The 144,179-nt window shown below is 41.1% G+C and overlaps 1 protein-coding gene across 3 annotated transcripts; it reads right to left on the reverse strand.

Annotated features, from left to right (window-relative positions):
* Positions 1-7,297: 7,297 nt before the first annotated feature.
* On the reverse strand, positions 7,298-83,775 carry MINDY4 (MINDY lysine 48 deubiquitinase 4). 3 transcript variants are annotated; one of them, XR_004060527.1, is made up of 19 exons: positions 83,606-83,775; positions 81,499-81,618; positions 80,268-80,470; positions 77,038-77,296; positions 75,649-76,067; positions 61,257-61,315; positions 60,811-60,920; positions 59,710-59,826; positions 55,432-55,520; positions 51,731-51,832; positions 49,731-49,794; positions 48,440-48,505; positions 48,069-48,136; positions 30,140-30,203; positions 27,364-27,525; positions 17,778-17,958; positions 13,446-13,518; positions 8,282-8,444; positions 7,298-8,180 (listed from the first exon to the last, which is right to left on the reverse strand). XR_004060527.1 is itself a non-coding variant. In XM_030943741.1 (18 exons), the coding sequence occupies exons 1-18, from the start codon at positions 83,666-83,668 to the stop codon at positions 8,396-8,398; spliced, it is 2,268 nt and encodes a 755-aa protein (XP_030799601.1). In that variant the 5' UTR covers positions 83,669-83,775; the 3' UTR covers positions 7,298-8,395. The 3 variants fall into 3 exon arrangements, 2 of the variants coding, with proteins under 2 accessions (XP_030799601.1, XP_030799602.1); XM_030943741.1 differs by having other exon boundaries at positions 7,298-8,444; XM_030943742.1 differs by having other exon boundaries at positions 7,298-8,444; positions 83,630-83,771.
* Positions 83,776-144,179: the final 60,404 nt, after the last annotated feature.

Below are 144,179 nucleotides of genomic sequence, written 5' to 3' on the forward strand. Positions count from 1 at the left end.
TTCAGAGTGAAACCAATCTCTCTTGTCCTGTCACTCCACACCTTTGTAAATCCTCTTTCTCCATCTTTCTTGAAGTCTCCCTTCAGGTACTGGAAGGCTGCAATTAAGTCACTTCTCCAGGCTGAATAATCCCAATTCGTTTAGCTTTTTCTCATAGCTCTCAATATAGCTTCTCACTCATCATGACATTTCCCTATGTTTTCACTCACTGTTCTGTTAAAAATTAATTTGTGGATGCCTTAGCACTATTGCTTTATTGAATGATTTTGTAGATTCTACTCAAAATTTTAAAAATATAATAATTATAATCCTAATTCCTTTTGCTGTGATCCCTGCTACTCATGCACACAGACACGTGGTGTGATTTTTGGGGTGTCCTGTTCAGGGCCAGGAGCTGGACTTGATCCTTGTGGGTCCCTTCCAGCTCAGGATATTCTGTGATTCTGTGATTTTGTGCATTTCTCAAGTGCATCTATTAAAAACCTATTTTCTCTCTTAGATGACTCAACAGTTGTGTATCCAGAGCTATATTTCATACTGGAAAAAAAAATTCAAAAGCCTAATTTTCAGATTTTCACTTTTTATATTCCTCTGCTACTGACAGAGAACCAACCCCAACGAACCCAGAGCAGATTCTACTGCTGGTGCTGTGTTTGCCAGGTTTGCAAACTGGAATAACAATTTGAGAAATGCTGGATTGTTTCACAGGACTGACCTGAGCAAGGGAGACTCAGGAAGGATATGGTGATAGGAATTCAGCCCTGAGAAGGATGTCAGTCATAATAAAACTGCTCTGCATTGAAGTGCTCGTAAAAGACCGGCTTTCTTCACACGCCATGGCAGAGCACTCATTGCTCATTTGTCACCCTGCCTGGGAGTGACATTTACCAGCTGCAATCTGCCATTGTCATAGTTTTCCCCTTTTGCTTCCATTGACCAAATGTAAACAATTCTTGACAGCAGACCTGAGATGGCATCAACAGCGTGCTGCAGCCACTTCAAAACAGGAATACGGCCATGTGTCACTGACAATAAAACATAAAGGCATGGACCATAGAGGTTTTCCTCAGCTAAGATGTCACAGCATGCAAGGGAGTGATCTTCCATCAGAAAGAGAAAAAATGTGGAGCCCACTGAACACGGTGTTTAGCTGATTTCAACAGAAATGGGTCAGATTGGAAGGGAGCACAGTGAGTCCAACCTCCTGCTCCAGCACAGGATTGTGTCCAGACAGTTCTGGAATATCTCCAGATCTACACTTGGAATGAGCTTGGCCTCAGCAGGTTTTTCTCCTGACTTTAATGGTCAATAAGGCAAATGAAGCACAGGCCTAAAACTGCATCACAAATGAAAAATAATCTGAGTAACACAGAAGTCTGTGATTGGTGATGTCCTGTACCTCAGAGTAAAATGATTTGTATCATCCTCCATGCTCAATGTTTAAGGTGGATTTTTATTTCTTACTTTATATACTAAAATTAATTTACTGTTGTACTTTCCACCTCCCACCCCATGATAAAGCTTTTATAATGTTTGGGATTTAATACCCACTAAAACCCCACTAATGTGACCCATGACATGTTCACAGCTCATCCACAACCAAGTGGCTGCTCCTGTGGTATTCAGCTTGGATTTGCACATCTCTGGGGAAACAGCCTTGCAGAAACCCATCCATCCTCAGGGGAACTGCCCCCACAGACCTGCACAGGTGGAGACCCTGCACTGCTCCCTTTCCCCAGCCACAAGGGACATTTTTCCACTCTCCCTGCAGCAATGATTCAGAACTCAGGGTCTGGAGACCTTGGCTGCCATCCACACCACTCACCAAACCAAGTACAGCTCAGCAAAAGGTATGTTAGTGAAATGTAACTTTTAACCTCCTATCCTTTGTGTATTTTACACAGAGGAGCTGAACACTTTTATTCTTTTTTTGGTTACACATTCTTCACCGGTGTTCTGTCAATTAATAAATATTTGCTGAATTCCAGTGCACGGAGTATTTTCACAAATGCCCAGAATATTTTTTAGATTAATTCAGAAGGCCTTGCCAAAAGATAAGATGATGATAAGGAAGCAAGCGGAACACCCACACAAGGTACAGTTATCTTGGGTGTTTTATCAGGATTTAGGGTTGTGACACAGCCCCAGTGCTGTTCTACAGGAATCTGTGCTTACAAATTCTCACGTCCAGGAGACCTTCCAGGTCCCACCTCTGACACGGCTCCTGTGTGCCCACGTGGGTAACCTGACTTATCAGCACCTCCTTTTCCAAAAGCTGGCAAATTCCTGCTACTCAGCCGTGTGCTTTCTTCCACAGAGGTGATTCTCTGTCTCACAGGTGAAAGCTGTGAAGTGGAAGCCAGAGGTGCAGGAGGCAGGAGGAGTCTCTGGCCCATCATCTCATTCACTTCTTCTGCCAAGCTCCATAAACACAACTTCCTTCTTTTCAGACTTTATCATTCACACACAGTGGGATTCACTTGAATCAGTCATCCTGGACTCCTCTAATGATCAGTATAACCTGTGGAGATCCAGAGAGCAGCAGGCAGGGAAGAGAAAAATGCAATTCCTTCTGTAGCACCTAAACCAGACCAGGTGGCTGAACTCCACCAGTGCCTGCTTCTCACCAGTGGCTTTCAAGATATTCCTGGGTCAGTGGTTTAGATGGAGATATCCACCCTGTAAACACCTGTGAGGAGATACTTTGATGATGATGATGATGATGATGATGATGATGATGATGATGATGATGATGATGATGACATTTCCGGGGATGGGGCAGCCATAGCTTCTCTGGTTAACCTGTGCCAGGGCCTCACCACCCTCACAAGGTAGAATTCCTTTCCAATATCCCATCTATCCCTGCCCTCTGGCAGTGGGAAGCCATTCCCTGTGTCCTGCCATTCCATGCCCTTGTCCAAAGTCCCTCTCCAGCTCTCCTGGAGCCCCTTTAGGCACTGGAAGGGGCTTTGAGGTCTCCCTTTCTCTTCTCCAGGCAGAACAACCTCAAATCTTTCAGCTTTTCCTCAAAGGAGAAGTGTTTTATTCCTCTAACCATCATCATGGACCTGCTCTGGACTCGCTCCTGCTCAGCTGGAATTCAGCTTCAGAGCCATATTAAAGTCACCCTGCAGATTTATCACCTCTGAGTATCTCTGCAAGACTCCATCTCAGCTCTGGCTGTCCACAGCCAACTCTTTGTGCTCTGTTTTTTCACAAATTGCCCTTGAAAATCGAGGCACCCAGCACCAAGGGTTGCTATAAGACATTTTAATCAGTGTTGAGCAAGGATGTGGAATGCATGGGATGTGCTCAGTGCCATGGAAAACACTGAAACACCACCTGAAACTCACTGTGGGGCCAAAAGGCAGAGATCAGAGAAAGTGTTTTAATGTGAGGGTTGGGGAGAGTCTCAGGGCTATCATTGTATGGATATTTGAGTTGTGCCTTTAAACTGGAACTACCCATAATTCCTTCAGAAAAAAAATTAAAGAAAAAACCTCACAGCAGAGAAACAAAAAATGTTGAATGATTTATCTTAGAAAAACCCCAACTTTGTCCTTGTAAAATCTGTGCTTGATTCCTTGCTGATATAGTTAGCAACTATCAGTGAGGGATGTCACAAAATCTGGTTGTTTTCCATTGTGCCAACAATCCCTCCCCATCCTGTTTGAAATGACAAATAAAATACCTGATTAAGCCCTTTTTCCTTTGCTAGTTTTATAAACAAGGCTGCTGAGGAGGAACTGCTTCCTTATTTCAGAGCTGGTGTTGAATTTATTATTTGACAGCCAATGAAAACAAATCATTGAAGAGTGTGAGTGTACACAAAGTGTCCTTCATGGAGTGACTTTTCCTTAGGAGGTGCAGCAGATGGGATCATGCAGAGATGCAGGAGCAACCATTCCATTAAAAAAAAAAATCTCCGTTTCCAACATGACCTTTTTGATGAAAAAATAAAATAAAACTATGCACATTAAGGCTTTGATACTTGATTCTTAATTTGACATTTCTGAAAACACAAACTGAAGAGACAAATTATCACAGGACAAACTTTGGTGAGGGCTAAGTTTTTGTCATCTAAAACATAACTGTGCATACCCCATGTATTGACAATGTGAAATTCAGGGCAGTTCCCTTCATAGTGAACTTACCCTTGGACAGAAAAATAAAGCAGAGTTACCAAAAGAACTGAAATTCATATTTTTTAGTGCATTATGTTATTGCAATCATACCCCAAATCATGTAGGCTCTCTGAAAAATTACTATTTTACTGCTTCAAAAGATTGGTGCAAATATTTTCAGGAAAAAAAAAAAACAGTGGTGTGATGGCTTCGGGTTTTTAATGCAGCTCCCATCCAGCACCAGAAAAGATCCTGTCTTCTCCCAGTACTTCACTTTCAGCAACTGAATCCTCAGAGCCCCTAAATCACTTCTCCCTAATGGAAAACTTGGCTTGTGGTGGTGTCATTCTTCCAAGCTCTTCAGCTTTCCATGATTACTGAAGTGACAATTTCCTGCCATTTTAATTAGCTCATTAGATACATTGCAAACACAAACAAATCCAAATCTGCCCCAGGAAAGTGAAAACTTGAAAGCAAGAGACTCAAATTGTCATTTTTAGTTTACCTGGGAGCCAAACTCACAGTGACTGCAGGGATTCATTCATGGGATCAGTCATCATATATTAAATATCTCCCAGATTTAACCAGAATAAGGACAGGCATGTAAAAAACAAACATCAGAAGGTCTATAAAATTGTGATTTTTTTACCCACAACCATAATTTTTTGCTCTTGCCATTATTTTTCCACTGAGCTGATGAAGCCCATGAAACATTCACAACTCAATCTCCCAGATTAATTTCCACTAGCAAATGAAGTATTAAAAAAAGAGGAGGAAATCTGGGCTTTTGCCTGACCATTGCTTTAAATGTTTTATTTGTATGAGACACTCTGTACAAGACAAAGCTAAATAAACATTTTGTAAAAAGGTGGTAGATATGAGACCCTGCCAAAACAGTAACTCTGCTTCCATATTCATCTCCATAATCCATGTTTGTTGTTAGTTAAGGGGTCAATTTTCAGCACAGGGTGCACTTTTTTATTCCACAGACGAAAAGGGAATGAAATGAAGACACCATGCAGACCTAAGTGCCAACACCACTGGTGCCTTTTAAAGCTCAATTATCAAACGATCACTGCTTTGTTCAGTTCAGGAAGTCACATTATTTGGGAAATAAAAAAAAAAAAAAAAAGAGAAAGAATGAAGAGGAAAATATGATTTAAAAAATCGGATGCATTTTGTGCACAGGATGTGTTTTTATACAGATCTGTGCAAAGGTTTTTGCACTGCCACACAACATTTTGCATTGCCTCATGTGATTGACCCAAAAAGCCCTGTCATGTCTCAAGGGAAATGATTTCTGGTGCTTTACATTGAATAAAAACATGCAAATCTTGATGCAGGCAGTGGCCAGGCAATGCTCTGGCATTACTTTTGGAGAGTATTTAGGTTTAAATGAATGTTCTGGTTGCAGATTCCCTCCAAGGAGCCATTCCTTCTTGCCTGGTAAGGACACTGAGCCCTGCAGAAGGAACCTGCTGCTCTCAGGCTCCAGGAGCAAAGCTGGAAGGTGCAAGGAGCTCAGCAGGGCTGAGGTGCCCTGCCCAGCTGGGGCCTGGGAAGGTGGTTCAGGTTCTTTTTTCCTCCTTTGTGAGGGAGGGCCTGGGTGAATCTGGAGTTAATTCACTGTCAGGTGGGCAATGGACTTTGCAAACAAATATACAAGGACACAATGACAGATAATAGGTAAGGAAAATCTCTTTTAACACAAAATATTCTCCATAACCAGTGATGAAGGAGGCTCAAAGTTCTTTGGAGTCTGTTTTAGACAGAGGGACAGAGTTCAGGGCCTCTCCTCATCTTTGTTTACCCTCCACAAGAACCCAAAAAACACATTTGCCAAACACATTTTCTTTCTCATACCCTAAAAATCTTTACATCTTCATGGGTGTGATGCACTAGAGACAATCCTCTTGGGATCCCTGTGTAGGAACAACTCTCTCATCCTAAAACAAAGCTCCACCACACCCTGCTATCTCCCCTCCTATGGACAGAGAACAGATGCCCTGAACACCTCAGCACTGCAGACATCCAGATTTCAGTGAGATCAGATCTGCCAGTCCCACAGCAGCTCCTCCTGCCCCAGAACAGCCCTTATCTCCACCTTATCTCCAGCCTGACAGAGCTTAAAGCTTTGAAATAGATGGTGTGGGTTTACTAGGCTGGAAAAACCAGAAAGGATTTTTTTTGGTTCCAAAAATCTTCCAGCATTTGTCATCTCTGTCCAAATGCACCCCTCGAAATTTTATTTTATGGACATCCTGTGAGGCAGGTGGGAAAATCAAACTGTATTTGTTTCGTGAAACAAAGCGTGGATTATAGAATATAAAAATTTCAAAGAGGTGAAAAAAGGTTTTACATCTGGGATCTTTGGCTGTTTGGGACTTGCCAGAAACACTGAAGCTCAAGCTGAGGTATCTTAAAGGCATTATTGAATCCAGCTGCGGCTGACAGCTCAAACATCCCTAAGTACACAAGGATGGCAGAGGCAGCAGTCAGGAATGAGCATGGATCTGGTGCTGATGATGTCTCAGAGGCTGAATCTCTTTGGGAGATCTCAATCTCCCAAAGTTTTAAGTTCATCTGTCTGATCTAAACCAAACAGGTTTCATTACACTGAAATAAATAAAATAAAAATAACTGCAACCCTGAGATGCTTTACTGCGTACAATGGCTTCAAACTGAAAGAGGGCAGGTTTAAATTGGATATTAGGAGGAAATTCTTCCCTGGCACAGGTTTCCAGAGAAGCTGTGGCTGCCCCTGGATCCCTGGAAGTGTCCAGGGCCAGACTGGACATGGCTTGGAGCAGCCTGGGATAGTGAAAGGTGACTCTGCCCATGGCAGGGGGTGGGAGGAGATGATCTTTAATTTCCCTTCCAACCCAAACCATTCTGTGATTCTGTGACAGTTTGATATGAATGGAAAGCAAAGGGGGAGGCAGATCTTCCAAAGGCCATCCCAACCTTTCTGGCACTCCTTTGTAACTTCTGTTCAGGTTGGTTTTCAAATCTAACTCCAGTGCTAATTCCCTGAGATCTCCATTTGCACAGTCAGTTTGCACCCTGCACCCAGAACAACATTGAATTTTTGCTGGAAATTGGTTTTCCACTCATTTTTCAGGACCCAGAGGAGTTTCCACACTGACCAGGAAGAAAGTGCTACAACAAACATCAGGAAGTAAAAGTCCTTTATTGAACTCCCATGAAATATTCACTCTCAAGAGAGGAATGCCTCTAGAAACACCATTTATCTGCCTTTTTCCCTGAGGCATTTTTTCCAACCTTTTGCACAGTAACTTGCCCCAATTTTGGTAAAGTGTTGCTAAAGCAGAATTAATCAGAGTACAAACTGTGGCTTCAGTACCTCAGTATCCATCTCCACAGTACCTCATCCCAGCACATGCATTCTATTTAACCATGGAAACTGGTACTTATCACAGATAGGCACCATTTGAATTTCAAAACTAACAACTCTTCTGTTTTCTTGCAGTTATGGAGAAGCAAAATCCCAGCTCTGATTTGTCACCTGGATGTGAATAAACCCTCGTGTAGAAATAAGGGCATCAATGTAAAGATACTGATACAGCTGCCTCTTACCAGAAAGAAAAATGAGCTATATCAGCACGAGGCACTGTTACACACGAGCTGCACCTAGGAACTAAAAATGGGATTATTTTGGTAACACACAACCACAATCCTTACTGCAAATTTATGACACAACAAGAACTTGGTACAGGCCAGGCTTTCCCCAAAAAAGCCCAGATGGTCACCAGCCTATTTAGGCTTGCTAACACCAGGTAACTAAGTGAATATATGTTCCTTGGATGATGTTTTCTAGTGGCACTGGAGCTTTTTCAAGGAAGAACAAGGCAGGACAGAGAAGGCTGTAAAGTGAGAGAAATCTGAGTTCAGCATCTCCCATTAGATGCTTCCAAACAATTGCAGGATACAGAGTGGATCCAGCAGGAGACCTCAAGGGGACGTTGATGACTTCAGAGCTTCATCTGTAACCTTGATTTGGTGGTGGGAACCCAGCCTGCCCTCAGGAGCTTTATGCTGAGGGCAGAGACAAGGAATTTACGTCAGTGTTGTTTATATTAAAAGCAAAATATCTGAAGCACGAGGTGACTGAGGTGAAACTCTGCCAGCCTGCAAACCTTGTCATTCTTCCTCATCTCCCACTGCCCTATTTCCTGTATTGGTGGGAATAGGAATGTGCTCATTCAGTCATTTCCTTTTGGTCTTCCCAAATAAAGTGCAGCTCAGATCAGTCACAAGATGGGTTCCGTGCCGTTCCAGTCGATGACAGCTCCTTGCCACCTAGAAAAGAAATCATTTACATCCATCAGTTCATCACCTGAAAGGCAAACCCACACCCCTGAGCCACCCAGGGAAGCTCAGAGAGCCTGGGATGGGCTTGTTTGGGGTGACTAATCCTATCACAAAGGGAATGGAGCAGAAGTGAGGGAATTGTACCCTGATTTTAGGTGCCAAGGTTGGAGGTCTCTGTCCTGACTCTTCCTCCAGCCTCTCTGGGCAACAGAGCAGCAGCTGGTTCACAACAGAGACCTTCATGTTGGACACAATAATTAGGGAATGCCCAAGATGGCTACCAGAATTAACCCTAAATAAATATTAACCCAAAATACTCACTCTCAGCTGTCAGTAGGCAATTTGCTTATTTTGTTATTTTTGTTTAGCTCCATTTAGGAACTCTTTGACTCTGAGATCCTGCGCCTGGATCACTTCACTGAGCACCTTTCTTTGCTCCTGACCTTGGCTCCATGGCTCACTTTAATGGTGATGTTTTGCTTTTCCTGTGCTGAGATTCTTCTTTTCTCTGCCCTTAAGCATCCTTCAGCATGACCCTGAAGATGGACACTGAGAACAGAATGATTCTGGAACCTTCCATGTCTCTCATTCCTGGCTCTGCACTGGCCACAGCTCAGCTGCCCACCTCAGCAATGTGATGAATGCAAAGCATCAATCCTGAATCTGCCACAAAATGTGTCTGCAAACCATGGCAAAAGACGGAGATCTGACCCAAAACCTGGTGAAAGCTGTCCAGTCACCTCCCTGAAGTGAGCCAGCTCACCCCTCATGGCATGGATTCACCCTTGGCCGTGGCTTTTCTCATCTTCAAGGTCATGGTCCACATTTTCTGGGAACTCAACTGTTGCATTCTCAGTGCTGAGTATTTACATCTGTTCTGAAAATCTGTCTCAGAGTAGTAAGGCATTGGTGAGGGGGTGGAGGGAGCAGTGAGCTGCCAGTGCCACATTCCTTCTGTCACCGAGGACAGGATGTGTCAGCAAGGGTATGGCAGCTCAGTCCTTGAGCTGAGCAAGCCAATTAAGTGTAAAACAAAACCAAAAGCTGAATTCTTGCAGTCTTCAGGGCAATGTCCCAAAGGAAGTGACCATCTGAGGGCTGTTGTGAAATTTTTTCCTTCTGTTTTTTTACTTTGCTGAGAAAATTAAAATTGAAAATTGCAGAAAGATTGTTTCCATCCCAGGAATACAGAGCAGGATTACACAGCAGAGATGCCCCACATCTTAAATTAAAAGCAGAATTTGTTTCATCTGGGGTTACTCAACCTAAATCTGGCATTTGCTAGAGGTGAGAGCTGTCCCTGTCAGACAGTTCAGAATGTCACCCTTAAACAACCAAATGGAAAAAACAACTGCCACCTTCTGTCCCCGTTGGATTTGTCAGGTAATGCCATCAAATCATCCCTTATCTTTGAGTACAATCTTCCCAAGGTGCAACTTTCTGTCTTACCAGGGTGATTAAAGCTTTGAGAGGGATCCACAGAGGCCAAAAAACCCCAAATGAGCCTGCACTGCGCCCTGTGGGATTGCTCACCTTGCTGACACCATTTCTGCTGTTGGTAAAGTTGTTAATCACTGTGCAGTGAGGAACTGGCTTTTATTAAAACTGGTTTTCCATAAAGAGCTTAAACAGAGCATAATTTCTGAAGCAGGACTGAAGGTTACTTTCAGAACAAGTCTCATCTCCTGGGTTTATTTTCAAACCATTTTTTAGACCAAAAAGCAGCCTTTGGCTGTTTGCTTCTATGAGACAGGTCCAAAACTTTTTTCCCCCTCTTGCATCTGCACAAGAAAAGGTGCCAAAGAGTGAGGAATCTCACTCACAGAAGCTGAAATAGTATTTTGTTTCCAAACAGATACAAAACTTCCTGGACAATGCAGATGATCACTTCCCCAAACTATCCTGCCCCAGGTGTAATTGCAATGTGAGGCATTTTCTAGCTGCTGATTCAATTATAATTTATCAGATTAGCAAAAGGAAAACTACATTTGACCCACCTGCCTCAAGCACAACCTCACCCAAGGGTCATGCAGTTAATGGGAACTGGAGAGGAACAGGTCAGGCCCTGAACAATGCTAAGTCTGGAATAGCACTCAGTGAGCATCTCCTGTGCTGGCCATTTGGTATTGTTCTGGAGCACATCAATAATTCAGGGTGAAATGTCCAGGCTCTGCTCTTCTCTCATCCACCAAATTCCCTCTGGGTGTTTCACAGCCAAGAGGTGAACTCACGGATCCCACAGCCCCACTACCACAGAGGGTTAACAACAAATCCTGCTAAATTCAGGTTCTAAGAGCAGATGAGAGTTTGGTCCCCCTCAGGCGGAGCTAAGAGATGTTATTTCCTCCAGTGCTGAGGATTAGCACTGTGATATAAGAGTATTCCTCAGGGAAGAACAGGATGAGTTGTCTGCACGGCATCTCCAAAACAAGCCAGGGATGCACATTCCAGACATCCCTGGGCAGAATCCACTGCTGCCACAGATGTCTGGGGCTCAGAGCCACAAGAAAAGCACTTTTCCTTGTCCTTTTTCTAGGGACCTGCAGGTTACACTGGTATCTGGGGGTGACTGGTCATGCCAGAGGCAGCTGAAGGGTTCCCTGCTCTAAACTCACAACTGAACTCTTCTGATGTTTTATACAACAGGGACTGAAAACAGGAGCCTCCTCCTCCTCCTCCTCCTGCAGAAGCAAAACAACCCTTCTATAATAATAATAATAATAATAATAATAATTATAATAATAAAAACCCTCAATGCCACAAGTACTTTTACGTGTCCTTGTTCTGGGGATCTGCAGGTTACACTGGTACCTGGTGGTGACTGGTCATGCCAGAGGCAGCTGAAGGATCCCCTGCTCTAAACTCAGAAATGAACTATTATTATTATTATTATTATTATTACTATTATTATTATTATTATTATTATTATTATTATTATTATTATTATTATTATTATTAACTGAATTATTTATTATTATTATTATTACTATTATTACTATTATTACTATTATTATTATTCAAAAGCAAAACCAGTCTATTACCAGTGCAGTTTTCCCTTTAGGAGAGGGTAAGAGAACAAAGAGCAGGCAGATGTGAGGCACAGAACTCAGTGTGTTACAGGATGGTGGTGCTCAGGTATTGGGGTAAGCAACGGGCTTAATTTAATTAATTTAATGAATCCATTTAATTTAATCCATTGTCATGGATTCAACCAGAACTGAGGCATGTGAATAGAAGCAAAACTCTGACTTAACAATAAAACAAATTAATGGTAGTTTATGGTCTCAGCTCTGATTGTCCAGACTGTGGAATTCTCCACTCTGCCTGAGAAATTATCCTGCATTTTTTGAAGAGAGAAGTCTTCATCATGAGTTCTTCATCAAAAATAAGTAACAGCTCTTTGCTTTATTAAAAATTAGTTTAGGGGAGTTTTCCACAGTTGTATCATAAAAAAACATTCCATTTTTTTTATCCCCTAAATTGCTAAAAATTTGTTTATTTGGGTTGGTTCTTACTTTTCTTTATATGGTGTTCTGTAGTTGGAAGAAAAAGCTCTTAAAACAAAAAGGAAAAAAATTAACATGAAAAACCTTTTGCGGCAAGGCCAAGCTTAAATAAATACCCTCAAAGCAAAGGGAAAACACTGAAAACAAGGAGCCAGCCTGCCCAGGGTAAATCAGACTGACAATGCTACAAACAAAATTAATTGACATTGGAATTTGCTGGTAATTTACCTCTCAAGCAGATGAAAGCAGGGAACTTAAAATAAACAAACAGCAGCACCACCACTGTATAACTCTGACACAATGCCAGGAATGGAAGATATTCTAAAAGACTTTAAGTAGTTGCATGCATTATTCTCCCTGTGGGGCTTTCTGAGGTTATACATTATTTGTTTTAGTTTGCAGTCATGCTGATGTGTCACTGGAAATGAGGAATCAATAAAATCTGTATGTGCAGGAAGGCTGGACTGGTGTCACTGCTGTCACTTTGCAGGATGCCTCTTCTACCTTTCAGTGATTTTCTGATCAACACACTGGCAGCCACTGTCCTTATTTATTTATTTATTTTCTGCTGGTTCTTTTTTTGTTTGTTTTTTTGTTTTTTTTTTCAGAGTAAATTATAGCAAGGACAGGAGGGAAACTGCAAGAGAAACCTGAAGCTGCCTGGCTGACTGATTTAACAAATGTCATGGTCTCTGACAATGAGGCTTTCACTTCTTGCTCCAGAGATATTCAGATAGTGACTTCCAAAGCTGTGCTGGAATTGATATAAAACTGAACTTTCTGCCCAGTTAAATTTCTCCATTTTGCTTCTTTCATGTCTCACTGAGCTGAAAATGTTCCCATTAACTTCAGTATGATTTGGATGAACTGCTTATATAGGCCTCAAAATGGCCATGAAAATCCCAACATGAGAGGAATTATCCTTGTCTGTAAGGACAGAAAAGGAGCTAAGGGCTGTCAGGAATGACTGCACAAAACCTGACAAACCCTGTGTTCTCCACAGAAAACTGAGACTCTTCAATGGACCTTCATGCATTGAAAATAACACCCAGGTTCTTTAGAAAAAACCAATGAAAATGGAATAAATTGTCTCCTTTTCTCATTATACCTCTGCAATCAAGCACTTTTGGAAATTAGATTTAGATTTAGATTCAGATTCAGATTTAAATTTAGATTTAGATTTAGATTTCTTTGCAACCAAGCTGCGCTCTCAGACTGAATTTGACTCAGTCAGTTCTTGGTGATGGAAGTGAAGGTTCCTCTAAGAATGAACACCTTGGACAGTTCAATGTTAATTACAACAGCACACAATTAAATGTGTAAAATATATTAATACATCCTGGCCCATTCAGATCCTTTCTGATTTTTAAGCATTAATTTTTCAGCTTTACTTGCTGAAACATTTTTTTTTTTACATTCCTCACATATATGACTTGTGTCAACAACTGAACATATCTGTATGAAAAACTGGAATTTCACTTACTTTGTCCTAATACAGTGCTCAAGTGGAGGAGTAAGATAATTTTCTTTATTTTCCGGGCACACCTGAGTTGTATCTGCAGAGACAAAAGAGACATTGTTAGTGCTTGGGGAACTTTTTCTTCCTACAGAACCCCACAGAAAAGACCTCTCAGCTGGTTTGAGTCCAACCACTGCCACATCCACCACTGCCCACTGAGCCTGAGCCAGGTTAGATTGCTCATACAGAGATGGTTTCAAGGAAAACCAGAGATGAGAAAATGCAATCATGTGCTGCAGGGCTGTCATGAGGCCTTTATTTTGCAATTGATGTTGTAATTACTGAGTGATTTTGTTACTCAAACTCTAAGGACAGTGATGGTGCTACACTTGAACAGGAAACTCCGAGCCCAGTTTGAACTGGGGTAGGACCATTCCACCCTGGAAAAGAAGATTTTCCCTTTAGTGCTCAGCAAGCAGTGATGTCCGTACAGGAAAAGAAGATGCTGTGTGGAACACTGTTGGGGAAGATGGAACAGGAAAGCCTTATAAATATGATTGCCTGGCAAAAGATTTTGAGAATATAGAAGCTATAAGTGAGACTTGAAATGAAAGCAAGCTTTGAGATACCTCAGTTACTGAACAACTGGAAAACAATGGTGTGGCCAGCTGAAGGCAATCCCCTTTTGATGGAACAATACCCTCTGCTTGCAGACAGGCCCAAGGGTCAGAGTAGACCCTTACTAGCTTGGCAGAAGGGGCCCAAAGAGGAGTTTTTAGGGTTTAAAATGTAACACAGGATGGTAATGTAATGATTCTTACAGGCTGTATGTAAATGCAACAGGATTTGTATCTTGTACTAGATTGGTCAGTGAGAATTAGAATATTCAACACAGAGGAAGATTTATGGTATTGGAACGGGAACCTCGCTCTCTTATCCTCTTATCCTGTTTTACTCTCTCCCTGATCCTCTCTTTTACTCTCTCATCCTCTACCACGCTCTTGCCTTCTCTCTCTTCCCCACTCTCTTTACTTTAAGGCCTGTTCCAAGCTGTGGCCGGCAGCTCCCAGCAGGGCCCTGCACCCAGGCCCTTGGCAATAAACCCCAATCCCAAGCCCTGGCTGCAGAGATTTCTCATCTCCATCCATCCCCACCATCCTAACCCACCGTGGCTCCTACAGAACACCAGGGAGCATTCCCTGGGGATGGAGAGGCCATCACAACGCTCCAGGGAAAACAGAGAGGTCACTGTCTGAGCCACGGCATCTGTCAACAGTGAAAGTAGAGCTGAACTTCCCAGGGACAAAACATCCTGCCACCAGCTTGGATGTCAGTCTGCTCAGCTGTTTCCTGTTTTGGAGTCAGGCATTTAAACTGCAGCAGACCAAGGGGTTTGGTTTTTTTTTTTTTTTTTCTTTCTCCTTTTCTGTCTGTCACCCAGCCAATGGAGAATGATGCCAAGGCAGGGTGCAGAATTTGGGTCTGCTTCAGTGAGACTGATGGAGACAGGATGGGAGGGGGTTGTCCTGACCATTCACAGCTGCCAGTCTCAGATCTAGCTGGCTCTCTCATGTCACAGAGAGGACCTGGCTCTCCCTTGTGTGTTGATCTGATGGGTACAAACACATGCAGAAAACTCTGGATGACTGCAAGGGTTGAAGCAGAGGGAAACAGACAATATTTAAAAGTACATGAAGTACTGGTGGTTTTCCTCTGGATCCTCAGGAACTTAGAGGCACACAGGAATCTTTTAAGTTTAAAAGAGCCTTTTTTTATCATTATTTTGAAGAGTTTGTAACATAGAATTTTAGAATAATAAAAGTCGAAACCTCTAAGATCATCAAGTCTAACCATAAATCCAGCACCACCACCATGTTCACTATTAAACCCCGTCCTCAAGTGCCACAACTACAGGTTTTTGAACACTTCCAGGAATGGTGACTCCACCACTTTCCTGGGCAACCTGTTCCAGGCCTTGACAATCCCTTCTGTGAAGAAATTTTTCTCCAAACCTCTCCAGGTGCAACCTAAGGCACTGTCCTGACCATAGCCCTGCTAGCAGGACAGGCACTTGGTGTGGCTGCCTTTCCCACTCATGGCCGACTCTGATGAATTTTGTCATTTTTAGACTTGAATTCTTCCAATCACAAGGTTTGAATGGAGTGTTTCCATTCAAAGAAACAGGAAAAAATTATAAAGGTGTATCTAGGAGTAAAAGAAAAGGAATATGTATATTCTACCCTTAATTAGTGAGAAACTGAGTGCCAGCACTGTTACAGCTCTTCTCTGCTTATCCAAAATTTCTACCCCAATGGAAAAGATTTATTATTATTATTTTCCTCTCTTTATGATGGTATGTGATGTCACTAACCTGTTATATGAAGGACCTTTATGTTTCTTGTCTACATTTTGGCAAATGGTTAAGTATGAGAAGCAGAGCAAATTCCCAATATAAAGTAGCAATTGCTGCTACTCCCAAAATAGAATTCTACTCTTCTGTCTTTTTTGTCTTTCTTGCCCAGTGCAATTTCTTTAAGACTTCCTGAAATGTGACCTTGATGGTAATTTTACCTAATTATAATCAAGATTCCCATTTTAAGGAATTCAACTTTTTGCTGAAATAAAGCAAACGACTTTGCTAGCCAGCAGCAGGGAGATGTCCCTGGGGCAACACCCAGCTCCTCATGCTGCACCTCCAGGTGATGCTGCCTAAACATCACCTCTTGCTGGGATTTCCACAAGGGAAATACCAGCAATATTTAGCATTCTGATATTTCCATCTGCTCCTGTGCGCTGGGTTTAGATGTTTGGCCAATGTTACCTTTTTGGATGTAAAGTAATGTAAAGTTTTCTCCAGACCTAGCAAGGGATTACTGCACAGACAGAACCAGGGCAGTGTTTTTGTGGAATGATGAAAGTATTTGCATTTTTACTGCCTTTTGCAGAATTTCACAGATAACAAAGGATTTACTGGGACACAGCCCTGGAAGGGGCTATGGCCACAACAAAGAGATATCTACAACTCCATGCACATTTTGGCTTTCAGGAGAAACACAAAAGAATGCCATGACAGGCTGGACAGCAAAGGAAAAAATTTATATGTGCTCTGGGGAATTTCTCATCCAGGGATCTTAGAGAGCTTGGCAGCTCTTGATTTTGGGAACTTTCTTGATGATGGAAAAACACATTTGGATACCTGTTTTGGACCAGATGTTATGTGGTGCAGCACAATAGAAAAAAATGTGTCTCTAGTCCTGTGCTGAGCTGTATCATCCATGTCACTTTTGTCTGGGATGTGGCAACCACAGTGAAAACTGATCATTTTTGGAGCTAATATATCATGTGACCCCTAATATATCATGCAACAGAATGACACGGATTCTCTTTAAAGCAAGAGGATAAATAACAGGCAGAAAAATGACTGAACTCACTACCACATCTTGAGAGGGGCTCACACCCCCATCACTCCCAGCAAAGAAACAACTTTGCCACATGGACTCAAGCAGAACATAAAACACCCAGCCTGTGCAAAAACCTGGATGCTGGTGCAAATAAGGAACAGAGACAACTTATTTCTAAAGAGCAGACTGCAGTAGAGTGGCTCCTTAAGATTGAGAAGGAATTTGGTTATCAAAGAATTACAGGCAAGATTGTATAAATGTACCAAAGGAAAGAAAACAAAAGGTGAGTAGGATATTATTAGCAAACAGGGATTTAGTAGTGGAGAGTGCATTGAAGTAGGTGCTTTCTAAGGATCAGAATACTCATCCAAATGCCTTCCAGTTGAAGAAGTATTTACTGTAAAAGCAGCTGTGTAATTTGGCATGGCTTCCTGAAAGAAGGAGAGTAACAAGTTGGAAGATCTTTTCCAGGTTTGTGCTTCCAGGCAGGTAAGAGACTAAACTTTTTTAGCAGATTACTGGCATCTTCTTGCCTTGGATTTCATGTTTCCTCACCTTCTCTGCTCCTTTTTCTACAGGCATTTAGGGTGAGGAACTGGAGACCTGCACTTTCTGCTACTGTGAGATGCTGTGAAGGAGAATGGGAGTAGAGAAATATATTTTGTAGTCCTGGGATTATGAATAAGCCAGAGATCACAACCAGTTCCTTGGGAATCAGGGCCACTGGAATTTTTGCCAGTGTGTATAAAGTAACACATGCTCACTGTTAACCCTTCCAAGAGCTGATCCTCAAAACTTCCTTGCGAAATGTAATTAATCACCAAAACTAATTATGGAAATAAGGCAACTGCACACAAATTAACATTCACTGCCTGCACCCATCACTGTTTGTAATATTGGATCCTCCTTTCTGCCCCCCCAGAGGTGAAATGCAGAGGCAGGGAGCTGCTCATACCCACTGTCAAGCGAATCTCTTCATCCTGGTTGGCCAAGCCATCGTAGTAATAGAGGTCAAACCTCCGTCCCGTTTTCCAGTCGCTGAGCAAATCCTTCTCCAAACAGAAAAGCACACTGAAGTGGCTTTCACTGCAGACCAGCCAAATTGGGAACTTGGGGGTCTTCAAGTAACAGCCAACCTAGAAGGAAAATACAAAATAGCAGAACATCACTGGGGTCAGGGGGGAGAAACAATTTATTGTGGAAAACATAAAATTTGGAAGATCACTTATTTATTCTAGGCTACAAACACTAATTAAGGCTCATTAGAGACTGTTAATGAAGCAGACCAGTATAGCTCTGGTAAACCATGGAGCATATAAAGGAAATATTAGGCCTTGAGTTCTGGCAGGTAATAAAATGTAGTTGTAGTGTTCTTACAGCTCCAAGATCAGATCCCAGAAGAGCTGAACCAACAGGAAACATGTCATTTGCAACAGCTGTAAAACCACAGGAATACAACATGGGATGAATGGGAGGCTGTGCTGTCATTCAACAGTGACTGGAAACCAGGTGAGAGACTCACAGCATCTCAAGTGCCCTGAGACATCCCTGCCTGGGCAACTCAACTGAGCCCAAAATCTTGTGTTGAGTAAAGAAAGCAATGTATCCCCTTCATTTTATCATCTCCTAGTTCACAGAAGGTGATACAAAATACAAAACGTGTTTTCAGCTATAGAGGAAAGCAATAACAGAAGCATTTGTTTTGCTTCATTATTCTTAAAAATCAAACACGCTTATGGGGAAATAAAACTTTAACCAAAGCCTTTTCTAAGCCTTTGTCCTTCTTTTGAAAGTGTATTTCTTTCTTGAAAGTGTATTTCTCTTTTGAAAGTATAAATAATCTGAATATTCTCTAAGAAAGTGCATAAAAACTTTCATATCCATTCACAGACGTTTTAAACTAGAAAACTCAGGAGATTTAATCTATAAGAGATGGAAGAAGGGGATACTAGCAGCACTGCAGCTGTGTTTTCTACCTTTGAGAAATTGCTTAAGGAAACTGAAATCTGAAATTAAACATTCTGCTTTCAGTGAAATCATTTCACTTTCAGTAATTTTGCTTTTCATTGAAAAAGCCCTAGTGGAAACTGAGGAAATTTAACAGAAAAATTTTCATACATGATTTCTAGATATAGATCTGTGGATACAGCTCCTGCAGTCCAGCCCTCAGTTCTTCACCTTGGGCACAGGGGCAAATGGAAAAAGCCAAAAGGCAGAAGCCAACATTAATTCTGTTATAATAAAAACTGAGTGATAAGCAGTTTGTGTTTTCATCTTGATAGACATTTAAAATTTATATCTGAAGTGTTACAAGTGCAAATTCAGCTGCCTTCCACGAGAATTTCTTCTGATGTTAGATAACAAGTCTCCAGCTAATTAAGTAACTGTTTCCTGACTCATTACTTTGCTAATATCTATTTAAAACAGCCTTTTATACAACAGTTTTGCTTTTTATGTGAATTCTTGGCTTAGAAGTAAAGAATTTTTTATAAGGCTTCCAATAACACTCGTAACAGGAGTTATCAAGAAAGAAAATATGCAGTTTCAACAAAAGATGGCAAATTAGAGGGACACAGATGAAAAGATTCAGTCTCACAAAGATGCATATTTTAATATGCAGATAAGTCAAAGCCAAAAAGAACAGCCAGTCTCCTCCTAAAAATATGTTCTTCCTATGTTTGTCTGCAAAAGCAACTTCCCAGCTTCATCAAACAACATTTGACAAAGATTAGAGAGATGCAGAACTTTCAAAGCCACGTCCACTCCAGCTCTCACGCCCATGAACCATCCCCCTGAAGCCAGGACAAACTGTTCAGATGATTGAGGGCTGCAGGAACATTCCCCAAAAATGTGCAGTTTTCAATTACAATCTTTGCAGAAAGCAGTGAGGACATGAACTTTGAGACAACTCAGAGAGTCTAAAAATATTGTAGCTCACATTCTCCTCTCCCAGAAGAAGGGAGAAGTCTTTGTTTTGGTCACATGAATTTAACCAGCTGAGGATTAGCTGCTGCCTTTGGCACCAAGATGCAGAACGTATTTTGTACAAAATATTACATGGATCCATGCTGCTGACAAAGTGAGGACAATCCTCACTGTGAGGATTCCTTTGGCTGCTTCTCCAAGCATCAGTTGTGGTGTGGAGAAGAATTACTGAGTCATTTGGGTTGGAAAGGACCTCCAGGACCATCAAGCCCAGCCTCTGACTGAACATCACCTCGACAACCAGGGCAGAGCACTGAGTGCCACATCCAGTGGTTTCTTCAATACTCCCAGGAATGAAGACTCCACCACCTCCCTGGGCAGCCCATCCCAACATCTGACCACACTTCCAGTGAAGGAATTCCTGCTGATGTCCTGCCTGACCCTCGCCTGCTGCAGCCTGAGGCTGTGTCCTCTTGTCCTGTCACCTGTTGCCTGGGAGAAGAGGCTGACCATCACCTCACCTCCCCACACCTCCTGTCAGGAGTTTGGAGAGCAATAAGGTCATCCCTGAGCCTCCTTTTCTCCAGGCTCACCACCCCCAGCTCCCTCAGCAGCTCCTGACTCTCCAGACCCTTCCCATACACAGAATTATGGCCTCATTTCTCTGCTCCAGCTGGCGAGGCCTGAGTGCTTCCTCAGCTGCCTGACCAGCCTGCTTGGTGGCAGTAATACTGGATAAAACCTGGAATAAAACCTGGAATAAAACCTGGAATAAAACCTGGAAACAGGACAGGGAAGAACACCCAGGGTTCTGACTCCTCAGGAAATCCCTCTAACTCAGCAGTGTCTGTGTCATCCAACAAGAGCCTGGCAGAGAACAGAGCTGACTGAGACCCCTTCTTTCCAGAGTCTTCCCTACATCTGTAGGGCTGAATTCCAAAGGCAAATCAGGGATATGTGACTTGCATACTTTTTATGATTTTTTTTTTAATAAGAGCTCCATGGTTGTGTTTTTATCAATATTCAAGTCAAGTCTTGATTTTCCATTACTCATTTTCAGGCAAAAGGAATATAAAGGGGGGAATGAATGAGATATCCTTTTGTGCTGCATTTCTTCAATTCCTATGGAGACTTCCCTAACCCTGATCCTCTCTCTTACAAAGCCCTCAAGAATGCTCATAAATTTCTGATCTTTGGGAAGCATCAACTTTTCAAAAGCAAGCACCTTCAAATGGCTCATTCTCCATCTGGTATCTCTGTGTATTCACACCATGGTGAAATCCAACCTACAGACAAGTATTTATTGTTGGAGAATTATCCCAACAGATCTGCCAGAGTCAGTGGATGGTACCTCACCATTCTGCCCTTATTTATCCCTTGAGCAAGGCCAACTTTTGCCATGTGTATTCCAAAAAAAAACCAAAAAAAACCACCCCAAAAACAAAAAAAAAACCCAAAAAACCAACAACAAAATAAAGAAAACAAAACCCCCAAAAAACCCAAACCAAACAAACAAACAAACAAAAAAAAAACCCCAAAAAAAACCCAAACCAAAACAAAAACAAAACAAAAAAAAAAAAAAAACCAACAACAACAAGAGAATGTGATACCCAAAGCAAGTAGGATAATTGGATATGGCAAATTTTTCTCCAGGAGTTTTATCACTTAACATAATTTCTCCTCCTTGCTTGTAGGACTTTACTATTCATTTTCCAGTTATAATCAATCATTCCTTGCTTTATGTTTCTTTCCCTGAATACAGCTGCTAGAGATGTTTATTTGAGAAGTAATCACAGCGTGTACTGGTTCCACAGAGGGCTGGGTTCTGCCAAACTGAGGAATTTCTGCTAGGACTGACAGGCAGAAAGAGAATTACACCAAGCTTTCAGAGTTACAGGCAACAGCCCATTGTTTGTTCTGTCAGGGTTTTATTCCCCACAGCTGCAGTGACCTTTTTCTGAAGGAATATTGAACAATGTTCCAGGGGTGCTCAGAGTGGAGTGTCAGCGGTGTAAAATCTAAAATCAAACACCTTTTCAGCAGCCCTTGGGGGAGCAGTGACACCACTGACCCAGGTGACCCCTGAAACACCAGCTCAGCCACATCACTGCTGTATCTGCAGATAATTGAGGGACACTGTGAGGGGGAAGTTATTGACATTGCCAAATACTTGATTTCAATCAGACTGAGAAAAATAAAATTATTGCTTGTGAGATCTGACATTCAGAGTATGCACTATGCCAGGTGAGACAGAAATTGAAGAGTTTTTAGCCACATAAAATAATAGGCATATAAAATAATAATAGCCATAAAAAATAATTTTAGCCATACAAAATAATAGCAAACACTACTGCTACATTGGAGCCTTAGGTAATTTCTCTGCAGCTTTGGATCCTGTTTTTCTTTCTTTCTTTTTTTTTTTTTGTAGAAAAGGAAAACTTTCTGACAATGAACTGGGGAAAAAAAAAAAGGACATGGCTGAAGAAGAACAGAAAGAGATGTGGTGTGTTAAATCTTAGGATCCCCAAAGCAAAGAAGACACTCCTGGAAAGCACTGGCTTCTGATTAAAGTTCCTTTATACTACCATGGTGTAAAAAGCAGCAGATGTAGGAAGGAAAAGAGACCTCAGGGTGCCAGGCAGATTCAAGATCTTTTCTTCATCCCTGTCCCACTCAGCTACTCCTCTGCAATGCCTCAAAAATGAAGAAATTTAGAGGGAGATTCAGACCCTCCCTCAGATTTCAGCATTTTGCCATTTCCTCACTCCACACAAAGTCTGCAGCCCACTTCAGGGAGTTACATCACTGCAATGACACAGACAGGGCAGGATTCAGCCCACAGAACATTCTGCATTTATTTCTAGGCCCTCCAATGCAAGTTAGCCCTTGAGCTTTGGCTGTAAAATCAAACAAGCAAGAGATGGGTATTGTCAGAAATTTAGACCCTCCCATTCACCAGTGATGCAGGGATCTGGATTAACTCCTACCTGAAGAATTTTCATCCTAAAAAGCACCTAAAGTGAGATGGGATAAATCCAGATCCACATGCAGGTGTTTATAATCTAGAGAGACATGTGGGAAATATCTGACTTCTCATTTTCTGCTTTACCTGTTTGCAAAGCACACAAAGCTCTTCTGAACATGTGGGCTTTGTTATCCTTATTGTCTTAACTAAAAACTCTGTGATTTTCTTTCATTTGGAAGGATGTTGGCAGGGAAGCAATGCCAATACCCCAGCAACAGTGACTGGCCTCTGGGAAAATAACTGACCACAACTCAGAGGACAATAGGGCTTCATTATAGAAAATTTCAGTTCCAGGCTAGAAAGGGAGATGTAAAAACAAGGAATGAAGAACAGATTTTCTCAAAGACTTTTTCAGCCTTGTTTCGGTCAAATTTGAACGTACTCCATGTTTTTGCCCACAGTGATGCTCACTGAAGTCTTACAGAAATAGCAGCTTCCTCTGCTGCACCTACAGGGCACAACGTTTACCCCTATTCCTGAAAAAAGAACTGGAAAATTGGAGCCAACCATCAGTTTCCATTTTGCACTTGTGTTTTTGTGGTTGGTTTCTCAGAGGAGGTGGTTAAAACCCTCTTTCCAAACTTTCCCCTCCACAACCCCACCAATGGCCTGGCTTGAATCCAGCCCATCTGATGGGGATAAGGGATTTTTTAGGGGACACATTTCCCTGGGAAGGAGGTTATAGGAGGGCAAAAACACAGGTGAGGTGCCAAGAGACAGAGCATGTGTGCTGAATTTCATCATTCAGGCCTTGTCATAGCACACAGTGGTTTCTTCAAAAGGACCAAAGATAATATTTCCCATCTGTGGAATTTTAATGAAGACATTCTGCTTGTTTCTGTTGCTTTGCTCTGTCTTTTTGAAAAGAAATAGGGAAAATGTGTGCAGCTTCTTTTGTGTCAATGCCCTCCCCGTTTTCAGAGAAGCAAAAACTAAAAAGCACCAGGTCCCTTGAAGTGCTGGGACAGTCAGGAATCAGAGTGGGTGAATTTGGGAGGTTTGACAACAGCAGTTTTAACTGACAGAACAACTTAAACCAGGAGAGAACTGGTGAAAACAAAGACAGATCAGAGAGAAGGCTCAAAAGTGACAGATAACTTTGAATATTTCCATTTCTTCACATATAACAGCACATACCTAAAGCAGTTTCAAAAAATATTTCAGAAGGATGGTGAAATTCATCAGCCAGCACCACACTGCCTTTAAAATGAGAGATTCAGACCTGTACTCATCCCAGTTCAGGCAGGAGCTTACTTTGACTTTTATTCACCCATTACCCCTCTGTGTGAAGGGGAAAGGACACTTGCCACTCTTGCAAAGCACAGATCTGCTAATAAGAAGTGGCATGTAAATACTATTTATTATTGTTATTATTATCATTATTCATGTTAATTAGAACTGTGGTGTTTGTTAATTGGTTGTTAATATTATCAAACAATTAGAAAGTTATGAATTATAATAATGATAATAATCTATTTAAATTTATTACCTGAGAATGCAGATTATTTTTCCTTTTTTTTTTCACTGCAATTTAATGCCTGGCATCAACATAAGGAGCCTCTTCTTCCATCTCTTCCTATTTTTAACATCTCAAGACATTTTGAAAGAAAGAATTTCATCATTCTAAGTCTTTTCACCTGCAATTTTAATGTGGCATTTAGGCCAAAGGCTCTGACCCAAACACAGGGATTTTCTCACCCAGGAGTGCTAAAATTGGTCCTGTGCCTCATCCCCTTCTCCAAGGTCTTGTCACTGCTGAGAAACCACTCAGCTTCCCTGAGACAGAACTGCTGCATGCTGCAGCTCAGCAGACAGAGAAAACCCCCTGCAATTTCATCTGGAAATGTTCCTATTGCTTGACATGCTCTAAATAAATCCCAGGAAACCTAAAAAATCTCAATTTGGGCTTCTAAGTTAAATGTGTAAGATCACATAGAATTGATATTGCTTAGCACAAAGAAAAGAAACCCCAAGATGTGTAACTTGCCTACTGAAAAGTAGCAGAATTGGACTTTTAGCTATTTTTCCTATTAAAATCCAGAATCTCACTGTGAAACTAAACATTTGCACATGAAACAGATGGAATGGATCCATCTGTCATTGTGAAACGATTTGCAGCAAGTAATTACACTGCAAAAACTCCACAGAGTTTGGTGATATGTCAGGACTGAGAGTGATGACTGAGCATGAACAATTGCAGGCAAATTACTGGGGCACACGTTTTTCTCATCAGCAAAGATAACACAGGATCCACTGGAGGAGGTGAATGGATGGGGAACAGAGGCATTCTCCAGGCTGGAAAAAAAGGGATGGATCATTTTCTTTGGATTTACCACTGCTGGAGTTTGAGGATTAATTCACATGCCCTCACAGTATCTGCAAGTCAAAAGCCATGCCAAGGGAGGTGTGGATTACACACAAATGCCCCATTTTTATTAGAAAAAATGAGATAAAATGCTAGAGAAGTCTTCTTCTATGTGGATTCACTGCATCTAGCCCGGAATCTTGAATATCCTGAAAGTGTTGGTAAGTTGGAACAAGTCTAGAGCAGGGGAATAAAAACAAGCCTTGGACAGGAAGTGCTGATAAAAAAGGGAGGCACTCTTACATCAGCTGCAAATGCCCAGCGGATGGGGATCAATTGTTCAGGGGGCAGCTTGGATTATGAGGGAAATTATAATTAGAGGAAACTAAGTAAATGAAGAGTCTGATTTATTAATAGTATTTCCAAACACAGGCTGTGTAGTCGATATAAAAATCTCCAAATTCACAAGGACCTGCAAATCTTTATTTGCATTTATTCACGTTTTGGAGCAGAGATGGATAACAAAAACTGTAAGATCACAGTTATATGTACTAAAATCAATGAAAAAATGGTCATCTGAACAAAAAGGCAGAAGCTTCATGGATGTAGATTTTTAAAAGAAACCCTGCTATATAACAGGACACAAAAATATCCTGAGTTATCCCCTGAGAGATTGGCTGGATGTGACCTAAAGGGAGATTTCTGACTCCAGTGTCTATGATTCACCATATAGCACGCTCAGGATTTTCTTACTCCTGGAAACAAAAAATAAACCCAACCAAAACTGACAGTCCTTTTCCATGGCTGGCTTCAGTTACCAGCCTCAGAGCCACACTGTAATTGGATGCTGAGAGGAATAAAAGAGTCACTTTGAAAGACAAATTCTATTCTCAGTTCCACCTCTGCAAACTGCCACTGACATTTCTTTTTCCTGAACTGCTCTCAAGTTTATAACAGGAAGCAGAATCTGGCCCCTCACACAGAAGCCACAGTGGAGACTCCCCAGTTTTGGGCCAAAATCCACCAGAATCTGACTTTTGTCCCAGCCCTAAGCAGACACTGCCTCTGAATTGAAATGCAGAGAACACCCAGATATTCTTAATAAAAACCAGGACAATTTGCAGCAGACGCCCAACTAGAGTAGACTCTTAAAAATAAAAAAAAGGAAACTATGTCTACTGGAATTTCTGTAACTGATTAAGTCACTGGCTTGGAAAAACAGATCCCTGCTCATGAGTCCAGCTGCCATGTAAGAGCTCAGTAGTGGAAAGAGATCCCCTCCACCTTATAATTTGCAGAATAAGTGGAAAATGGTGTTGGAATCTCTGGGTAACTAATTTTATTTTTAGAGGGCAGGTGGGTAAGAAATAGCTCTTACCTGCCCTGACCTCATTTACCATTTTGCTCCTCCAGAGTAATTTTCCTCACTGGAGAATGGAAAAAATGCTGGAGTGGTGCATAACCATTTTTTGAGGGTTTAAATGTCACATTGTTTATAGAAAAGAAAAAGAAGTGTGAACTAGACACAGAAGCTTATTTATTTTTAGTCCACTCTGTTCTGAATTAATCTGATTTGGGCACACTGATAAGGTGCCTTGACTGAATTCAAGCCTTTTGTAATCCTGTGAATAATGTAAATAATTGTGTTAATTAGAAATAACAAAATTTGTAGTTTGCCAATAGCAGGAGGAGGTAGCTGACTTCAGCCACATGGGAAGGAGTTAAAATCAAGCTTTGTTTTGTCACACATTTATATCAGATCAGTAAAAACACATCCCTTGGTAATCACTTTCAAAATTTATAGGGATGCTGCTGCTGCAAATGTAGGTGGGACTGCTACAAGTATCTAACAAAAGCAAGAGAATTTCAAATAATATTCCTGGATCTAAAAAAGATTGGCTGTTTGGGACAGAACATGTCTTAGGAAAGATGTCCATCCTGCCATCCTCCATCTCCTGTTGATGGAGAACTAGTGAAATCATTATACCAGCTTTTCCTGAGGTAAATTCACACCTGTCACACCTTTGAAAGTTTTAATCTATCATTTCATTTTCATGATGACTACAATTAAAATATGACTTTCAAGAGTAATTAAATGGAACAATCCCATTGCATTAATAGCTATTTTAATTGTCTTTAATTTTTTTACTGGTCATAGTACCACCACTACAGCACAGAAAAGATAAACTGAACCAAGCCAGTAATTTGTTTGCTGGTTTACCTATTCCATGCTGATTTTAAAAGGAACTGTTTTCTCTTTAATTAAATTTTTAATGGAAAGCCTACCTGACAGACATCATAGTGCTCAAATAGGGACAGCAAACCAATATCGCTGCGACTCGTGATGCCTTTCAAAATGATGATATTGCCATTCCCAGAGTCCAGCTCGATCACATTGTTGAAAACATTGGACACAGCTTTACCAGTCAAAAGCAAGTTCACCAATTCCTGTTTGGGACATGTTTGAAATAAAGAGGAAAAAAGAAAAAGAAAACAAAAAACCAAACAGTAGTTGATCAGCAGAAGACTGAATCAGGATTGATGTGAAGTTACACATGTACATGACCCCCAGTTTATGGACTGGTTTTTGGTTTATGGTTAAGATCAAAATTGATTATAAAAGGATTCCAGATATTTTGGTCTAAGTCTCCCAAAGTAAAATGAGGAAATTATAAAATCACAGAATATCCTGAATTGGAAGGGACCTACAAGCATCATCCAGTCCAGCTCCTGGCCCTCCTCAGACACCCCAACAATCCCACCCTGTTCCTGAGATCTTTGTCTAAATCCTCCTCGAGCTCTGGCAGCCTCGGGGCTGTGCCCATTCCCTGGGGAGTCTGGGCAGTGCCAGCACTTTCTGGGGGAAAAAACCTTTTCCAGCTCTGACCTAGACTTCTTGTCCAAAAGGATTGATGGCTCAGGTTTTAGTTTTTGTATTTTCAGGTTCTGTGCTGCTTTAGTGTGTGGGTCTGGGCTTCATATCAGGGATGGTGAGCTCTGTGCACAGAGCAGGGAGACAAAACAATTCCTGCTCCAGCTGGGCACCAAGGACAAATGATCCAAATCTCAGCCCCAGGAGCACAAACACCGTGGGCTGGAGAGAGAAAAACAAGCAGGGTGGGACTGCAGGGGCTAAAGCTGGAATGGGACAATGAACTGCAAGGTGCAAATGGAGCAGAACTGATCCCAGGGAGAGACCCCAGGAGCGCTCGTGCATTTTGGGGCCATTTTGGTTCATCTTGGGTGCAGCCCTGGCTGGGCTCTGGTGCTGCCCAAGGTGCATCCATGGAGGAGATCCTTTGAATAAATCCCTGCTTTATTCTTTAACTCTGTCCAGTCTCTGTTCTAGGTCAGCCTGCACAAGGCATCAGGATGCTGTGAGAGACTTTGGAAGCTTTGCTGAAGTCCAAATATTAGAGGAGTTTTCAATTTTCATCATTCTGGAGGCAAACTGCCGATAATTTATTTACTCTCACATCCAGCTATAAAACATCTCATCTAAGTGTTGTTTTGGGGTTTTTTAAATGAAAATATTTTGGTGTCCCCTCTTCTCTACAATGAAAAGTACAGCATGAATGGTATAAACCCTAAGCCTGCCTAGTACTACAAAACATTTCTGTATGTGCTTAGTGATGTATTTTGTACGCTGGACAAGATTTCTTACATTATGATTCTTTCTCACTGATTATTTCTGGAGGAAATTAGATCTCCTTCAGTAAAACATTTACCCATATGGACCCTGATCATCAAGATATTGATATTTCCTAGAGATGATTGCTGATTATTTCCTCTCCAGTTGAAGCAGGGGTGTGTCAGAGGCTAAATACCTGTGAGAGGGTGGGTGGCGTTTGCACATGTGAGTGTGCCTGAAGTTCAAGAACAGAGATAAGGGATACTTTTCTCTGCTAACATCCCACCATGGCCAGCTGGGGTGCATGAAAGCAGAGCTAACAGCAGACTGTGCTGCAGCAGTGAACCAGCTCACTATTAATAAACAACATATGGCTGAAACCAGGAGGGGAAATAACAAAGAGAAAGTTTCCAGAAAAAATACTGCAAATTACCATGCCCAAAGCCATGAATAACTCTGGTATGGCCAGTTTGGAACTGGTGTTAAAAATACTGCACACAATTACAGCTCTGTGTTTCTCCTGAAGGATTCCCCAGAGTTTATAGGCTTTTACTGACATTTTCAGCACTTTCATTCACCATCACTGATGTTCTACCACCTTCTTGAGGAACCACTGTGTGGTCACAGTACAGAAGTCCTCTAGAAACAAGAGAGGAGCATGAAACTTGTCTGTGGCAGCCAGAAGGGCAAGAGATGGGAGGAATGTAGAATCAGACATGGAACCTCAGGCACCTTTCTGGAGGGCAGGGAGGCAACACAGCAATATTTCACTGAAATCAACCAGGGAGTCCCAAAGAGGAAGATGAGAGGACTGCGAGGACATGGACACACAGGTACAGGCACATACAGGCCAAAAACACCAGCCTGCAAAGCAGAACCTCTGAAAGCAAAGACAACAATGTGCCAAAACACGAGGAAAAATAATAAAGGATGAAGGTGCTCGAGGATATGGGAATAAGGGAAAAACAAAAGGAAACTGGTGGAAACTTTATAGCATAAATCTCCACCAATTTATTTTCATAAATAATTTTTCCCATACCTAAAGGGGCTGCAAAAGAGCTGGAGAGGGACTTTTCCCAAGGGCATGGAGTGATGGGACAAGGGGGAATGGCCTCCAGCTGAAGGAGTGCAGGTTCAGCTGATATAAGGAAGAAATTCTTTACTGTGAGGGTGCTGAGCACAGGTTGCCATGAGAGGATGTGGATCCCCATCCCTGGAGATGTTCAAGAACAGGCTGGATGGGGCTTGGAGCAAGCTGGGATAGTGGAAGGCTGGTAAGTTTGGAACAAGATGAGCTTTAAGGTCCCTTCCGACCCAAACCATTCTGTGATTCCATGACTCTATGACTCAAAAATAAGAAATCCATCTCTCCCCAGAGGTCAGTTCACAGCAGAGTCACAGAACATCCCCAAAACTGGACCTTTAGCTCACCTGGGTGCAGTAGCCGTGGCTGCCAATCAGGCGGTTTGTGAGCACGTCGAAGTCATTGCGCACCCTGCAGAGGAAAACACAAATTTAAAACCAATCAAATGTCAATACAATTGCTTCTTTTCATTCTTTTCATCTCTAAATCTTAATGAGAAACAAAACCAAGCTGTTTCCCAACCATAAATATAGCCCTGTATTTTCTGAGTCCTTTCAAGGTGATTTTTTTACATGGCAAAAAAAAAAAATTAAAATCTCCACTAAACCTGTGGGAAGCAGAAGCAGAAATTTGGTAGAGCTTGGAGGAAACAACTGGAGAGGAGAAAAGAAGTCATTGTCACTAGTTAGAATTATAGAAATTAGAATTACTGCACTGTTTGTGTGACAGAATCACAGAATGGGTGAGGTTGGAAGGCACCTCTGGAGGTCCCTTTGTCCACCCCACCTCTGGTACCTGAAGCAAATTTCCCAAGTCCACATCTGGATGGTTTCTGAATCTCTCTAAGGAGACAGACTCCACAAAGTACCTGGGCAACACATTCCAGTACTAAGATAAGATCTGCTATTTGTTATTCCTATCATAAATCCTTGTAATATATCCGTATCATCTATACACTACATTGTGCATGAAAAAAAGAAAGAAAAAAAAAAAACCAAACCCCTCTAGGTGTACACATTTATAATGGTGCCGTGTGGCCCCTAATTATATGTTGTGACACCAAAGAGAAAACTGCACTGCCCATAATAATGGAGTAATGTGTCCCCAACCTAAGTTCACTATCTCATAACTCCTGGAATTACTGAATTAGTGATTGGTTGATGGCCTAAACCATAAAGGTCGTAAATGTGATCATTTTTTATCCTGAAGGTAAAATGGAATTGCAAACATTATTTTACACATGAATAAATGTTTACTCTAGGTTTGAGGAAGATCAGTGTACTATGTTCTGGGAGAGTTGTGGCAATAAAACCCACTGATTGATTCTATGGGTCATAAAAAAGCTATTTTCCTTCAATATAAAATATGCTGGTCTCAATTGTTTTGACTCCATCCTTATTTTGATATTGCTGCTGAGGTAGAGAGAATACTTGAATAATGATCAATTAAAACTTAGTTATTCTATACACATCCAGGCTCCTCATTCTCATTTGACTTGGCAAATCTATGCATACAAATATCCATTTTTCTTGACAATTGGCTCAATTAATTTTGTTTTAAATGAAAATATTTTGTTTCTGACAAAGCAGGAGTTGAATTGATATGGTCAGGGAAAAGCTAGCTGGAAATTTCCCCTTAACATTGATACACATGCTCCTTTAAAAATGTATTTATTAAGTAAAAAGACAGGACTTTTTATATCTTCATCCCAAACTTTAGATAACTATTTTTCATAGGTTTTCTTTGAATGCCAAAATCAGAATGTAACATATAATTTCGAGGTTTACAGCCCTAAAAGTATTTAAAATAATTCAACAAAAGTCAGAGTCATGGAATCACAATTCCCAAACTTTAGATAATTATTTTCTCACAGGATTTCTTTGGATGCCAAAATCAGAATGCAACATGTAATTTTGAGGTTTACAGCCCTAAAAGTATTTAAAATAATTTAAAGAAAGTCAAAGTCGTGGAATCACAATTCCCAAACTTTAGGTAATTATCTTCTCATAGGATTTCTTTGAATATAACGTATATTTTCAAGGTCTACAGCCCTAAGAGTATTTAAAATAATTAAGAAAAATGTCATAGTCATGGAATCACAATTCCCATTTTGAAAAATGCCTTTTATCCCTTTTGTAAAAACGCATTTCATGCCTTTTAAAAACACTTATTTTAAAGACAATTCACAAATCAGTGTCAGACATAACAAAGTGCCACTGACGTCTCTTGTCCGTGTGAAATCAAAGGAAAGGCTGGGGAAAGTGTGCCCGTGACACGGAAAACTCCCTCGTGCACCACTGCAAGGCATGGATGGGATGATAAAAATCTTTGGATTTTGGCCATTTTTCAGTTTTAGCAACGGCCTCATCTCGCCAGCGGCGCGGGCAGAATGTCCAACATGCGTCAGTCGGGGACAAGGGGACATACGCCACACACAATGGCAGGAAGCTCTAATTCCATCTGAAGGCACAAACAATCTGGGAGTCTGGAGGTGGATCTCAGCTCCTGCAGAAGGAGGACAACATCTGCCTTTGCAATCAGCCCCGCTGCTGAGGAAACCGACGTCAGGCGCGCGGCCGCGGGATTTACACCTCCGCTCAACGCGGGATTTACACCTCGCTCAACACGCTCAGGGCTCCTCTTCCCACCTGCCGAGGGCTCCCCAGCCTCTCTGCAGGTGTGTTTGGGGTGCTTCAGGTGCAAGTGCACCTCATGCTTTGTAAAAATATCAGACAGTCACAATTTTGTGGGTGGTTTCAGCCAGGTGAGGAGATGTTCATTGGGAATAGGCAAATCTGAAGTGTTTGTTCATTCTGCTGTCCTGGCTATCAGATGTCAATGCAGACATAATCTATAAACCATTACCATCATCATGACTGTCCCAGCATGGAATTTTCCATTTATAATTTTTAAATCACTTTAGAACAGAAAGAAAACCCATCATTTTGAAGCCAGGAACCTTTTAATAATCCCAGTGATCATCAGACAATGATTTAAGGCTTGACTCCCTGAATCCCTTTTTAATATACAACTCAACACTCCACGTGCTGCTGTAACAGAATCACAGATCAGTAAACAGACACTAAAAAGCAACAGTGTTAATGGTAAACATTCCTTTATTGTGCTGTATTATTGCTATTTTCCAGTGTTGTGATAGTTCATACCCCAGCTGGAGAGTGGGGTAGGAGAATGTTGGCTGCTAGAGCAGATCAGTGGGGTTTGCCTCTCCTGGTAATATTGTAAAGTCTGTTTAAAAAAAATATCCAGGCAGAAAGCAAGATACTGATTTTTAAAATTTCCTGGATAAAGATTTTAAATCAAGCACGTGCTCCATGTGCAGTTTTCAGCAGAAATCATTCCCTGCGCTGATATGAATCCAGAAGTTGACAATGAGACTCTGCTAAATTTCAGGTCACTTGTAAATGTCCCAGCTTGGCTTTTAGTTTTAGTTGTAATGTGTGTGATGCGCTTTATGCCTGCCTGAAACCAGGGAAGACAGAGTTTGGATTCTAAAATATGTACAGAATGTGGATGTGTTTTATTATGCTCACAGAACTTAAATAACATGGCACAACTCAGCTCCACATGGTTTATTCACTCTGAGCTGTTCTTTTAAAAAATATCTTAAATAAATAAATTTTAAAAAATAAATTTGCATTAAAGCCTTCTTTCCCCCCCAGAAAAGAGTAATTGTGAGCTGTTATCCTGAGGCTTAACTGTCCTTTCAGTCCTCATGCAAGCAAACATTTTTCTCACATTATTATCACACAAAATGAACATCATTATGTGGTGAAACCAAATGATGTGTAAGGTGGCTTCAGAGTAAAACCTTAATTTATAGCAACTGGAGAAATCTCCTCATGACAGAAATCACCAAAATACAGCTGGTGTGAATTATACCTATATTTTCATGGTTTTTAATGCTGCTGGGTTTAAGGCAGGGATGCCTGAAAATCCTTCCAGAAAATATCTTTATATATTATAAATTTATTTTCTCTCGATGCTCCTGTTGGTGAATCTGTGTTTATCTTCATCCTGGTTGTAACTGTTGGTTTCAAATTTATTTATAATGTGTTTATAAAGGATGTTAAGTACTGAAGGTGGACAGATGTTCTGAGCCAAAGCTTTGACTGCTCTGAATTGTCACAGCCACACTGACACCACTTGCTGACTTCCAGGCATTTATTAGAAATCTGCCTAGAAATCAATTCATTCTGGGATATAAAAATAACAAAAAAAAATCTAAAAGCTAATGACAGATGGACCAAACCACCATTTGATAGAAGAAACTATAATGTCATTAAAAACCTTAGCACTGACGGTGCATTGATAAAATACAGTTCAGTGATCTGCATGGACTCAATAAAGTTTTAAAAGTACATAAATACAAATCCAAAATATAAATTTTTTGAGCATTGGAACCTCCAATATAACATAACTTGCAATCAGATGAACTTTTTCTTAGCAAAAACTAAGTGAAATAAATGTTTTTAAGATGTTCCACATATATTTACTCTCAACTTACTTCCAAGAAAATTCTTGACAAGTCTTCAATGGAGAATAATTAAATATTGAATACAGAAGTCCTATACAAACTCTAACAGGAATAATCCCAGACTATCACAATGTGAGTCAGTTCATGCCATAGGTATCACTTGGCTTGATAACAAAATAAAATAATAGAAAAGAGAAATAATATAAAATAATAAAATAGAATAAAAGAAAAAAGAGTGCATTTCAGTAAGTGCTGGCTGGCTTACAGTCCTGAACTCTGAGGCAAAGCTGCCACAGAAAATTGGTGACCTCACTTTGTTCATGGCAACAGACAGTCACATTAACAAACACACAATTACAAGTCTACTCCCAAAATAGATTTGGGGCTGGCAGGGAGAAAAACCTCATCTTCAAGCATAAGGATTTCAAATAATTACAATGGGGATATGGAAAATGACAGGATGGGTGACTGCCTTATTGTGTAAATGTTCCAGAATATTTTTTTTTTTTAATACTGGCACATGGCAAAGGTTTCAAACAAATGTTTAAAGAAGAAAGGAAGAGCCTCTCTAAAAAACAAAAAAATAAAATTTGTTTGGGATTCAGACAGGGGAAGCAAGGAAGTGGCCTCATTCTTTATTTATCACTTTTGCCACATACCTGCTAATTTCACCAGGTTCTTAAAATGGTCTGAGGTACTCAGGCAGGTTAATTCATCAGATCTGCTGCTCCACAGCGCTGACAAAGTACAAATGGGAAGTATTTAATTTCACAGGGATAGATCTGATGGGAAAAATTACTAATCTATTGGCATGTTCAACCCACTATTTAATTTTTTTAAAAGAAATTATCTTTCTGACGGAATGCAATGTCCTCCTGAGTGCAACAGAACAAGCAAAGATATTAAATCTGTATTTATCTCACCACAATAATCTGAATGTGCGAAAGTAACCTGCAAAATTTGGCCAAAATCTGACAATTCATTTGTTACTGCTACATTTCGCTGTAGAATCACACTTATTCTTCCACACCTCTGCAGTCTTTTAATCAATATCCTTTATTTCCCTAAAATTAAAATAATTAATTTCTGAAATGCTTTGATTTGCTAAAGGAAAGGAACAAGGGAAAAAACAAGATTGAAAAGATGAAAAAGCTGATCAACCAGTGCAGGGCAGGGTTCACGTAACTGATTTTTATATCTAAAGATGAACATATAAACAGACAACCACTCTGGAATTCTTTAAATTTGTGTACATGGAGAGAAACTGCTACATCCTGAATGCAATTTAGGTGACCTTGCTCAGGTAATTTGTAGAGGAAGAAACTTCAGGAAAATTCCTTTTCTCCATTTGATGAACACACAGTAAAAGGAGCCTGAAACAACCTGGCCATGGCCATCAAATTTCTAAAAGCCAAGGACTGAAAGGATAAATCACAAATATTCTGGCACTGAAGACAGACTGAGCCTATTTTTTTTTATTTTTATAGATTAAAAGCTGAGAAGTGAGAAATAAGGTTGATCTAGAAATAAAAACACCCTGTAGCCATTCTTTGAAGAAGACTCCTCAACTGGACAAACCAATTAAAAGTTCAATTTCTTGAAGTTAACTTACTATAGATTTTAGCTCAACAGAATCTGAGCATTTAGATATTGTTGGGTCAGCAGAATTGCTGATGGTCAGAAGGAAGGAGAGTTAAAAACTGGAGCAGTTTTCCTGTGGGAAGAGGCTGCAGAGACCAGGATCATTTCACTACAGCAGGACACAACTGCTGGACTCCAAGGTAAGGAGATGATTAAGGAAAATTTCCTCCTTACTTTTCAAAACATGAATTCCACACGACTCCGTAAATGTCACTATAGGACAGATTTAACACGATGTGGACATGTTGTTCCTTCCAAGGTAAAAAGGGACTTTTCATTTCTGACTCCAACTTTTATAGATTTCCAAAAGTGACAGTGGATTGGAGGGTGACAGTGCCACCTCTCCAATGACACTGGACAAACCAACAGTCTGTCAAATTTTTCTTCTTCCATAAAAGAATGCAAAACAATGAGTTATTTACATAAAGTGTGTGAGAAAGTTCGTTATAAGAATATAAACATCAGAAAGTTTAGAAAATCTTTAAAAAATTAGAACAACACTTAAACTTACTGGGCAATTCAAGAAAAAGAAAAAAAGGGAAAAAACCTCTTTCACAAAGCACATCTCTTCAGTGGGGAGCTCATTGCCACAGGGGTTGTGGAGACCAAAAGGATTAAAGTGTTCAGAGAAATTCATGAAGGACAGGTTTCATCAAGGGCTAATAAACCCAGTGACCTGGGCACCACTGGTAGCTTGGGAAATCCTGGGATTACTGCTGGAAACATGGAGAATATTCCAGCAGAATGATCCTTCACTGCATTTCTTAGAGAGTTGCCTGTTTTTCCCCATCAAACACAGGCTGACAGGCTTGCAGAACCTTTCCTTGATCCTACAGGGCCAGTCCTATGGAAACAAGGGGCAGCTAAAGCCACAAATCTCAGGTGTCACGGACATATTTTATGAAAAATCCTTTTGCTAGGACTTTTATCCTGAGAAGCTGAGAAGCTTCAGCTTCTCCATGTTTTGCTGCTTTGGAATGTGATTTGGAGGATTGTTTACCCAGCGTGTGAATTTGTTTTTACTTGATGACCAATGACAGCCACCTGTGTCGAGGCTGTGAGCAGTCACAAGATTTTATTATTCATTCCTTTCTATTCCTTTCAAGCCTTCTGATGAAATCCTCCCTTCTATTCTTTTAGTATAGTTTTAATATATCATTTTCTTATAATATAATATATAAAATAATATATAATATATAATATATATATATATAATATATATAATATATATAATATATATAATAGATATAATAGATATAATAGATATAATAGATATAATAGATATAATAAAATAATAAATCAGCCTTCTGAAACATGGAGTCAAGGTTCTCATCTCTTCCCTCGTCCTGGGACCCCTGTGAACACCACCACACTCAGGTTCTCCCCAGAAGAATATTCCATGTTTACATCAGCCCTGGTGTGGATTATAGCCGATAATCTGCTGGGATAGAGCAGAATTGTGGAGAGGGAGAAGAGAAGATGATGTTCTCTGCATCTGGCAGGTAAAATCCAGCCATCCCAGTTACTGTTTTTCACAAATATTCACATTTCTTGGTTGTTTTCTTAGCTTTCCATACTTTTCTCAGTGGTGGCTCAGAAGCCTGGAATCTGCTCATGCTCTGATGAGGTTTACTGATGCACTTTCTCTCTGTACTAGCACTGATCTTTAAATCACTTTCTCTGCCTTTCTTGTTTATTTACAACCACCACCACCCCAGTTTTTAGGAAATAGTTACGTCCCACCTCAAAATTTCCTTTTTTTAAGGCTAGAAAACATAAAACCTTTTGTTCTTTTAGAATTCTTTGACAAAACAGATTCCTTCTTCCCCTGCTCTGTGCTTTTCCTACACTTCCCCCAGATTTAATGTGTGAACCCAGCCTGCCATGGTGTTTCTCTAAGGACACATCAGTGCCTTGCACAATCCATTAACATTTCTTCACCTCTTAAAACTATTCTGATACAGCCTCAGAGCAGATCCAAGGCTATTTTTTAATGCTGGCTCAGAGGCACTGTGCGCTCTGCTGCTCCTCACGCTGCCATTTACAGCTGATGAACCCCCCAGCACAGTAGTGAGCAGGCTCTGTTTACAAGACCTTGCACTTTCTGTAGTGAAAATAAATTCCTTTTTTATTGCCCTCGTCAGGAGGCTGAGCCAACTCTTTTTTACAGCACAATTTGTTCTCCCTATTGACAGGGCCTTTCAGCTTTTCAGCCATTCAGGTCACTTCAGCAGCACACCACTCCCTTTTTCCATCTCAGTGTCCCACATGTTATTAAAAAAAAAAAATTAAGGGGGAATATAGCTCCTCTAATTTGCACTAATATTTACACTAAAAATTTTGGAATCAAATGAAATCAAATTTGGCCCCTTACCTTCCTGAAACACCCTTGGAACCCCAAGAATTAGAGCTCCTGGGTTCTGTGAAATTGGATTTTTTTTTACATACACAGGAAGGAATCAATCTAAAACATTTAAGAAGTTTCTCCCTATCACCCCTGTGTATAAGAATCAAACCTTTTGATGCAATTTTACTTCTGGAAGCCTTTCTAAATCCAGTAATGCCCCCCCCCAAGGATGCTATCAGGAATGTTCTTAATTTATAAAGATCAAGCCTGAGCCTTTAAATGGCTGGAGTTTTTTAACTAAAATATTCTTTTTAAGATAGGTATGTATGTGATAATTTTTGATGATAATTGTATTAATCATGATACCTTTCAATGTGGGCAGAGATTCATTAATAAGGCCATTAAAGGAGTGGTTTTGGTGGAAAGGAAAAGGGGGAGATGTTGGGATACACAAAGCACAGAGTACTCTGGACTTATTAGCATGAGAGATTTGGTAACAGGATGCTTTGGCAAGAGCAAACAGAACTTTGAGGATTAAATCAAGATCGCAAGAAATCAAATCTGATGGATTAACCTGAAAGAAGAAAATGACATCAGACTTCTGCAAGCAAGAGATGCTTAAAATGTGTAAGTTTGTTTTGTGATCTTTAACCCAACCTTTGTGGTAAACATCACTAGCCTTCCTAAAACAATATATAAGCATTTGTAGTCCACAGATCAGATTCTGTGACAATCACACTGAGTCGCCATGTCCCTCTTCATCACTGGTATTACTGTAGGGAGTAAAACATTTTTAATCCCAGACTGATCATTAACAAACTCCATCAGTCACCTTGCCCATGCTAACAACACCCTTCTGAGTCCCTCTCCTTATCACCTTTAGAATCCTTAGAAGATGTGTTATCTTCACCTTAGTAAATGATCTTTCATTTGACATATCAAATAAAAATCTTTTACTAGATCCCCATTAGCTAATTTTATTCTCTTTTTTTTTTTTTTTATTTTAACTATCAATTCTCCATTTGCTCCTACAACTGCAAGTCAAGCTGCTCAATATTTAAATAAGGCATGACAAAGGTAAGCTTTAGGATCAGGTCCATTCATAAAGTCTGGCAAAGCAAGAGAAAGCTTGAAAGTGCTGAATAAATTTAGCAATGAGGTGTAGGTACAAAGATCCCTGGTTTATTTTTCCTTCCCATTGTGTAGCCATCATCACTTTTTCAGGTTAAATTCCACCTGCCACAAATTTGATGAATTCCAACCAGCCATGCTGGCTTTGCACCGGGTTGCTCTCCTTACTGAAAGGCAGAATATTAATTTAGACTTGGAGCATTCTTTACATTATTCCTGATATCAGCCACCTCCACTCTACACAGAAACCTCATATCTTTTCCTGATATCTTTCTATTAATATGATAAGGAAATCATTTGTTGTTTCATTTCCTCACGTGTGACCTCATCTGAACCACATTTTTTCTCCAACACCAGGACTCACACCACAGATGACAGAGAAGGTTGTTGCTCACCACACCTTTTTCATTCCTCTGCACTATTTTAAGAAGTCAGAAAACTCCCCAGAGAATGAGTTCATAATCTTCCCTGTCTTCAGTTTCTCAGCTTTTTGATTTATCCTCATCAGTTCCACAGGGAGATGGATGTGTCAGGGAGTGGGATGTGTTTTTATTCCTACAAGTGACCTTCCTGCTGCACATCCACATCAAATGTGCTGTCACTCAGCCTCTAGTTCTCCACTTCTCTGTGAACCCAGCTGAAATTCCTGAATTTCCTTACCAGGGGACAAGAGTCACATGTCTCAATTACCTGGGCAAACTCCAAGTTTTCCCCCATTTATTATTTTTGGCATTGTTTCCCAGTTCCCCAGTCTTTTACCAATCAAGATAACAAACAGAACCAGCACAAAAACATCTTTGTCTTCTTGATCCTGCCCTTTTTTTCTTAGCTGAGTCTCATTTACTCATTTTTCTCTACCACTAACCTTTGCTCCTTGTCCTCCAGTGCAGCAAACACCCTCAAACCCAATCCAAGCTTTCCTCTTCTTTGCCTTTGTGGTCCCATTTCCACTTGGGTCACATTCCTTATTTACAATGTTAAATAGCTTGCTTAAATTCACATTTTATTTGGCAAATCCTACACATTTCTCTAGAGTGAGACCCTACTCTCATTTCCTCTGTCTTGTCTTCCAAATCCCCTTTTCCCACCACCTTTTGTCCCTGGGTCCCCTCTCTCTCAAGGATTAGAAAGTGACATTTCACACATCAATCTATTCCCCTTTTGAAAGCACAAAGCTTCAAATCTTGGTCTCACATTCCCCCACAAATATTGCTAAGGCTGTCACTGATTATCCCCCTGTATTCTCGTCTTTTTTTTGAAGGAAAAATATTAATTTCTTTCAAGCAAACTCCCTTCTTTATTACCCTTTAGCAGCTGCATTCATTATTCCGCGTTTATTAATTGATTAATGTTGCAAGCAGCTCTTGCCCAGTGAACATTTTGGCTACAATGGCCTCTGCCCAATTCCCACAATGTCAGGGAAGATACTGAAAATCAGGAATTGCACCCAAACCATCAAGCAGGAGGCACAGAAGTTCACTGACCCCAACAAAAATGGGCTCAATTCTTCCCTACCATGGTCTGGATCCCACAAAATCTCCCATATTTGTTCCTCCCCCTGTTCCTGGTAAATCTAACCTGCTTTCCTTGTGTTGCAAAATCACAAATGGCTCTTGGGGAGCTTTGAGATTCTCAAATATATATATATTTATATTTTTTTTTCAGTTGTGTCCAGCTCCTTGTTTTTTTAGCAGTGTAACATAATTGACAGCTGTTTCCCCTCAAAACCAGCAGCTTCCCTGTGTTTTCCAAACACCAAAAGCTGTAAAAAACCACGATGACATCTATTTATATTACATAACTGCAAGCCCTGAGTGCAAAGTGCTCCCAGACACAACTTCCCCCTGCTGCTGCTCTCCCAGGCACTCTCAAGTGGAGGGGAAACTACCTTTAAAAACGTTTTCCCAGAAAACTGGCTCACAGGAAAATCTACTTCCATCAAGAGCTGAGAGTGCCCCAAGTGATGGGAACCTTCATCAGGAGCTGGAATTGGAATTTTTTCCCCTGGCCCAGCCAAAAGGATATTTCACAAAAAACCTTTCTTCAGCATCAGGAGAGAAGGTGAATTTCAGGGGAACTCCAAATTAGAGATTGGCTCTGGCACAGGAAAAGGTGTCAGCAAAGGAAAGTGGATTGAGGGTGGGGGACCCTTTGTTCCACCCACAGCTCATGAACCAGCAGAGCATCACTTTCCTTTTCAAAGTCTGCATGACTGAAAGAGATTTAAAGTCCAGTAATGTGTCAGAATTGGGGTTGTTTTACAGTAAATGATACAGAAAGGATATAGGAAAAAAATTATTACTGGAGTAATGATCATTTCCTGCTACTACAAATAATAAATAGAATAGAAATAAAATAGAATAAAAAGTAATAGAATAAAAATTTCTCTTGATGAGTAAAGGAAGACAGAACTGTTAAAATTACAAGAAAAAAAAAAAAGAAAAAAGTAAAAATAGTTTGCCAATGGGCCAGAAGAGGAAGATTCTTGTAGGATTGCTTGCAACCAGACAAATGATTACAGAAGAAAACCCAAGATGATAAACAGATATATTTGACCATGGTAAAGGGCATAATAATGGGCAGCATTTAACATGATTTGGTGCTTCTGCATGTTTTTATTTCAAAGATGGAGCAGAATGGCAGATTAAGGAGATTTAACTTCCCCAATTAGGTAAAACAGTACCAAAGGAATGAAGAGTAAGTGTACAGAATAACGTAATTTTAACAATTTGATTCCCTCAAGTGAAAAACTGTTCATTAATAGATTTCAGAGAATGAGGTGAATTGGTAATAATCAAGGATAGAATTATTGGGTGTGAGAAATCCTACACTGATAAAGAGCCATAATGTGATTTATTTGATTTAATAACAACTAAATAAGTTAAATAAAGAAACCCATGAAACAAACAACTCCAAACAACCAAAATACCTCAACGCCAAAATGGGAACAGCACAAATAACTTTGAAACAGGTCTGAATACCCTTCTCTGGAGCAGTAAGGGCTACAGAAATGCAGTTAATAGAGCTGTGGGATCACAGCAAGGAAGAAGATGTTGATGTGTATTTTCCAAGGTTTATGAGCAGCCAGCCTTAATGAAGTCCACAGCCTCCTCCTGACTTGCAAAAGCAGTCTCCTTTTTTTTATTTTTCCCACAGCTAAAGCCATTGTTTTACTTATTCTCACAGCAACACCTCAGAGAAAGCAGGGAAAAGACACCCAGTGGCCAATCCTGACTGGAGAGTGACACGTGCCCTGCTACCAGTAACTGATAAAATATCCCCAGGTCACAGAAGTGATGCAAACAGAGGCATTTTGATTTGTGAGCAGCACAATGAGCCTGTGTTTCAGATCAGGCTCTCTGCATCGTCTCCGTTGCCTGAAAATGGCAATACATTGGTTTTCCACCTGGGGAATTTTCTTGTTCCACGTGATCTCTGCTCTCCTGGGTTCTAGCAATGATGATTTTATGCAGTAAGTTATTGTGGAGGAGGTTTTACAGCGACTTCTGTGAGCCAGAGAGAAAGTGGATAAGAGGATCCGTGTAAATCCCTAAAAGAATTTTCTACCAAAGTCATTGACACAGAAATTAAGAAAAAAGGAGGATAAATTAGAGAAAGCTGCAACTGCCTATTCCAATGAGCACTTTGTCTCTTCTGACCAATGAGTCAAGTGTAAACTTGTGAGTTTTGTAAGAATGTATAAAAAGCATGCATGCTGTAATAAAACCAGTTGGAAGCCTTCTGAAAATGGAGAGCGTTGTTTTGTATTGTCTTAAGAATAACAACAAGTTATTGCAGCAATTAGGAAAAATGTGGGAAGAGGGTTGGTGAGGAGCTGGAATTTAAGGAAAGCTGAGGATCCAGTGGGTGCATCCAAAGGAGCCACATCCCACTGCAGGAATGGCTTTGCATGAGTGAGCACAGCAAGGAGGGGACCAGGGGTTGGGAGAGGATGAGGCAGCACCCAGCAGGGAAAGCTGGGTGGAAATCCAGTCATGTTGGAACCCTGGATGCTGAGAATTTTAAACTTTCTGTGCTTAAAGGCACAGACCCACAAGAGAACACTGCATTTGATCTGAGGCTGTGGAGAAAGCTTCCAAATTTGATTAACAGCACTAAGATTACAGGTGTGTAGATGGTTAGAAGTGTGTAATATCACAGGGTGGAAAACTTAAGAGTTTGGGGTTTTAGAATACAGAAATAAATATGAAGCAAGATAGAAGGTTTTAGGCAGAGGCAAATTGTTCTTTTTTACCTTCTTCTTCATAGGTTTCAGTGATGTTTTGCAATTAGATAGAAAAGTCTGCATTGCAGGCTTTGAGGGATCAGTTATTGAGTTAAAAAAGAAAATGATCTAAGTGTCATTTCTTATTAAATAGTTTAGTCTTAAAAGAGCTTGTAACAAGAGATGGTTAGGCAGTTTGTGCACAAAACCCCACACAGTCAGACTATGGGGATCACCTGAGTTGTCACTAAAACCACTCCTGAATATTCACATTTACATAGAAAGTAAATAAATCATAGAATCCTGGAATGGTTTGGGCTGGGAGGGACCTTAAACCCATCCAGTGCCACCCCTGCCATGGCAGGGACACCTTCCACTATCCCAGGATGCTCCAGCCTGGCCTTGGACACTTCCAGGGATGGGGAATCCACAACTTTCCTGCACTCAGTGGTGAGGCTCAGTGGGGGCTTGCAGCCCGAATTTTGAGCTCATTCTCTCTCCCATGCATGGAAAACATCCTGTAGCTCTCATCAACGTGAAGATCCCAGCACACATCTTGCACACTCAGAAAGATTAATCCTTTGAGCTGCTATAATATGACTTTTATAAAACATTTTTTGCTGGTTGTTTAAAAAAAAAAAACAAAACAAAACCAACAAAATTAAAATTAAAAAAAAACAGGTAACAATTGTTAGGAACCAGAATTCCTTCCTGTACCAGAAGCAACAGTGCGTTCTCAGCAACTTCCTCAGGAATTCTCACTCCTCTCTGGCCATTTGTTATCAGCTCAGGCAGTGGTGATCATTAGTGCCTGGAGCATGAAAAACTCATTACCCAAAATCTACAAAGCAGCACAAACTCCTGCATTTCCTGGCATGCGTCCCCCTAAAATAAAAATGCTTCAGATTGCCAGTGATCTTAGAAGAACTGCCCAGCAGACCTGGCTGAGAGCTGGAATTTCCATTTGCAGGGGAAGATCTGTAACAAAGTAAAAATCATGGAGCTGGACCGAAAAAACAGCAAAAGCAGCACGAAACATCAAGGCAGAACACAAAAATGGGGGGACATGGGGATAACATCAAGGCCAGGGGGTTTAGGGATGCTGGAGCTTGCACCTTCCATTAATTGCTCTAAATTCACTTGAACCTCTTGGCCTCCTCATCTCCCAGTACTGAAAGTTGTTTATGCTATAGAAAAAATTAGAATTATGCTTGTTTTAACATCAAAGCCTGAATGCTTCCCTGAGAGCACCCAAGATTTTGGACTTTGTGGAATAATGTATTCATCCTTGTCATGAGTGCCTGAATTTTTATTATTTCCAAGTTATTCCTCTTTGTTGGAGAAGTAAAAGGATTTTTTTATCTGTGCAAATTAAAGGAAAACTTTGTTTTTGTCTTCCACTTTATTCCAGTACTAATGTGATTTTACTGGCCTGGGGATACAGGACTACATGCAAGATAAAATTTGAAGATCACATATTTATATGAAGCCATGAATGTGTTTTTATTCTGTTCTCATCTCTCAACACATGATTTATCTCTTGTCTATCACAGAAAATTGAACTTATATGTTCAGATAATTAAATTTCTAGTGGTAGTGCCAGAATTTCTCTCCCTTTTTTATAACAGCCTATTTAAAGCCCATCACGAGGTGAGTACAGTTGTAAGAGTGTTTTTGTCATGAATAATGCTCTGCATTATTAACATTTAATCTCCCATTTTTCATTGACCTGTCACTAAAAATCAGATTTCATTTCATGACTTGATATTTACAGTGTAAAATTTCTTTATGAATAGGTTATTTAGATTTTGTCACTTTATGGGGGAGATAACCAAGCACTTCAGAGATTATTTATGTCATTCTAAGACAGACACCCAAAATAACTGAAATTAATCATGGGTTTTTTTTTTCTTTTTTGAGTTTAAAGGCCTAAATGCAAATATTTACATAGAAAGTAAATAAATAATTGAATCCTGGAATGGTTTAGGCTGGAGGGACCTTAAAGCCCATCCAGTGCCACCCCTGCCATGGCAGGGACACCTTCCACCATCCCAGGATGCTCCAACCTGGCCTTGGACACTTCCAGGGTGGGGAATCCACAACCTCTCTGGGTAACAAAGATCATTAAGATAGATAATTACATTCAAATTAGAAAAAATCTAAGTGCTGTCAACTCCTCAACTAAAATTAAATAATCTTTTTTTTTTCAGTGTAATATGCACACAAAAATGCAGACAACTGAAACTTCCATGGAGTTTTCTGTTGTAAAAATCTGCTGATTTTTCTGTTAAAAAAAAACCAAAAACTGGGGCAGAGCAATCCCAGGGAGATCTATTACTGGCTGAAAATTCCATTATCTAAACCAACTCTTGTTTGTCTTCAGCTGTTCATCCAGAACTATGCCAGTTATGTAAATAATTGCTTACCATGCTGGTAACACTCTCTGAATGGTACATATTTCTTGAGGATATCAGCACTGAGTTATTTGTCTTGATATTTTTAATATCCTGAGAGAAGCAAGGTGACATAGGCAGCTAAATCGATTGCTGAAAATTACATAAACAAAATTCAGTTTGTACTTAAAAAAAAATTGTGCAGAAGTCTAAACTGCAAAGGTCTAAAGCCACTTTCCATTGTGTTCAAAACCAGAAAAATTCCCATTTCTTGTAAAAAAAAAGGTACCAATGCAGTGTCTTACACAGTACAAGCTAGAGGAGAAACAGTACTTTAAAATGAAGTTTTGTGAAAAAATCATGGCAATTCCTCAAAATAGAACTGCACTTCATAAACTGCTCTGACATTCTGGATCAGATCTGTGAAAATATTTAGATAGTTTAAAATGCAAACAGGCACCAAAAGGAATTGTCATGCTCACTTTAGACACAGCTCCCCCAAATAAAACCACGGATGATTGATTGGCCTTGTCATAATCCATCTGGTAGGAACTGGGAGGTGATGAGGGAGAATATATCCTTGCTCAAATGATTAAAGAATATTTATCACTTTATAGCAAGCAAAGCAGTAGCAATAATGAACCTACAGACCATTACCTGCACAAGTAACTTTACTAATCTGAACCCCTCTGTTGTAAGCAGCTCAGAAAAATGAGAAAAAATGGCATGTGCCCTGAAATTATCAAATAATTTGTGTTAGAGTACAAAAGTGGAGTCAAGCCAAGTGCTGTAGTGTTACTATAAGCAAAAGAAAGGAAGAAATTACAATAAAACCAAAAAAGCTCAATCTGCAAACCCTTGCTGGGATCCCAGCAGGTGAGCAACTGATTGTGGATCTCAAAATTTGGACTAAGCTGCTGTTTTTTGCCAAGACAATGCAGAGCTGTAAGAAATAAAAACTTCCATAAATCAGCCTCGTGCTGCTTTCAAGTGCAGCTGTCACTTGTTTATTGCAAACTGGCAGGGAGCAGCTTCCCCTTGCTCCTGGGGCTTTTCACAGCGGCGAAAATTTCACTTTATATTCTGACCCACTGACACTCCCAGCACCACAGAAACACCTTCAGTCTGTGTAAAAACTCAGTTCAGTGCCACTGTATATAAAAATTAAATGCCACTGCGCCTGGGCAAGCCTCAGGGAGTTTTTAAAGAGGTTATGGTGACTTCCCATGAGCTAGAGTCAGAATATTCACGACAGCAATAAACAGATTTGTCATGCATTTTTTACAGCTACCTAAAAATGAGCTGCCTCACCCATTTTATTCTGGATTTTCCTTTTCATTTTCACTGACAGAGAGACTGGGAAGTCAGCACAGGTTATTCCCCCCTACCTAAGATACCTCAAGTGTGTGAAATAAATACAAGTCTTGCTTAAACTGTCAAGGTAGAGAGAACAAAAAACCAACCTCAGACATGACACCTAATGCTCAGATGGAGCAGATGTGGTGGAGTGACCACTAAAATAGATATATATATAGATATATATAATTATATATTATATATATCTATATATCTATATCTATCTATCTATATATGCATTAGATATATATAGATACATATAGTTATATATTGTATATATCTATATATATATCTGTATATATCTAATATATCTATATTATATATATATTAGATATATACATAGAATTATACATATGAACATATTGTATTAATATAAAATTATATATATTATAACTATATATTATACATAGAATTATAACTATATATTATACATAGAATTATACATATGAACATATTGTATTAATATAAAATTATATATATTATATAATTATAATTATACACACACAAGTGTGTGCACACAACAAGAAAAGCCAAGATTAGGTGAGTCAATCAGCACAACTCCCCTGTATTTATCAGAGCAAACACCAGGACAGATTAAAAAGGCCAGAGATTGAAGCACACCCTGGATTTCTCCTCATTTTCCCAGCTCACTTTGCAGTTTATGGAACAAAGCTAGAGAGGCACTCACAGGTTGATGGATCTTGATAAGATGACAGACACAGTCAGGAGGATGCAGCCATAGGGACCAATTTCAAACTGAAAAGGAAAAGGTGTTATTTTGGTGTTATTTTGTTTGTTTGTCTAGGATTTTGGTGCTATTTTGTTTGTTGTGTATAAAACTTTTTGCCCAATTCTCCAGAAATGCAAATGGAACTGAAGGCAGAAGGAATTGCTGTGACTCATGCCAAAGCTGAATTTGTTGCTGTGTTTCTTAAAATGCAAAACATGTCCATAAAGTGGTAGAAACAGCGTTCAGAACACATTGTTTGAGACTAATAGACACAAAGGCTGGCAACTGAACCATCATTTGTTCATTTAATATATAATTAAACACAGTACCTGGTGAATATTCTGCTGTAGAAGTACAATCAGGTCCTCATATCTCATGGCACTGTGAAGTATTAGCTGGGAAGAAATACAAGAAGGAAAAAAGATGACTTAAAAAACAGCAGCTCATTTTTATAACCTGAAAGCTGAAATGAAGTAGCCAAAGCTTTCAAACTGCCTGGAAAGATCTGAACTAAGAAAAGGAAATAAAGGTCTAATGAAATTTACCTCTTACTGTTGTCATTTTTCATAGAATTCCACCTCAAAACCTGCTTTATTCTGAATTTTTCAATGCTGCATTTTGATGATTTTTAAGTTTCTTGAACAGGCACTTTGATTCAATTTTAAGCACTGTCTATGCAATGAAAAACAATCCCTAGGACAGAGGAATTCTGCAGCTTTAGAAATCACAGGATGGGCAAGAGGCTCAGGGGTTTGTACCTATGTGGTGAAGCATTTACCACATTCAGAGAATATGAGTATTCCTATTTAACATGAAATCCATGTTAAATTCCTATTTAAGATGAAATCCCCTGCTCAGGGGTTTGTACCTATGTGGTGAGGCATTTACCACACTCAGAGAATATGAATATTCCTATTTAACATGAAATCCATGTTAAATTCCTATTTAAGATGAAATCCCCCTGCTCAGGGGTTTGTACCTATGTGGTGAGGCATTTACCACACTCAGAGAATATGAATATTCCTATTTAACATGAAATGCAGGACAGCTCACAGATCCAGGCCCTCACTTCAATATTCCTTGCCTGTTTTTCCATCTTCAGATTTTCTGAGACATCCATTCCCTCATTTAGGAGGCCAAAAACATTTCCTGCAACCACTAAAGCCTGGCTGAAGGCAGCACTGCTTGCAAAGCCATCAGAGAGCCTCAGATGGAAACAAGGCTGAACTGGAAAGTGTTCTGCCATTTGGAGCTTCTGGAGAGGGGAAAAAAGGCAAAGAATTCTGTGTAAGACAAGAAGAAAACAGAGCCTTTTCATGCTCATGGTCAATTGGAGGGGCCCATGTTGATTTTTACTGTGTGTGATTAAAAACAGGCAGAGTTTTTAGGTTTAGAAGGTAAATATAAAAAAAAAAAGGGATTTCAGAGAGCCCAACTGTCCACAGCCACTGGGCCAACTCAGAGCCAGGCAGGCTGTGGGATTTTATCTCCTATTGGGTTTTGGATCATAACTAATTTGATTTAAAAACGTTAGGAGAGCAACAGAAATCAGAGTCATTGAGCTGAAACAGGGAAAGCAAGAAGGAGGATCTGGAGCATGGGAGACACACAGAGCCTTACAGTTTCCAGGATTCCATCAGCCTTGTATTTCCCTGTGGGAGTGAATTGCTGTCTTCCTGATGGCCTGAAGGGGACATTCAGACAAAACTCATGTTAAAAGGAAGAAAATGGCATCCAAGAGAAATCAACATGTTATATGAGCTCAATGATGTGCCAAAGATTTACATTATTATTTTTTAACGACTTTAAAACAAAAGGATTTCTTGTAAATAAGTTTATACTGCAAACCAAACTTCTACCAGTGAAACAAACACTTCATCTGTGCTGTGCTCTCTCAGTCTAACATGAATTACAAGTTTCTCCACACAGAACGAGGATAAATATAAGTTTAAGATGTTAATGGCAGTTTTTATTGAAAAATATTTTTAGAGTAATGACATTCAAACAAGCAGAAGAACATATGTAAAATATCACAGAGGAAGAAGATTTGAGATGTAAAATATGCGAAATATAATTTGAAATGTCTTTGAATTTGCTGCTTCTATTTTAGGTTTATGAAGGATTTCTGTGTCCCAAAGCCTCGCTGTTATTTTGCAGCTATTTTATGTCACATTCACATTTTCTGAAAAAATCCCTTCACCCAGGATTTTTCTCCTGGGAAGCTGAGAAGCCTCAGAGAAAAGGAAAACAATTCTTATCTCATTTGCTTCTCCTGTGTTGTGCTCATTTGGAATGTGTTTGGAGATTGTTTACCCACAGCTGATTGCTTCATTGGTTTCTGTTGTGAGTTGTTTTGACTCTTTGGCCAATCAGGGCCAAGCTGCGTCAGGACTCTGGAAAGAGTCACAAGTTTTCATTATTATCTTTTTAGCCTTCTGTAAGTATCCTTTCTGTATTCTTTAGTATAGTTTAGTACAGCATTCTTTAATATAATATAGTAATATAAAATAATAAATTAGCCTTCTGAGAGCATGGAGTCAGATTCATCATTCCTTCCTGCCACAGAGGTCCCTGCAAATACAATAATTTTAGTTGATCTAATAAAGGAAATTAATTATGGCCACAAAACCTGACTCACTTAAAAATGTCCTTTAGGTTCCAGAGCAGCCAAAGCTAGGGATCTAAAAGTTGGATGTTTTGTGCACAAGCAGCCTCACTGCATTGCATAAACCAAGCAGGCAAATGCAGCAAAAGGAGCTTAATTCCTGCCATAATGGAATATCCTGCAATACAGGGGCAGAATGCTGCTGCATCTGGAAAAATAACTCTTAATAAGAAGATTTTGGAGGATCCCTACAAGCAATTAAATCCAATCCATCAATTAAATAAAGATCCGGGATCTTTCACAGCATCTTCAAAGTGTTCTGTCTATTCTGTCCCAGCTGCTGGGGCAGCAGAAATTACATTGTGCATTGCTCCTTAGGCTGCTTTAGGTGGAATAAATGCAGCTTACAAAGCATTTCTGTCACATTTTTGGGGTTGCCAGGACAAAGGAGGAATTGAGAATCTGACTCCATGTTCTTAGGAGACTAATTTATTATTATATTATATTATATTATATTATATTATATTATATTATATTATATTATATTATATTATATTATACTATATTATATTATGTCATGTCATGTCATATTATATTACATTATATTATGCTATACTAAAACTATACTAAAGAATAGAGAAAGGATACAGACAGAAGGTTACCAAGAATGAAAATAGAAACTCATGACTGCTTCCAGAGTCCTGACACAGCTGGACAGTGATTGGTCATTAAATTAAAACAATGAAACCATGAAATTTACATGAAACCAATCAAACAACCACCTGTTGGATAAACAATCTCCAACCACTTTCCAAAGCAGCAAAACACAGGAGAAGCAAATGAGATAAGAATTGTTTTCATTTTTCTCTGAGGCTTCCCAGGAGAAGAAATCCTGGCGAAAGGGATTTTTCAGAAAATAAGACAGTGACACATTTCTATTGTAAATTATGTAGATTTGGGACAGATAGAGGCACAAGGGCAGTGAACAGTGTCTGAAAGAGGTTTTCCTACTCACAGTGCCACCAGGGCTTTCTCGTGGCCCCCCGCACGCCACAGAATGTCAGCAAGAGCCAGGGTGAGGCACTTGGTCCTGTGAGCTTCTGAGGGCTGGAGACAACTGCAGTCCAGGAAATAAAGGAGAGAGACAAGCAGCAAAATGTGAGGGAAAACAGATTCAGAACAGGTTTGAGCTTAAAAGAACAAAAGCATCTTTAGAGAGAGTTTTATAACGATTAATAACAAGGCTCCGATCAGAAAATCATTATTTAGGTACTTCAGTTCTTCTACAGCTGAGAAAGAAAGACCTGTATGGCCAAAAATGCTGTGAGCTGGAGAGGCAGCTGGTGTTGTCACTGGGGAGACATTCCAGGCGTAAAGGTAGAGCTGAACCCCACCTTTCCTGGGAATGAGAGACCACGAGAGCACCCACGGCACACCCTGTGCTGAGACTGCTCAGCACCTGCAGAGGGAGAGGACATTGATGTCACCATGGGCTTTTTGGAACCATTCTCTGAGGAGAAACCTCATTTCAGGCATTTAAGAAGGTGCTTTGGACCTTGAAGATAATCAGACCCAGGGAAGGGAGCTGTAGGGAGAAAAATTCTCTTTAGATTGCTGCAGAACAAACTGGGCACACTGGGTGGGTTTCTTCTCAAGTCAGAAGGAAATCAGACATTTATAGACATTTAATGACATTAATTCACCAAATTCAAGTGTTAACAGCTCGGTGTTGCTTTTTGGGAGATCTCTATGAGTTTATGTTGCTCCTAATGAGGGTTATAAATAATTGCAAACTTGTCATGTCTCTGTGTTCTGTGACACTGCTCCTGTCATACAGGGGAATTTAAGTGATGAAATTCACAGTCTCCACTTCCAGGAGATCGTTACTTAAGGTGGTGTCTGATTTATAAGGAATGATTAAAATAAAACTGGTTTTGTCCTTAAAAGCAATGGATGAAAATCAGGAGAAGAGTAAATAAGTTATGATCAACAACAGGAACTGGTTAAGCACAGATCTGTTATCACACCCTGACTTTCTACAAGAAAGAGCTCCTCTTCCACAGAACATATTTTTAATTGCTTGGACAAAAAAAGCAGGTAAATGCTTCAGGGAACAAAACCATACTGGCAAATAACAGATAAGAGAAGCTACTTCATCTTTAAATCTGTAATAAAGCTTTCAATATTCTCCAGCAGGATGTTTTAGGTTTTAAAAAGGATTTTTAGTTTCTAAAGGCATTCATACTTAATCTCTTTCTGAAGTTTTTACTTCTTAATCCTTTTAAACAGATCTATACCATAATGTTTTTAACCATTACTAAACTTTCTCCAAAGTACTATCTGCAACAAATGCTGCTTGCATTTTTTTTAAATAAGGGGTGTCCCAAAATCAGGACCTGAAACATTTTAGGACCAGGAGGCTGAAAGTCCCAAAGTGGCAGATTTGAGAATAAACCCAATATCCATGAGACTGAAGAAGTGGCCAAAAATCCCATGTCCTTGGGAAGAACATAACTGGAGTTTTCTCTAGTGGCTCCAAGAATGGCAGTCTTTGAAATTCAGATTTTATCAGTTTTAGAGTGTTACCAGCATGAGAGATGAGGACAAAACCTGTTCCCACTGTTTGAGTAAAAGATCTAATAATTCAAAAGACTAAACAAGAAACACCAAACATCAAAAAAGTTAAACAGACTTTCAAGTTCAATGTCTGCCTTGAAAATAATGTTAATTTAGAGAATGTTTCCCTCTCTGAAGGATGTGAGATATGGGAAATAATTGGTGAGAGTTTTCAAGTGCAAAAAAAAAAATATAATCACAACTTTCTCTTATCTCTGCCTGTGTTCTAATACAGACACCCAGAAATTCATGGGAATCACCAGTAATTTCTGTGTCTGAGAGAGGCAGCAGAAGAGGAAGAAGGAGACATGATAATTATTTCTTGAATGTTGAAGAAGCCTGAAATCAAACACTTCCTGTGAAGTGGTTGATAATTTGAAAATCCAGGTTAGAGTTAGAAAGGAATATTTATCCTCTCATTTGAAGCTCTGAGGCTTCCCTTTCCTTCTGCCTGCTGAAAGTTTCTGCCCATGGCAAACACAGCATAAGAAAAGTATGTTCATCTCATGAATAAAAACCAAAAATCTTTTAAAACCATGTGGATAATAAGAGGAGGAAAACAGGAGAGGCAAATTCTGCAAAGTAAACAGGATTTGTTGGAGATGGCACGAGTTGGGACACACAGTTTAAAGAACCTGGCCTCCATCCACTTATCTGGGTGCCACATAATTTTATTTCATGTATGATCTCTGAACCGTGCTGCAAGAGGGAAATTATCATCTCTGTTTTCACTAAGGATGACCTGAGACACAAAGGGACCAAGGAGCAAATGATCAAAGGCTGTCCTCAAAGCTGAAAGAAATTCTTGCTTTTCACAGCCAGAAATAATTCTTCTGTGGAGATTCCTGGTCATAAAATCGAAGTATGCACTGAGTTTCCTGCAAGAAAGTTTCTGAGATTTTTCTTTCATGTAGACAAGAACCTTGAAAAGTCTGGCCTCATTATAATCTGAATTAGAATCCTAAAATTTTGCAGGATAATTTTTGTCACTTCCCATTCTGGATGCTGAAAACAAATAATGATGCTCTACAGGTACCTGTTTCTTTTCAATATTGATGAAAAACACCCCAAACAATGAATTTACATTAAGGGTAAGCCAGACAGGACTAAAGGAATATCAACAAAGACCACGGCATTTTCCTACACAGTTCCAAGCAGAAAAGTGGGTATTTAAGGCCAAAATTTAATACAACAGGAACATTTTTATATTGTAAGGCAATGAAGGATCTCAGCATGAAAGCTTCTCTTCAGACTAAATCCAAGTCAGACTAATGGAGGTCACAAATAAAAGAAGGTGGTGGCAGCATAAACCAGTAACATAATTTTCCCTCTTAAACATTTTGTTCCTTTAAGGCACAGGGAGGCTTTGTGGAATTTGTCTTTTGTAAAGGACTGAAAGTCTTATTGAAAACAAGAGGCAAATACATGAAAACTGGTAACAAAGTAATTTTTGAGGCATTATTTTCCAGAATTTAATTCAGTAACTCATGTTCCTTTAGCAACGTGACAAGTACATCATTATTATAGCAGTCCCAGCAATTTCCTTGTCAGCAGCAACACCTAACAAAATTCCTTTAAAGCAAGTAGAAAATACACAGAATATAAATTCAAATTCCATTAAGGAGTTTAAACAGGAATAATCAAAAGCAGTTACAAGAAAAAAAAATCATTATAACTTTAATTTTTCAACCCTGTTGAGATTCTTAGTGTCGAACACTGGATGAACTTCGTGGTCTTTCAAACCTTGATTACTTTTTTGTTTGAAATCCAATTTCCATGAGGACCTCGAGGCTAAATAATTTTCATTGGCCTCAATTCAAGCTGTTTGGTTTTTGTAGAGGTTCTTGGGTTAATCACAAGCAATTACACAAATAAGACACCAACTTGTACATTCCTACAGTTCCACTGGAAGCAAACACAAGTAAATCAGATGCTGCTTTCTTTCTCTCTCTCTCTGAGACAAAAATAAGTTCAGTAAGTTCAAACTCAAAAGGCTCCTGAGTGGCTGCAGCAGAGAAGTAATAATAATAAAATTATTATTTATAATTAATTTTTTTTTTTGGTTCTGTACACAAAATTGCTGAAGTTTCAGTGCCTTACCGGGTGTCTTTGTTCCTGTTGGTGTCTGCAAAGATAAGCTGCTGCAGGAGACAGGCTTGGACAGCAGCCAGAACCCCACATGGGCCACCCTGGGGGAAAATGGGACACTCCATGAGCAAAAAACTGCTGGATGCTGGTGGGAGCTCCCACCCAGCCCAAAGCCATCCTCTCATCCCTCTCTCTCTCCAGCCAGGACTTTACAGTGCTCTCTGTGGCTCCGGGGTTTTGTGCAAGCCAAGGAAAATCAGGGTTTTTAAGTGTTTTTGTGGTTCCTGCCTATTTTTCCTGAAAAGACCAAGACATCTAAAATGTCAAAAGAAATGTGGGGTTTTATTGAAATCTGGGATATTTGAACTAAAAAACCACCTGATCCCTACTGAGCTGCAGTTTGATTTTCAGAGAGGAATCAAATCTGAGTGTTTTCCAAGGACTGAAAAGAAGCCTTGCTCTTGTACCTCCCCTCAGCAACCTCCACCTGCATCACTACACAAAGATTTCAGGTTTCAGTACTGCACCTCAGATCCTCCCTCTCTCTGGGGAAGAGAAAGAAAACCAAAAAAGTTTGATTCTTTTAAATTATCAGCCTCAGAGGGAAAAAAAAATCACAACACCAAGAAATGCCATATTAAGTTTAAATTTTATGGATTCATAGTTTTGGGCTACGTGCAGGACACAAGGCTGACATCACAGACACCACAATGCCACCCATCAAACTCCTCTCAAACCCTGCAGAAGAAAGGGAGAAAGGGGGAAAAAGGGAAAGGGCAGCCAGCCCTGCTGTTTTCACACAATGGGATTATTAAATCAGTTTAATTCTCTGACTGTCCTAAGTGCAGCACCAAGGGAAGGGGACCTGCAGGTAAATGCAGTATGGAAATTAGAATAGCTTAGATATTGACATCTTCTCATTTGTATGATACATACTCTGCTTCTCCAGATTTATTTACGTAACTGATGAGTGAATAATCTGAAATGTATCAAGGAAAACAGCAATGTTTGTATCAGTCCATCAGGGAGAACCTCCCAGTCAAAAAAGAAATTACAGGATTCATTCTAAATATCTTCTTATAGCACCACAAAAGTTTAACATAAGAAAGAACTGAACAGTTGTTCAGCTGAATTGAATTTTGGAAGTGAGGAGGAAATATATTAATGAGCTGAAACTGGCACAATCTAAGCAAAACACCATTCCTGCACTGGAATTCATGGTGGGGAATTTAATGGGCAGTAAGTGGCTGGAAGTGATGAGATATCCTTTCTGCAGGCTGGGAACACCAAAGTAACATTTACTGTGGGCCAGTGACCACCACAGCCATGGTTCCTTTTAGAGCTTAAATGGAGATTTAATATCTTCTTTTTCCACTAGGCTTTGTGAGATAAGCAGCTTTCTTCTGAGATCACCAGCCTAATGAATATTTAACTAGATGAGGTAAGTTAATTAAACATCTTAATGACATGTTTATTAGCCATTGTCCTTGACTCAAAGCCTCTCTTCCTCTCATTTCTGTATAATGGTTTATTGTGTTTGTGCTCCCCCCAGATGAAGGCAGGAATGATGAATCTGACTCCATGTTCTTAGAAGGCTAATTTATTATTTTATGATACTCTATTATATTAAAGAATACTATACTACTTATACTAAATAATAATAATATATATAATAAGAAGAAAATAAAATTATATATATAAAATAATATGCTATTATACTAAAGAATACAGAAAGGATACTTACAGAATGCTAAAAAGATAATAATGGAAACTCCTGACTCTTTCCACAACCCTGACACAGCTTGGCCCTGATTGGCCAAAGAGCCAAAACAACTCACAGCAGAATCCAATGGAACAATCACCTGTGGGTAAACAATCTCCAAACACATTCCACATGAGCACAACACAGGAGAAGCAAATGAGATAAGAATTGTTTTCTTTTTCTCTGAGGTTTCTCAGCTTCCCAGGAGAAAAATCCTGGGCAAAGGGATTTTTTATAAAATGTGAATGTGACAATGGCCTACTTCTCTCAGGCCAGATAAAGATTTTCTGCATCAGCACAGAGGCTTTAATGAGTGTTTTGGAAAGAGGAGCCTACAAGTGCTTACTGAATTCCTCAGATCCCTGCTCCTGAGGGGAGAGACCTTGTGTGGACACCCCAAGAGCAGATGCACAGCCCCAGGGCTGGCACAAAGGCATCACAAAGCTGGGGAGGATCCATTCTTCCAAGGGATCTGGTGGATTTTATGGAGGAGGTTTTGCAGCAGCTTCTGTGAGCCAGAGAGAAGTTTCATGGGAGAATGCATGTTTACCCCTGAAAGAGTTTCTTGCCAAGGTCATTGACATGGAAACCAGGAAAGAGAGAAGGATAAATAAGAGAAACCTGCAATGAGCACTTGGTTTGTCTCTTCAGACCAGTTAGTAAAGTGCAAACTTATGAGTTTTTTAAGAATGTGTAAGGAACACACATGCAATAATAAAAAGGGTTTGAAGCCTTCTGAAAATGGAGGGTTGTTTTGTATTGTCTCCATCTCAACCATGACCATCTCATATAGGACAGATTTTGGGGGCAGCTCCATGACTCTGTGGCACGAGGGTGGTCCCTGGGCTGAGCCTAATGAGGAACACAGAGCAGAGAGGGGTGAAGCACTGTCTGGGAGCCAGGTGCTCAGGCAGGGCTGAAAGGGAGAGCTCAGAGGAGTCACTGAATGCCCTGGATCGGAGAGCACCAAAAATCTCTCTGGATTGGGCATGTGCTGGCCAGGCTGGCCCAAGTCATGGCTGGGTGCTTTTACCAGCTGGGGTCACCATGGGGACCTGCTGGACATTCCAGATGTGTTCCTTGCTAGACATTCCAGATGTATCCACCAGATGGATGTTGCCCCAGGGCTGGTAACAAAATCATCAAGCAGTCAGGGAGGACCCATTTTTCCAAGGGTTCTCCTGGATTTTGGAGGCAGCTCCATGACCCTGTAGCATGAAGGTGGTCCCTGAACTGAGCCTGTGAAACCAAGGTGAGCAACAGAGAGCAGAGAGGGGTGAAGCACTGTCTGGGAGCCTGGTGCTCAGGCAGGGCTCAAAGGGAGAGCTCAGAGAAGTCACTGAACCAGAGAGCACCAAAAATCTCTCTGGATTGGTGTAGTGGTTTTGGTTCGCCAATTTGAGATTTCCTGGCCAATTCACCAATGAGTGTGGTGGGTTCAGTGCTGGCCAAGCAGCAGGGCACTCACTAGAATGTGCTAGAATGTACTTATTTCCTGCTGTGAGTAGGATTAGGAGAAAAGCAAAGCAGGCTCAAAACTTTAAAAGAGTATAAAGAAAAATTTATGAACAGTAATTAAAAGAGTAGTAAGAATCAGAACAAAACTTTTAGGACACTTGTCCTTCACCTACAACTTCTTCTTTCTTACTGACAGTGTAAAGAGACAAAACTTAAACTTTTCAGTCAGTTTACCACCTCCAGAATAGTCTTTCTTGTTAATGTTCTGTGATGCAAAACAAGCACAATTGGGCATGTGCTGGCCAGGCTGGCCCAAGTAATGGCTGGGTGGTTTTACCAGCTGGGGTCACCATGGGGACCTGCTGGACATTCCAGATTTGTCTTCCTGCTGGACATTCCAGATCTGTCCCCCTGCTGGACATTCCAGATCTGTCCCCCTGCTGGACATTCCAGATGTGTCCACCTGCTGGATGTTGCCAGGGAATTGATTAATTGATCCCAACTCCTCCCTACTCATTTTAGGGAAGAGCTGGGATCTTGTGGCAGCAGGAGAGGTGAGCCCACCAGCAGTGCCAGTGTCCCAGGGTGCCTGCAAGATGTTCGTCCCTTTTATTTTAGGAATGAGCCTCATCACCTAACCCCAGTATCTCCATGTGATTTTCCAGGCAACTCTTGCTACATCTCATTTTGAGCTAGATTAAGCTACATCTTTAATTTGTTTGGCCCCACATATCATTCTTCTCTTACACTCTACCCTTGATTTATGCTCTTTTATTCTTTTACCACCACTAGCTTTCAGCCTGCAGCGGCTCCTCCTCCTCCCTGTGAATAATTCCCCATCACACACACACACAAACATTTGCACACTTTCTGCAGCTTTTTCACATTTTCCTCCATCCATCTCAAGTCTCCCATCATGACCTGACAAGGTGACAACATCCACTGGTAACCAGAGTTTAAAGGAAGAGAAAAGTCTTTAGAAAACAAATTTTTTTCACTGCTGAAACACACAGCCTTTGTAAAGCCAGTGTAAAAAGCAAAGATCAGTGTTAGGAAGGAATTTACAGTACCTTTTTCTGCACAATGCCATATTTTAGCTGTGGGATATTGTTAAATGTAAAACTCTGGATTTTCCATTCTTCACTGAAGCAACAAAGACTGGAGCCAAACAGAAGATTTTTTAATTCCTATAAAAGAAACAAAAAAAAATTCTCATTTTAAAAACAAATCTAAAACACAGTAATTTGCAGAAAAAAAAGGAGGAGTGTGGAAGGGTAATGACTAACTGTACAACCATCCTCTCCTGTTTTATCCATACTGTAAATAGCAACACCCCAATGAAAAGGAGCAATATTTTCCTTTTCCTGCCATATTCCTTCCACTCATAATGCTGGGAGCTGCCCAGCACTGGAAAATATTTATGTCTAATGTCTGGGGCACAGTTTCTATGAAAGCATCCCAGGACATTGCCTGAAATTCAACAGCTGAAAGAGCAACCAATGGCAACATGAGGGAGAAAAGGACCCTGTACAAGATAAATGTTAATTAAATGGTTGATTTCTGTATTTCAGGTGGCACAAATCCAGAGCTTGGCCCTGAACAATTGCAGACCATGGCCAGCAATAGCCACACTGAATAAATGGCATTCATGCTAAAGCAGAGCTCAGGAAATAAAAAAAAAAACCAGCTCAGGGCTGGTAGAGTTACTCCAAGCTCATTGATCTAGAAATTAAATTGGAAGATACCCTCGTTATTTGGTCTGGGCTTTTTTCTCCTCTGTCTGAATGGGAAGGAAAAATATTTAATAATTTAATCTCTGCTCAAAATAAGGGAGATAAGCAAGGCAGAAACAGTGAGAGGGGAATAATAAACCACTGTCAGTTGAAAGGACTGCAGAATAATCACATGAGTAACTGACATGGGGCATTAAAGAAATAATACAAGCTTAATCAATTGAAGCTATTACCTGGGCTTCAAGTGGGCTAAATCCATGAGGGTATTTTTCTGAATTTAGGCATCCCTAAATTACTCTGTCACCTGGACAAGGAATATACTCAGCAATACAGCTCATGTTCAAAAGTACAACTCAGAGCAACCCACTGCAGCTTTGCCTGAGGAAACTCAAATAACAATCTCACAAATCTGTTTATATTTACCATAATTACCCTTACTTTTGCAAGAGAAATATCAATTGCCTTTGATACTATTTGAAGCATATAGAGTGTTGAAAGATCTGGGGTCTTATTGACTTCTCCAGCTGTCTCTTCATCCTCAACATCAACTGAAAGAAAAAGAAAAATCAAGTGTTGGATGAAAAAAATTGTTTTCCCCAGCACACCCAGTGCTAGGGGCTCATCAACATGAAAATGAACATTTATTCTCTTTATAAAAAGGAAAACAGTTTTAGCCAGAAAGGGCAGATAAAAAAACACAAGCCAGCCTTTATCTGATTATTTCTTAGTGATTTTTTGTCTATTTAGAAGTTTATAACAAATCAAATTGCTCTAAATCAACTAAGAGTTACAAAAGAAGCCACTCCTATGCATTTATTTGGCCACAGCTGCTCTGAACAATACAAAAGATGGCAAAAGCCAAACTGAAACTTGACATAACTTACCCAATTCTAGGGCTTCTTTCATCTGGTCTTCTTTACAGCCAATAGATGTTGGAGACCTCCTACATGAAAATTAAGCAAGAAATTAATGACAAAATGTTAATTTTAAATGAGAAAAGGTGTTTGAATAAACAATAAGAAATAGGGAGCATTCCCACACAAGGATATAACTTTTACATGTGTGTGTGCGCATATATATATATATATATATCTATATATCTATATATATATATATATCTATATAAAAATAAATATATGGTGTAAGAAATAAATGGTCTTAGAGAAAAGCCTTTTTCAGATGAAGAAAGCTGCACTGCAGGAGTTTATGAGGAAAAGCAGCCAGCACAGAGCAATACCCTGTTCTTGATTTGGGATTTCAGTCCTGCTCCAGCATCAATTTCATTTCATCTGTGTGATGTGACAGATCAGATGATAAAATGAAATTTAAATCCCTGACAGGGATCAGGGTAAGATTCAAATGAGTCTTTAAACTACTTGAGATATCCAAACAATAAAAGTGGGAATAGGTCTTAGACTGGCTCTTTTACCAGGGTATATTTTTAATCCATTAAAGAGGGATCAGTTGTTCAACTCCTCTTGTGATTTAATTGTATATTACACAAGTAACAGCTTAAAATTCTTATGAAAAACTGCTAAAAGGACTAAGCATTTAAACTTGGCTGTGAAGTCAGAGCTGAAATAAAACATTAGATTTTTGGAAACGAAATGGGTTTTATTCCTCCTGTTGAAATCACACCAAAACAAATTCAGAATCAAGGAAAACTTTTGAATAACCGTTTCTAAAAATGGCAAAAATTGACCCTTTTTTTTTCTTTTTTTCCCAAAAAAAGCAATACTGTATCATTGGCTTTTGCTTTGGAAAAAAAGGAATTGCACTGACAATCCTTTCAAAAATAGAATGGAACAGTTTCCTCAGCAGCATTCTTTGTAGGCACAATATTACAGCAACAACTGCTGTCATGTCACATACTTTCCATGAGCTTAATTTCCTTTATAGAGAATGAAATAATAAAACCAGAACACAGGCATATCACACTGAGGATTTGCCCAGTTTAAAGGCATTTTGGCAGCTTTCTCACAGATGGTATTTGATACTATAAGAACAGAAACACTTCTCTTTTTTAGCTATAAATAAGTTAAAGGACGGAGGCAATGAAATGTGGGTGGCCCTGATTCAGGCCAGACAGAATGGAAATGAATCACCCACATTCTAGGAATTTCAGGTAAAAATAAATGGGAGGCCCAGCAGGTCAATAAAAATAAGAGGACTGAGAGCAAATTTGTGTAGTGGCATAAGCAGCCCTTAGCTCCCACTGAGCATTACTGTGTTTTTATGTGATACAGAAATGAACAGATTTGATTGTGGTGTATTTTACAACACAGTCAGATCTCCCCTTGGTGTTTCCTGACATGAATTTCAGCTGAGATTCCCTTCCCATAGCTGCTTGCTACTATTTTCCTCTCTCCTGGTCAAGGAAAGGGTCTCAATGACAATAAATTCACCAATAAAATACTTTTCAGCCAAGTCATGTCACTCAGGCATAACCAAAAGTCACATTTTTGTTTTGCCTGAGATTGCAAACTATTCTCTCTTCTTTCCTAGTGCTTCTTCCCAGTCAATCCATTTCTATCTAATTTTTTAAGAGTTTTTTAACACCTTCCAAGGCCAGGTTGGATAGGGCTTGCAGCAAGCTGGTCTAGTGGGAAGTGGATGGTCTTTAAGGTAGGATGATCCTTAAGGTCCTTTCCAACAAAACCATTCTGTGATTCTGTGATTCTGCGATTCTGTGATTCTGTGATTTTGCGATTCTGCGATTCTGTGATTCTGTGATCCTGACACTTAATGCAGCACTACAGTTTCCATTTATAAATGAAAATCCAGCCCACCCCATGGTACAATTCACATGTAGCTCTCCTGGCACCGTTTTTTGTAGCATTAATTCTCTCTGGAAAGTCTAAAAGATGTTGGTTCTACACCCATTCCAGGAAGAACCAAGCCCGGGATGCAAAGTGCTCGGAATTCTCAAGGCTGAGAATTCCCATCAAGCTGAGGAAAGCACTGACATCCAAGATTAATGTTGGGTGTTTTCTGCTGAAGTGGGGTATTTTTGCAGGTGGAGGTTCCCCTCCTTGAGGGGAACTTGTGTTTCTCAAAACAGCCAGGACATTTATTGCAATTTCCATTTCAGCACAGGGCTGCTGTTCCAGGAAATTTTATTGTAGGTGTAAAACCAATTGGTTGGAACACTTAGGGGAGGGGGAAGTCATCCATCATGGCAGGAAAATGGGACAGGAAGAAAATAGGTTTCATTCTAAACATACTATACAGTACTTTCTCTAAATATTTGAACATTCCTCTCTGGCCTCCAAGCATTGTAGGAAAATGGATTTACAGAGGAGAGCTGAACTCACAGAGAGGGAGCTCCTTGGCACAATAATGAATGTGCATTCCACCATTTCCTATTTACACCAACACTCACAAGAGGTCAAATAAACAAAGGGGCCTAAAAATTAAACATCAGTGGCTTCAAGGTGGTGGTAAAACCCATTTTCATTGCCAGATTACAACAGACTTTCTACTGGACGTAGAATAGGCAGACGTATCTCATATTCTTGGAATAGTGAGTAAAATCTGCAGAGTAGGTAATTAAAACATAACTTCTATTGTTGTTTGCAAAAGGGTAAAAAAGTCCATTCTATTTGGTTGAGCTTGTCACTGCTTTGGGGCAGTGAATCAAAATCAGAATTATTAAAAGAAATTGTAAAGATGCAAAGGACATGATCACAATCAATGCCAGGCAATATTCTTCTACAAAGGAAGGAAAAAGGTCTTGTCATGAGAATTTAATATAAATTCTATCATGTTGGCAAGGCTGGTTGACAAAGGTAACAGAGGCTCATGCACTTAATTTCCCCTAATCTCCTTTTTAGTGAAGACCTGCATCTGATTTGATTTGAACACTTGCAATATGAAAAATTAACTGGTGAGCAGATAACAGATAGATTTGTGAACACTGACAGATATAAAACAGGTAAATGAGAAACTTGGCATTGAAAGGGTAATTTCTAATAGAAGTGGTCACTTCTGATAGAAATAATATTCCCTCACACATGAACCTGCATTTGTCCTGCTGAATTTTACTAACTGTGACAATGTGAAATCTTTGTTGGGAAGGTTTGTACATAAAAAAGAATTACTATAATCACAGGTTGAGCTACAAGGTAGTTTGAAGTGCCTGATAAGTTGGGCTCACCTGAACACAAAGCTCATCCATAGGCTATGAATAAATATTTATCTCCAGCAACAAAATCAGAATTTTAAATAAAAATGGACCTGCTTTGCTCCTACTGTTCTCCACCACAGATTTTGGAGTGTGAAATTCCCACTGGAATTTCCAAGGAGCTCAGTGTGAACTCACCATTATGTTCAGCAGCTCTAAACTGCTGTCAGCAAAATAAACAAGAATCAGTAAATTTTTTTAAAAAAAGAAGATAAAATTCCACTAAATAAAAATGCACAGCATCCACAAGACACTACATAAAATGCAGAAAAGGGTTCCTAAGTTTTGGCAGTCAATCAATTCACATCACTGGAGATGAATCCAACCCTCTGCTCTGTTCACCATCCATAAAGTACCCTCTCTGTCTGGTTTGGGCCTTCAACTCTTAGGCCATTTAATTTTTAAGGATGTGGAATATTTGTGGTCTTCCATTTCCTGTCAGAAACCTCGGATTTTTAACAGTCCAAACCATTGTAACAATAGCAATTATCTTCCTGAAAACTAGTATCAACCATTACACTGAGAGATAAAAGCTTACATTGAGGATGCGGTATTCTCTTATCATAAAAAAAGGTGAATTCAAAAAACAGGTTACTGATGAGCCCACAGAGATTTACCTCCTGGTAAATTAATCTGAGGGGTAAATAGGGGTAAAAAAAACTTCCTTGTGCTACCTGCACACAAATGATTTTTTTTTAAGGAGCAAGTGATTCCACAGAGTCATGGAATAGTTTGAGTTGGAACACACCTCCATGATCCTCTAATGCAAATTCTCAACTGACTGACTGCATTTTAGGCAACAGGCTGGACCTCTCCAGATTTACCTCCTTTCCAAAAATAAAGAAATGATACAGAAGCCATCTGTCATTTCCAGTAATTGCAAAGTGCCTCTTCCTATGGAGTGCTGGAAAAATACTAAAAGGGCAAATGGCAGCCCCACAGATGTTACACCATGGGCTCTGCTGCCATAAATCCATTGGCACCACACAAAAGTCACAATAGTTTATAAATTTATTTCAGGCCCTTTTTTTCGGTCCAAGCATTATGTTGTAAAAGGTGTTACACAACTCCGGCACTTGAAGGTTTTCACTCCTGATTTGGCAACCACAACCTCTCTTTTCATCCACGGGTGAGTTAAATCCATATTCCCCATGGATGAGCCAGTTTTGTGTGACAGACATTCCTCTGCTGCCAGTTGGATGAGTCAAAGCCAGGCTGACCCCTGGAGCAAGGGATCAGAGCCCCGCCAGGAGGGTTTGGTTCCTCTCTCCGGGAAGGTGTGGCTGCACTGTTCTCACTGCATTTCCTGCCTCCAAACCCACTCCAGAGCACTGGAGATGATGCAAAGTGGGGCTGAAGGATAACAGAGACCCCAGACAAAGGTGGAAGGAAATGTGGCACCCTAATTTACTCCTATGCTGTTCTGACTGTGTTTCCTCTCTTCAAACCCACCCCAAAGCACTGGAGATGAAGAACAACACAGAGACCCCAAACAAAGGCAGAAGGAAATGCACCAACGTAATTTACTCTTGGGCTGCTCCAGCACTGCTCTTACCACGTTTTCTGCCTCCAAAATCACTCCAAAACACTGAAGATGATGCAAAGTGTGGCTAAAGGATAACACAGAGATCCCAAATAAAGGCAGAAGGAAATGTGCCAACGTGATTTACTCCTAGGCTGCTCCAGCACCGTTCTCGCCATTTCCTGCCTTCAAACCCATCCTAGATAACACAGGAGACCCCAAACAAAGGTGGAAGGAAATGCACCAACATAATTTACTCTTGGGCTGCTCCAGCACTGTTCTCACCATGTTTCCTGCCTCTAAAACCATTCCAAAGCACTGGAGATGATGCAAAGTGGGGCTGAAGAACAACACAGAGATCCCAGACAAAGGTGGAAGGTAGTGTGACACCGTAATTTACTCCTGGGCTGCTCCAGCACTGTTCTCACTGTTTCCTGCCTCCAAACCCACTCCAGAGCACTGGAGATGATGTAAAGTGTGGCTAAAGGATAACACAGAGACCCCAGACAAATGTTGAAGGAAATATGCCACCCTAATTTACTCCTGGGCTGCTCCAGCACTGTTCTCACTGTTTCCTGCCTCCATCACCACTCCAAGCACTGGAGATGATGCAAAGTGTAGCTGAAGACCCCAGACAAAGGTGGAAGGAAATGTGCCACCCTAATTTACTCCTGTGTGGCATTCACATTCTCTGAAAAAATCCCTTCACCCAGGATTTTTCTCCTGGGAAGCTGAGAAGCCTCAGAGAAAAGGAAAACAATTCTTATCTCATTTGCTTCTCCTGTGTTTTGCTCATGTGGAATGTGTTTGGAGATTGTTTACCCACAGGTGATTGTTCCATTGGATTCTGCTGTGAGCTGTTTTCACTCTTTGGCCAATCAGGGCCAAGCTGTGTCAGGATTCTGGAAAGAGTCACGAGTTTTCATTATTATCTTTCTAGCCTCCTGTAACTATCCTTTCTGTATTCTTTAGTATTGTATAGTATTCTTTAATATAATATAGTATTATAAAGTAATAAATTGGCCTTCTGATAAGATAGAGTCAGATTCATCATTCCTGCCATCATTGAGGCATTCCCATCAAATACAATAGTCCTGGGCTGCTCCAGCACTGTTCTCACCGTGTTTCCTGCCTCCAAAACCATTCCAATGCACTGGAGATGATGCAAAGTGTGGCTGAAGGACAACACAGAGACCCCAGACAAAGGTGGAAGGAAATGCACCAACGTAATTTACTCCTGGGCTGCTCCAGCCAGACTCTGACTCAACTCCAATTTCTAGAAACGCCACCCCAGCCCATTGCATCCTCTTCCTCTGACAGTGGGAAAAACTGATTTGATTTCCTCAGGCATTGCTCACACACACACACTGAGAATCCTGGAATAACCTGGGGCTTTCTGGCTGGTTTTAAACGAGATCACATCCAAATTGACCTGGCTGTGGGAACTCAGCCCTCATTCCATAGAACTAGCTATCCAGGTGGTGAGGACTTTTAGGAACTGCTCAACACCAACCAGGATCAAAATTTCATTACTCACCAAATTGCCAGGTATTACTTTAGACAGTGCCAGCCCATCCCACACACCAATTTTGTGAGTAACACTGAAATATTGCAGCCCACCAGGCAAACAATAGAGAATATTCCTAGAAAACCTACTTTTACACCAAAATTCACAGTAGGAAAGACTGAAGCCAAGCAAATCTGCTGGGTAAATAATGTACATTACATAACTTTGCTGGAACTATTTTTCCTTTCAGTTGGAAATTCAATTTTATTTTTTAAGAATAGCATTAAAGCTGGAATGTTAATTAGTATTCTTTCTGAAATGAGACATTCACATATTAACCTTCAACAGGCATTGAATTCTCCTGTTTCACTGTGTCAAGAAATTATCAGTGCAGTCCAGAAACCTCCTGGGCTGCTTGTGCTCTGCTTTGTTGCTTACACTCATTGAGGGAACACCAAATCCTGCTCAGGACTTGCTCAAAAACTCATGGCCAATATTCTCTGCCAATCTCCTAATGCAGATCAGCCCAGATTGTGGCTGGGGATGATGCAGGATAAAAAGATAAGAAAGGATATTTACAGTTTTAGGCACTCAACTATCTATAATTGACAGGTATTGGCTCAGTCCTCACATGGAAAATAAGCTTTTTTATTCCTGTTAATAACAGAGAGCATGAATATCAATCCTTTAAGGACCATAAGACTTTCAAGATAATATTTTGAAAGCATTATGGTCCTTATAATATTTATACAATAATATTTTGAAAGTGTCAGATATCTAAAAGAATAAAAACCAAAGCAGCTAAACAACTCTGAATATATTTTTAAAGGATTTAAGGAATTTGTTTAAAGATCTGTATTTTTTTTCCTCTAGGGATTTCCCATTTCTACAAATAAGTTTTCAGGGCCCTTTTTTGTGGAATATATGAAAGAGAAAAAGCAGAATTCTCACTAACACAATGGGTTCACCTGTACTGTGATTTTATAATGCTGAGTACCAGGCCAGGAGCAGGAGGTGGCAGTTCTTGCCCTATTATCTGAGAGTCACAGAGTGACAATGCCAGAGACACCCTAAATACATGGGAGAAATATAAAATAAATCAGTAAACCTTAAGATAAAAACAACAGCAAAAGTTCAGAGCAGCAAAGATAAAAATATTTAGCAGACAGTACAAGCTTCAGACCAAAAATGCCTAAAGGAACATGAAAAATATTTAGAGTATTTTAACAGAGGTGAATATGTAGCAAGGAACAGAAACAGCAGTCAAAAAATCAACTTCAGCTATGGATAACAGGGCAAAACACAGCAAATGGAAGGTGACTACAACAAAAAAAAAAATTCCTTTTAATAGGAATTGCTAGAAAGTGAATGTATTATCAGGGGAGAGGTGTCACCTGGAGCAGACAAAACCTGGAAAAAGTATTTCAGCAAATATAAATACACATAGCAGTGATTAATCTGCCATAGAAAGAAATGACCCTAAAAGTTCTTTTCCATACATAATTTCTAAGACTCTATGAAATATGAGCAATGTTCCACTTGGTGTCTGTGGCAATTCCCTAACCCAACCCCATCCATGTTAAAACACAGGGCAGTGCCAGAGAATGCCTTCTTACCAAACAAGGAGGGATATTTTAGGGATGGGAAGCACTGAACAGTGCCCAGCTGTGGTGAACTCAGCAGAGAGACCGTGGCAGGAGGAGAAACCCTGGCTCTGAGCTCACTGGCATTGTCCTGGAGCCACAGTGCATGGGAGGGGCTCAGCTTTGGGCTGGAAATGATGCTTTGTGCAGGCTGACCCAGAACAGAGACTGGACAGAGCTAAAGAATAAAGCAGGGATTTATTCAAAGGCCTCCATAAATGCACCTTGGGCAGCACCAGAGCCCAGCCAGGGCTGCACCCAAGATGAACCAAAATGGCCCCAAAATGCACGAGCGCTCCCGGGGTCTCTCCCTGGGATCAGTTCTGCTCCATTTGCATCTTGCACTTCATTGTCCCATTCCAGGTTTGTGGTATTCACATTCTTTGACTAGAGAGAGATAATATTCTCTCTCTCAGGAGAAGTACAGAGAGAAGAAAGAGAAAATAATTTTTATTTTTATTCTCTGTTCCTGCTGGTTTTGCGCATGTGGAATGTGTTAGGAAGATTGTTTACCTGAAGGGATTTGGTAACTGGATTCTGGTGATGGTTGGTTATATTTAATTAACCAATCACTCAAAGCTGTATCCTGACTGTCAGGAGACAGTCACAAGTTTTCTTTAGTATGTAATTTATTATAGTATAGTGTGATATCTCTTTAATAGAGTATTAATGTAATATAATACAGTTTAATAAAGCAATTGTTCAGCCTTCTGAATCAATGGAGCCAGATGCCAATCATTTCCTTTGTCAGGGGCCCTGATTTTACAATACAGCCCATGCAGTCCCACCCTGCTTGTTTTTCTCTCTCCAGTCCACGGTGTTTGTGCTCTTGGGGCTGAGATTTGGATCATTTGTCCTTGGTGCCCAGCTGGAGCAGGAATTGTTTTGTCTCCCTGCTCTGTGCACAGAGCTCAGCATGCCCTGATGTGAAGCTCAGACCCACACACTAAAGCAGCACAGAATCTGAAAAATATAAAAGCTAAACCTGAGGCATCAGAAAAGGCACCTGAATCCAACTTGCACAGCCATAAAGCAGTGCCAGGAATACCCCTCTGCCCTGGCAGAATGCTGCAGGAGAGCAGCAGCCCAGCCAGGCTGCAGCCAGCACTGGTGGCCAGGCACAATCAGGTAATTGAATCCAGGGGATTGCTCACAATGGAAGGATGAGTGCAGAATCAATTATCCTCCCTTCTCCTGGAGCTGCACACATCTCTGCCTCTGGACAATGGGATTCACTGCTGCATCCCTCTGGTCACTAATGGCAAAAGGAAATTTTTATTTTGACATCGTGATACTCCCAGTTCTTTGTGCCTTTCTGATTCAGAGCCATTCCCTTGGAGTTCCTAGGAAATATCCTTAACTTCAGGTCCTTTTGTTCCCTTGGTCCAGTTTTACACTTTTTTTCTGATTTCAGGGCTCTGATTTTAATTTCATGCTGTTTTTCTTGGAACTGGGGGAGGGAAGTTGGTTGGCTTTGTATGTGGAAACCAGAATTTCAAGCATCACATATTCTTCTTTGTAACTACCAGAAGAGAAATGGAGCTGTACAGACCAAATCTGCCCCTCTAACTCAGCAAAAGTTGGTTGCACCCCACTGCAGAACTGCCAGCTCAGATTTGCTCATCCAAAAGTTATTCAGCTGACAACTGGAGGATTTCCACAGCACCACCCCACTTTGCACTGATAGACTTAATGAAAAATTAGGAAAATACTTCAGGGGCTGCAGGAGCAACAACTGCAGCATGCCACTGTAGTCAAGACAAAAGAACTGTTTCTCAACTGTTCTGAAGTGGGTTTTTCTTGCCTTTCCCCAGTTTTGTTTGCTCAAGCTGTGAAATGGGGAAATCTTGACCTTCCAACCCCATGTAACCTTCCCAAAAAAGTCATTATTCATCGTGGCTTTATTTCTGGAAAAGCAATAGAAAGTCTTTAATGCAAGGACAGTCATCAACTTCAACACCCATTTATTTCTTCACAATTTCTAAAGATCATGAATTCCATTCCACTCATTCTTTATTCTGTGTGCTGAGGTTAATGATAAATATTCCCCTCCAGCAGGGGATTCAGCACCAATGAGAATCACAGGATGATTTAGAGGTGACCTCAAGATATTAAAGGAAGCAGAGAACCTTTCCTTGCTGCCATTCCAGGCTCTACCCAAGATAAAAGACTCAGGAAAGTCTTTATTAATTTGCTCCCCGTGACCTGAGTTATGTTCCCTCAACATCATCTCTCCCAAGTTCCTACGAATCTTAAGAAAACACAGACACAGCAATTTTTAGCTGGAATCTTGTACTGGGTACTTTTAAATTTAGGTTTTTATTCCCTTCAAAATCTCTTTAAAAAAAAAGGTAGTGAATAATCCATCATTTTATTTGGCCTTGCACACAAATGAGAGGAACAGAGAGAGACTCAACAAAAAAAGGGGAATACTCCTTTGAAGATGAACAATAAACAACAGCATTAAAATAACCTGAAGGGGGTTTCAAATTCTCCACTGAAGTGGCACTGAGACATAAATGTCATTTTTAATTTGTTAAGTTAAATAAAACTGCTGAGAAGGAACGTGGAGGAATTACTGACACATTCCTGTATAAATGTGTGTGCACTGCTTGCACAACATGACCACATCCCAGCATTTAAAGCCTGGCTCCAAATAAGATGGGAACTCCCTTTTTCCAAGGAATCACATGGAAAAGACAAGAGGTCATGGGTACAAATCACTCCTGGGGATATTCCAATTGGACACAAGAGGAAAATTTTTCAAGAGAACAATCAGCCATTGGAACCATCCCCCAGGGAAAAGTGTTGAATTCCCAAACCCTGGGCACTTTTAAGATTTGGCATAAAGGGTGCTGGGTCACCTTGTCTAGACTGTGCCTTTGCCAAGGAAGGTTGGACCAGGTGATCCTTGAGGTCCCTTCCAACCTGGTACTGTGGGATTCTGTGAATTGAGAAATTCAACAGGCTGCTGGCTGCTTACAGCTGAGGATAAATGAAGATTTGCTGCCACCTATATGTTGCTTTTCTCATAGATTAATTAAAAACAAAAATTCTAAAATAACCTGTAGAATCTGGGTAGATATGCAAACTCTACAGCATAATATATTTTTTTAATGAAATAACCCTTCATGACTTGGCAAAAAATATAATCATGGCAATAAAGAACCATCATTGACCCCTGTAAATTCTTTCATTAAAAGGTGTGAGTCAAAATGCTGTGCATCTGCATTTCCCTAGGATATTTTATAGCCAGATATTCTTTTAAAGCTTGGCAGCAGTTTTACTTCCAATTTTTTCCCTATGTTTTCACAGGATGCCTTCAGCTTGCATGCCGTTACCGCACTTTTGACATGGGAGAAAAGAGAATCAAAAAGCCAAGTAAATGGAAGGAAAAATAAGATTTATCTTTAGTTATCTCTGGGAAACAAAACCAGAATTGCAGATGCGGTGACAGAGCCAGCTGTGGTTAATCCTACAGAGGTTTGCAGCTGCTCATCTAAATACTTAATTAGTAACAGAGAATGGAAGGGGATCCAGACAAATACCTGCTGTATTTACACTGTAATTTTTCACTGTATTACCACTGTAATCCAGTGGTTATTACCACTGTAATCCACTGTATTACCACCATAACTTTTCATTCTTTAAAATGCTCAATCACTCCGACCAAAACCTGCAGGATTTGGCTGAAGGGGAATAAAAGTTTTGCAAGAGCCAGGCCTGATATTGTGGGTGTTTATTTGGAATCTCAACTCCTCCCTCTGACCTCCAGGAGTCCCAGCAGCCCTGCTGGGTTCTGTGGGTGCTTCCAGGAGCTCTGAGCTCAGCAGGGACCAAAGGCTCTGCTGTGGCATTGTGAGGGTCCCAGGATGAGGTGAGAGATGAGAATTTGACTCCAAGTTCTCAGAATAATACATATCTAATTATAATATGACATATTTTAATATATAATCATAATATAATATATTATTATATAATAATATAATTATATGATACATTATACAATATATTAAAATATATAATTATAATATGATATAATATAAATATATATTATATATATTATATATTATATATTGTTATATATATTATTATATATAATATATATTATTGCATATAATATATATTATTGTATATAATATATTATTATATGTAATAATATATAATATAATATAATGCAATATTGTATTATATTATATTATATTATATTATATTATATTATATTATATTATATTATATTATATTATATTATATTATATTATATTATATTATATTATATTATATTATATTATATTATATTATATTATATTATATTATATTATATTATATTATATTATATTATACTATATTATGCACTAAAACTATACTAAAGAAAGAGAAAGGATACAGCAGAAGGTTAAACAAGAATGATAATGAAAGCTCGTGACTGACTCCTCAGAATCCGACACAGCTGATGGTGATTGTTTATCCAAACATGTGAATTGTTTTTAATTAATGTTTTTTTAAAATTGTTTTTAATTAATTTAACATTCCAGAAGAGCAAAACATGGATAAGCTGAGGCTTCTCATCTTCCCAGGAGAAGAAATCCTGGCAAAGGGATTTTTCAGAAAATCTCACAGTGACACTCTGCTGGCTCAGCTCCCCCTGCCTGGCAGGAATGAATAAGGAAAGGGCTCTGCTTAGGAAAGGGCTCCCTCTCCTGCTCCTGCTGAGACCCAAGCAGCTCTGTGAGGGAAGGGAATTGTTCCCAAACCCTCCCTGCCTGCAGGGATGGAGCACAGACAGGATGGCAGCACATCCTGTGGGTCACCCCCCTTCCAGCCCAGCTTCTCCAAAGGCTGGGAAGTGCCAGCATGTCCAAACACATCAGAGTGAACCACAGCATTACAGAGCTGTTTAGGTTGGAAAAGATCTCTCAGATCATCGAGTCCAACCAGCATTCCTGTGTCCACCACCAAACCCTGTCCCCAAGTGCCACATGCACACAATGCCTGACCATCATATTTCAGTGAAGAAATCTTCCCTAATATCCAAACTAAATCTCCCCGGACACAGCTTGAGCCCATCTCTCCTCCTGTCCCCGTTCCCTGGGAGCAGAGCCTGATCCCCCGGCTGTCCCCTCCTGTCAGGAGTTGTGCAGAGCCACAAGGTCCCCCCAGAGCCTCCTTTTCTCCAGGCTGAGCCCCTTTCCCAGCTCCCTCAGCTCCTCCTGGTGCTCCAGACCCCTCCCCAGCTCTGTTCACTTCTCTGGACTCACTCCAGTGCCTCAAAGTCTTTCTTGTCATGAGGGGCCCAGAAGTGACTCCAGGATTTGAGGTGTGGCCTCAGCAGTGCTGAGTGCAGGGGACAATCCCTGCCCTGGCCCTGCTGCCACACCATTCCTGACCCAGGCCAGGTGCCATTGGCCTTCTTGGCCACCTGGGCACTCCTGGCTGAGTTCAGCCACTGTCACCAGCCAGGTCCCTTCCCGCTGGGCAGCTCTTCCAGCCACTCTTCCCAAAGCTGGGGTGCTGGCTGGCATTGTTGTGACCCCCTTGTAGGACCCAGCTGCCAACAAGGGAGGTTTGTATCAGATTTTTCACTGGTTTTTAGCAACAGTCTTCCCAGGGAATTCCATCCAGGGAATTCCACCACACACACCTCTGAGGCTCATCCATAATGAACTGTTCATTCACTGATTAGCCAATAGCAGGAATAATACACTCAATATTCTCAGCTTTGCTGAGGAGCTGCCAAAGGCCACTGAACTCTCTTCTCTACCTCAATCAATGCTTAGTGTGAGGAAAAAATCATCCTGAGAGTGGGAAGGATAAAGGGATGGGGCAGCACTACCTTGTAGGATCAGCACTACCTTACAGGAACAGCCAAGCTGTATGAAACCAGAGTTTTAAGACTTTGGTACTTTGCCTATTACACGTTAATCTTTTACAAATTAAATGAATGTGGAATGCTGGCACTCTGGAACGCTCTTTTCAGCAAATTTTTGGTTCCAGACAGGAAGCAAGTGCCACTCCTGGCCCATCTGCAGCTCCAGCACATCCCCAGTTTGGTAATTCCCACAGCCCCTAACTTATAAATGTATTTATACCTAATGTGTAATTGCTTCCTTCTCAATAGGGTCTTCACATAACAGTACCTCAATAAAAAGTTAAACTAGAAAATAAAGTAGCAAAATTAATTTTAAGAAATCAGTGTTAAAATGTATAAATTTTAAAAATGCTACGCCTCCCACTCTTACATTTTATCCAGAAAAAGAAAAAATTATTTTAAAATATCAATTAAGAACATAAGAGAAAAAAGCCAAAAATATATATTTGGCGTTCTCTGAGGAAGACACCTCTAAAACTTTTATGTCACGAAATAGTGCAGAAAAATTATAAAACCTCTGTTTTAGCATAATATCCCCAGAAATACTCTCACCTGTGGCCTGACAACCGACTCTCCGTTTTCCTGAGGGATCTTTCCTTCTTTTCTCTCCCAGCCACTGAATGTCTGTGAGGGACACTCACTTTAAGGCTTTTTTCACTGCTGTCTGCACCAGAGCTTGGGAGAGATTTCCTTTCTTCTGCCTTGGCCCTCTCTCTCTCAGACAGCAGCTTGGACAAAAAGTCCTCTGGATCTTTGGGGCTGTTCCTTGGTTTTTCAGAGGCAGAGCTGGTGTGTGAGCTTAGCACAGTCCTTGATGCAAATTCCAGGTGGGATTTTGTTGGAGATGCTTTGCTTTCCTGCACATCAGGGCTTGGGACACTCAGGTCGTGCTCTTCATGCTCCTCACCCCTGGGCTGGGCTGTGCTGCTGATGCTCATGGATCTTTTGGAAATTCTCCTTTTTTGGGGATCCTGGAAGAAAGTGCCATGAAAACCACAGATTAAACTTTCCCCTTTATCTTTAAATAAACACAAAAAGCAAAGGAAATCTCTAACACTGATTTCTGAGTTGACCTATTCATTCATTTTTATGTAAATCAGATTTTTAAAAAATCAGTAATAAAATAAGACAAACACTTTCACTTATAATTTGACCAGTATTAAAGATGCTACCTACCATTAAAACATGTTTTCCATGGTCTTACCAGAAAGAACAACAAATCACCTCCTAACAGCTTAATTTTGGGGTTTTATCCAGCTCAGGAAATCAAGACATATAAGATCAACCACTACAGGTATCTAATCTTTACTTTTAAATCAGAGATATTTACAAATATCCAACTAATTCATTCAATTTCCATATCCTCTTCAGTACTACCTAAATGTCACAGTTAAATATTTTCATTTCTCATTATCACAAGCTTAATTTTACATTGGAAAAGTCCCTGTAATAATAAAAAAAGAAGCATAAAGGAAAAAAAAACAGGCAAGAAATTTTTAACTGTGCTTTGAAAGCACTTCTTGATGGAATATGGTCTGATTTGATCAATTCAGAAACATATTTTCAACTGAATGCAATTTTCAGTTCCAAACTGCTACTGATTAAATGTGGGGTCTTGGAAAAACCAGAGTAAAACAGATACTGTGAAGGTAAGAAAGCAATTTTCATGGGAAAACAGAAAACCAAATCTGTCCAGAGGTTTCAAGAATGAGAAAGAATTATAAAGGAATTCAGACACCTGAGATTACAGACATGCAGGGGGTGGCTGCCTGCAGTGCTTTTATCTGAAATTCTGAATGAAGCACAACAATTTCCCTAATTTACCCCCTCTTTTCAGCCTGCAGATTTAATAATGCATTAACATGCAGAAGCCATTTGAACATTATTTGTGACTTTTTTTATCCCAGCAAGCCAAACATTTTGTAAAGTGTTGGGAATCACCTCTGGTGGACTTGCCACTGGTCCAGCCATCATTCCTCTGGCAACGAGACCAGCCCTGGGCCTGGACTTCTCCTTCCCTGTGGATTTCAGCTCCTCAGAAATCACAGCTGCTTTTAAATCCTCTTGACTGTCTTTTAACTTCTTGTCCCAAGCACAGGGCAAGTTACTGCTGTGGGTTGTCCCTGTGTGGCATTTTTCACTTCTGGGCTGATGTTTTCTGGGGGGAGGGATTTTATCCAGGGGATTCTCAGCATCATGCCTAGAGGGAAGAAAGAGGAAAATCTTAAAACAGAAAAGTTATGCACAAGTAAATTAATAAAACCAGCTAATTAGAGCACTGCTGTCAAATTAAGTTCAATTTTACCTTGAAATGATAATCAAATGCAGCCACTTTTCACCTAAACATCTGGATGTAGGACTTCAGGACATTATGTCATCATTATTGTGTGTCACAATTGGTTATAATATGGGTAACACCATCCCATGATTACTTATTTTGATGTAAAAAGGGTTCAAACTGAGAGAGGGGAAATTTATCCCAATTGGATATTGGGAAGAAATTCTTCCCTGTGAGGGTGGGGCTGCCCTGGCACAGGGTGCCCAGAGAAGCTGTGGCTGCCCGTGGATCCCTGGCAGTGTCCAAGGCCAGGTTGGACAGGTTTTGCAGCAACCTGGGACAGTGGGAGCTGTCCCTGCCCATGGCAGGAGTGGAATGAGATGAGTTTTTAGTTCCCTTCCAGCCCAATCCATTCTGTGATTGTATGATTGTATATCATAGCAGAAAGTACATTTGTTATATCAGCCAGGTCCTAAGCTTCACCCAGCAGTTCCCATTCCTTCTCCATCTGTTTGAAAATTTCTCAGCACTTTTGCTCACATCCTGTGTTCTCCTGTAACTTAGACTGACTCTACTGACCCCTCTCACTCTTTGTTCAGCTGTAGAACACTTATTTCAGTCCAAAAACAAAAGCACTTTTGCTCACATCCTGTGTTCTCCTGTAACTTAGACTGACTCTACTGACCCCTCTCACTCTTTGTTCAGCTGTAGAACACTTATTTCAGTCCAAAAACAAAAGCACTTTTGTGATGGAAATGATTTTACTGAATAGTTCCCAATTCCCTGTCCGTTTTTAAATTTATAAATTCTGTGTAACTCAAAACCACTCGCCTTTCTTAATACAAGGAAACAAGTCCCTGAACTTGTTTTTCCCTCTGGGATGTTTTCCTCCATCCTAATGCATTGTAAAGCAACTCCATAAGCTGAAACATCTCGTACCACAAAAATGTTCCTTTTATTTAACCCATTTTTCCAGGAGTGTGTCTTGTGTGGTGAGGACAGGCTGTGTGTGATGTGTATGATGTGTATGATGCCTTGTGCAGGCTGCCCTAGAACAGAGGCTGGACAGAGCTAAAGAATAAAGCAGGGATTTATCCAAAGGATCTCCTCCATGGATGCACCTTGGGCAGCACAAGAGCCCAGCCAGGGCTGCACCCAAGATGAACCAAAATGGCCCCAAAATGCACGAGCGCTCCCGGGGTCTCTCCCTGGGATCAGTTCTGCTCCATTTGCATCTTGCAGTTCATTGTCCCATTCCAGCTTTAGCCCCTGCAGTCCCACCCTGCTTGTTTTTCTCTCTCCAGCCCACGGTGTTTGTGCTCTTGGGGCTGAGATTTGGATCATTTGTCCTTGGTGCCCAGCTGGAGCAGGAATTGTTTTGTCTCCCTGCTCTGTGCACAGAGCTCACCATGCCCTGATATGGAGCTCAGACCCACACACTAAAGCAGCCCAGAATCTGAAAATATAAAAGCTACAACCTGAGGCATCATGTATGTAAACTGAAGGGAGCCTGATCTGCCTCTGGAATCATCAGGAAAAGCAAGGACTGCTACCCCCAACCCAGCCCCACATAACCCCCCACTGCCAAGGGGTGCTGGCTCAGAGGCTGCTTTAAGTGACAGACACTCAGAGCAACCTCCCAGGGCAAAGTTAAAAGCAAATCAGACTCATTAATAATGAACCAAAGCAGAGTCATGTCTGATTAAACTTTCCACCCCTGACAGCACAGTTAAAAGTTACACAAGTGGCTGAAATTAAAACTGATTTCAGGCACTGCCTGACTGACCTTGGCAATCCCTGGTTTTCCCTTGCCCAAAGGGGATGGCAAGGGTGAGGATGGGCCTCAGGGCAGAGGGCAGGGTTAGATGGGATATTGGGAAGAAATTCTTCCCTGTGAGGATGGTGAGGCTGACACAGGGTGCCCAGAGCAGCTGTGGCTGCCCTTGAATCCCTGGAAGTGCCCAAGGCCAGGCTGGATGGGGCTTGGAGCAGCCTGGGATGGAATGAGATGATCTTTAAGGTCCCTTTCAACATAAACACCACTGGGCATTGCTGTGCCCTCCCAAGCAGTGTCAATCTGTCCCTGTGGGACAGATCCATGAAGAGGAAAAGAAAAAGGGATTAAAAAAAAAAAAAAAAAGAAAAAAAAAGAAAAGGGGTAAAGGCCTTTGCACTGCCTCCTTTTCAAGTGTTGCTTCTGAGCTCAACTTAAAACATCTTGGCTTTCTTCCCCTGTAAGAAATGACTTCGTGGGTTTTTTCCAGGCACTGATGCTCAGACTTGGCTGCTTTGAGCATGTTGCATTTAGGATGAAGAACAAAACCTGATTAATTCCCTGAGGGTGGAGGCTGGGAAGCTGAATTACCCATTTTAAAAGCTTCCTATGGAAGTACAGGGCTGTTAATCCTCTTTGAGGCACCAATAAATGAAAAACTTGGTTACATACTGTTTTCAGGTCTTCTGTAAGGTCTGAACCAACACTATTTTAACAACACTGAATTTAAGACAGCAAAACTTGCTTTTGCCTATGTAAGGCATGAATAAATTCATAGTTTGGGCACAGGTGGTTTGTTTTACCTCCAAACCTGCTTCAGTTTGAGCATTTCCAATGTAAAAGGCATGAAATCTCCTGTTTCAATGTGCTTCAGTGACTGAAAGATGCAATTGAGGTTATCAGTGTTCATAATTGGCAGGGAACATAAAAGATCATTTTTGAAGGGTGGCTTGCACAAGACATTTTAATAATCTGGAAAATTTAGCTTTGTGTTACGAGGATAACTAATAAAACAAAGTTGAGCCCAAGATATAAATGATAAAACATTTAAAACTCTTTCCCTTCATTAAGAAAAAGCAAGTGAATACACAGGGCAGAGAGAAATGAATCAGACATTACCTAGAGGCCTGAGTTTTGCTCTCATCCAGAGCACTGGCATTGCCATGATCCTCATCCAGGGGGTCAGGGGGGTGGGATGCTGAGCTCTTACTCTGAGGAGCTGCCAGAGCAGAGCTGGAACCAGAGCTCCTGGAAGTGCCACGGTGCTCCAGGAAATAATTGGTAATAATTTCCAGCAGTGTCTTCAGTGGGTTCTCCTTTGCCTGGCCAAAAAGAGAGAGAAAATGTGGGAAATTATTTTGTAGAGAATTCTCCAAGCCTGACAGAAGGCTCACACAGTGTGTGCATCTGTGTGCAAACCTTGAGATGAGAAATGCTGACTTAGAAATGCCATGGAATTGACAGATATTATTGAGAGAGAAATGGAACCAGGAACAAGTTTCAAAGGGTGGCCTTGCAAATAAGACTGGATACTTTGGAGAAACAGAACATGAAAGATGCACTGTAGTGAGACCCACAAGGGGTAATTTTAGATGATTGGCTTTAAGGCATTTACAGCATGGTGTGGCTAAAGCTGATAGGCCAAGGAACAATTTATAATGTATTGTAATTAGGAAATAGTTGGCTTCTGATTGTGATGGTGTGAATGACAACATCTGTATTGTCTCACCCTTCACATGAGACTGAAAATGGAATAAAAGTTTTTAAAACATCTCTCAGCTGGCCTATCTCTGGGTCAGAAAAAGGAATAATCCAACAATAAAGTTCTTGGTGACTACTGAAATGCTGTGCTAGTCTGGCTGCAGGGCATGATTTTTACAGTGTGCAGCAGCTGAACATTTTAACTGTTTCCTAGAGTTACCTGAGGGTGCATCCCAGGAGTGACTGTACAAACAATCCAGGGAAATGGAAGATGGCACCTAGAGAATGTCAAGAGCTCAAAGGAGCTGCTGTGTTAAGTGAAGGAAGCAGGACACAAAAAAGAACCTGCCACGGTGATTTCTGACCCTCATTTTAACTAAATATTCCAAAGTGTGGAAACTGTGCTAGAATGTACCTTTTCTACACTGGGAGAGGGTTTTTTTCAGGTGGCATTTCTAGAAGATCTTTATATGAAGATACCAAAAGCATCGTAACTTGTGGTGCCTCAAGTTATGAGTGAACTGTTTATATTGCATTTCCAAGGATAATAAATACTACAAGTGTAATTTGCTGTGCCATATATAAATGGAAATGCAGATGGAAATGGGCATGCAAGGACACTTGCACATGGTGCCAGGTGTTCCCTCACCTTGTTCTGTTTGTACAGGGAGTGCAGGTGCAGGACATTCCTGAGCTCATTCCTGTTGTTGATGCTGAGCGCAGAGCGCGGAAGCTCCCGGTCCATGGTGCTGATGGTTTTCTTCAAACCCTGAGGAGGAAAAATGTCAGAGCCCAAAGCTTTTACTCTGGGTTTTGTTGTGTTTGTGGGTGGCAGCTGTTTGTAAGCAGGAAACCCTCAGAACCTGTGTTGTAATGGTACAATCTTGAATTACAGCAGCCCACGGATGTGAAAATAATTAAAGTGGCTACATGAGATGGAAATTGCTGAACAGAGTAAAACAAAAACCTCTATGCAGGTGACTTCAGCTGCTGAACAGCCTCCTACGATTAATGGTCTGTATGAAAGGCCCTAAGCTGAAGTTATTCCAGCCAGCCTCTGGTTGGAAATCAGTCAGATCTCCATGGTATCAGCTGCTTTGGGATCTTCAACTTTCACTCTGTGGTCAGCATCCATGGGCACCTCAAATATAAAACCCATGAGCATCCCACTCTCTGGGGGGAGACACTGATTTATTGTGAGTTGGATCCCAAAATAATTTAAGTGGTACAACACCAGGCTACTATTTTGAGAGAGAAAGCCCTGATTGCTTCTGTGGAGGGTTATTGTCACAACAAAGGATTTCTTTTTCTGCTGACAGAGCGTCTGGCTCAGATTTATGGAATTGAGGGCAAGTTGTGGTAAATAAAGGATCATCATCCCTGTAGGCTCTGATGTGCATGAAAGATCTGGGGGGAGCAGAAGCACAAAGGATTGACAGTGCCTCTTGTTTTGAAAATGTGAATTTGGACACAGGATGCAAAACATGAGACTGAGGTTTGTGTAACACTTAATGGGACAGTGGCTGCTTAATTTCTGACATAACTCATTCCTGACACAGAGGGTCCAATATCAGCAATATTTCCTAAGGATTGAACATAAATACAAAGTAAGAATTTACTTTGTATTTAATTTATTTTAATATTTTTTAATAAGTAAGGTGCTGCTACATGGAAATTTGAAGGTGGTTTCCAGTCTGCTCAATCCCACACTCCCCACATGCCTGTGTAGTCCAAAATTTGCTTTACAGTATTACATTTGTGACAGGTACAATGGCTTCTTTCCTCCCCTTATCTCAATTCCCTTCCCCCACCACCAAAAAATGGAGTTTCTGCTCAGTTATTACCAAAACCTAGGGTGGGAAAAATGCATATTAGCAGTTTCTCTAAAACTGTGACCTTTTGCCTTAATTTTAAAAAAAAATCGTTTAAAATAATATTAGAATTATATAAAATATAATTGTATTCATATTATATATATTATATAAAATAAAATTATAATAAAATATAAAATTATATAAATATATAAGTAAATTATATAAATATATAAGTAAATTATATAAATATATAAATATATATATTTATATATATATATTTATATATATATTTATATATAAATATATATAAATATATAAATATATATTTATATATATTTATATATATACTTATATATTTATATATAAATATATAAGTAAAATAATAAAAAATTATACATAAATTATAATATGATATATAAAATAATTGTATTATATAGTTTATATTTGATATAAAATTATATTAAAATAATAAAAGTATTTTTAAAAATTAGGCTTTGTACGCCTCTTGCAAACAGAAGGACAACAGCAAAACAGCCAATTAACGAAAGAAAAAAAAATTATGTTTTCTTTTAAGCTCAAAAACCTGCAAACAACAAGAAAAACCAAACTGAAAGTGCGTTTCTCGATTTAATTCCCAGTCTCGCAGGCGTGCGCGGGTAAGGACGGGCTTCCCCTGAGCAGGAGGAAGCAGCTCCATCACCGGCAATAAAAGGGCACTGTGGGACATGTAGTCCAGCTGCTCACCCCGAAGCTTCCCCCCCTTCCCACCCAGCTGATTTCGGACCGGATAAACCCCCGAGCATCCCTGAATTCCCCTTTTCCCGGAGCATCCCTGAATTCCCCTTTTCCCCGAGCATCCCTGAATTCCCTTTTTCCCCGAGCATCCCTGAATTCCCCTTTTCCCAGCGGGGCTCAGCCGGCAGGAAATGCACCCAAGTTTACCTTTCTACTGAGAAACTCTCTCACCAGTGATGCGGCCACTTCTTGCACCAAGGCGTTGTCCATGGTTTAAAAGGCGGAAAAAGGCGGATTTGGGGTGCGGGGCAGCCCCGCGGCGGGACGGAGCCCGCGGGGAGGCGGCGCTGGGAAGCGCGGCATGGGAAACACGGACAGCTCCTCCCACGGCACGGAGGCAGGCGGGGAGGCGGAGGAATTCGGGATGGAGGGAAGTTGTGGAGAAGGGGTAAAAAAAAAAAAAAAAAACAAAAAAAAAAAAAAAAAAAAACAAACCAAACAAACAAAAAAAACCAAAAAAAACCAAAAAAAAAAAAAAAAAAAACCACCAAAACAAAACAAAACAAAAAAAAAACAAAAAAAAACAAACCCCAAAAACCCCCAAAAAACCCCCAAACAAACAAAACACAAACAATCCTCCCCGCCAAAAAAAAAAACTCACACATGAAAACCCACACAAAACCCACACAAAAAAAAAAACGCAAAAAAAACCAAAAAACACTAAGAAAAACCCTAACACCCCCAAAAAAATTATAAAAAAAGAGAAACAGCCCTCCCAAAAAACACACCCAAAAAAAAAATAAAAAACACACCAAAAAAAACGAAAAAAAACCAAAAACCGGAAAAAACCCCCAAAACACCACACCAAAAAAACACAAAAAGCCCCCCCCCAAATAACCCAAAAAACAAAAAAAAACCTCCCCCTCCAAAAAAAACACAAAAAAATAAAAAAACTAAAAAAAAACCAAATCCCTCCAAAAAAAAACCCAAAAAAAACCCCAAAAATAAAAAAAATCCCAAAACCTAAAAAAAAACCCCAAAAACAAACAAAAAAAACCACGAAAAAACCTAAACACAACCCCCCCAAAACACAGCAAGAAACCCATTTAAAAAAGAACAAAAACCCCAAAAAAACCAAAAACCAAAAATCTCCCAAAAAACCCCCCAAATACCCAAAAATACAAAAAAAACCCACACCCCAAAATACCACCAAAAAATCAACAACAAAAAAAAAACCCAAAAAAACAACAAAAACCCAAATAAAATTAAATTTTAAATAAAATGATTAAATGATAAATTATGTTGAAAATTACAAATATAGTTACTGGTTTTCATATTTATGTATTGAGTTTTGTTCTACAAGTTATAATTGTAAAAAACAGAATTCACTGCTTAGGGTTTTTAAAATAATACTAAGTATTAATATTATTATTATTAATTTAAAAGGACAATATTTCCAGCACTGGGGTGCTCCTGGCCAAGAGCCAAAGAACGCACCTGGCTGTACAGACACTCTTATTTTATACTGTGACATCACTAAGATACAAGCATCTGTTTCATGCAGTATTCAAACATTCTTTGGAACTTTCCGATGTTTTGGGAACTCCTCTGTTTGACTTCTTCACACTCAGGCTTATCTGCATGACATCTTGGGGTTGGGTCAATATATTTTATTTCTTCTTGTGCCTCCTTCCTCTGATAAGATTTTAGTGTGTCCTTCTTTAAATTTAACACGGTATTCTCTAATTGTCCTCAGGTGCTCTGGTTTGTGTCAGGGCTATCACTTGGACAGGTTGGTCAGTGTGTGGCCTTACACTGGTTTTAGTTACACAAAAACCTTTTTTTTTTAATTCCTTATGTTTTGCTAAGGTCTGTAACACAGTATTTCATCATTTCCAAAGTGATACAGGGGTATTATATTCATTACACTACTGTTTCTATGAGCAATATAGTGCAGACTTAAACTGATAGATTATATTATACTAACATGCAGCTAAAAAGAGTTATAATTATATATATATATATAGTTATACTATAGTTATACTATAGTATAGTAGTACTATAGCATACTGGTATATAGTTGTACTATTTCTAAATAGTTATAATCACTAACAGCATGCATAGACTAATACATAAATGTGAAAGCCAATATTAAGATAATAGGTCATTTTTCACATTATTGGTGACCAAAATCCTCATATAGTCAGGATTTTTAATTTTATTATTATTTTTATAAATAGTAAGATAGAAATAATTTCTATTTTCCACTTATCTATAAAATAAAAACCATTAAAAATAATAATTTGTAAATACTGCTTTCCATTATAGATACATATTATAACATTGGCGTTTTGCAGCTATTAAAATGGATTTTATATCTGTAGTGTTAAAGTAGCTTTGTTATAAAGATATAGTTTTTATTTCTCTTGTTTATTAAAGTTAGACATAGTAGTGAAATAAGTGATATAAGTATGTGTTATAGATACATATAATATTGGCTTTTTGCAAATATAATATAATTATAATAATATAATTATAATAATTATTACAAATAATAATTTGTAATTACTGCTTTTCATTAGAGATATTAAAATATTGGCTTTTTGTAAATATTAAAATGGATTTTATATGTGTAGTGTCAAAGTAACTTTGTTATAGAGATATAGCTTTTATTTCTGTTGTTTATTAAAGTTAGACATAGTAGAGAAATAGCTGATATATGTTATAGATCCATATTATAATATTGGCTTTTTGCAAATATTAAAACAGATTTTATATGTGTCATGTTAAAGTAACTTTGTTATAAAGATACAGTTTTTATTTCTGCTGTTGATTAAGCTCAGTGAAATATCTGGAATCAGTGTGCTTGTGTTAAACTGCCTGCTGGGACGGGATAACACCCAGTGAACACAGGATGAGCACACCTGTACACATCTGCCAACCAACAGCACTCACTATTTTTGGTGTAGACCAAAGCCCAAAAAACTAAAAGTGATAAGAACGGATTAAAACCACAACCAAAGAATCCACATGTTCTAAAAAAGCAGATCCAAAGAAGAGATATGCTAAACAATTCTTAGAATATGTAAACTAGTTTGGGGAAAAGCTTGCTATACATAAAGATCTATAAATATGCAACAGGCTGATGTAATAAAAAAAATATATTTAAAAGGTATCCCTAAAGATAAGAAGGTGCTCTTGGCTGATGCCATAATAACCTTTGCTCTATTGTCCTTGTCTCCTATTGTCCTTTATTAAACTTTTTACATTTTCACAGAAGAGTGAACATGTTTTTCACATTTTGATAGAGTATAATCTGTCAGTTTATGTATGCACCCTATAGCTTTTATAAATAGTAATGTAATATATACTATCTTAGACCATAGCATAAGAAAGAGTGTAAAACATTCAAATGCTTTTTCATGTAACTAACTCAGAAAATGGTGTAAAATAATTTGGTGACTTCCCTCATCCAGGGCCTATCTTATCTAAAAGACAAGATAACAGAAACATAAACCAGAGCATCAAAAATAAGCAGGATTTATTGACCCTCATTATCAGGGAGTAAAAATACAACAGGATGGAACCACAAAAAGAAATCAAATATAAAAGTATAAAATAAAATATATAAATATAAAATATATCTATTTTTAAAATATTAAAAATAAAAAATATAAAACCAAGCAAAAGAACATCCAAACTCAAAATAATGTTTTAATATGTATAAACTCTTATGAATATGCATGTACATATAATGTAACAGTATACAGACAACATGGTTTAAGTTAACCCTGTGCTTTTGGCCAATAGCCAAGCACCCCAGTGCTGGATTTTATCCTTTTTATCCCTTAATAAAGTTTTATAAATTTTTTTAATAGTGAGCCATGTTTCTTGTAATCATATCATACCACATCATATCATATCATATCATATTATATAATAATATCAATAAAAATGAAATATAATAATAATGATAATGATAATGATAATGATAATGATAATGATAATGATAATGATAATGATAATGATAATAATAATAATAATAATAATAATAATAATAATAAATTAAGGAATGTTCACTTCTGAGATAGGGAGTGGATTTATGATGATTTCTTTCTTTATTTTTAAGAACTACACATAAGTTACCTACAGTCAAATACTTCTGTGCTAATTCAATTTTTAACCACTTAGTGCCTTCAGTAAAGCGGCGCTCTCTGAGTAAAGCTGTATAAAACAAACAAAAAAAAGAAAAAAGAAAAAAAAAAGGAAAGAAAATTGCAGCTCCAAAGTAAAGCTGAATTTCTCACACTGGCAGTGTCTGGGATGGGAGTTTCATCAGCTGAGCCTTTCCTTTTAGGTTGTACCTGCGTCAAGCAGCAATATAATGTGATCAAGGCTGAGATTGTGGTGCCGTTTTTCAGCCTGGGGAGCTGATTAAAGTACCCTGTGTCCCTGGGTGTTGAGATTCCACGGCCTGGCCAACCTATTCCAAAATCTGGCCCCTCTTGTGTGGGTAATTTTCCTTGTCTGTTCCAAATTTCCCCTGCTGTGGCTCCTGGCTGTTCTGTCTCACCCCTTGAACTGAGCCCTCTGATGTGGGTGTTTTACTCTGGGTTTTACTTCCCCCGCAGTCAGTAGTTGCACACAGCCTGTAAAGCCTTCTCAAGTCTCTTATTTCACTTTTTTCAATGAGTCATGAACAGACTCCATTCAAATCCCTCTGATGAACATGGGATCAGGCAGAGTTTGAGGTTTTATAGTGGCTCCTGCTCCAACATAATGTCAGGCTCAGGTTCTCACTGCAGTGTACCTGACCTGGCTTTCTGTGTCCCTTCAGACTTCCCCAAATAATTCCAGGTGTGTTGTTAAGCTCAATACATCTCTGACTTAACTTTTGGAATACAGTAGGTGTTCCCAGTGTTGTTTCATTTATCTCAGGGCTGTGGCCCACTGCTTCTTTCAGCCTCCAGCCCTGCAGGCTGCATCCCTGCCCTGGGAAGGACCTTCTGGAGGCCAAATTGTGCAGATTTTCATCAGAACTGAGTCTGCTGCCAAATTAAGGTGAGTCTGAGGTGTTCAGTTTTCTGCAGAGCTGCTATGCTGGACTACAGGCTTGGTGTTAACCACCTGCATTACTTTTTGGAGATGAGATTCACATTCTCTGAGATTCCTTTTCTCCAAGGCCTTCAGAATGATTTTTGGTTGCATTGGGTAGCCGCATCTGCCGAGGTGTGATGCTCTTGAGGCACAGAGGTGCCTGCTCACCTCATCCTTGTGGTGCTGAGATTTGATTATTCTCCTCCATGTCAGTGACAGCAAGCCAAATTTGGCAGCACGATGCTCTGTAATCCACAGACAAGAAACCAGCTTGCAATGGTTTCACTGAGAAGAAAATCACTTTTTTCTTAACCCACCAGCTGCATTCCACATGTTCCAGATTCCCAGGTGCTGCAGAGGGATTCCTGAGGCACATTTCCCACATTTCCCTAATCTCTGGCTGAGCAAAGGGCTGAGCAGCCACACTCTGGGGATGTGGCACTGCTGCCTGTGCGGGTCTGATAATCAACAGGAACTGGGGCTGCCTTGTGGGTTTCTGGGTTTAATCAGTCCTGGAGCTCACAAGGTCCCTGTCCCTGCTCCAAGGTGGTGGCAGTCATTATTGGCCTGTGGCAGTCATTATGGCAGGCACGTGGAGCTCACCTCCTGTCACTCACCAGCTGCAGCTGCAGGACAATCTGGTTGCTTCAGCATCACCAGCTGCTGATCTCATATGCAGTCTTGTCTCAGTTTGGAAAAACAGGTGTCTGCTAAGGAAGGCAGGAGCCTGCCCTGAAATGGACAATGTAAACCCTCCCCACCCCACAGAATTGCTGTAAATTTTAAATTAACGGGCTCTCAGGCAAAAATATGGGAGCAGGAAATAACAGTTCTTTAATAGGGAAGAAAAATAAAAGGATAAAATAAACAATGCAGTACATTAGAACAACACTGACAGAGTCAGAACCCAACCTGACACCCTGTGGGTCAGGATGTTGGTAGCAGTCCCATTGGAATTGTGGCTGCAGCCCTCCTGCAGTGTCAGGGGTGGTTCTGTTGGAGCAGGGATCCTGGAGAAAGGTGCAGTCTCTTCCTCTGAAGGTCCAGTGGCAGAGGCAGCTGCTGTTCTTCTGGGAAATCCAGTGGAGAAGCTGTGCTGGTGTTCCAGAATCTCCAGATTATATCCAGGTAGGAATGCTTGGCTCCTCCCTCTGGGCTCACATCTCCCAATGGGATGCTGTAGTTCTTATCAGCCATGCAGTGACATTCAACATCTGTTATCAGCAGATGTCCCCTCCCGAGGGAGGAGTGATTGTGGAAGAGATAAGGCAAACTGCCCACTTGACAAAAGACAACTGCCATACAGATGGCAATAGAATACATCTTGCCTTGCAATCTGGAACAAGTCTAAAACATTCTTCTGGTTAGGGGCTAAGGGAGGTGCTTCCAGAAATTTGACAGTTCCAGCCATCCAGCAAATGGGAGGTCTGGAATGACTCCTGAAGTTTTCTTTGAGCACTGTGGAATCTGTAAATACCATTATTTTCCAGAGTGAGTAACACTCAATGAGTGTAATAGCTCTGGCTTTTAAGAGGCACCTGTAGTTGGCTGAAAACTTTTTGGTAGAGAATTTACAATACAATAAAGCCTGATACTAATGCAAAGTAATTAGAACAAAAGTAATTATGTATAGCTTGTGTAATTGTACATAGCTAGGTACGTGCTGCAGTTTGTTGGCTCCTTTGTTCTCTGCTCTGTGCTTTGGAGAACATAATTGCACTTAAGCTTGATGTTTTATGCTCTGTTTAAGGTGATCTTTATTTGTCTAGTTAATGTTCCTGTGGGTTTTTGTTGAAATGCAGAACATTTCATTGTACGTAACAGCAGAAAGTGAAATGCATTAAAAGAAATTTAAATGTCAAATCCAGCAACTTTTAGTGAACAAAAGGCATTTTTGTAAACAGTTGGGTTCGAGAGTGGCTGATTTGTACAGGAAAGAAATTGGCTGGTATTTGTGGTGATGAACAAGAAAGTTGGTTGATCATCCTGTGTTGGAACCCTGGCTGCTGAGAATTTCAGATTTCTGTGCTGCCAGGCACTGACCCCCAAGAGAACACTGCATTGACCTGAGGCCGTGGAGAAGCTTCCAAAATGGAATGGTAGAACTGGGATTGTGGGTGTGGAGTTTGGATAGAAGTGTGTGAGATCACAGGGTGGGAAACTTAGAGTTTAAGGGTTTAGAATACAGTAATGGATATAGAGCAAGGTGGAGTTTTAGGGTGGAGGCTGGTCCTTTTTCTTCACCTTCTTCTTCATAGGTTTGGGTGGTATTTTTGTGTAACCTTATTGCCGAAACATTTTTATTTTGGTCCACACTTGTTTCTTTTTCTATTGCTTGTCTCTTTCATTCACCCCATAGCTTGCTCAGAGGAGTTGGGGGGGAAATGAGTTTGAAGCACGAGAAAGAAGCAGATAAATCAGACCTCTGAATATACACAGAACCAAAGCATACAGAGTAACTTACCTGGGAGAGTAGTTGGAAATAAAGCTTAATAAAGCACAGGACAGACTGCACTGACCTGGGGCACAAAGATAGACACACTGGCCAGCTCTGGCTGCACACAGCCAGCCCCTTCTAACTCCTGACCTTTCTCTTTTCCTTGCACTGGGGTACCAGAAATGTGACATTTCCCCTGCACAGATCATGGGGATGTGACCTGCCGTGATCAAAACCCCTCAGAGCCAAGGGGGTGAATAATTCCCCTCAGCATTTCTCCTCCATTCACAGGCCATGCTCCTTTTGGATGCTGCCAGGACACATCACTTGCTGACTGCTTAGACCTCCACATCCTTTCTCACAGACTATTCCCAGTCACCACCATTTCCTTCATGCAGAAATCTGTTCTGGCAGGACTCATTTCATCATTTCCCTGCAAACTGAAGGGAAGCTGAGCACTTTGTGGGGCCCTGGGTAGAACTTTTGGCCTCTTTTTGAAGCAGCTGAAACATTTACCTTTCATCAGTGGGTGAGGACCTCCTTGGATGCCCACAACTGGACAGCAGCCTTGCCATGACCCCAGTCATGGGTGTGAGAGAAGCAGCACTTCTCTGAGCCCTTAAAATCCTCTCCAAACATGAACTGTGGGTTCTCTGGCTCTTCTGACACCATCTCCACGTGCCTTGGCAGCATTTGTAAATTCCTCCATTGCACCCTGCAATCTATCATGGATTTTCAGTCATTCAGGCCTCTTGTGTTGATGTTTTCATGGTGTCCCTTGACCCATGTGAGGGAGCAGCAAGTGCCCAAGGGCTGGATGAACCTGGCAGCTTCTCCTCATCACCCCTGAGCTAAAGCCAGGGGAAGCAGCAATTCTCCCTGGACAGGGAGGTTGTTCTTTGTTGCCTGGCCCTGGTTCCAGACCCCAAGGCAGGAGCTCTGAAATGATTTGGAGTCCTGATAATGTGGGCAGAGAAGTGGTTTGATTCTTGGCCACCTTCTGAAATGTCTTTGGAAAGGGGATGAAGCTGCCCTTTGGGGCCTCACGAGAGAAGATGGAATAGCTTGACCAGACAGCAGTGGATGCCCCATCCCTGGAAACATTCAAGATCAGGCTGAACAAGATCAACCTGTCCCTGATCATGACAAGAGAGTTGGACTAAATGAGTTTTAAAGGTCCCTTCTAACCCAAACCATTCCATGATTCTATGATGCCTGCGTTCCCTGGAATTGGGACTGACCTTCCTTTGTCTAATTGTCACAGTGGTGGGTTCTCCTGTGGAACCTGGAAGTGTTTGTGAGCTTGTGTGTGTTCTTTCTGTGTGTTCTTGGTCATTTGAGGTCTTTGGAAGGAAGGATTGGGAGCTGGGCTTTGATAGTCTTTGTGGTCCCTTCCAACTCAGGGGATTCTGTGATTCTCAGTGTATTGACAGGAAAGATGCGCCTGAGTGGGCTTACAGAGGTTTTCTGGATGGTTTGGTAGCACCTTGACTGATTGCACCAGAATCTGTGGTGAACCAGATTCTTTGCTGCGTAAAAAAAAAAAAATTACTGCATGTAGCTATAGTTTCACCCTCAATTTAAATTTCCTTTGTGTCACCTCATATACAGGATTGATCTTTGCATGTCTGCATTTTATAAATACAATTTTCTCTCCTCTGTGATTCATGTTCTTTATTCACATGAAGAATTTTCTCCTGAGTTTTAAAGATACTTTCTAACCCAAACCATTCCATGATTCTATGATGCCTGTGTTCCCTGGAATTGGGACTGACCTTCCTTTGTCTAATTGTCACAGTGGTGGGTTCTCCTGTGGAACCTGGAAGTGTTTGTGAGCTTGTGTGTGTTCTTTCTGTGTGTTCTTGGTCATTTGAGGTCTTTGGAAGGAAGGATTGGGAGCTGGGCTTTGATAGTCTTTGTGGTCCCTTCCAACTCAGGGGATTCTGTGATTCTCAGTGTATTGACAGGAAAGATGCACCTGGATTTACAGAGGTTTTCTGGATGGCTTGGTAGCACCTTGACTGATTGCACTAGAATCTGTAGTGAACCAGATTCTTTGCTGCTTAAAAAAAACAAATACTATATGTAGCTATAGTTTCACCCTCAATTTAAATTTCCTTCCTTTGAGTCACCTCATATACAGGATTGATCTTTGCATGTCTGCGTTTTATAGATACAATTTTCTCTCCTCTGTGATTCATGTTCTTTATTCACATGAAGAATTTTCTCCTTGTTCTTTATTATTTAATGCAACAGTACCTGAAATGCTCCATTTCAAGCCTTAAATTAAATTAACCTTGGATGTGAGACATAGATAGGCAACATTGTACTAGTGAAGAAGAATCTTTGTTAAATAATTGACAGAGTCTTTTAAAGTGGTGCTTAAGCTCCTGAAGGCTGTGACACCCCCTTCAATTTATAGAATTTGGGTTTGAGCAAAATGATGCATTTAGCTTGAACTCGGCTCATTAGTGCTGGTATTGATTAGAAAAAATTCCATTTCAGTTTTGCAATTGTACATTTTATTTAAAAATGTACAGTAGTTTGTGCTGACTGTGAACAGGGATACAGGAAATTACTGCTGATACAGTGAAAAAAAAAAAATAATTAAAAGAGAGAAGGTGTTTTTGGGGTGGGTGACCTGCCCTTGGCAGCAGCTTGTCAGGTTCACATTGCAGAGAAGGAGAATCAGTTCTGGGGGTTTATTGACACCCTTGGTTTGCTCCAATAGTTTTAATTTTATTTAATTTTAATTTTTAATTTTTAATTTTTTCCAATATTTTTAATTTAATTTAATTTAATTTTAGTTAAAGTATGTCAGAGATGTGGGAATCTCCCCAAGGTCTGTGTCACAACAGCCCATTAAAGGGTGTTTTGGATACATTTTCTTCATCAAGCATTCCTGATGATTCCTTAGCTGGCCTCCTGCTTTAACACTTTTCAAGAACTTCTTACCATGCAGCTGAGTGTCCACTTAAGGTGCTGTTCAAATTAATTTCCATCCTCTTATTTTCTTGTTTAGCTTTGACCTGCCATGTTTTATGCTTTTCTGCTCTCTGCATGTGGGCAAGTTTTCAACTTCTTTAAATTCTCACCTTTTCCTTCAGCCTCCTGAACTCCCTGTTGAGCCAAGCAAAAATTAATTGGATTTTCTTTCTTCTTTTTTCCCCTTTGGTCCATGTTTTATCCGGCCTTCCAACCCAGTATTCTGTACAGTCTTTAGCATGTTTGTAGGTGTAACATTTCGGAGCTGTTCTTCTCATCATTTTCTTGTCTAACAGTCTTGTTTCTACATTGTTACATTTCTTCAGATTTTTTAATCTTGTGCTTTTTTTCAGCTCTTTTCTACAGCAGCCCAATTTTGTTGTGAGTACCACTAGAAAACAGCTTTTCCATTGATTCCACTTGAACTGCTTTCCAAGCCCCACTTGAGTTCTAAATCCAAAGCAGCATCTTTCCTGTGTACTCCTCTATAGGTTCTTTGAGAAGTTTTGGGTTTGCATCTCATCCTGAAGAGCTGCTGACCCATTTTGGGTATAGGTGATTTACCTGCTCCCAGTCCAAAATTTGCCCTTTCTGTGCTCAGCATTTCCTGGTCACCGTCATTGACAGTGGGGATCCAGTTCCAGTGTTAAACTGAAATTAGATTATGGGATTCCTTGCCTCAAGGGTTCTTCCACACCTTTCCTGTAACATTTTCATGCTGATACACTGCAAACATACATAATTCTCTAGGAATTCAAACATACCACAATTTGCCTGTTTGAGGCTGCTGCAGCCCCAGCCCTGGGAGCCTGCTCTGGCACCTCCCTCCAGAGAATCTGTCATTTAATTTCCAAAATTTTCCAAGTGCAATCTTGTTGCTTGTGTTTATCAGAGCTACCTTCATTTAAGTGTTGGAAATCAAAGGTAGAAATGACTGGAGTAAAACAATAATGGCAAGAAATTTTATAAAGCTTTTCAAGGATGAGATGCTTGAAATCTGTTACACTGCTTTTCTGCTCAGGAATGCTGCTGTGAATCAGTGCTGCAAAAATTAACCTGTCACAATGAGATGTGAAGAATGCACTCTTAAGGAAAAAGAAAAAACTAAAATACTAAAATACCTGCCACTCTCTGAACACTTCAGTATCAAGGTAATTTTCTGCTGCTGTGCTGACTGAAACCAGCAGGATTTGAAATGTTTGACGTGGATTCAGTTTGTCTTGTGTATTGTTTAGTCAGTGGTGAATCATAGAATCACACAATGTTGGAAGGGACCTTAAAGCCCATCCAGTGCCACCCCTGCCATGGGGACGCCTTCCACTGTCCCAGGGTGCTCCAAGCCCTGTCCAACCTGGCCTTGGACACTTCCAAGGATCCATGGGCAGTCCCAACTAAGCAGGACCCCTGATGAAGCCTCACTGTCTGGAAGTGGCTGGAATTACACTGCCCTGCTGACTGTAATCCTTCTCCAGAGACTGAGCATCTTCTGTTGGATGTGAGGAATGGGATGGATTGAGGTTCCCTTCTCCCAGCAACTTAAGTTTAAAGCCATTATTATTACATTATTATTATTATTAGTATTATTATTATTATTATTTTTTATTATTATTATTATTATTATTATTATTATTATTATCATCATTATTATTATTATTATTAATGGCCCTGATATTTTAGACCCAATTATTAAAACAAATCAAAATACCTGTTTTGATAACTGTCATGTTGGTTTGAATTCCTCAGTATGCTTTGGTTAATATTTCCTTAAGAACCGTTTTGATCCTGTATTAAAGAGCTGTTTCATTCTGCAAAAAAGAAAAGGCACGGCACCAGGCTTTTTTTTTTTTCCTACCATTCTTTTCTCTCCATCACTTTAAGGAGGGTTGGGAATAAAGGCCTTCAAAACCCTTCATTTTTACATTGCCTGCTAGCCTTGGTTGCGTCTTTGTGCAGTTCTCAGTATTTCAAAAAACCAAACAGCAAACAAGTAATCACAGAAGTGCCAGCCACAGTTTGAAATGCAGCATCACCATCCTTTGTACAACTCATAAACTGTGAGCTGTAGCACTGTTTCAATCTGAAACTTCACCCATCTTTTTGTCTCACTCCTCTGGTGAAGGAGGACTGGTTTAATGGAAATTTCAGCTTTCTATTATAGAAAAGTTATGAAACACCGCTAAAAATTAAATTTCTTAGAAGAAATGAAAGCCAACAGTATGTACTTGCCCACCACTGAGTTTTATAATTGCATCCAAGGCCTTGAGAGGAAGCAGCTGTGTAATTTATAATGCTGTTGCAGTATTCCAGGTAGGAATATGATGGATGCCTTGTTCTTCCTGAGCCCTGTTGTTAAGGAACTGCTGGAATCCTGAATCACTGTTAACTATAGCCTGTGTGTAATGACAAGTGTGCCTTTTGGGTAAAATCCTGTTATTAGTTTCCTAATTTCAGGTTGTCATATCCCCGTGAATATTGCATTTTAAATAGTTAAAAGCTAATTTAGTCAAAATCTCTGGGACTATTTGCCGATACAAGGTGTTAGAGAGCAGGAGGCAGAGATCATTGTCTCACCTTAATGCTTGGAAAATAGTTATGAACAAATGTTGGCCATGATCCTGTTGGAAATACGGAATCAATGCAGCTGCACAGTGGGGCTGTGCATGGAGCATTCCCACAGCATCTGCTAACAGCAGGATTTGCTGCTCTTTCTTTGTGCAGCCCTTCCATGGTAGCTGACAGCCTGATTTTCTGGTATTCTCCCTGTTTTTATTCCATCCTGTCTTATGGGTGACTGTCCTGATGTCTGCTGAGGCTCTCAGGGAAATCCAGCCATCCCTCACAGTGCTATTTATCCACATTTCCACTGTTATTTTTATTCAGCAGTTTCTAATGTTGTGTCCAATAGTTTTTCATGGTCTGTTCATCTGGCTAAACCTCATCCCAGTGCCTCAACTTCTTACAGACCTCAGCAGAAGCACTCTGAGTTTGGTGGCTCACATAATTTTCTTTTTTTATAACATTCTGCCCCACAAAGATCCACAGAAACCTTGTGGGAAGATTTCACTGCTCCTGAATTATCTCCAGTACCAGCCAACGTGGCTGCGTGGAAAATCAAGAATGTATTTTGGTATTTAAATAGGAACTGGTGCTGTTGTCAGGAAAATATTTAACTCCAATCCAGCAGTGAACAATAACATCTTTTGGCACATAGACTGAGAAATAAACAAAATGCAGAATAAATTAGAGGGACAGAACACCCGCTCTGGCTGTCAAGTCAGATTTCAAATGTCCTTTTTCTCTTTTAAGGTTTTTCCCCTCAAGATACAAGATATGTTTAATACAAGAATGTGAATCAGAAGAACACAGAATTTCTTTTCTGTGCATATCAATGTCGGCAGAATAAGATGTTTCCTTGTCCCCATCATGCTTTTGCTGGCTTTGATGGGATCTGTCAAGCCCCTACTTTTGACTAGCCTTGCTCTTACATCTCCTCTGTAAATCTTTATTCTTCATACAGGTCCAGTTGTTCTGACTGATATAAAAATAAGAGATGAGATTTAGATTACTTTCTTTTTTTTTTTTTTTTTTTTTTTTTTTCAGAGAGGTTTTTAAGAAGGAATTAAGATGGAGCAACCACCTACCTGAGTCACAGGTCATGCAAGAATTGAGACTTTCTTATAAATCCCGCATGAAATGCTTCAGATTTTTAGCTGCTGTTTTTCTTCCCCTTCCTTTCTTCTCTCTTGTGTCTGAAGCTACAGAGTAAAATCCTCATTAACAATTTGCTAAAGATTGTCCATGATAAATGCTGCTGTTCTTGGAGCCTGCAAAATAAACAGCAATTTACTGATTTGATATTAATTGACACCAAAATGTGCATCAAAACACTGTTAAGAATGAACCAAAGGCCTTTACTTCTCGAAGTTTTGCCCTCAAATTTCTGAGTCCAGCTCAAGCTTTTCCTCCTCCTCTGGGTTTTGAATTCAGGTAGGAATTATCATCATTATGCCAAGATGCTGCTGTTCAGTTTGGTTTATACACAGTAACACCGAGGCATTGGCTGAGTATTTTTCTTCCTGGCATGATCCTGTTGTCCCTTTTCTAAGGGAAAGAACAAATTTCCTGCATCTTTGGAGCAGTTTTGTCTCAGGTAAATGCCAATGTTCCCCCACCATCCCTGCAGGGTGGCTGTTCAGTGCTCTGCATGCTGCAAGAATTATTTTCTTCCCCTAAAATAATCCAACCACTTTCTGACTGTTAAGGAATTCACCTGCTGTGGTGGATTGCCTCTTTTTTTTTCTCAGCAATGAACAAAGTGCAGAAGATTTTACATCTGTCCCTAAAAAGTTGTAGTTTTCAAATGCTTGACATTCCATCTTTTCCTGTTCTCTCCAAATTTGCAGCCTAGTACACACTTCTGTTGGAATTGAAGTGTTTTCTGTCTCACTCCTCCTGGCACTTTCTGTCCTCTTCCTGAAGAAGGTCACTTTGCCAATTTTCAGGGGACAGGCTGTGTAAAAACCATGGATCTATTTTTTTTTCCCTACAGGCTGCTCTGTGTGATCATGGAATCCCTGAAGGACAGAATGGGTTGGGTTGGGTTGGTTGGGTTGGTTGGATTGGGATGAGTTGGGTTGGGTTGGATTGAGTTGGGTTGGATTGCATTGGTTGGGTTGGATTGAGTTGGGTTGGGTTGGATTGAGTTGGGTTGGTTGGGTTGGTTGGATTGGGGTGAGTTGGGTTGGGTTGGATTGAGTTGGGTTGGATTGCATTGGTTGGATTGGGTTGAGTTGGGTTGGGTTGGATTGAGTTGGGTTGGATTGGGTTGGATTGAGTTGGGTTGGGTTGGATTGGGTTGGTTGGGTTGGGTTGGGTTGGGTTGGTTTGGTTTGGTTTGGGTTGGGTTGGGTTGGGTTGGGTTGGGTTGGGTTGGATTGAGTTGGGTTGGATTGAGTTGGGTTGGTTGGATTGGGATGAGTTTGGTTGGGTTGGATTGAGTTGGGTTGGATTGCATTGGTTGGGTTGGATTGCATTGCATTGGGTTGGATTGAGTGGGGTTGGGCTGGGTTGGATTGGATTGGGTGTGATTGGGTTGAGTTGGGTTGGGTTGGGTTGGGTTTGGTTGGGTTGGGTTGGGTTGGGTTGGGGTTGGATTGGGTTGGGTTGGATTGGGTTGGATTGGGTTGAGTTGGGTTGGCTTGGATTGCGTTGAGTTGGGTTAGGTTGGATTGGGTTGGGTCAGATTGGGTTGAGTTGGGTCGGGTTGGGTTGAGTTGGGTTGGATTGGTTTGGGTGTGATTGGGTTGAGTTGGGTTGGCTTGGATTGAGTTGAGTTGGGTTAGGTTGGATTGGGTTGGGTCAGATTGGTTTAGGTTAGCTTGGCTTGGCTTGGAAGAAATTTTAAAGATCATCCAGCCCCACCCCTGCCATGGGCAGGGACACCTTCCACTATCCCAGGTTGCTCCAAGCTCCATCAAACCTGGCCTTGGACACTTCCAGAGATCCAGGGGCAGCCACAGCTTCTCTGGGCACCCTGTGCTGTGGCCTCACCCCCCATCACAGGGAACAATTTCTCACTATCATCCAATTTAACCCTGTCCTCCTTCAGCTTAAAGTCATTCTCCCTTTTTTAGGAGAATGACTTTCTCCCTACATGCCCTGGAACTGACCTCTCTGCCTAAAATATGTTATTTTATTAGGAATTAAAATTTAAAAGGCACGAAGAGGAAGAAAAATTAGAAAGACAGCTGCATGTAGGCTGTATTTATGTAAATGGACTCATTTCTAAAAACCAGGTCATGAATTAATTGAGAATTTTGTATAAATTCCACATGAAATGCTACAGATTTTTAGCTGTTGCTTTTCCCTGCTCTCCTTTCTTCTGTGTTGTGTCTTAGAGTAAAATCTTCACTGTCAATTTTCTAAGGATTGTCCATGGTAAATATTGCTGTCCTTGAAGCCTGGAAAACAAACTAGAATTTAGTAATTTGATATTAATTTATTGACACCAAATGTCCATCAAAACACTGGAGTATGTCCATTTTGTTGTAAAATGGGAGAGCCACATGAGGAAGCTTTTGTTAAATACTAATGGAAAGAAATCAGAGCTTAGGCAATGAATTTTTTGGCTTTTATACAGACAAGGTGTACAGCTAAAATGATTTATGAAAACAGAAAGTAAATTATGAAGGATATTTTAGCTCCTCACTGCAGTCTGATATAGAAACACTAGGGAGAGCTCCTGATTCATGGTTTTGTTTTTCCAGAGGCTTTTTTGGAGAGCTGAACCTCCTCATATTCTCCTAACTGTAAACAAAAGAGAAACTTTCAACAGAGTATTGCCTTTTACTCCATATCACAGCAAATTTGTGGCTAGTTAATGTTGAAATGTAATTTAATGCAAGAATTAAACAATTTTCTCAGTAGTGAATTAACAAAATTATGATTTTACAGATCTTAATCTGCTGCTTATCCAATCTTTTTTTTCTTACCAGTAACAGTTGCAGGTGTTGGGAACCCACTTAACACAACTTTTTTGGTTTATTCCACTCTGAGAACAGCACAGGAGTTTTACTGCAATATTAGAATTTTGATCATGCATTTTTGGAATATCTTCCCTGTCGCAGTGGTCCCAGCTATTCTAAATTTCCTTTGTGGTATTTGGGAGCATTTGGGTAAATGAACCACAAGCAGTAGCAGCATTTCCGTTCCTTGATTGGATGGATGAGCAGCTCTGGCATGAATCACATTCTTGTGTGCGTACAGATCCTCTCTGGAGCCTCAAATATGCACCCCTGAGAACTCCAAACTAATTTCTTATGAGTGCTTCTGCTAAAAAAAGGAATGCCTGGATGTTTGCTGAGAGCCAAGCTGAAGTCTATCTGTCTCAGGCTCCTGCAGGAATCCCAGCCTTTTGTTACACAGTAATTTGAATGATTTCCAGCCCAGCAGCACTTACAAACAAAATTTACAAACTTGTTTGGGTTTGGTACCCAGGCTGTGTGATTCCAGTTTATTGAGAGCTGCAGAACTACAAAATAATTGACAATGGTTAATGTTTGGATTGAGAAATAAGGCTGAAGTCAGACATAAATGTGCAGGCCTTGTGTATGTAGTCACGTGTATGTAGATGCTTTTTAAGAAAAAACATTTTGTCGTTGCTGTCCTGGCCATTTTTTCAGCCATCAGTATTTCTGCCATCAAAAACAAGGCAATTTTACTCTATAACAAGGCAATTTTACTCTATATTTGCACCCCAATCCAGGAGAATGGCAAGTTCTCACATGGTCTTCTAAAAAATATGTTTGACTCAGAATTAGACTAACTGACCCAGACCTTACTGCAGGTTTGAAGCTCAAGTTTTGGACTTAAATCCATGTTTTGGAGTACCAAGAGGATAAAATCTTTAGTTTAGACTAGATCTACCCAGGTCTGGTCTAGTGGGTGTCCCTGCTCTGGACAGTGGAATAGGAACTAGGTAATTTTTAATGTCCCTTCCAACCCAAACCATTCTGTGATTCTATGCTTCTATGGTACTGGATATTTCAAAAGAAGGAGCAAGAAAATCTGCAGTGCACAGGCCTGGCTAAACCTTGCTTCTCTTCTCAAATTTTAATGGCACCCAACACTCATTTCCATTGGATGCTCTCTTCTTAACAACAGTTCTGGTGGTGAGGACCTCCATCCATGCCTTAAAAACAAAGATTCAGAGAATTTGAGTAAGGAATGAGTTTAATGAGACCCATGAAGGGCACATTATTTGAGCTGGAGTAGAATTTACATCTCGTTCCCATCTCTCCTGCACCAGCCTGGGTCAGGCAGGTTTTGCTGCACAGGTGAGCCTCAAGAAGAGGTACCTGGTTTGGATGTTACCATGTCACCAGTCCCTTTCCCCATATTTTAAGAGGGACAAATCCTCATGGAGCTGAAGCTCCCAGTCACAGAGGTTTCCCAGGAGTGTGCTGTGAGCACAGGAGCTGGAGAACAACGCTGCTCACGAGCTTCCAAAGAGGTGCCTGTGGCCTCTTTGTCTTCTCCTATTGTTTGTGGGTGTTCTCAAAGTTTAATCCTTTATTTATTGAGGCATGTTTCCCTCCTAATGTTTATGCATGAGAAAATTTCTATTTACTCCTCTATTTACTAAGGTCACAGTTGTTGCTAACATGAGTGTCACTTCTTTTGATTGCTCTGTTTCCCGGGGTGTTTATTCCCTTCTAACAATGCTCTTCCTTTTTTTGAACAACTGCTCTCATCAGTGTGATGTTGTTTAATGATAATGTCTAATTGTTAGAACCTCTGCTTCCCCCTTCCAGATGTGTGGGGAGGTTTTGTTTGTGGTACAGGATTGTTCAGTGAAAACATTCAGGGGAGTGGTTTTGGATTGGGAAATGGAACAGGGATTGATTGCAACAGGAACATTCAATTGAAATTAGATACAGAGAAATTGCAAGGGAAAGTAAAAATTATTTTTAATGGAGATTCTGGAAAGAAGCAAGGCCAAATGTTTCCCCTACAATTAACCTACAATTAAAATGTTAATTGGATGATAAGAGCATTCATCCTCTATGATATCAAACTTGTGTTGTCTCCAATGTCAGTTTTGTTCTTCCCTCCTGTAACAGACTGTCCCTGGACCTTGAATCTCTTTCAAAATTCAGAGGTATTTAAAATTTGGATTTAAAATGTATTGTGCCTGAGGGCTGTTCTGACTTCACATGTTCATCTCATTTGAATGAAGACCGTAAGGTCTGCCCAGCCATCAAAGGTATTGGAATTTGCTCTTCTGGAGAATCATTAAAATTTTTCACTGGGGGGAATGGAAAGGTAAAATTCCAATGGAAATTGTGTCCTGCCTTCCCAGCAGCCCTAGCAAACATTTCTCATCCTGTTTCCCTTCCTACTGAAGGCATGCCTTCCATATTAGAAGCCTGTTCTAAATTACAAATGTCCAGAAGGAAGCTTTGAAAGATTTGTGGCTCTACGATATTCCTGTGCTGTCTTTAGGATCATCACTCAAGCTTAATCAAAAATATCTAAGGTCTTATGTTCATGTTTTTGTGAGGGAAGCTAATTATAGATACTCAAACTAGCTGAAGTGGAGGAGGTTTTTTTCTTTTTCTTTCTTCTTTTTTTTTTTTTTTCTTTTTGGTGGAGGCACCAAGCCAAGCTCCTCATACAAGGCTGCACAGTTTGTTGCCTGAGTAGGCCCAGGGAGCAGATGGAGGGAGGTATAGGGACTCTCTCAAGTAGAGCTGGCTGGGAATCTGTGCATCTGCTTTGTGAAAAATAGGGATGCTTTGGAATATGTGTGGCTGCAAGTGTGGAGCTACAGGGCTGGTGCTGCCCTGATGGATGGGTGAAAAGGCAGATTCCTGCAGCAGCAGCAGCTTTGCTGTCAAAGACAAGCTCTCAGTGATGTCAGGTGCTGGTTTTGCAGCAAGATTTGAGCCCAGGAGTTGTTGACCAAACACCCCACAGAGAGGGGGAATAAGGAGAAGGGTGATTGCATGTGCAAGTTGCTCTAAAATGTTTGTAGTTATTTTTCATTATTTTCCAGTTATTTGAAAGCATGGTACTAAAGCCTAAAATTTCACAGAGGCATGTAGGGACAGGACAAGGAGGAATGGTTTTAAGCTGAAGGAGTTCAGGGTTAGATGAGGATATTATGAAGAAATGTTAGGAAGGGATATTAGGAAGAAATTCTTTCCTGTCAGGGTGGTGAAGCCCTGGCATGGGTTGCCCAGAGAAGCTGTGACTGCCCCATCCCTGGACATGTCCAAGAGAAGGTTGGAGCACCTGGGATAGTAGGAGGTGTCCCTGCCCATGGCAGGGGGTGGAACAAGATCATCTTTCAGGTCCCTTCTGACCCAAACCATTCTGTGATTCTCTGAAAATGTTGCTGCAAACCTGCTCTACCCATGGGTTTGATAAATTCTGGTGTAATGTCAACTTCAGATGCTGAAGGATTTCCACAGTCCCAGCAGGACAGACCCTGTTCCTGTGGTTTCAGCTTGGCACAGTGAAGGGTCTTGCTTGGATCAACCTTGCCTCTGCTTCACAAGGTTGTAAGAAGTACAGAATTACAGAATTAATTACAGAATTACAGAATTAATTACAGAATTACAGAATTACAGAGCTGTGTGTCTGCTTGTTAGAATGACAAAGCCTTTTAGGCTGGAAGGGATCTCTGGAGCTCCCTGGTCCAACCTTGGTTTCCAGGAGGATATGCTTCCCAGTCAGATCATGTGGCCTGAGGATTTTATCAGCAGAGTGCCGAAAATCCTCAAGGACAGGGATTCCACAGCCATTCCAGGCACCTGTCTCAGCGCTGCCCCAGCCTCACATTGAAAAAAGCTGTTGCCTATTCCTCCCCAAATTCCCCTTGGTGCAGTTTGTGTCCATTGCCTCTTGTCCTTTCAGTCTGGTTTTGTCTTCCCCATAACCTTTGTCTAGACAGCTGAAGGCAGGAATTTGATTCCTTGCAATAATCTTTCTAATTTGGTGCAATTGGGACAGGAAAGGAGGGTGACTGCAGCCAAAGGATCACTCATTTCAAGTTGGCCACATATTCATGGATATTTCCCTGCTGACCCAACTCGCCCCATGGAACAGATTTCATCTGCACATCCTTGTCCCCCAGGTTAATTCCTCTAAGCAACACATCCCAGAGAGCAGAATTTTCCTGCCTTTTTTATTTTAACAGTTCTAAATTAGATAATTACTTAGAGCCCTGACAGATTTACAAGATTAATTGCCTGATTTTATGATGCAACACTACCAAAACCGAAGATTTCTTGATTTAAATCAGGTCGCGGAAAGGAAAGTCTCGCTGGAAGTGTTTGAATAATGTCTGAAAAATACAGTTTAGCTGGACTACAGTCCCCTGAAGTTCATCTGGGCACTGGGGAAGAATCAGTTTAGATTCTGGCCCAGCCAGCTCCAGGGAAGCAGCACAGGGAACTGGAGATGCTTGGAACATAAAACCTCTCAGTACATAGAGAAGTGTAGGACAAGTGGGAGGACACAAGTAAGGAGATCCACAATAATGATTTAAAGACCTTGATGAGCCCTTTATCAGCAAGCTGAGTTCAATTTCCAACCAACTTCTTGGGGTTTTTTTTTATTTTTCTCTCCACTTCTAGTAATTCAAAACAACTTCTTGTTCCAGCAGTATCGACCCTGGGTTGAATTTGATCCACTCTGTCCTCTTTCATTTTGACTGGCAGCATTTTTGGGCTCTCTAAACAGTACGATACTCTAGAATAAGTGCATTTATTGAAAAACAAAATAGTAAAACACAAAATTATAGGAAATTTGTCTCTTGCCATTGTTACATTCTGCTCAAGCATTTTTCTGACTCTCCTCCCAACTGTAAAATGTCAAAATGGCTGTTGTAAATCAAACAGCAGGGTGTTGGCTTCTCTGTCCCTGCCTGATGTGCAAGTGAGGGGTCCCAGTTACTCCCTACACGTGGCATTTTGTTCCCCTTGCAATGAAATCAGCCCCCAGCTAAATTTTTTGGTGTCTTTAGTACTGCTTTCAACACATCAAAAGGGATCCTGGAGCCAGGTGGGTTTAACAGAGTCATAATTTTATTGTGTTCAGTCAGTTCAGAATCCCTTTTCCATGGGCACGCTGGGAGAACTAATAATGGGATTTTCTGCATGTCCACGAGATCTGTACCAAGACCAAATCAAGAGGGCTTTTATTCTAAGAGACAGGGAAGGAAAGATCTAAGAACTGTGCAGGTGTGGTGGAGTTTGTGGGTTCCCAGGATGAGGGGAGACATGAGAACCTTGACTCCATGTTTCAGAAGGCTGATTTATTATTTTATTATAAATATTATATTGATAGAAAATGATATATTAAAACTATACTAAAGAAAGAGAAAGGAGACATCAGAAGGCTAGATAAGAAAGGAATGATAATAAAATCTTGTGACTGCTCACAGCCTCGACACAGCTGGACCTGTAATTGGTCACTAATTAAAAACAACCACTTGAGACCAATCAAAGATGCACCTGTTGGTAAACCATCTCCAGACCATCAGATAATTATAAACCATCAGATAATTATTGTTTACATTTCTTTTCTGAGGCTTCTCAGCTGCTCAGGAGAAAAATCCTGGCAAAAGGATTTTCATAAAATATGTCTGTGACATGCAGGTGCTACATTCTCCCTGCAAAGTGAATCCTGTGGGTTGAGGGGGACCACAAATTCCTCAGGTGACTTTGGGAGCTGGGTGGTTTTCCTCCTGCAACAGGAATCATCTGGCTTGGAGCAAGGTGCTGAATTCCCGGGTGGCTGAGCTGGGTTGCCTTGCCAGTGCAGGAGGAAGGTTGGATCTGCTGAGGGATTTGTGCCATTTCTTCCAGGGTAGGACCTCAAAAATTTGGGATCAGGCACCTCCTGGAGGTTCCAGTCTCCCCATTTCCTGGAAATGAAAGCCTGGAAGAATAGTTGTGATCCAATGAGATACACTGTGCTGATTGAGCAGCTGGAGCTTACTGTCCTGCTTAAGAGGAGTGAAAATCAATTAAATTGAACCTTCTTGGCTCACATTTGAGTTTCCTTACCCATCTTTGGTCAGACCAAATAATCAAACAACTAAACAGGATATTCCACTGAAAGCTAAAGGAATCCCAGAATGGTTTGTGTTGGAAGGACCATGAAGAGCATCTCCTACCTCCCTCTGCCATGGGTAGGGACACCTTTCACTAGACCACACCTGGATGGATCTAGTCTAAAAAAAATCAAGATTTCATCCTCTTGGCACTCCAAATCATGGATTTACCTCCAAAAGTTGAACTCCAAATGGCTTCTAATCCTTTTTGAGCATAAAGACCCAGATGCAAATATTTCCACAGCAAGTAAAATCAATTATAGAATCTTGGAATTGTTTGAGTTGCAAGGGTTTGGAAAGATCAAATTCCAGCCCCTGCCATGGGCAGGGACACCTTCCATCATCTCAGGGTGCTCCAAACCCCTTCCAACCTGGCCTTGGACACTTCCAGGGATCCAGGGGCAGCCACAGCTTCTCTGGAGAACCTAAAGGAAGACCCTAAGCCTGTTGAAGAAGTAAGAATCACAGAATCACAGAATAAACTTAGTTGGAAGGGATCCCTCGAGTCCAACTCCTATCCCTGACAGACCCCCCAACAATCCCATCCTGTGCCTGAGAGCATTTTCCAAACACTCCTTGAACTCTCTCAGCCTGTGACCACTTTGGTACAAGGTGCTGGTAATTTTTTTTTTTTTACTTTTAGATACTGACATTGCAGCTCTTTTATTGCCATTTCCTGTGGTGGCTCCTCTGCTGAGCCAGTGTTTTTTTTCAGTACCAACCATCCCACTGCAAATTGCTATGGCAATAGAAATCAAGCACAAAAACAGTCCTGCCCAAACACATAAAGATTTATTTACCCACATTATTGGACTGCATACTTTCTCAGGAATATTTTTGGGGTATCAGACTCAGAACGGAACGAACTGAGAAATTGTGTTTAGTATGAAATATATGGATGGCAAAATGACAGGTCCTAGATGCCCAATTATCCCAGGAGGATTGACTTGCAGAAAATAGGTATGGAACATATTTCAAAAAACAAGAATCCTTCCTGTTACAACAGGGCCACTCAATCCCTGATGGTCTTATTTACTTTTTTGTGGAAAAAAATCGCTCCAGAGTCTGCTATACTAATGAGAGACAAGTCTGCTCTGTTAACCAGCTTGGCTCCCTGCTTTCTCTGATCTGTTATTGACCATGCTGGGTAATTCCCAGGCCCTCCAGCAGAGGCAAAAATCAGCTCCTTTGGGAGTGAAGGCTGGGTTTGGTTCATTCCAGGATTTCTGTGATCAGTAGAGACAGGTCTCTGTATTGTGTGTCCTCCAATTTACATCTCGAAATGATTCCAGGAGAAAAGCTACTCTGGCCATATGTGCCAAGGGCTGTCAAGTGCTTGAGAGAATTATGATTCTTTCAGTGGAAAAGTAACAATTTCTCGTGGAAAGCTGTGCCAGGGGAGGCTTAGATGGAACAGGAGGAAGCATTTCTTTACTGAGAGGGTTTTCAGCTGCCCATTCACCAGGGGCTTCTCTGAGAGCCTGGGGTTGCTCCCTGGTGTGCCTGCATTTGGCACAGAAAGAGGATTAGGATTAAAGGGTAAAAATCCAAAAAATACCCACCAAAAACACCTCATGGTGTTTTCAGACTTCCTAAAGGCGAAATGTTTAAACAGAAGAGTTGCCTTTTGGAAATTCTATGCCATTGCTAAAGTGGGAATCCTTCAGAACACGCTGCTGTATTTTAGATGTGCTTCCCCAGCCCCACTTTAAGTCCTGTAAATCACTCCATATTGTGTGAGTGCCACTGCTGGGCCACAGACTGAGACTTCTCTTTCCTTAAATCATACCAGAGTTACCCTTAAGATGCTTTCAGTGCATACATTTATGTGAAAATAAAGAGAGCTGAATTAAGTGTGGCAGAGCGTTTTCTTTCCAATTAAATCAGCCACGTAATTTATCACTGAATTTTATTCACAAACTCATATTTCAACAAGTGATTTTTCATATCATCTTTTAATTAAAACTGATTTACATCGCTGTGGAGGCTCTTAAAATGAACTACCATTATCATAAGTCCATAATCAATCACTTGTAGAGTGTTAACAGACCAGTAACTGCAGATATTTTCCCCCCAACTATTTATTAAGAAGCATTTGTTAAATTTCCTTATTTACAAGCATCTCTCTGTTTTGGCAATCAATCTCAGAATCAAACTGAGTCTAAACATTTGTAGTTTACATCAGTGATGGTGCCCTCTGTGTTTACTGGGAAGTGAATTTATACCATACTGAAATACACTTTGGAACCAAGAGTGGAATAATTTTGTGACTCAATTTTCTGCTATGAAAATATCTTCTGGGAGGAGTAGGGGAAGCTTTCCATGAAGACTTGAGTGTGGCATTCACATTTTCTGAAAAAATTCCTTCACCCAGGATTCTTCTCCTGGGAAGCTGAGAAGCCTCGGAGAAAAGGAAAACAATTCTTATCTCATTTGCTTCTCCTGTGTTGTGCTCACATGTGGAATGTGTTTGGAGATTGTTTACCCACAGGCGATTGTTTCATTGGATTCTGGTGTGAGTTGTTTTCACTCATTGGCCAATCAGGGCCAAGCTGCGTTGAGACTCTGGAGAGAGTCAGGAGTTTTCATTATTATCTTTTTAGCATTCAGTAAGTATCCTTTCTGTATTCTTTAGTATAGTTTAGTACAGCATTCTTTAATATAATATAGTATTATAAAATAATAAATTAGCCTTCTGAGAACATGGAGTCAGATGCATCATTCTCTCCTCTCATCAGTGGACCTGCATTTGCTATACTTGAGGATGTGGGAAGTGGGAGAAGCAGCTGGTTTTAGGGTGAAATATAAAATGGGAGCACCTGCTCTTACCTGGATATGCAAAAAGAGGGCAAGGTGGAACTGCTGAACAACCAAAATGGTGGAGAGGTGTAAAAAACTATTACAGAAGGTATAGGCTCTTTTGTAATTTCTATTTCCTAGGTCACAGATCAGGTGTCAGCTGGGGTTGCTCCTTAAAACATGAAAATATGTCATTTTGATATTTGTAATATCACCAAGCTGGTGAAAGGTTTAGCCACAGAATCTTCATGTACGGCCAAATTCTGATTGTATCTCCTCTAACCTCACCACTGTCAGGGCTCTTGGTAAGATTATTGTATCTTCTTTGCAGGCAAGATGCAGCCAGGTGCCACCTTCTCCTTCGTTGTGCTGCAGAAATAAAATATTTCTGGCTCAGACTCATTTTTAGGATGCTTTCTGTATCACACTGGCATCAACTGAATTTCTTTCCATTGCCTTTTTTTCATCACCACAATAAATTGACAGCAAAGTGAAGATGGAGGAATGAGTCTGATTCCAGGAGAAAAGCTGATCTGGCCTTATGCGCCAGGGACTGTCAAGTGCTTGAGAGAATTATGATTTCTTTAGTGAAAAAGTAACAATTTCTCATGGAAAGCTGTGCCAGGGGAGGCTTAGATGGAACAGGAGGAAGAATTTCTTTACTGAGAGGGTTGTCAAACACTGGATCAGGCTTCCTAGAGAGGTTGTTGGTATTCCAAGACTGTCAGGGTTTAAGAAGCATTTGGACAATGACGTTAACATGAGTTTTGGTCAGGCAGTTGGATTAGATGATAATTGTAAATCACCTTCATCTGAAATTTTTCTATTCTATTCTATTCTGTTTTGTTCTATTCTATTCTGTTTTGTTCTATTCTACTCTAATTTATACAACAATATTTTTAATATAATTTGGGAAAGGTAATGTTTTCTTAATCACAGAATTATTTGGGTTGGAAAAGACCTTAAATTCACCCAATTCCACTCCCCTGCCATGGCAGGGACACCTTCCACTATCCCAGGTTTCTCCAACCCTGTCCAGCCTGGCCTTGGACACTTCCAGGGATTGGGCAGCCACAGCTTTTCTGTGCCAGGGCTTCCCACCCTGACAGGGAAGAATTTCTTCCCAAAATCTAAACCTGCCCACTTCAGTTTAAAGCCATTTTCCCATGCCCTTGTTAAAAGTCCTTCTCCATCTGTCTTGTTAATGTTTTTTTGTGGAGTTGGTTTTTTTTCCATTTCCTATCTGTTAATCATTGACATCCTTATTAGAATGACATGATTTGGAAGATGATGCAGGAAAGAGACCTGAAATCTTTAGCATTCCTCCAAGTTCTGTGAAAATCTGTGAGAAGTGCTGTCCCCAGTGTGGGTGCAGAAGACCAACTCCATTTCCAGCCTCAGGAGATCCTGTGTGGGAGAGGAACCCACAGAGACCCTGACAGCAGAGCTCTGCCAGGGCAGAGAGACACTCAGAGCTGAGCCTTGCTTGGAGCAGGACAACATGGATGGAAGATGTAAAAATCACAATGAATATATTTTTTAATTTATTTATTTTTAATAACCTTGCAAACTACTTCTGTGTCTCCTTTGGGATGAAGCAAACACAGCATGTTGAGAGTGGGCAGGAACCTCCTCTTCCCATCTCAAAACACCAAAAAAACCACCCCATAAAAATGAAGAAACCATCTACCCAGGGACTGGTACTTGCATTTTCTCAGCTGTAGTAGAAGTGTGCCAAAAAGATGCTGTGCAGCCTAATTGAGGGCAATTCATTTAAAATGAGTAAAGAGCCCTGCCCTTCCAGTCAGCTGGGTGTGCTTGGAAACCAGAAACCAAAGCCTGTGTTTGCAGCTTGCCTTGGCTGCTTTCATCATCTAATGAATGAAATAATGCAGTCAAAGGCTGTGATTGTGAGCTGCTGAGTTATGCTTTGCCAAGCATACTGTAATAGTGATTAAGACACAAAAGGTGGTAAAATTGTGTATAATTACATCATGTGCAACATGGCTTAATTGTTCTCTGTAAGAGCCAGAGGAAATTTCCCCCTGTGAAGTGTTATTTCCTTGCACTGGAGATCCACGCTGGTTGTCTTCTTAGCAGCATATTCTGATCCTTTCAAGAAGGAACGTCAGAGAACAGTGGCCCCTCCTGAGAAAATCACATTTTTGAGAAGCATTTCTGTGCCCTGATGCGCCCAGAAAACAATCAGTGGCATTTGTCCTGAAGCCTGTGGGATGAAACATCCATTTTCCAATGTTTTAATAAGGTCAGTCATTAGCAAGTCTTGCTTGGCTTGAGGGTGAAAACACCACAATCTTGTTTTCCCTCCTGAGCCGTGCCCTCCCATGATTTACTTCCTGTCACTGCCTTGTGTTGATCTTGGCAGCTTGGAAGCCAACAGCAGCTTTGTTTTGCTGCTGCAAGTCCTGTAGTTGCTCTTGTCACTAAAAGCCAGAGAGTAGCTGGTTTGTTACCCACATAACACAATAAAAGAATTGCTAATAGAGACTCCCAGGAGTTAAACACTTATGGCCACAGGCAGGAAGCAGAGGAAGGTGCTTTATAACTTGTAGCTGCTTCCTGAGTTGCTGTGCAGAACATGGATGTCTAATTCCTGGGTGAGATCTGATCCAATGGATTCTTTGTTTCTTTTTTGTTAAAGTTGGGAATAAATGTGTAAGACTCCCAGATGAAGGAAGGAATGATGAATCTGACCCTATGTTCTCAGAAGGCTAATTTATTATTTTATGATACTATATTCTACAAAAGAATACTATACTAAACTATACTAAAGAATACAGAAAGGATACTTACAGAAGGCTTAAAAAGTAATAATGAAAACTCATTACTCTTTCCAGAGCCTCAACACAGCTTGACCATGATTGGTGATTAAGTTAAAACAATTCACATGAAACCAATAAAACAATAACCTGTTGCTAAACAATGTCCAAACACATTCCACATGAGCACAACACAGGAGAAGCAAATGAGATAAGAATTGTTTTCCTTTTCTCTGAGGCTTCTCAGCTTCCCAGGAGAAAAATCCTGAGCGAAAATATGACTGCCACATGAGACAGTATTTCTTGTTCGGCTTTAGATGTTTATTAGTTTTTGTTTATATTACAGTCTCACAAACTGTGAGTTCCACAGTACTTCACTCTAATAAATTTTAAATGGAGTCGTATTTCTTTCTTAACAAAGCTTTTTAAGGATAAACTAATTAAGAAATAACACAAATAATTTTTTCTTTTAATTAAGTATTCATGACTCGTAATGTGGATTTTTTTATTTAATTACACAATACTACTTAAACTCATGGAGAAGAAGGTGAAGAAGGACTAGCTTCTGCTCTAAAACTTTTATCTTGCTTTACATCTATTACTGTATTCTAAACCTTTAAACTCCAAGTTTCCCACCCTGTGATCTCACACACTTCTATCCAAACTCCACACCCACAATCCCAGTTCTCTCATTCCATTTTGGAAGCTTCTCCACAGCCTCAGGTCGATGCAGTGTTCTCTTGGGGGTCAGTGCCTGGCAGCACAGAAAGTCTGAAATTCTCAGCATCCAGGGTTCCAACATGATCCCACGGAATGCAGGAGAGAGGAATTTTGGCTTTTAAAGCCCTTTGCAGACCAGCACTCGTTTACAAATGGAATGGTGTGATTCCATGTGAAGTTGTGTGTCACCGTGATATTTTATGAAAAACCTTCTTTGCCCAGGATTTTTCTCCTGAGAAGCTGAAAAGCCTCAGAAAAGAAATGTCAACAATAATTATCTGATTGCTTGGAATGTGGTCTGGAGGTTGCTTTACCAACAGGTGCATCTTTGATTGGTTCCATGTGAATTGTTTTGACTTAATGACCAATCCCAGTCCAGCTGTTTTGGGACTCTGGTCTGTCACGGCTTTTTATTATCCTTTTTTTTCTAGCCTTCTGATGTATCCTTTTCTCTTTCTTTAGTATAGTTTTAGTATATCATATCATATCATATCATATCATATCATATCATATCATATCATAAATCAGCCTTCTGAGAACTTGGAGTCAGATTCTCATCTCTCCCCTCATCCTGGGGACCTCACAACACCACAGTTGTGTGTGAAGTGCAGCAGCAGTTTCCTGAGTGCTGCTTCTCCCAGGCAATCTGACCTCAGCTGGGGGCACAGGGAGAGCAAAAGGATGCTCAGGACTGTGATTCCATCTTTCCTTGCTCCAGCCCATGTGGCAGCAGGCTGCCAGCTCAGGGTGCTCTGGTTTAACCCTGGCTGCATCAGGAGCAGAGCTTGCAGTGGTTGATTTGATGGTCGCTGTTCCAGCAGGATTTAACTGGAACTTGGAACCACAAATGATCAACTCAGATGAGAGAATTGTTTTTAATTAGCTGTAATTGAATTTGGGAAGGATTACATCAGTGGTCTGAGATGATAAATCACTCAGAGCAACTAATTTTTCTGCTCTCCTGACTCCGTTATCAGAATTTGCCTTTTCTCTACTACTTTTTTATAATAATTGGGGCTGGGACAATGGAGAATTTCCAGTCTGTGCCCTGGTGAGAAACTGCAGGAGCTGCCTGACACAAAAACCAGTGTGAGCCTCAAGAACTGTGTTCTCATTCTTGATGTGTGGTTCTTTGGTGTGAAAACTGCCCATACTGGGATTGCCTGCCCCGTGCAGCTGGCAGCTGAGCACAGAGAGCACAAGGGGAGCTGGACGAGGTGGGAAGTGAGTAATTTGAAAAGAAAAAATAAAAATAAGGATAAACCAGTCTCAGATGTACTAACTGAAACACAAAATATCTGTCCTTGAGTCCTGCACTTCTTTATCACCCTCTCAAACTGTGGCATGGCACAGTGGACTAGAAATTGTGAGATTTGGGTTCCCTGGTGGAACAGTTCTCAAGGCTGCATGAAAACATTCTGTGGATAACCCTCCCTTGCCCTTGTGATAACTTCTCAGTGAGAACAAAGTGGGAAAGGCAGGTGCAGAAAGAGAAATCTATTAAATTAAGTTTCAGCAGCTTGCTGGAGCAGAACGGGATGGACACTGCACCATTTCATTCCCTGGAGCCTGGGCAGGATGCAGGAAGATCAGCCCTGCTGAGGAGCTGCAGGGATCACAGGCTACCCCAGCACAGCCTGCTGGCCTCCCTCTGTTTCTCCCTCTGGTTGCCATCCTGCCCTAGTATGGAGATTCTTTGACCTCTTCCACCCTGCTCTGCTCTCATCCAGGCACCACCTGGGAAAGGAAATGTGGGTGCCTCCATTTCCCCAAACCCATCAGTTTTCTGCACTCTCCAGTCTCTGGGAGCCTGGGCAGGCTTCACAAAAGAGCTGTTCCCCTCCGGTAGCAGCATGAGGATGTTTTTCCCACTAACAGGAGTGTGAATGCATCCATGTGCAAGTGTGGGAGAAACATTAATCACCTGAGCTGGCCTCTGTGTGCTCAAAATAACCCATCCTCTGTGTCACTGGTGGCTGGGGGGCCTGGAGCAATTGTCCCTCTGGGTATTGCCCTTTGGGATGTGCCTGCCAGGAGGGAATTGTCCCTCTGGGTTTTGCCCTTTGGGATGTGCCTGCCAGGAGGGAATTGTCCCTCTGGGTTTTGCCCTTTGGGATGTGCCTGCCAGGAGGGAATTGTCCCTCTGGATTTTGCCCTTTGGGATGTGCCTGCCAGGAGGGAATTGTCCCTCTGGATTTTGCCCTTTGGGATGTGCCAGGAGGGAATTCTTGAGCGGCTGTGACAAGCTGGATGTGGTGCCAAGGCTGAGCTGCAGCCTTGGGGAGGGTGGGTGGTCTCTGGGGTGGGTGGTTGTGCTCCACAGTGCCCTGGCAGAGGTGTTTGGGGGGCTATGATGCCTTGGAGGGGGAACCTGAAACAGGGGCTAGACAAGATTAGGAGAATAAAAGTGAATAAAAGTGAACCTTCAATAAGTTCACCTTGGGCAGTCCCAAGAGGGGCTACACCCAGGATGGGCAATGATCCCAAGTTTTTCACACAATTATAAGTTTGGTCCATTTACATACCAGGGGTTAATCCTCCAGTTACAGCTTCAGTAAATGAAGTAATTTACTGTTGGAATCTGAAATGCAGGGAACTCTCAGAACTTTGGGCCTGTAAGCCAAAACTTGGAATTAAACCTAGGATTTTATCTGAGACCTTGGAAAAGGTTTCCCAACTGAGGTGCTAGAAGGGAGAACGTGGATTTATAGTTTAAAGCAGAGACACATTAAGCTAAGAAGAAGTTTAGAGCTTTAGAATTTAAGATATAAAAATAAAAGTAGTTACAAAGGTAAACAAGAAGTTTAGAATGCAACACTGTAAGTTTGTGTGTCACCAGATGATTGGCTAAGAAAGCTTACACTGTAGCTAAAGTCCATAAGGCAAAATATTTAAGGATTGGGTAAAAACACAAATATCCTTGTTGGCAGTGTTTTATTGGTGAATAAATCCTTTAAAGGTCTTGTAAGTATGGTGTAAAGATGTGACCAAATTCACCCTTCCTGCCTATGTAGAAGAAAAATAAATCCCATCATCAAAAACAACTCAGAGGTCCCATCTCTAACTCATTCAAAATTCCTTCAAAAATCCCCATAATTTATTCCAAGTTTTCTCCCCCCATTTCACTGCTGTTTACATCTCTCAGGGCCTGAGACAGTCCATGAGTTTCAGGCCCAGAGAGGAATGGCTTTGTCTGAAGAAAAAGGGAGAACAGCAGCTGACAGGCGATGGAGTTTCAGAGCTATACCCTAAGGCAGTACAGGATCTAAAAAATACAAAAAAAAAAATCCAAAAAATTCCAAAGGCATGAGCTGTAGTGCCCTCCTGCTGTTCCCCCTGCAAAAAACCCATAGTGCATCCCAGCCTTCCAACAAACAGAACAGCAGTGTCACCATCATATTTTCTGAAAAATCCCTTTGCCAGGATTTCTTCTCCTGGGAAGCGTAATGGAAAAATGAAAACAATAATTATCTGTTTGCTTCTCCTGTGTTTTGCTGCTTTGGAATGTGGTTTGGAGATTGTTTATCCAACATGTGAATTGTTTTGACTTAATGACCAATCACAGTCCAGCTGTGTCAAGGCTCTTTAGTATAGTTTTAGTATAGCATAATATCATATCATATCATATCATATCATATAATAATAAATTATCCTTCTGAGCACATGGAGTCAGATTAATAATTTCCTTCCTGCCACAGGGGACCCCGAAAATTCCACACAGCAGCACCTCAACCCACCCACAGGGAAAGGGCCTGGAAGTGGGAATGCTGCTGTGGAGTGTGGAAAGCCTCACTCAGAATGTCATGTTTTCATTCCATTATTGGCACTGGAGTTTTTAACAGCAAACAACCACTTGGATGCTCTTCCATTACCATGCAATAAATTTGCTGCTTTGTCTCAATGGATCTCGTTTTGTGTTCAAGCACTGCACTGAAAGCAGCCACTTGGAGTGGAACCATTTCATCCTCTCAATTATTTCTTTTGTGTGAGGCATGACTGCCATCAGTTTTGTCATAAACGTAAGAAGCTTGTACCTGGGAACTCAGGAATTAGGGAAATCATGTTTTTTTAATGTTTTGAAACATCAGGCTTCATTACCCTTGCTGCAATTTTCTTTGGCTGTAATGTTCTTCTTTCAATGCTATTTATGCACATGGTTGTTTTGAGAGGGAGGAATGACTTTTTTTAAAAATTGAGGATTTTTGGGGGTGAGGCTCTGTGAAAAATGCATATTATATGATTGGCTCTTTGCAAATATTAAAATTAATACTATATGTGTTATGTTAGAAAGTTATGCTGTATTGGTCTCTTTTAAGTAGTGTGGTAAATATAGTTTTTAGGCCATAGGTTTTTCTTCGAATGCTATTTATGCTCAACATTGTTTTGAGAGGGAGGAATGACTTTTTTAAAAATTGAGGAGTTTTGGGGGTGAGGCTCTGTGAAAAATGCATATTATATGATTGGGTCTTTGTAAATATTAAAATGAATACTATATGTGTTATGTTAGAAAGTTATGCTGTATTAATCTCTTTTAAATAGCCTGGTAAATATAGTTTTTAGGCTATAGCATAATATTAAAATAGAAACTAAGTGATGTAAGATACTTCTTGCAACTAGCTCAAGGAATGGACAAGAAAAATAAAGAAATTCTTCACACAGAGATAACAGCAACATGACACCAAGATCTCAAGAGAAGATTTTGTAGGTTGATTGATTTACAAGATGAGGGGGGAAAGTTGACAATAAACAGAAAAACCCCTATTTTGAAAGGAATTTTTGCGTATGTATGAGATATATGAATATGCAACAGCCTATTGCTTTCAAGGGTTAACCCTTTGTTAGCAAGATGTGTTTCTGTGGCAGAGGAAAGCATTGAGGTATTTTTCTGAATATAGTTGCTCAAACCATTCTGATGAGGGAGAAGTAATCCAATTTTTAGTACAGTTCTGAGGAAATTGGTTCTTGTAACTCAAATTTCAGCATACAATTTTGCTGCTGTGAGATGAGATAGGCCTCAGGTTGCATTAAAAGGAAAAAAAAAAAGGGAGGAGGGAAGAACCCAGTAGTTTTTGCAAGTAGGAATTGGTGGCCAATTTCTGATTGAATTTGGAAGATCAAATTCCAGGCTGTGTGGAGAACAATGACTGCAAAGAGGAGAGGGAATCACCAGCACTAATTCAATTGCAGCTCCCATTCAAGGGTGGGATTAGCAGCAAATCAGTTACAAACCCTTCCTCTGCTATTCCAGGGCTCTTAAAAACTCAGAGGGTCACAGGGTGGGTGCAAAGCTGATTTTTCCTGCAGAGGACTTTGGGATGAGGCTGTGGCCGGTGTGTGAAGCAGCACTGGGGTGATGATGGGGAGCAGTCTGTGTGTTGTGGCTGCTGTCAGACACTTCCACCTATTATATGGAGGCTTCAGGCTGTAAAAGAGGGAATTTTCTGTCTGACTGGAGCAAAAATAGAGTAAAAAAAGCTTTACCAGGTTGGTGCCAAGGACAAACAGCCTGTAGCTGTGCTCTGAAGAGGCCAAAGATGTCTGGACTTTGTTCTCAGCCTGAAAGATTTTTTTTAAACCTTTTAATCATTTTGCCCCTTGAGTCTCCCGGTATAAAACAAGAATAACTGTCCCTGTCTTGCTCTCATTCACTCTTTTCTTCTGGCACCATCTCCAAAGGATGCTACAGCAACCCCAGCAACAAAGCCCCATCTCAGCAAGACCACCTCTTAGGAGAATTAATGGGTATTTTAATCCTTCCCTGGAAGTGTTTAATTTTGCAGCACACTTTGGAAGGGACCTTCAGCCAGCAGTGGTTGTTATTTTTTTTGTATCTTTTTAAATATTTCAGTTGTTTACCAACGTTTTTGCTTTGAAAGAGGTTTTGCCAGGTAACTCAGGGCACCAGTGCTGGGTGTAAAACTGACCAGCATGGGTGCAAAACCTTCAGGCTGAATGAGCATGGAAAGGATGAGGCTTTTGCTTTCAGGGAAAATGTGCTATTTATTGCACAGAAATATCTAAGTAGCTCTAAGAGCAGCTGTTGAAGCACTTACTGCAGGCCCAGTGCTGCCTCTTGGTGCTGAAAATCAGTCCTACCACAAAATGTACTGGACAGACACAGAAATGATGCAAATTCCAGGTATCATCCTCTCAGCAAGGAAGGTTAAATAGCTGCTAAATACCTAGAAAATGGAAAAAGAATCAATGCAATGGCTTTGTCTTCAGCAGATGTGTATAATTCTGCCTTAGTGTCAATATACTTGTGATAATGATCTTCTCTGAATTTCATTTCTATTCTCTCCTAAGTAGCAACCTAAATATGTCTTTTTTTAATTGCTTATTCTTGGGGAGTGAGTGCATTCACGGCTCTAACAACGTGTGGGGTCAGTGTAATTTCTTGTCCTTGTTTTAAAATTACTCAGAAAAATTGGAACATTGGCTCCACCTTTCTACAAGGACAGGCTGAGAGAGTTGGGGTGGTTCAGCCTGAGGAAGAGAAGGGTCCAGGAAGACCTTGGAGCTCTTCTCAGTGCCTAAAGGGGTTCCAGGAGAGCTGGAGAGGGACCTGGGACAAGGGCACGGAGTGACAAGGGAGAATGGCTTCAAACTGAAAGCGGAGAGGTTTAGATGAGGCGTTAGGAAAAAATTCCTCAGTGTGAAGGTGGTGGGACCTTGGCACAGTTTGCCCAGAGCAGCTGTGGCTGCCTCTGGATCCTTGGAAGTGTCCAAGGCCAGGTTGGACAGGGCTTGGAGCACCCTGGGACAGTGGGAGGTGTCCCTGCCCATGGCAGGGGGTGGAACAAGTGAGTCTTTAACCTTCCAACCCAATTGTTCTGGAAGGAAACAGTCAATAATTCAAGGACTGGCTCTGTCAGTGTTTCCAGGGAAATGCCCTGGTACTGACACAAACAAGACAGCTGCGGCCCACCCAGGCCACTCTTCCAAGAGCAGCTGGCAGCAGGGACAAAATAAACAGCTTTTAAGTAGTAGTTAAGCTTTTCCATGGTTCAGACTCACCATAATCTGTGGTGGTGTTCACAGGGGTCCCAGGATAAGGGAAGAGATGAGGATCTTGACTCCCTGTTTCAGAAGGCTGATTTATTATTTTATCATATATATTGTATTACAAGAAAATGATATATTAAAACTTACTAAAAGAATAGAAGAAAGGACTTCATCAGAAGGCTTGAAAGGAATAGAAAGGAATGGAATAAAATCTTGTGACTGACCAGAGAGTCTGAGACAGCTGGACTGTGATTGGTCATTAATTAAAAACAACCACATGACACCAATCAAAGATCCACCTGTTGCATTCCACAGCAGCAGATAATTATTGTTTTTCTTTTCCTCGGAGGCCTCTCAGCTTCTCAGGGGAAAAAATCCTAACGAAAGGATTTTTCATAAAATATGTCTGTGACAATAATCTTTCCCAGCAATCCCGTTTTACAGTGGTTTTGGGTCATGGTGAGTCCAAATCCAGATGTTCACCCAGCCTTACCCTGGTTAGATGCACAAACTTAAGGTCGTGTTCCCCTCCAGGTGGTTCCTCACAGTGGGACACACGTCAGATGCAGGACCCCAGCTGTCTGCTCTGCATTATTGTTTTATTTTGCACATGTTTCTCATCCATTTCTGGTTTTAAAAAATAATACTGTGCACTTATGGCTGAAAGGCACATGGGAAGTTGGAGTTCATGAACTTAATCTGATACAAAAAGTAGGAATGAAAGTTAAGAATCAAGGTGATGATGGGGACATTGCTGGAGTGAAATTTGGGAAACTGAGCTACTTCTTGATCTGTTGCTGCCAGGAATGAGTGTAGAGGAACACCCTAACTCTGCATTTTGTGGTTTTTCATAGCAATAAAAATAGCCTTATTTTATTTTGGCTGGTGTCTGTCTTATCTAATGGATTTCTCAATTGATAAAGCTGGAGCCTTGACACATCTGTGGTCATCATTTGGAAAATTATGAAACTCTTTGGGTTGGAAGTGACCCCTAGAGTGTCTGTTCCCAAAATCTTGCCCAGAGCAGTGCTGGCTTCTATCCCAGACCAGGCTGCTCAAGGTTTTAGTGCAGTCCTGAAAGTCTCCAGTGATGGATTGCTGGTTGAACATTGTGGTTGAACACTGGAACATGTTGACTCAAGAAGTTGTGGAGCCTCTGTCTTTGCAAATATTCAAAACCTATCTGGACATGGTCCTGGGCAACCTGTTGTCACTGCTTAAAAAAAAAAAAGGTTGGGCTAGAAGGTCTTGAGAAATCCCTGCTGATCCCAACCAGTCCATGGTTCTGTGGGGTTTCACAGGGTTTCACAGCCTCTCAGTGACTCTGTTCCCATGTTCCCATGCTCCACCACTGCCATGGAAAAAACAGTTTTCATTTTTCAGCTGGGATTTTGCCACCCTTCACCCTGTAACTGCTGTTTCGTGTCCATCTGCTGTGTCCTGCTCAGCAGTCTGGCTCCTCATCTCTATTTTCCCAGACTTGAGAGTTAAAGGAAGTCCTTTAGATCCCCCCTGGCCTTCTCCAGGCTGAAAAAAACTCTTCCAGGCTCTCCTCATGCATCACATCCCCCAGGCTGGTAGACCCCAAACCACCTTCACGACCCTCACTCAAATTTCTCAACATCTTCCTTGTGCAGGAGGACACACACAAAGTTCCAGAAGTTGTGTGCCACATGGAAAGGAATAATAACTTTGCACAGCCTTCCCAAAGCATTTTACTGGAGCATCATTTGCTGTCACTGTGCCTGTCAAATTCTGAGATGCGAGTGTGGTGTTCGTGAGGTCCCCAGGATGAGGGAAGAGATGAGAAGCTGACTCCATGTTCTCAAAAGGTTGATATATTATATTATATTATATTATATTATATTATATTATATTATATTATATTATATTATATTATATTATATTATATTATATTATATTATATTATATTATATCATATCATATCATATCATATCATATCATATCATATCATATCATATCATATCATATCATATATCATATTTATTATTAATGCTGTACTAAAACTATACTAAAGAAAGAGAAAGGATATGTCAGAAGGTTTAACAAGATTGAATAATAAAAACCCATGATTGACTCCTCAGAGTCCGACACAGCTGGCTGGGATTGGTCATTAATTAAAAACAATTCACATGGAACCAATCAAACATTCACCTGTTGCTAAACAATGTCCAAGCCACATTCCAAAGCAGCAAACACAGGAGCAGCAATCAGATAATTATTGTTTTCATTCCTCTCTGAGGCTTCTCAACTTCTCAGGAGAAAATCCTGGGCAAAGAGGATTTTTCAGAAAATATCATGGTGACATGTGAGTTCAAAGGTGGCTGAAGCGAGGTGAAATCAATCTCCATCTCCATCTCCAAAGGAATAATTTATGCTGGGCTGGGTCCAGCTTCTCCTCCATCACTCTGGCATCTCTCTGGGTGTGCAGGGTTTACCTAACACACATGTGCAGCCCAAGGCAAAGTCCTGATGCTGTCCTGTGACAGCTGCTAGAAAATCCAATATATCCGGAGAACCTGGATGTGATGTTGGCATGAGGAATCAGAGATAGAGGGAAATTGCTTCCAGCTGTTGTAAAACATCTGGAGGAGAAGGAAGAGTAATTTATTTAATTATTTCACAATTGTTATTATTATTATTGGCGTTGTTGTTATCAATTCTACTATTAGTGTTATTTATTTGGCTGTTATCACGATGCTCATTTCTACTGTGCACACCTGAACCACTCATCATTTTTTACCTACACCTCCCAGTTGCTCCCACAGCCCACTTTGCCTGGGGTGAATCTGCTTTCTGGGTTAAGCTTTCTTGTCCTGTGAGACAGAGGGAAGACCTGCAGAAGGGAAATGGATAGATTTGAGAAAGCCAAGCTTGCCCAGCAAAGCAAACTTTTTACATTGCTTCTGGTATTTCAGGAAGGAAAACGTTTGGAAGCAATTCAGATTTTTCCAGCTGAAAACAATATCTGCTGAGCTCATGGAGGAGTGGGTTGATAAGCACAGGCTTCCTCTGGCAACTGCTGCCCAGTGACTTGACTGAACATGGAATTTGTGGAGGGATCAAACCAACCTGGAGAATAAACCAGGATGCAAAACCCAGTGGATCGTGGTACACTTTCACTAGCCAGGGTCGATCTGGTTCCAACCCCCCTACCATTGGCTTTTATGCCATTAATCATTAACCAAAGCACTAAAGAGAAGATTGACAATTTCAAAATTCATCAAATTTGTTGAATTGTGAAATGTGAGTAATGCCTATAATATTGCATCATTTGCTATATGCGCAGGAAATGAGGACCTCATGAAAATCACATTTTTAAGCCTCTTTTCTGCATGTGTCCCCATAAGACTGTGCTTCCTTCAGGGTATCCACGTAGAGGAAGTTAGATCAGCCCTCTGGGCCAATACACCAGGATAAAATTGCAAAAGATAACCCAGAAAACAGCCCCCTGAATTATGGACAAGCAGGTTCTGACAGGGCTGCCTGTGTGGTTCAGGCTTTTGGGGTCGCACAAGGATTTTCTAACACATAAGGGCCTGCTGGGTTCAGTGGCCCATTTCCAACATTAACGTGGAGTCCAAGATTATCTGAGGGACTAAAGATAATTTATTCTCCCCCACATCTCCACTGCATGCTGACACAAGTCCCTGCCACCTGTCCCAGGATCTGCCACTTCCACACAACAGTTTTAGACCTAGAACTTGTGGGGGAAAGATCATAAAGATACCTGCTGGAAGGTAGACCTTAACTCCCAAGTGACTTCAATATTCTGCACTTTTCACCTCTTTCTTCTTCAAGAGTGAAAAAATCCAGTCCCACCCCTGGGGTCACCAATTGTTGCAGTGTTGTTGAGGTCCCCAGAGTGAGGTGAGGGATGAGAATTGACTCCAAGTTCTTAGAAGGCTGATATTATATTATATTATATTATATTATATTATATTATATTATATTATATTATATTATATTATATTATATTATATTATATTATATTATATTATATTATATTATATTATATTATATTATATTATATTATATTATATTATATTATATTATATTATATTTTTTAAAAAATATATACTAAAACTATACTAAAGAAAGAGGAAGGATACATCAGAAGGCTAGAAAGGAATGAATAATAAAAACCCGTGACAGACGCAGAGAGTCTGACACAGCTGGATTGTGACTGGTCATTAATTAAAAACAATTCACATGGAACCAATCAAAGATGCACCTGTTGGTAAGCAACCTCCAAACCACATTCTAAGCAATCAGATAATTATTGTTGACATTTCTTTTCTAAGGCTTCTCAGCTTCTCAGGACAAAAATCCTGGGATTTTTCATAAAATATCAGAGTGACACACCCCCACCCCAGATTCCAGTGGGATTTCATTCCTGCTGACTGCTGAGATGAAAACAGGCTGACATGGGTTTGGCTAGAGCTGGGTTTGTCTGTCATTAAGTCTAAATCTGCCCAGAGGCATCTGTGGCACTTCGAAGGCAGAGCTTGTTCCTGTCACAGTCTCCTTATTCAGAGATTGGCCCTCAAAGTAAGGCTGACTGATCAGGAACGGGTTTAAGTACTTATCCATTAGAAAGAGGAATTAAAACTGAATGTTTTGGTGTTCTCAGACGTCTGAGAAATTATACAAAGCCAGAAAGTCCTTGACGCAGAAATAATAAAAGATTAAGGAACACTTAGAACAGAATTATGGTGAATTGCAGGGATACATTAACATGAAATATAGAGGAGCTGATCTTCATCTGGCAAACCTAGATATGGCTCCACTGGGTTTTGGGGAGCTGCTTCCATCAGCTAAGATCCAAATCAGGTTTGACAGAGGCTGGGGTACAGGTTTTGTAGCAGGAGGTGTCTGGGAGGCCATGTTGGGTGATGGTTAAAGCAAATTCAACCCAACAGTCAACCTTTGTGGTTGTGGCTCTTCCAGGAGCAAGGTGGGAGATGCTGCACAAATCAATGTTGCACAAATCTTAGCTTCCATCAGCTAAGATCCAAGTCAGGCTTGATAGAGGCTGGGGTACAGGTTTTGTGTGGTGGTGTTCACAGGGGTCCCAGGATGAAGGAAGAGATGAGGATCTTGACTCCATGTTTCAGAAGGCTGATTTATTATTTTATGATATATATTATATTAAAAGAAAATTACATATTAAACTACACTAAAATAATAGAAGAAAGGATTCATCAGAAGGCTTGAAAGGAATAGAAAGAAATTGAATGATAATAAAATCTTGTGACTGACCAGAGAGTCCGAGCCAGCTGGGCTGTGATTGGCCATTAATTAAAAACAACCACATGAGACCAATTAAAGATGCACCTGTTGCATTCCACAACAGCAGATAATCATTGTTTACATTTTGATTCTGAGGCCGCTCAGCTTCTCAAGAGGAAAAATCCTAAGGAAAGGATTTTTCATAAACTATGTCCGTGACAGTTTTCTACCCAGGAGGTGTCTGAGGGGCCACGCTGGGTGATGTTAAAGCAATAAACTCAACCCCACATTCCCCCTTTGTGGTCATGGCTCTTCCAGGAGCAAGGTGGGAGATGCTGCACAAATCAATGGTGCTGCAGTTTCTGACCTGTGTAAATCAGAAGATGGTGCCCTTTGCTTGAGGGCTGCCTTTGGGGTCTTATAAAAAGCTTATAAAAGTTAAATGACATTTTCATTTCTTTCTCATAGCGTGTGAACACCTACAAAACTTCAACATGTGAATATTACGTGTACCTTGAACATTTGCTGTGTTTCTAGAATTTATACAAAAGGCAGGAAACGACTGATCAACTCTGGGGACTAGAGCTCTTGGAATTAAGAAAACTCCACAAGATTTAAAATCCCTAATTTTGTCAGACTCTCTTTTTACCTCAGACTTGTGTATTTAGTGCAATTCTGAACTTACAATGCAAATTTGAGATGACATTGAAGAGATCACATTGCTTCATTGTTGTTTGGGGTTTTTTTTACTCATTTATGGAACCCATAAACGTAAACCCATTGTCAGTTTCTCTGACCATAATCAAAACCCACCACGAGGTTTCTAAATACGCTTCAGCAAAACAATCCTGAAAACAATATGTTCCTGGTGCTGATTAAAGCCAAGCTCAGGTAATCCCAATTAACCCCATCACCAGAACCTGCAGAGCACTGCCTTGTGGCAACCAGGTCCCATTTTTTTCTCTCCAGCAGCCTCAATTCAGCTGCCAAGAGTAACCTCAGTTCCCATCTATCAGAGGTGAAACAGCAGCCCTCTGCCCTCGGCTTTTTGGCTCTTCTGCTGAGCGTGGCATCGAGCCAAAACTAACAAACTGAAAGATTTGAGCCAGGAAATAAACACAAAAGAGACTCTGCTGTTGCTGCAGGGGGAAGAGGTGCTCAGCCATCCCAGCCACCACGTGTGACACTGCTGGGGACAGCCCCCGAGCTGCTCTGCCTGCAGGAGCAGGTTTGGGGCAGTGGACAGTGCCTGTCAGCTTTGAGGAACAGCCACCAAGTGTCTCCTGTGCCAACTGCTCCCATCACCATCCAATGTGTCATTTTGGGATGGAGCTGCTCTCATGGAGCCACCTGTCCCAAAGGAGAGAGAGGGGACATCAGCCTGTGGCTGCTGCTGGTGGGAATGAGCACTGGCAGAGGGAGCTGGCAGTCTCTGGGTGGCAAACAGTGCTAGGAGGAGGAGGGTGTCAGTGCTGGCATGGAAATGTGCCCACAGTGAAATCATCTCTCACCCAGCTGGGCCACAGCCAGGGGGACAGGTGGCTCTGTCCATGGTGGTGCCGCATGGAGCTAATTAAGCGGGAGGGCTTGGCTGTTTTAGGCAGAAACACTGACAGGAAAAGTGCCCTGCTGATGGGAATGAACAAGGCAGAACCCAGGAGATGCCCTTTGGTGCTTGTTCTACAAAATGGTTGTTAATGCTGACACATGTCAGCAGTGGGTCTTGTGCCAGGGCCCCAGCTGGTCCCCTCCCCATAGCAGCTCTGACCTCCTGTCCTCACCTTATCCCTCTGCTTTCCATGCATATTTCATCTGGAATTCTTCTTGCAAGCCCTCTCCTTTAAGAACCATATTTTTAATCCTTTATTCCCTAAATTTCTCTTATTTTCCTATTATTTCCCTTTGTGATGCTCTTTGTAGTGTAGAACTGTTTTTACAACTTATTATAGATTACAGATGTTGTTGAGGATAAAAACATGCTGGAAAAAATGCGGTCACAATATGGCAGGTGTGGAACTCTCTTTCCAAGGTGCAGAACTCTCTTTCCAAGCTCAGGAATAAGGACCTGGGGCATTTTTCCTGACCAAATGATGGCACATGGTTCTGGGTGTCTCATTTTGGCCACAGTTACAGTGTTCAGAACTCTAAGGCAAGTTCACAGCTGTTCAAAACTTACAAAACAATGTTGGGGTCACATGTTCATTTTGGGGGGGCTGGAATGAGCTGATCTTTAAGGACATACCCAACCCAAACCATTCTGGGATTCTATGAACCAAACTTTAAGCCAGCTGTTAATCTGGATTTCTGAGCTGCACAAAGATCTGCCCTTTTCCAAGACCTGCTGTTTCCAGGACCACCTTTGAGAGGAAGTCACTGGCCTGGGCTGGGTTGAAGAACCAGCAGTTTGCCCAGAAATCAAAATCCAGACCAGGGCACAGCGTGTTCTTACCCACAGGGACTGGCACCAAGGACAAGATTACAACTTCTAAAGGCCATTTCGTTCTGTTTAATATTTCACTGCACTGCAGCTAATACAAATTATTTAAAGTGTCTGTTCCTTTTACTGAGGGCTTTTGTGCCTTCTTCCTGCTCTGTATAATCATGCAGTCAGGCAGCCTGGCATTTATTTATATGACTGCTTGCTGGAGAGGTACAGAAAACAGGACCAAAGGCTATGGAAGCTCTGGAGCATGGGCAAGGTGTCTGCAGGGCATGGCTCAGAGCTTGCCTAATCCTCACAGCTTTGGCACACACTGTGTAAGGCTCTTTATCCAGATTTTACAGATGTCAGGAACTGAAATTCTACCATGAAGTACCTTGGCTGAGAATCCTGGTCCAGTGTTTGGGCTTAGCTGAGGATTTGTCTTCTCCTCCTGGTGGATGTGGCTGTGCCAGCTGTGTCTAGACTGGGGAGGGGTGAGAGGATGGCTTTCAGTTCTGCCACTTTCTGTAGGATCAAATGCATTTCTTAATGTTTGATAGAGAGGAGTGTAGGGTCTCAATGAACCTTTCCTGGATTCCCATCCTGGTTGTAAGTCCAACAATGTGTGTGCTCTTTGCCTCCCTTTACAGGCACTGAAAGGTTACCTGCTGATTTTTGCATTAGCCAGAGGCCACATTAAAAACTGCAGTTTGAATCAAGAATTTTAGAAACAGTATGTTGGGAAGGATGAAAGTTTGACAAGAAAGTCTCACAGATATGTATGTTTAGCAGAAAGATTTCTGAATGTAGAATCTGATGAAGGAATAGAGATGGAAGCAAGTTTTGATATAGAAGAAAAGAATTGCTGAGCCAGTCTTACTGGATAACCAAGGAGGCAAAGGGTGTGTTAGTTAGAAGGGGTTTTATGGCTTAGAGCAAAGGATAAACTCACCTCAAACAAGAAGATATTTTTACCAAGCAGAAAGATAGCACAGGCAAACAAATCTGCCCAAATGTTGCAAGTAGAAAAAAGGTCTCAGAATTTTCCACTGCAAGAAAACTGAAAAACAACTTCTAGCTTAAACTGTAATGTACTAACTTTTAGTGATTGGAGAACAGTGACATGAATATGGTAATTTTAGTAGTTATGATAGGCTATAGGTAATAGTTAAGGTATAGATTGGTTCTTCTGCATTAAGATGCTCAGCAAAGGAAAGTCTATAATGCATTGTAACCAAAACCAAAGGGTCTCCAGGCCTGCCTGCAGCTGGAGCTGACAGCTGTAGGCACAGCTCTGTCACCCACCCCCCTGGACTGCTGTAACCTCTTAGATAGAATAAACTGCATTTGGAAGAGCTGCCTGGAGTCCTGCATCCCTCATTTCAGCTCTTACAACAATATGTTCCAAATTCTTTTTCTCTCTTTCCTTTTTCCTAAGCCTTGACTTTTAGCCACTCTTGGTTTTCACCTGGGTTTGGGGGGTAGTGGCTCCTGAGGATGCTCAGTCCTTGTGATGCTCTGAAAGCTGGAGCTCTGCTCTGGGGACAGGCTGAGAGAGTTGGGGATGTTCAGCCTGGAGAAGAGAAGGCTCCTGGGAGAGATTATTGTGGCCTTCCAGTACCTAAAAAGGGCTCATAAAAAAGCAGCAGAGCAGCTTTTTACAGAGGCAGATAATGATAGGATGAGGAGAACAGTTTTAAACTAAAAGAGGAGAGATTTAGGTTGGATTTTAGGAAGAAGTTTTTTACCCAGAGGATGCTGAGACCCTGGCACAGGTTTCCCAGAGAAGTTGTGGCTGTCCCATCCCTGGAAATGTCCAAGGCCAGATTGGACAGGGCTTGGAGCCATCTGGGATAGTGAACCAACCCCCATGTAAGGAGTGTGGAACTGGATGAACTTTCAGGTCCCTTTCAACCCAAATTATTCTGTGACAATCTTGGCATTAGTGGCCCTGAAATAGCAGAGTCCAGGACCCTAATAGAGCACACGACAAACCCTGGATTTAAGGAGAGTGAAATTCAATTATAGTAGTATAACTCTTTTTTTGTACTGTCTCTAGCTCTGGACTTTATCTGCAGAGCTGAAATTTTTCTGTTAAAAAAAAACACAAAAGAAAAAAAAAAAAAAAGACACCAAAAACCAATCAAGAAAGGAGGTCACAAACACTTTTAATTTCCCAAGATGTGTTTCTGCTCTCATGAGAGGGAGTGTGTAAATCCTGGGCTGTGAGCAGAGCTCCCTAAAGCTGTGAGACAAAACTGTTCACAGTGAGAGAAGAGGGCTAACTCATCCATAAATTCAAGTGGTAAGCACCAGATATTTCTTGAAACCTCTTCTGTGGCTGTGAGTTCACACATTTGTGCTTCCTTGAGCTTGCAGCGTTAGTGTGAAGTGAGTGGCCATGGGGATTAATGCAAAGCTAAGCAGGGACATTTCCAGAGGAAAGTTTCCTTCCAAATGCAGTTACTTGTGGTATTCTGGGGGTATCCTGTTCTGGTTGCTATGGTGATGAGCAGACTATAGAATTATATAGGAAAATAAACAAAGTTAGGTTTGTGTTAAGGTGTTTAAGTGGAGCTGGGAGCATCTTTTATTCAACTATTCATTCTTTATTCAATCAGCAGCTCCACTGCAGCTCAGCTGGACAGAGCCCCTGTGGCAGAGCATCTCTGAGAGTGGATTAAGCCCAAACAATTGGAAATGTCACGTTTTTTCGGGATTCAATGAGATGTGTCACTGGATTTTTTGAGAACTCATCAAGGACCTAATTTTAGAAGTTTAAGTATCAAATAATCTGGTTAACTACAAACCAATTTATTGGATTTCCAGCTCTGGGCAGAATTATGGAAAAGCTGATATAGGATTTGATTAATGAAGGCACAATTCAATTATCCCATGTGCCAGTGTGGCTTTATTGAACATGGGTCTGTTGGACACTTGATCAAGGGAAATTAGAAAGATTTGTGTATAAATACTCCAAAGCATCTTTCAAATGCTTTTAATTAATATTGAGCAATATTTGGGGCAATAATGAGCAGTAGATCATGTGAATAGATATTCTTATCCATAGAAACACTTTCAGATGATTAAGAACAAGGGCAACAGCATTCCTGTAGCTAATGAAATGACTTTTTGAGATGCTTTACTGGCACTTTACAAGATTGGCTCTGAGCCCAGCACTATCAACAGGGTCATTAATGATCCCAAAGTAAATATGCAGTCACAGCCTATAAAATTTCTGGGTGTCAAAATGATGAAGCACCTATAAATAATAATGAAGACAAGACATTTAGAGAGGAGCAATTCTGCCTGCTTGTCAGGGAGGCTTGTGCAAATGGCCTTTTTATTGAAGACAAATGCAATCTGCTGCCTCTAAGAATGCAGGTAATTCTTGGAGAATGGAAAGTGTTTTGAAAACAATGGATCTGAAGACAATCTTGAGGGTATAAATCTGAGCAGTTCAGTCTGCCCTGGTAGCCACAGACTGGGAGTTGTTTGTGTGGTTTGGTGTCACTGTCATATTTTCTGAAAAATCTCTTTGCCAGGATTTCTTCTCCAGGGAAGTTGAGAAGCCTCAGAGAAAAATGAAAACAATAATTATCTGATTTGCTTCTCCTGTGTTTTGCTGCTTTGGAATGTGGTTGGAGATTGTTCATCCAACAGGTGGTTGTTTAATTGGTTTCATGTGAATTGTTTTTACTTAATGACCAATCACAGCCAGCTGTGTCAGGACTCTGGAGAGGGTCATGAGTTTTTAGTTACTATCTTGTTAAGTTTTCTCTAAGTATTTTTTCTCTATTCTTTAGTATAGTTTTAGTATAGCACTCTTTAATGTAATATCATAAAATAATAAATTAGCCTTCTAAGAACGTGGAGTCAGATTCATCAATTCCTCCTATGTCCTGAGGACCCTGGAAATACCACAGTTTGGAGGAGGTGTCTAATCAACTTTTTAGGTGTTTTGAGAGAAGAGGAGTTGGTTAAAAAAAACAAAACCTTAACTGGGAACGCTGGTCAGACCCACATGACATCTTTTGGTGTCAGCATATGGATAAATTAATCAGGGAGGAAAAGCAATATATAGGGTTATTAGAGGCTGGGGAAAGCACTTTTGGTAAGTGATTTAATGAGCTCAGTCTCTTCAGTTTGTCAGAAAGATGATTGAGAGGTGACCTGATTGCAACCCAGAACTACGAGTTCCAAAAGAAAGAGCAAAGCCTTTAAAAGGTTATTTAAACTAACACAAAACAGCAAGATCCAGTGTTGGATGGCAGAGAAAAAACTCAGGCAGCAAGGCCCCTGGTTTTTTACCCCCAAAAGAAAAAAAAAAATCATCATTGCAGCCAAGGAGTGAGGGACTGAAGTCTCAAAACAAACAGCAGACGCTCTGTGTGAGAGATACTGCTCCCAGGAGCTGCTGGGCTGTGACCCAGGGCAGCAGGGAATGACAGATGCTCCGCAGTGACAGGTGATGGCTGATGGGTGACAAGCCCTGACTGCTGCTCACACTCCCAGAGCCTCTGCACTCAAAGCCCTGGCCCAGGATCCTCAGAGAAAATGAGCGGTTTTGGGCAATGTCACCCGTGCTGGAGCTTGCACAGAGAGCTTCCACAGGTCATTAAGTTGCTTAGAGCAGTGCAGTAAACAGTTATATGGTCACATTTCATCCTGAAACAGCTCCCAAACCCACAGAGGGGGAAAGCCGTGTGGGAAGCCCCTGCCCACAAGGAGCAAGATGGCCCGATGTGCCCAGGGCTGAGGCATCTTCTGAACTTCGCCAATCACACGACGCCCTTTCTGGAATGCCAAGATTGACGGTCAGCAGTCACCAGGGGGCAAAGGGAGGGGAAGGGAGAGGTTATTGGCACACCTGGGGAAAGAACCGGGATGGACAGGCTGTTACATCACACCTCAACACAGGATCCTCAGAGAAAATGAGCGGTTTTGGGCAATGTCACCGGTGCTGGAGCTGGAGCTTGCACAAAGAGTTTCCACAGGTCATTAAATTGCTTAGAGCAGTGCAGTAAACAGTTATATGCTCACATTTCATCCTGAAATAGCTCCCAGACCCACAGAAGGAGAAAACCATGTGGGAAGCCCCTGCCCACAAGGAGCAAGCCAGACCTGGGACCCCTCCTGCCCAGATAAACCCCCATGGAGCCTGAGTGCACCCTCTGCAGGGCTGGTTTGAGGCACAGCACTGCAGCCCTGGCCTTGGGACATCTTCCTCCTGCACATCTCCATCCAATCCAGGTGCTCTCTCCCCAGCTTGGTGCTCGTGTGCTGCTGCTTCATCTTCTCTCCAAGAGCAGAGAGGCTTTCAGATGCTATTTCATTTTATATATCTGTGTAAAAGGCTTCTTTTTATAGCAGAAGCTGCTCAGCTTCAGAGCAGTGCCAAGCTCCATCCTCCTATTTCACTGCTCCTTCCCTGGAGCCTGGATGTAAAACCTGCCTGGGAGCTGCTCTTAATGTAGTCACAGTCTGTTGCACTGTGTTAACTTGTGAATGCATTGTCTGGCAGGCTCGTTTTTATCCTGAAAGAGGAGAGGAAGGATGGGGAAAGGAGGGGAGGAAGTGGTGTTAATGGAAGCAGCAAGATGGGAATGGCAGAAATCAGAATAACCATCCTTATTTGCTGCACAGCTCTGGCTTTTGGCAAAACTCCCCCAGCTGTGGTTCAGGTCTGACTTTCCAGTGCCTCTGGTGACCTTTGGATGAGACTGTGCTGAGGTTGAGTCCTACATTCCTGCAGGTTAAGCAGGTATTTGAAGCATCCACTCAAGTGCACCTCTGCTCCCCTGAAGGGCCACTGGGAACAGCTCCACCCACCAAACATGACCTGCTCCAGGTCATGGAGCATCCAGGCTGGGCTCTTCTGGGCTGGAGATAGCACAGAATCGTGGAATCCTGAGCTGGAAGGGGGCCAGAAGGTCGAACCCAGCTCCTGGCCCTGCCCAGGACACTCCAATAATCCTGCCCTGTGCATCCCTGGGAGTGTTGTCCAAATGCTCCTGGAGCTTTGGCAGCTTTGGAGCTGTGACCATTTCCTTGGGAAGCCTCTTCAGTGCCCCACCACCCTCTGGAGGAAGAAACTTTTCCTGATATCCAACCCAAAACTGCCCTGACACAGCTCCAGGACATTCCCTTGGGTCCTGTCACTGTCACCAGAAAGAAGAGATCAGTGCTTTCCCCTCCTCCTCCTCCTCCTCAGGAGGAAATTACAGACTGAGGGTCAAGGTCTTAAACATGGGCCTGGAGAGAGTTGCAAGAGGACAGTGAGCAGGACATCCTTGATGGTGCCTGCTGCTCCTCACAGGCATCCAGGGAGCCAGTTGGTGCCATCCTGTCATCACCTCCATCCTCCTCATCTGCTCTCCTCCTCTTGGTGCTTGGAGGACGAGTTTGCCTGATTGGGAAGAAGTCAGTGAGGAGGTAACACAGCTGTGGGTGGAGAGGGGAGGGAAGCAGCAGAGCCAGGATCAGAAGTTCAGGGAGAAGCCAGAGAGAAGAACCACAACTGGGAACATCCAAGGTTTCAGCCTGGAGCAGAAACAACCTCAGCCAGCAGCTGAGCCCTGTCACAGGCACCTTCAAGTGTGGAGGTAAGAGGACAGTAACAGCTCAGAAGAGACCAAACCCTTCCCTCCATCTCCCAAGGAGACACTGGACCATGTGTTTACAGCTTAAAAAAAGAGGATGGAGGAAATGGAAAAAGCTCTGAGTGATTTCAGTGGATCAGTCCCAGAGGCAGTTTCAGAGACACATCAACTGCAAAGACTTCAAAGAGCAGCGTTCAGGAGGAGCTCACTGCACACAGCTTTGGCCCCAAACTCTCTACAGGCTGATCCAGCAGCTTTAGTGCCTCTACAGCTCCCAGGCAAGGCTGGGGCATTGTCACAACCCAGCCCAGGGTGGACGTTGATGTGCACCTTGTTGGGAAGGGGCCAGTTCTCCCAGCACAGCTCCAAAACAACGAGTCCCTTCGGCAAAAAAAAAACTTGGCTCTTGCCACTCTGTTATTTTTATTAGTTTCCTAAAATACTGAGCACTTCAGAGGAGAAACAGATGGGCAAAGATACCCAGCGCTACCAGCTCTCATTTTAATGTTAAATAGAATGCATATTTTGGAGAATGAGCAGAAAAGACAGCTTGGAGGGTGCAAAGGACAGTCTTTGCAGGAACATAACAACATCTGTGTGCCGTTGCTGCTCTGTCATTTCATCCACTTAACTACCTGCTTTGTGTTTTCCTAATTCACTTTAAGCCAAAAACTACAGGATTTTACATTGAAGGCTTAAGGTCAGAGAGCTACTAACAGACACAGCTAATTTATACCCTCTAAATATGACCTTAACGTGGGAGCTTTGAGACAGGATATAGTTTAGCCTTTAGGCACTTAATTTTCCCCAGAAATCTTTCTAAAGCTGGGATGGTTATAAAGGTATTACCAAGGTTCGTGACCTTTCCTGAGAAAGCTGCATCCAATTTGAAGCATACCTGGGCTGTTCAACAGGTTTGCAAGAAACTGCAGCTCAACAGAAAGTTCATGATTTTATTAGCATTAGTTTTTGGAAACCCATCTCTAAAGGAAATCCTAGTATTTTTCTTTTTTTTTTGTGCTAAAAATCAAAGAAAGTGGTAACACCAAAGCAGGTGAGTGTAACTATAACTTACATAATCCAGACTTCCTGCTTTTAACTTCGGGATCCAAAAGTTTTTAGTGATTTGACTATTTCATAATATTATTTATGAATCCACTACAGTAACATGTGTTTAACAGTTCAAGGAAATGATATTCTGGGCAATACAGAGAGCTGACAACTATTTCCAGATGGTTCAAGGCACCAGAGGTGGCCTTTCCTCTGTTGAGATAGAGGGCAGGCAGAGGTGAAGTGAAGACTCCCAGGATCTCACTCAAAAATCTGTGTTAGGTTTGGGAGTTAATTCTGAGTCTGGTGTGTTAAATCCACTGGGTTGGGGTCAGCTGGAGTGTTTGTGGCAGGCCAACACATAATGTGGGAAGTCTGACATTTTCAGGAAGGATTTGGTTTAATTCTCACCTGGTGTAGACAGATCCAACATTTCTGGTTGCACTGAGCACCCACAAATCCTCAGCTGTGACAAAGCCTCACATTATATTTGGTCAAAAAGCCCAGGAAGAAACCCAGGAAGAAACTCAGTGCATCTCCAGTGAAACCTGGGCTTGATCAGGGCCCCATCAAACTTTGATGATCCTTGTTTGCTAAAGCAAAGATGTTGCAGGGGTTCCCTGATGGGGCAATAGCAGCCACATCCAGCATCCCATCTGTGTTCCCTGCTGCTCCACCTGCCGCTGCCAGTGGGTGCTGCAATTCAGAGTACTTGAAGCTGCCAGAGCACTCAGTGCTAAGGTACTTCAAGGACTGATCAGCTGGGACTCTTCTCTTTAATTGGTTTTGTGCTGTGTTTTTAAACAGCTATTTGCCAGGCCCTGGCTGCTCTCTCCCCAAGGTGGAAGCTCAGAGACAAAGCTGAGCTCCAGGGCTCAGCTCTCAGAGACAAAGGCAGCAGCCTTGTCCTCTCTCTCACAGCCCTCTCTCCCTGTCTCCAGGCAGTGCTGGAGGCTGGCAGGCAGAAAAGTGCTGGGCTTGACTTCACAGCAGCAAATCCAGCAGCTTCTGGGGGCTTTGTTCTGTCCCTGGCCCTTCCAGGAGCGCTGCAGGGGGATCTCAGCAGCCACAAGGCTTTTCCCATCACAGCAACTCCGGGCTCAGCACAAGCCCCACGGTCCATAATAACTCTGGGAAGGGTGTCAGGGAATCAGTGGAAAGTTTTGGGTCAGAAAGTGCCTTAAAGATCACCCAGTTGCAACCCCCCTGCCATGGTTTGGCAGTTCAGCTGATCAGATTTAAAGATCTGGTTTAGGGTGAGCTGAACAGGGCTGCAGGTTGCAGTGAGATCAATTCCATTGCAGTCAGCACACCCCGAGCTCAAACACGAGTTAGGGCAACCTGAGTAGCACTGAAAAATCTTTAGCAGTGAAGTGGAGATAAAGAGGAAATGATCAACACCTCTCTCTAATCTACATGCCTAATACCTTTTAATCCTGAAGCAAACCTCCTTAATGGATCTCATAAGGACCACTTGAGGGGCAGGGATGCCTTTTAGCAGTCCAACACATCCCTGTTAGCAGGTCAACACCTGTTAAATTCAAGTGTGAACTCACTGGTGCCTCTGATCCAGCTCTGATACAAGTGTCCATTTGCATGGCATCACCTTCCCCTCATGGGGATAAGGGAGGAGGAGGATGAGGCAGCTCTGTGCTTATCCAAGTGAAAACTGAAAGATCTGAGCAGCGACAGGGAGCTGAACTGCTTCGATTCTTGAATTGATTTTTGCTCCTCTCAGTAGTGCCTCTCCTAAATTCCCTGAGCTCCCACTGCACATAAAGATTGATTGATCTCTGCCCTTTCTCACCTGCTGGGTGCCAAAACTCTGGGGGAAAGCACTGGCTGTGGGAGGGAGCTGAGCAGTGCCCTGCAACACCCCCCGAGAAGGACTTTGAGATGCCCAAGTGCATCCAGAGGGGACAACGAGGCTGGAGAGGGGCTGGGAACACAAACCCTGTGAGGAACCCCTGAGGGAGCTGGGGGTGCTCAGCCTGGAGAAAAGGAGACTCAGGGCTGCCCCCATCACTCTGTGCAGCTCCTGAAAGGTGCCTGTGCTCAGCTGGGGCTGGGCTCTTTCTCCAGCAGCACTGACACAACCAGAGCACACAGCCCCGAGCTGCACCAAGGGAAATACAGGTTGGATAGCAGGAAAAAGATTTTTACAGAAAGAGTGATAAAGTTCTGGAATGGCTGCCCGGGGAGGTGGTGGAGTCCCCATCCCTGGGTGTGTTTAACAAAGCCTGGATGTGGCACTGGGTGCCAGGGTTGAGTTGAGCTGTTGGGGCTGGGTTGGACTCGATGATCTTGAAGGTCTCTTCCAACCTGGTAATTCTGGGAATTCTGTGAATGCACGCTGCTATTTTATGGTCACCTCTCCTAATTCTGGGTTTGCCCCTTGATGTGGCCATGATGGGGCTGGGCAGTGTTTTGTGTGGGCTCTAAAAGCCGTTTCTCTTCCAGATTCTCTTCCTTTTGCACTGTTGAGTTGGTTTCTTGTTATTCCAGCAGCAGTAATTATGTGGCAGATATTAAGGAATCCCAGGGTAACACACCTTTGGGAAAGGAGGGAATAAGAAAACACAACTTGAGCTGGAGCAGTGGTACCCCTTTTTAATGGGGTTAACAAATTAACTAATTAACTCTTCATTTTCACAAGAGATTTAGGATGCTGGTGTGTCCTGACAAGAAAAGAAAATGCCGTAAGAACTTCAGCTGTGGTTCATGATGATAAATCTAGGAGTACAAATGTTATTTTCCTGCAGGACACACTTGGGAGGAAGAAGGCAGATTGTTTTCAGGGAGCTGATGCTAAGTGAATTTCCCATCTGGGTAAGTACAGTGTAACTGTGTTGGATGCCAGAGAAGGAAGGGCTTTGCACTTGAAATTAAAGGTGTTGTCTTGAGGGGTTAGAGCATCCAAACATTCTGATCCTCCCACTGTGGCTTTCTGGAATTAACACTCAAAGGGACAAATGGTGACTTGATCCTGTTTGCTGTTTTTCTTCTTATTATTCCACTGACTTGACCAAGAGATAATTTAGTCCAACACCCATTATGCCTGAAATCTGTGCTCTGTACAGGCATAAAAAGATGCCATATGGGTCCTTTCTCACTTTCTGACCTCTCTGATGTTCTGTGCTTTGCACATGCATCTTCCAGTCATTTTATTACAGTCAGATTTTAAAAATGTGAAACCCAGCACGAGATCAAAGAGCTTGAACAAAATGGCTTGTGGTGATTCTGGTAAAAACTCCACAAATGTGGGTAAGTTCCACCTCAAAGTGCTTGCAATGAGGAAATCACTCAACAAATGCATAATGATGGAGCTTGGATAGAATTGTAAGGTCTATCAAAACTGAAATTGCTATAGTTAATATTAGAGTTGGGATATATTTGCAAATATGAGTGAAGCTGACTCCCCTTCTCCCCATGTAGAACATCACCTGGCTTAAGAACAAATTGATTCTTTTGCTTCTTTTCTCTGCCAAGGTTGGGATTAAATGTGTGAGATGGTATTTCTTGTTTAGACTCAGATATTTATTAGTTCTTATCTATGTCACAGCCTCACAAATCCTGAGTTCTGCAGCACATCACTCTAACAAACTAAAAATGGAGCCCCATCTCTCTCTCTACAAGGCCTTTGAAGGATAAACTGTTCAATTAACAAATGAAACCTAAATTATTTTTACTTTTAACCCAATAACCAACCACCCGTGGCTGCAATGGGTACTTTTTTGTCCAATTTCACAAAACCACCCAAACCCATGCAGAAGAAGGTGAAGAAAGACCAGGCTCTGCCCCAAAACCTCCATCTTGCTTTATATCCATTACTGTATTCTAAACCCTTAAACTCTGAGTTTCCCACCCAGTGACATCACACACTTCTATTCAAACTCCACACCCACAATCCCAGTTGTCTCATTTCATTTTGGAAGCTTCTCCATGGCCTCAGGTCAATGCAGTGTTCTCTTGGGGGTCAGTGCCTGGCAGCACAGAAATCTGAAATTCTCAGCAGCCAGGGTTCCCACAGGAACACAAATGTGTTTAGAGTTGGAAAGAAGGGAAAGAAATCAAATTCTGTTTCTCTTGGAACTATGAACTGATCCTGAATTCTGAGTTCTTTGGGGATCCTGTTGTGTTTGTGGTGCTCCCAGGCGCTTCAGGGCTGTCTCAAACCAAACCAGGGGAGGTCAAGGCAATCTCCACATCTTGCTGTGTCCATGGATACGAAAAGCTTCATCCAGCTGCACAAGAGGAAGGTGATGATGGGCAGACACTCCTGGAACCCAGGTTCTGATGATGACCCTCACTCTGTGAAGGGCCATTGTGTCTATTTCGTGTGGCATTGGTTGTTTCTCCAAGGGAACCTGGCTCTGGTACAGGAGATCTCTGCACCCTGTCACCTTCTGTGGCCTTCCCAGAGATGTTCAACCCTCTCTCTAATAAGATTTTTATAAGGGAGACCCCCTGGTTTGTCCTAAAGGAGCTATGAACCCACATTGCAGGTGGGCTCCCATCCCAGCGTCATGCTGTGCACATTTGGCTTTGGCTCCACTTATCAAAAAAAATCTGAATTTCACCTCTCTCAGGGTGAAATGTTTGGTGCCAGCACCAAATGTGGATTCAAGGCAAAGTGACAGCAAAGAAAATGCCTGCTGCAGTTTAAATCCCCAATTGAAAAGCGCCCCAACTGTTTGCAAGCCCACAGCTGATGGGCTGATGTCAAAGGGTGATGATGAGTGTGCTCACTCTGCTGAAGGTGCCTTGTTATTCACAATTTGTGTGTTTTAAACCGGACACAATATCAGTTAAGTTAAACATGTTGATCCAGTGGGCTCTGGTAGCCAGCAGAAATGTATCTCTTGGATGAAGCACTCCAAAAATAAATTAACAGCTTTTCTTTGACACTGACATTTCCTGCTGGCTAATAGCAAAATCCAAACAATAACATTGGGCTTTGTCAGAGTGAAATAGCTGGCACCAGTGCAGCCTGAAAAGGAATTTAAAAATGTTTTCCTTAGGATGAAAAATCCTAATTTTCAGCGACCTCATTCATGTTTTTTTTAATGATAACTTGAATGAAAATTAGAATGTTGCAACAAGCCCTACATACAAGATCTCTGTTTACCTGGTGAATATGAATGTATTTGAATGCCATGATGGAATAATCTGATTTTATTAGTCACTCTGTGGAGAGTATGATAAATGCTGAAGTCTAGCCAAGTTCTGTTAGTGCTGATAGGCTTATCTGGGCTTAGTCTGATCAGTGTCTTAAATGTGCCAGAGAGAGAAGCAGAGAATTCAAGGCTCTGACCTAATTTGGTCTATTCCACCTGGACTGCACTTGGATGTGTTTGAGCCCAGGGAAAGATTTAACAATTTATCAGCGTGCCAATTAGAGAGAGCTTTGCAATTTTGCCTGTTTCCATCACTTTGGACCAAAATGTTGTGAGATTTGCACAACTCTCAGCCTCGATTCAGCTCGGAGTGAAAATTCACAATCTGCTCTGGGGCCCAGATGCTTCCCTCTGCCTTTGGCACTGAGAATTCCTTCTCCTGCTTAAAATACTTCCTGTGTTCCCACAGACTCCTGCAACTTGCTGGAAGTTTGTTGAGATCTGGGTATCCCAGAATGCTCAGGCAGTCCTTAAATAATCCCCATTTAACTCAAGGAGCTGAATTCCATGAGCTCCAGGGCTGGACTCAGTTGTCTGAATGGAGAAATCTGGTGGCACATCAGGGACCTGGGGGTGGCCACCAGAGAGGTGACAGGATTTAGGAGCAGCACAGAGGCTCCTGAGGCTGGGCAGGACCCACCCACAGTGCCTGAGATTACAATAGGTGCTAAACTGGGAGCTGCACATTCCCACATCTTCCTGGTAAAACCTTTCTGGAAAGGTCTTTTTCTCCCATCTCATCTTTTCTCTTTATTTGCTCTTGCAGAGCTCGTGCAGCCAAATTTTCCTTTCTGCATCCCCTAACAGTGAGATTTATTTTCAGAGCCTGTAACTGGATCTGGCTGGGAACAAAGATGTTTGGGAGCATATTTTAAATATCTCCAGTTTACACTGGAGAGTTTTTTCCAGGTTTGTTTTTGGGTCTGTCTTTTTTAAATTATCAGTAAGATCAAATCAAACCCCAGAACGAGGATATTTCATGGTTAAAACTTGACCAAATCTGGTTTTCACTCATAACTCTGTGACTCATCTGTAATTCTCTGGAAGTGAAGAGCAAGTGAGGTGGCAGCTCTGCCACCTGTTCTACCTCACCCAGCTCGTTTGTCTTGTTTCTTTTATTTGTTGTGAGTGTTAATTAGAGGCAGACAGACTCTTCCAGTGGGTGATTAATTCTTCTCCTTCCCATTTTAGCATCAACAGAACCTCTGCTTGGAGAAAGCTGCCTCTTTCCATTGCCTGGGAAACTCATTTAGGCCTAAATCTAAACTTAGGGAAGATAAATACCTTTTAAGTGACCTGACCAGGGTTTTCCAGGGAGGCAGTGGCAGAGGAAGGAGTGAAACTCTTGCCTCCTACAATCCAATGCACTTTATTTCTGCTTGAGATCAGCATAACTTGTACATTGAGCATGATCAAAACCCTTAGAAAGATCTTTGCCATGGCAATTGGGTCTGGAAAGAGAAAATTAGCAAGGAGATTGGGTGTTTATTTATCTATTTATTTATTACTTATGTATTTTTTAACATGCCAGGATTATTTAATGGAAAAAAAGTCAGTGGCAAAACAAAGGGGGAATTCCATTCAGGAATGGAGTCTGATTCTGTGTGGTATCAACACCTGGGTAAAAGACAACTGAAGGAATAGCAGCCAATTTCAGTTCATTAATAATGTATGTGCACCCTCCAAAACACACTGCCACGGGAAAATTAGCAAATATGTCAACAAACTCATCAGGAGTGCTGCTGTAATTGAGTAAAGGATCCATCTGAAACACAAAACTAATTCAGAGAGAAACGTCACAGCCAGGCACTGAGGATGGTGTGATTAGCACATTTAAATGTGCACTCAGGCTCATTCCTGGGCTGACTCTTTCAATTTAAACACTCTCAGTTATCCCCTCATTCCTCAGAGGTGACATTCACACCTTCTTAACCGTGTCTGGTGAAGCAAGAGTCAATGTTAAGGTGATTTATCAAAGCTGTAAGGCAGGAGAAGGATCAATCTTGTTCCTTGCTGCAGTTCTCCCAGGCTGGCCCTGCAGCCCAGCTCAGCTCTAATGGATATTGTCAGGTGCTGGATATTGTCACATGTTGGATACTGGGATACCAGAGCTGTCCCTTTTCACTTACAGAATTCATGACTTAATTTTCAAAGTGATTTATTTTAGAATTATACAATCCCAGAATGGTTTGAGTTGGAAAAGACCTTAAAGATCATTCAGTTCCACGCCCTGCCATGGGCAGGGACACCTCCCACTATCCCAGGCTGCTCCAAACCCCATCCAGCCTGGCCTTGGACACTTCCAGGGATCCAGGGACAGCCACAACTTCCTTGGGCATGTTCCCACTCTCACAGGGAACAATTTCTTCCCAATATCTAAAGTAAACCTGCCCTTCTTCAGACCCATTAAGTGAAATTTAACTTCCCCAGACATGGCTCTGCTGTGGGACACCAGCCTCCAACACCCAGTGGGTTTTACACTGATCAGCTCATTCATTCCTCAGTGACCAGATTTGGGAATGGTACCTTGAGGTGAGCCAGTGTAAGAGCAGCCCTGGAGGAAGAAGGGCTCTGCTTCATGCTTAAATCGCTAATTCAATTCCTGCTACTAGTTCAAGCTCAAATATCTAGGCTCATGGGATACAATCACAGAATCATAGGCTCATTAATGTTGGCAAAGACCTCCAGGACCATCAAGTCCTTCCTGCTGGGATAAACCTCCCCCCAGTCCTGTGGAGAAAGTTGCAGCACTCTTGGAAAGCTGTGAGCTACTCTTGAAGTTGTGTGGGAGATGTTGCCCTGAACTTTTATTGATGCCTGGTGGGATTTTTGCAAACTGTCTTTGAAGCTCTGCAGAGGCTTCACAAAATCAGTAAGAAAAATTTCATCACATCCAGTCCAAATCCTCACCACTTCTAAGCAAAAAAGACCTAATTGCAGTTCCTGGCCATCAGGCAAAGAGTCCTGTCCATATGAGAAACAGCAAACAGTCCTAAAAATGCCTTGTTAAGGTCAACTCTTTGGCTGCTGGAAATTAGCACAGCTTGATTATTACTAACATGCTTTGAGTGTCAAACACCAGCTGAGACCCTGTAGCTGGAAGCTCCTTCTCCTTTTGGCTTTTTTCTGTTAGAAATGAGAGCGTCAAGCTGAGCAGAGCCAGCTAATGAAGGCATCTCTCTCTAAAGGGGGGTGAGGCCTTTCTGGTGACAGAAATCTGTTCCTGTGCTCAGAGAGAGCCATCCCCATTGCTCCTGATGTCAGGCTGAAATGGGTTCACCTGCCCCAGGGCTGGAGCTTCCCAAGGCACTCGTTTGCATTTGCAAATGCTTCAGGTGGAGGGACAGCAATAAAATGCAGCCAGGAATGCTCAGGGGGAAGGAAATGAGCTGCCACCACCCCTGTGTGCTCTTCATGAAGGGGGACACCTGCACAGATCTGTGTTATAATCCAGCCACTGCTTCCCCTGGGAATCAGTTTCTGGGGTTATTTTTGATGCTTTGTGAAGGCTGACTTAGAACAGAGACTAGATAGAGTTAAAGCATAAAGTAGGGATTTATTAAGAGGCTTTAATAGATTTATCTTGGACAGTATCACTTAAAATGGTCACAAAATGCACGAGTGCTCCTGGGGTTTCTCACTTTTATAAGTTCTGGTTCATTTGCATATTGGGGTTAACTGTCCAGTTATAGGTTTTGGTTATAAAGTCCCACCCTGCTTGTTTTTCTCTCTCCAGCCCACGGTGTTTGTGCTCTTGGGCTGAGATTTGGATCATTTGTCCTTGGTGCCCAGCTGGAGCAGGAATTGTTTTGTCTCCCTGCTCTGTGCACAG

Source organism: Camarhynchus parvulus, chromosome 2 (genome assembly GCF_901933205.1).
Source record: "Camarhynchus parvulus chromosome 2, STF_HiC, whole genome shotgun sequence".
NCBI classification, from domain to species: domain Eukaryota; kingdom Metazoa; phylum Chordata; class Aves; order Passeriformes; family Thraupidae; genus Camarhynchus; species Camarhynchus parvulus.

Coding starts and splice junctions, on each gene's coding strand:
- MINDY4 (XM_030943741.1), bottom strand. CDS start 83,668: ATGGACAACGCCTTGGTGCAAGAAGTGGCCGCATCACTGGTGAGAGAG. Junction 80,471..81,498: donor CCCTGTACAAACAGAACAAG/GTGAGGGAACAC, acceptor CTTTTTGGCCAG/GCAAAGGAGAACCCACTGAA. Junction 61,316..75,648: donor AGTCGGTTGTCAGGCCACAG/GTGAGAGTATTT, acceptor ATTTTCATGTAG/GAGGTCTCCAACATCTATTG.